This window comes from Leptinotarsa decemlineata, unplaced genomic scaffold (genome assembly GCF_025532065.1).
Source record: "Leptinotarsa decemlineata unplaced genomic scaffold, Ldec_3_MD MMD2_P_RNA_scaffold_12, whole genome shotgun sequence".
Lineage (NCBI taxonomy): Eukaryota > Metazoa > Arthropoda > Insecta > Coleoptera > Chrysomelidae > Leptinotarsa > Leptinotarsa decemlineata.
In genome coordinates, this window is record NW_027412526.1 from 6702148 (window position 1) to 6824043 (window position 121896).

The window sequence follows — 121896 nt, forward strand, 5'->3', positions numbered from 1 at the left end:
TTTAAAAATTTCCCTAGACTTTTCCGATGTGTGTATTTTGACATACTATCTGAACATTGGCGACTTCGCAAAAAAAAATAACGTAGTATAACAAGATGAAAAGAGGAACGTCAAACTGCTCAATTCCAATAGTAAAATCTTGGTGTTGTCGTTTTTCCGATTGGCAGATAGATAATGATGAAGTCTCAGCGAACAGACGCAGAAAGTAAGAAATGAATTGAATACATACCGTTGATGGTGCATTTTTCGGAGTACGTCTGAACATTGGCGACTTCACCAGAAAGTAAAATATCGAGACACGAACAAAACAGGAACAAAAGCTACTAAGGATTAGCTCAAAATCTTGTGAATGGATATGAGTAGGCACAAACTCGTTTCTAACTAAGATATGAATGCCAATTTTTCGGCACACTCGTCACGTTCTTTAAATTAGGATGATAAATATATTACTATACTATATGAACATTAGCGACTTCGCCATAAATTAAAATAGTGTTACAATACCATAAGAGGAACGAACGTCAAAGTGCTGAATACCAATAGTAAAATCTTCTGTTGCCTGCCGTTTTTCCGATTGGCAGATAGCTGATTATGAAGTCTCAGCGAACAAATGCAGAAAAAAAATGAATTGAATAAATACCGTTGATAATGCATATTTTGATGTACGACTTAACATTGGCGACTTTGACAGAAAGTAAAATATCGAGACAAGAACTAAACAGGAACAAAAGCTATTAAGGGATAACTCAAAATTTTGTAAATAAATATAAGCAGGCACAAACTCATTTCTGACTAAGACACGAATGCCAATTTCTTCGGCACATTCGTCACGTTTTATAAATTGGCATGATAAATATTTTGACATACTATCTAAACACTGGTGACTTCGCCAAAAAATAACATAGTATAACAAGACCAAAAGAGGAACATCAAACTACTCGATTCCAATAGTAAAATCTTGGTGTTGCCGTTTTTCCGATTGGCAGATAGCTAATGATGACGTCTCAGCGAACAGACGCAGAAAAAAAGAAATAAATTGAATACATACCGTTGATGGTGCATATTTCGGAATACGTCTGAACATTGGCGACTTCGCCAGAAAGTAAAATATCGAGACAAGATCTAAACAGGAATAAAAGCTTCTACGGGATAAGTCAAAATCTTGTAAATGGATATAAGTAGGCACAAACTCGTTTCTAACTGAGACATGGATGCCAATTTCCTTGACACACTCGTCACGTTTTTTTTTTAATTAGGATATTAAATATATTGATATACTATATGAACATTGGCGACTTCGCCAGAAATTAAAATAGTGTAACAATAACATAAGAGGAACGTCAAAGTGCTGAATACCAATAGTAAAATCTTGTGTTGCCTGCCGTTTTTCCGATTGGCAGATAGCTAATGATGACGTCTCAGCGAACAGATGCAGAAAAAAGAAATGAATTGAATAAATACCGTTGATGATGCATATTTTGATGTACGACTAAACATTGGCGACTTCGCCAGAAAGTGAAATATCGAGACAAGAACTAAACAAGAACAAAAGCTACTAAGGGATGATTCAAAATCTTGTAAATGGATATAAGCAGGCACAAACTCGTTTCTGACAAAGACGCGAATGCCAATTTCTTTGGCACATGATAAATACTTTGACATACTATCTAAACATTGGTGACTTCGCCAAAACATAACATAGTATAACAAAACCAAAAGAGGAACGTCAAACTGCTCAATTCCAATAGTAAAATCTTGGTGTTGCCGTTTTTCCGATTTGCAGATAGATAATGATGACGTCTCAGCGAACAGACGCAGAAAAAAGAAATGAATTGAATAGATACCATTGATGGTGCATATTTCGATGTACGTCAAAACATTGGCGAAAAAGTAAAATAGCGTCACAAATGTTAGCGACTTCTCCAAGAATAAAATAGAAAGTCCCGAGCAGAGCCGGAAAACGAAATTGGTCAAGTAAATACTAATTTCATCAACAAAGTTCTGTCAAAGATTATATCTGGGTCCTAAATCGTTCCTGACTGAGACACAAACGCCGCTTCGATTTCTTCAACATATTCGACCCATATATTCAGATTATCTTCGCACCTGTCACCACCAATCATGGGCGACTCCGCCAGAAAATAAAATAACGGGGCACTGGCGAAACGGAACGCGAAAAAAATAAAGATTAGTCAAAACAGCCAATTTTGAGTGGGAAAATTCTCCAAGAAGATTCAAGAGACAAAAAACTTTCATACCGCTCTTTTCACAAAAGACAAATAAGGCAGTTAATAACGAGTAAGGGTAAAATTTTCTATAAGGGGATGATATATTGTCATGATGAAATACTTCAACTGCATTTTCATTTCATTTCCATCACTTCGTAGTTGATATTTTTGTAATACTCTTTAACATTTGTTTCTATTTTCTATACGTTTCACATATGACCATGTTCATATGGGATTTCTCTTCAAACATACATTTTTGCGACTGGGAAGTGTGAATTTGTTTTGTCCGTGACTTGATTGATATTATTTGTATGACTCTCAAGACAAATACATCATTATTATGACTCAACAACTGCAACTATGACTGTGATTCTGAGCCTTGACTCAATGACCAGTGGAATGAATGGCATATAGAGCCATTTCGTATGCAACAAAAGTATTCTCAACAAGAATTTACAGCTCCTCATAGGCTTTCGACTACTCTGATGAAAATATTCAATAATCCTAACACAGTTCAATTTGATATAGGAGTGAAACTGGCAAATACTCTTCTTGATGCATTATTCTCTCTCCTGTTTGAGGTGTATTCCAATATGAATGATGGAGATGCTGATGCAGCAGTATTTTGTGACCTCACAAAAGCGTTCATAAAATACTGCTACGAAAGCTGAATGTCTATGGATGTAGTGGGATAACACTACGGTGGTTTGAGTCGTATCTCAATGGTTGCAGTCAGATTGTGAAAACGATCAAATGTTCAGACAGTATTGAAATAAATGCTGGTGTACCACGGGGATCGGTTCTCGGTCCCATTTTTTTGTATAACGTTACTGCTGCTAATAAAAAAAATTATAGGGTCCATGGGATTTGAACACACGATCTTTGGATTACAAGGCATATGTTACAACTACATACGCCAACTCACGTTATTTTAAGAAGGATTATTGGTTCCCACACAGCACCAGATATACATGGAATATTCCCTGTATGTCATAAAACGAACGTATATATTCCAAATATTCATAGAATATTCTTGGAATATATACATGCCTTTAGAATATTCATAGAATATGCTTGAATGAATATGGCAGGATTATTCCCGAAAGAATGTGCATAGAATGTCTATAAATGGATTATTCTTCCTTGAATATTCTAAGAATATTGTCGATCGAATATACCATACGGTATATTCTTAGAATATATCCCCACGGTATATTTTGGAATATTCTATTATCTTATAATAACGTATTCAAATAATTCAATATTATTAAAAACAAAAATATTTGAAGATCTTAATCGAATGCATAACCTAATGTATATAACCCTGATAGTGTTAACCAGTTTTTGAACTCAACGCAAAGATTCTGGATGAATTGCTCCAACATCAGTTGTTGGAAACGACAAAAAAATTTGAACCAATTGCATCAATAAATTGTTTAATTCTCATCCTATTTGTCTTTTTGTATTTGAAATTATTCAATTACAAAGCGAAAAATCCTGGAAACAGAGAAATGGGGAAGTGAAGAATTGGAGTAAACGTTTCTCATTGGTCAATTGAAGTGTAGCGCGCGACAGTCGAATAAGCTCTGTGAAAGCGGCTGTCCCTTAATGCTTGGTACCTTTGCGTTAAATTCGACATTTAATTTAACATGGCGGTTGACGAGGCAGGTTCGCGTGTGTAATGCATGGTGTAATGGTGTTATTATCAAAGTATATTTCTCTCACGTTCAGTGCACCATTTATAATTTGGAGTTGTCCAATTTGCAGTACAGCGAATAGTTTGATTTTGGTGTGTGGGATTTGTTGGTTTGTCTAAGTATATGTTTGAACTAGAGTGATTTCAGTTGTCTATCTTCAATAGAGAAAAGTAAGTGAATGACACATTCTTTTGTATCATTTGTTTTCATAATTTTCATCACTCGTTTTCAAGATAGTATCAATTTGCCCAAAAGGAAACGGAGTGGTACCTGGTACAGGCAGGTGCGCCAAGGAACTGAAAACGTAATGAGTACTTTTCAACAAGACAATGCAAGTTGCTCTCCAAGTCATAAAATGTTGTAAATGTTCATGAGTAACCTATGCAAAAAATATCTATTTGATTTTTATTCCAGTTTTATTGTGCCACTTTCAAATAGTGATAATGAACGTTGATGTACATTTTGTTCCAGGTATTACTATTGAAACACTGGGTGATGCATTGTTGAACAAATATAAGGAAAACTATTCTGGTGAGCAAAGTTTGGATAACTTTAAGTAAATGAAATTCATTGAAGAACCCATCATACCACTCATTTCAAATACTTCATTTGTGGGTTCAGTTTTTGAAGTGAGAAACCTAACCTAACCTATATCTTGATGTAATACATTTTTTCTTTTTCAATGAAATGATATATTTATAATTTTTTAATCAGTGCTGATGAACTCACAGAGTTGTTATTTTAGTATATTTTTTAGTATACATTTGTTTGAGAGTAGGAACATCCTAATTTGAATACATTTCTAATATTTGTAATATGACAGTTCAGGAATATTTTATTCAGTGAATAAATATTTTGAATTAGATTTTTTATTTTTAATATTGGTTGAAACGTCAAATATTTCAGTGTATATTGTTTTTGAAATATATTTGTTTATGAATATTATGTGTTTTATTACTTGTGTAAATCTTGCATCAAAATGCAATATATACATGCCTAATAGCGTTCACTCGTCACATTCTTGGAATATTCCAAATATTCCTAGAATATTCATGAAATATATTTAAAGAATATTCTATGGTGTTTCCCCATTGTATATTCCTACAATAAACTAGGAATATCCTGAATATTTTATGAATATCCTGGAATATTCTTAATAGAATATACCTTACATATTCTAAGAATATTATAAGATATACCAAGAATATTCCCAAGGAATATTCTTAAAATATACCAAAGGTTCGCCAAGAGCACTTCCAGGGAATATTCTCTAGAAGATATATATATATACATGGCATATTCATAGCATAATACAATATCCTTAAATGTATATTCATGAAATATACCTGGAATATCTATTGCTATGTGGGTTAGTCATGAAGGACTTTCTACAGTTGGACTGAATACTACTTCGTCATCATCAGTAACTTCACAGGGATTCAATATAACCAATAGCACGAACTGCATGTGTGAACTTTTCTAAATGATTTTTTAGTAGGTGTTCTGATTGAAGTGTTTCTATCAAAAAGATTTTCAATAACAGTTGTACAAAAAATAATATTTAAAGAATTTGATTTCTAGGTAGCCGTGGAAATATCAAGCTTATGACAGTTTGGTGACTTATAAGTAATTGATAAATGGTATTGACGGTGTTTCAAAAAATCGCCAAAAATGAATGCAAATATTGATTATTCAAACGAAGTTCTTATGAAATTATTTATTATACATGGACTGTGTGATCAAATCATTGCCAGAACTTGTAGAAAATTCAACCAAATGTATCCTGAATTAACACCAATGAACGAGAGGACGTTTGTAAGATTACAAAATAATTTCCTTAACTATGGCTCCATGTTAAAAGCGCCTTCAACATCACCAAAACCTATTACTTCAAATGAGGACAATACTGTTAACGTTTTGGCATATTTTTATGCATATCCAGAAGCTTCCATTCGCAGTGCAGAAAAAGATTTAGGTGTATCACATGCTTCAGTACATGTGTACTTAATTTCAATTAAGGCTATGTTTTGGACTATAATTAGCACAGTTTATTTTTTATCTCGAAAACAGATAGAAATAGGTATAGGACATTATTGACAAAAAAGTATTAAAATACTAGAGCGATTCCAAAAATGTATTAATATATGGGGTGTTCCATTTGAAAAATATAATAGCTAGTACTTTTTGATATAAGTGGCAACGCAGCAATGCTGAAAATGTTTTATATCAATAGAACAGGTAAGGAAATGTGAGAGGTGAAATTTTCAGAAAAATCATGCTTCGCGTTTTCCAGAAACGTCTAACCTACCATCGACCGTGAGTCACGCTGTATACAGGGTGTCCCTGGACTTCCTCTTTTCCTCTCGGGAATGTATAGATGGGGTCAAAATATCACCAGTACTTCATATAACTTTTTTTCCTAAAAGTCTTCGTAACCAAGTTGCGGGCCCTCGAAGTTACAAAATGAAAAATGTTTTTCTTTGATAACTTTTCGAATGAATATTCAAAATCATCCAAATTTTGGTAATTGACTAAACAAATGAATTCCGTCGATGAGCTTTCATGCAGGAGTCAGTTGTTTTGCTACAAAGTCAGGAACGGACTACCCCCGATGGTCCACACCCCAAAACTTTGAAATGACAGATATTTTTCAATATTTTTCAACAAAATAAGGTTACTTGGACAATTTTATGAATAAAACTACTCGTGTGGAAAGTCGATCGGAGCAACGAGTCTTGATAAAAATGTAGTTCTACTCGACGACATCAAACCCTCTCGTCCACCATTATTTGAAATGAATAATTATCAAAGCAGAAATAATAATGATAACGTTAATTCAACAACATTTATAACAGGAATAATACAAAGTATGCTAAAACGAAGTCGTAAACAAAAAGTACAGTAGTCACAATTGTGATAGCAGATATTTTTTCAAAAGAAATATCAAGTTCTGTAGATTCGTGGTGTTTTTAAACTAACAAGCTACTCTACTATGGAATATCGAATTCATTCCATATTTTGTATGTACATAATACGTGTGGAATAATCACGTTTCGTGTTGATCAGTTATCTGAATCTCATGAAACTCAACATTCGAATGTTTCAAATTCTTCTTCACAGCTAAACTGTTGAGGAGTTTCACTGATTATTATAATTTTATGGGAGAAATTCTTTAACACGAATCTAAATTTAGCTGAAAAAAACGCACATCGGAAAAAATATTTACTATACTAATAAAAAGCAAACGAATGAACTACAAAAACGGCTGCACATGATCAGGTGAAAAATATCCAGGGAATTGAATGTTCCATTTCTTTCACAGATGTTGACAAAAAAACCTTTTAGAAAGTTTTGATAAAAAATGAGAAACTGGAATGCGATTTTGTTTTGTTGAGTGGTGCGTTGTCATATGACTATCATTGTATTGTCAATATTCTATAGGATATTTTGAATTTTTTTGATATGGCCGAACAGTTTACATTCAATGAATATGCAGATATGCATGTATTTTATGGACGAGCATTTTGTAATGCTGCAGAAGCTCGTCGTCTGTATTCCGAGTATTTTCCCAATCGAACGGTACCGTCAAGAGAAACATTCGAGCGTGTCGATCGCAGCTTGAGGGAGACAGGTATGTAATAATTGATAATTAATTTGAGCACGTTGTTTTATTTCGATATTATTGTAGGTACAGTTTTGCCAAAACGAGGTGGTGAGGGCGCTCCTAGGACTGTACTGGAGGAAAATATTTTGGAAGCCGTCGCTGATGATCCTTCAATGAGCATCAGAAATCTATCAGAACAGTTCCATACATCCAAGTCCACTTCATAGAATAATTAGGGAACAACTGCTCCACCCATTTCACATCCAGAAGGTACATGCCATGACACCTCAAGATTTTCCAGCACGACTGGAATATGCCAATTGGTTCATGGATAGGCAAAGAGAGGATATGACTTTTATTAATCGAGTTTTATTCACTGATGAAGCAGGTTTCAGTAGAGATGGAGTTATCAACTCTCATAATCTTCATATATGGGTCGAAGAAAATCCCCATGGGATATTGCAAACCAAACACCAACGGAAATTCAACGTGAATGTTTGGGCTGGTATCATAGGAAACCATCTTATAGGACCATTCGTTCTACAGGACCGATTGAATGGAGAACGTTATTTGGAGTTCATTCAGAACCATTTGAATGGACTTTTGGAACATGTTCCATTGCAAACCCGAAGAGATATGTGGTTTATGCATGATGGCGCTCCTCCTCATTTTAGTTTGATTGTGCGTGACCATCTGAACCATATTTTCCACAATAGATGGATTGGTAGAGGTGGGCCATATTCATGGCCATCGCGGTCTCCGGATTTAAATCCATTGGATTTCTTTCTATGGGGGCAGCTAAAAAGCCTTGTTTACGCTACACCTATTCACACAAGAGATGCATTGTTGAATAGAATAACATTACATTGTGAAGCCATACGAAACGACCCTGGAATGCTATTTCAAGTACAGAGAGGGTGTCTTCGCAGACTAAGAAAATGTATAGAGAGAGAAGGTGGTCATATCGAGCAGTTTCTGTAGCGGATTTTTCATTTCTGTTTGCTCTTGAGGCTCTTGAGTTTCGTTAGTTAAACGTGTTTGCATTATAAAAATTCGTTATGAACATTTTACCTATCATTTCCATTTTCCTTAAAAACTAATATTTTCGAATAATGGTAGACATCTCAGGATAAATGTTGTTGAATTAACGTTATCATTATTATTTCTGCTTTGATAATTATTCATTTCAAATAATGGTGGACGAGCGGGTTTGATGTCGTCGAGTGAAACTACATTTTTATCAAGACTCGTTGCTCCGATCGACTTTCCACACGAGTACTTTTATTCATAAAATTGTCCAAGTAACCTTAATTTGTTGAAAAATATTGAAAAATATCTGTCATTTCAAAGTTTTGGGGTGTGGACCATCGGGGGTAGTCCGTTCCTGACTTTGTAGCAAAACAACTGACTCCTGCATGAAAGCTCAACGAAGGAATTCATTTGTTTAGTCAATTACCAAAATTTGGATGATTTTGAATATTCACTTGAAAAGTTATCAAGGAAAAACATTTTTCATTTTGTAACTTCGAGGGCCCGTTACTTGGTAACGAAGGATTTTAGGAAAAAAAGTTATATGAAGTACTGGTGATATTTTGACCCCATCTATACATTCCCGAGAGGAAAAGAGGAAGTCCAGGGACACCCTGTATAATAAACAATCCTTCAAGTTTTTTACTTCATGATATTTCTTCTCTCCTACGGTAACTACTACCAGATTACTGAAATAATTATCAGCTCGAGCTCAAAAGAAAGGACTCGTTCATTCTCAATTGACGATTCTCTTATCTGAAAGTGCTCACTATTTTTATCGGAGATCGGTCGACTCAAGCATCGTTTAGGCCAGCGCACGCTGAGGGACCGTGAGGTGCCGTTAAGACAAGTCCATTCCGCGACGTTTATCTACTAAATGACCCAAAACAAGCAGGAAAATGGTCTTCGCGTTTCTGTGCATCGTGTCATTGTGAGACAAGGGCGGGTCAACGGGGATACGACCAGAAAACCCATTTTCTAGAAAATAGTGATCTACTTCTATAGTTTTCTTTGCGATAAAGTCACTATAACACTCTATCTGAAATTTTATCAATACTCCTGCCAAATTCAATAGGGTTCCTTCTAAATTTTAAAGCATACGCCGTCTTTGAAATGTCTTGCGGTATTCATGGACTTTATTTTCTTTGTTTCAATATTAATATAAGTTACAAAAAGGAGTTCAAGCTTTATAACTCCTATTTAATTATATGCGAGCGCTTTCGAGAGCTGGTCGTGCTGTCATCATCAAGACCCTACTCAAACTGAACGTGTCAACCTCTTGTTTGTCCTTTTATTCGGTCCGAATGCCTCAGTGCAAGTACTGCAGGTACTTTAGGTAAATTTGCCTGTATTTGGGTTACACCAGGTAATATTCTTTTTCTACACCCGTACTCTAACAATACACTTATATGACCATAATCCGTTTCATAATGATATCCATTATGATACAGATTTTTCATAACGATACAGATTATCAACCAATAGAAACCCGTAATTTTTCAATCAAGAATCCTGTTCCTTTGTTTGTCCTAGATTCTAACCTAAGTAACTAATTGCTTTATTTGTCAAAATCAGTTTTCATATTACCTACCTATATTATCAAAATGTCTGAAAACAGCGATATAGAAGGAATATCAACTCCAATATTTTTAAAAGATCAGATTAATTACAGTTGTTATATTCAATATAAATATAATTAGAATCTTTATAGTTTTCATATATCCATGATAATACCATTAGGTTTCTGTTTTTTTAAAAAATATGAGTTAATTACTGTAATGTGTTCATTACAAATATAATATTTATAGTTTTTCATTATTTATCGGGTTTAGAAAAAATAGCGTATGCAACTCTCATGTAATGGTTATTAATACACTCGCATATACCATACAAAACTCGCCTTCGGCTCGTTTCGTATCCCGGTTAATGCTCGTGTCTCAATAACCATCATTACATGATCGTTGCATAATATACTATTATGTTAGATCTTCTAGATGTACTGTTTTTAGGAGTATGTATTGTTTTGTTTAATATATTGAATGTTAGGTCTTGTTGTGTTTTGATTTGTATTTGTTCCTCGATAAGTGAATTATGACTGTTAAATTTATGGATGTTTGAGTTTTCCCAGATATCAATACGGTTTCCCTTATTGACTTGTTTTATGAGTTCTTTCTCTGGTGGGGTGAAATTATGTTTGTTTTGTATGGCGTGTGTTGCGAGGTTTGCTTAATATAATATTGAGTTTATGTATGCCTTTTTGTGCTCGTCGTACCTTTGGATCAGTTTTTTCTTGATTAGGCCGATATAGAATTTGTTGCAGTCCGAGCATTGTATGCTGTTTTTGGTTTTTGTCTTCTTCTTTCATTATTATCTTCGTGTTTGGCTTGTATGTGAATCAACATCAACATCGATACGGAAATTTTGCATTATGCAAGAAAGGGTTACAAACTCAATTATTTAGAATCTTTGGAAATTGACAAGCAAAATCATTGTGGGTGCAACCTGTTGAATGATCAAATCGATTTAGTTTACTCACCGGTTTTCAAATTGGCACATCCACATTGTAAACTGTAAATTCAGGTACTCAATCAAGCCAAGTACCTCTATTAGTGCCTACAGGGGTGGTATATAAGGGCTAATGTAATGAACTATTTTTATTTCAATGTATAAAGTTTGAAAATGTCCTTATAGGATGGAACTGCAGTAACGTTACTTATAAATAAGTCAATTTTGATATTCAATAAGTTGAAATAATTTGTTTTCGTCAAAAGTCCAAAGTGAGCGTGTCTTGCGCAAGCTAGAGTACCCGTTTTAGGACGAATTATAAATATGTATCCTACAGTTCCGGAATTAGGGCTGTTTTTTGAGAAATTACCACCTCTTTTTGATACTTTTTTCACATTTGAAAAATGTCAAACAGTCTGGGATATTTTCAACAAAGCAAATCCCATTTTTTATCAGTTTATCGTTCATAACTTTTGCAATTTTCACAAGCACCACTCAAATTTTTCATAAATCTTCTACACCATGTTTCGAATCGAATGATAGCTCCTCAATATATTTAATTTGAACTGTAAAACACTTGTTGACCAGAGTAATAATCGAATATGACGAAATCTACAGATTCCCTTCCAAGATTCTACTACCTTCAACTATGCAACGTAATGTCAATATAATGAAATCAGTACAGAAATTTTCAGTCACAGTTTATTCAAAACTTGTTCATCAATGCAACAAAGATAACAACTCAAACAATACTAACAATAACAGACGAAACTGGATCTTTTCTTCTTACTGTTTCTTATCTCTCATATGCGGGATATAATAAATCGTCGCCAGTGGAAAAGATAAATACACAAAGGCATGTAGAAGGCCGTGGAAAAGCAGTTGACCAGTAGTGAGTCGAGTTTGCGGAACCCCCGAGAGCACGTTACATTGTTTTCGCATCTGAAACATAACTGAAATTTCTTGGTTATTCAGTGCTCCAGTTTAATCAGCAGGATGCACTTGAAATTTTCTCTTGTTTTTTCGATGAAAGTAATAATACGTTCATCTTCTACAGAAAATTAGAATGATTTCTTGAATTTTTGTAATGGTCGATCAACAGATTCTTAGCGAAAGAGGTAGTTTGTGATTTTGGCAATTTTTTGGTAGGTTTTGTGGTTTGTTGTGACAGAAAAACGTATGATATGTTCATCTATTCTTCAACAAGTAGTGTGTAGAATTCAGGCAAAATTGATCTGCATTGAGAAGATAAATATTTCGAAATGAAATCTCAAACACGTAAATGATATTTCTAACTTCATGCAGCCTCATAAATCAGTTGTTTTGTTCGCTGACACCACGGCTATCCTCTCAGGGAGTTACAAAGATAAACTGTCAATGGTAGCTAATGGAGCTAATAATGTAGCAGAAATTAAATAAATTGATTTGAAATCCCTGGAAGAATCTATGAAAAATCAAAAAGATTAGCTGAAAAATAACAATTATATTGAGCAACTTGGCTTTTAATCTTTTGATTCTCATTTCTTGTTAAAAATTTTTAATTTTCATATGGTGTTAATAGTTCAATTTTTTGATTTTTTGATTGTTGCTTGTATTTTATTTCATTGTAATTTCAGTTTTTTTGCCTAATATAATTGTTATTTTTCAGCCAATCTTTTTATTTCTTTATAGATTCTTTTTCTTTTATTAGAACACTCTTTATTCAGATATTATAAAATTAGGAATTTCGAATAAATTTATACCATTTTAGGCAATGGAAGTCCGAACCAATGATATGCACCACGAAACATTGTCAACCACCGCGGGGAAGTATTTTAGGGCCATTGCTATTCCTATTTATACCTTTTATCCCATTATTTATGCCAGCGGAGATTGGGAAAAAATTTGTTAGTTAACAATTGAATAACTTTTTGAAAAATGGTGATAAAACTTTTTTTTATACAGGACTCGATTAATTCAAGTGTTAAGAAGATACTAGATTTTTTTTTAAATTTTAAAAATGACATATTATGTTATGAAAAAATTATTTCTTTTGATAAACTCTCTTTAGCGCGCGCATGCCGTAATAGCCGCGCGGAACCCTATTTTCAACGTCAAATTAAAATTATAAATAATGGAGATAGAGTTTCAGGAGTGGGGACTTTTTTATCGGTAATTTCCTCCTGTTTAACGAGCTTTTTTCAAAATTGCTTCAATAATTATATTTTTTGAGTTATTAACGAAAACCTAAATACCATTTTCTTAATTTTGTTTTGTTAATAACAATTGCAATTTTTTACCTGCACCAAAATCTTTCAAAAAAATTTTTCTAGAGGTGATTCCGAGTTCAATGAGCTATCGCTCAAATTTTTAGGACCTTTATCTCTATTTTTCATGTTTTGAACTTGTGGATTAGACTATAATGCCATCACCTACATTATACATATCTACAATTTTATTTGAAATTCACAAACAGTCGAGTTCCTTGATCAGACAGTCTGATGTACAAAACTATAACAGACGGAATGCCAATTCAGTTCGAACAGTACGATTTCGTTTAACAAAATTTCAAAATAGAGCCTGCTGTTTAGGTCAGATTTTTCCTACACTGATGAGAGATAATACCTCGAAACCGGTCTGCAGGTAATCTACTCGACTAATAGCAGCGTGATCCTGCTACTGGATGAACGAAAAACATCTGCAAGACTAACCTCTGTGAGGTATCTTGCATGAATTTAATGTCCAGCATGGTATTAGCCGGAAAAGTAGTTTTTTTCCAGCAGGCTTTAACCGGAACCTACTGTGTAGATGATGTTTCAAGATTTCATTTCGAAACATTCATTTTCTTATACGTAAGTATCTTCACTCAAAACAGTATTCAGACTTATGAATAATTTCTATTAGAAACTTTTCTAGTTTTTATCCGGCTATATTTATTGTCAATTAACAAACTCAGTAATTTTTCATTCTCATTTCAATGAAAATTGTAGTAGCAAACTGAGAAGTTACTGAGGATGTCGGCATATTGACTGATGTCATGCAATTCTTCCGAAAATTTTGGGCACGAAGCGTGTGGCAGCGGAGTTCATTCCAAAATTGCTACATTTTGACAAAAAAAAACCGTCGCATGAGCATCGCTCAGGAATTATTGAATGTCATCAACAGCGATTTAGATTTGCTTAAAAGGGTCATACCTGGTGACGAATCATGGGTATATGGTTATGACATCTAAACCAAAGCCTAATCAACCCAATGGAAGAGCCCAGAAGAGTGAGGACCGAAAAAAGCACGCCAAGTTCGATCAAATGTCAAGGTTTTGCTCACTGTTTTCGTCGATTACTGAGGCATAGTGCATCAGTTCTTTCCTTGCCATAAGGTCGTAAGGTCAATAAGTCTTGTTATTTTGAAATTATGCGCCGCTTGCAAGTAGCAATACGAAGAAAACGTCCGGTATATCACGATAATGTACTTTCTCACTTGTCTTTGCTTGTTGGTGATATTTTGCCAAAAACAACACCGATATCATACCTCAGCCACCGTATTCACCAGATTTGGCCTCCTGCGACGGCGATTTGCGACGATTGAGGAGATAAAAACTGAATCGCTGAGAAAGCTCAAGACATACCAAAAAGTGCATACCAGAACTGCTTCAAGAATTGAAAAAAAAGCTGACACAAGTGTATTACGAGGGGGTTGTGTTAGGTTAGGTCCAAAGTGAGTAGTTCTATTCGACCCTCCACCTCAACCTATGAGGGTTTATTGTGGCTCACACTTATTCACACTCGACCAAATAAACCCAACTTCTTTACGAAGCCGATTAGTTTGTATGGTGAGTGGGTTTTCAGGTCAGATGGTTAGAGTACGGCTCTGCCAAACTCTAAAAACCTGATTCGGTCCCCAGCGGGGCAGGCACAAAGTATGTGCTCTGCTGTTTCATCATTTTCCGAACAGAGGCGTCACACAGTCTTCCGACAGTCCGAATCTCGGCATATGACAGTGACCTAGACATCGTAGTTCATCCCTACTGTAGTCCAACAACTGTTTGTTATCAAGCTTCGAAGGGTGAATAAACGCCTTGGAGTGAGCCAATCCTGGAAGATTCTGCCTGAAGTCCATAAATCTTTTGCCATCCAGGTGTTCAATCTTTGTTTGGCAAAGCCTAAAGCGACGCCAATGACAGGTTCTGGTCCGATGAAGCTGCTCGCAACACCCTCCTTTGCAAGAGAGTCAGCCGCCTCATTGCCTTCCAGACCAGTATGGCCAGGAATCCAGACCAGAGAAAATCTGTTGAGTCTTCCTATTGACGAGAGTCATTTTTGGCAATTTGCTACCAATTTAGACGTTACTCGGTATTAGGAGCCAAGAGCTTCCTTGACTGTCCGAGAATATTTTCACTGACTTGTGTATGAGGTTGGATTCTTCCAATCTCTCCGCACATAATTCAATAGCATAAATTTCCACTTGAAATACAGTCGCATAGGGTCCTAGGCAGGTTGATATATCTGTCCTGGGTCTGCGACTGAAACCACGTGCACCAGAACCGGAATATGTGAACCAACAACTATCTGCTCTTAATATTTCCTTCTCCCAGAGGATCCAGTCCTCTCTACTCGGGCAGTTCGTAGTTGACAGTTGGAGGAATAAAGTCAGAGGTCATTTTCTGAATGCTGTGACTTCCATTGACAACCAACAGTCTGTTACTTTCTGCATTGAATTGATTTTTGCAATTGGAAATGTGCACAAGTCTATATGAAGTCCATCAAGCCTCTCTCTCCAGAAAAATGTGGAGATGAGGTAGATCTAGAAGGATCTCCATGGCCGCTGACGGTGTGGTACTGATGACACCACTGATGACCAGACAAGCCTGTTTCTGTAAGTCAGAGAGCTTCGTCTAGGCCGTTTTCTGTAAAGTCTTCAGCCACCAAGCAATTGCACCAGAAGTGATAATTGGTCTGACAATCACATAAATCCAATGGATTTGTTTGGGACCTAAACCCCAAGTTCTACCACAAATCCTTCGACATGTCCTATTACGAGGGGGACGTATATCTGATAAGTACTACTTCGAAGGGGACAAAATGAAAATTAATGAATAAATACTTTTTGAGAAAAATTAAAATTCACCTTATTTTTTGAACACAGTAGAACTTCCTCCAAAGAAAAAAGTCCTTTTTATTAATTACTCGAGAAAATGAAAAAAGGCAAATATTCCATCGAAGTTTCGAAAACCAAAAACGACTGCGGTCTTCACTTATCAGATATTTTTTCAAAACAGGTTCCGAAGCACAATATCTACATATCTCAAATCAAATCAAATCCTTTATTTTCCTGTTCGACAATTTCATAAGTAATTGTATTAGGAATAGTCAGTAAAGCTAAAATTATAAACTACTACACTAAAACTAGAAGCACACACGAAAACGCATGCACACACCACACATACACTTACGTTAAATAATCATCAACACTGTAATACGCATTCAGAACTAAAAAAATTTTAATCTTTGTTTTGAACATCTCTAATGTTTTGCTTTCTTTCATTTCAGTTGGTAAAATATTGAACAAACGAGGACCTGCAACGTTAGGACCTTTAAGAGCAATCCGCCCTCGAGCTAGAGGAACTTGATATATTTTTTTTGCCTAGTGTTAATTGTATGAGTAGAGCCTATTAAAGGAAATTGACTTTTATTTTGAAAAACGTAGACACAAATTTCCATTATGTACAAGCAGGGTAAAGTCAGTATTTGTAATTTCTTGAAAAAAGGTTCACAGGACTCCATGTAACTTATACCAGTGATACTTCTGATGATGTTTTTTTGAGCCAAAAAAACTTTACCTGCGTTGGTTGACCAACCCCAGAAACGTACACCATAGCGCAATCTCGACTCCACTTCAGCATAGTATATAATTTTTAGTTGATCTAGACTGAGAATATAGCTAAGATTTCGTAGCTTGAATGCTAAAGAATGCAATTTTTGGTATAAGGCCTTCACAATGTACTTTAAAATTAAGATTTTTGTCAATTTCAACACCCAAAAACTTAGTACTTTTTGACAATGGAAGCAGCTGATTATTCACATCAATATATAGTGGGTCAAGAATTTTTTGATAATTACAAAATTGAATAATTACTGTTTTATTTGGATTGAAAACAAGCGAATTACTGGAAAACCACCAGTTCAATGATCTCATTGTTTGCTCGCATTTTCGTTGTATACTTGTTTGGTCGGAGCCTGATACAATCGTGGCAACGTCATCAGCAAATTTCACACACTTTGCATCAGGAACAGATTCGTCAATTTTATCTATATATACTCGGAATAGTACAGGTCCCAAGACTGAACCTTGTGGTACTCCGAGTGATAGAGGTATCCGTTGAGAGTTCATTATTCTTTTTTTACCATTAATTACATTGGTGATGGTTACATATTGGCTTCTGCCAAACATAAATGAATCGATCCAATTATTCCAAATTTCCCCAAAACCCAGCTCATGTAACTTTCTTGATAGTACCTGAGGATTGACGCAGTCAAATGCCCTGTTGCCAGTATGTGAATATTTGTTGAAGGATTTTTCAAACTGACTCCTCTAGTGTGCCAATCATTCCCGTCTTATTAGATTCAATTCGGAAGTAATGAATTTCAAATTGTGTGTGTTATAGTTTTTGTATAACCCTGTAGAATATGATAGGAAGAATTGGATTCGCTGCCGTTAAATGAATGTAATGAAGACGCTTTTCCAAAGCACCAGACCTAGTGGTGTATAATATCGTCTCAATTAGAACCTATCGGTTTTCTATTCTTGATCTTAACTTGTTTATTTTTTATAACTTTCAATGGTCTCAAGAATATAATTTGTCAAATTATCTAAGAACAATTCGTTCAGGCCAGTCTCAACTGGCAGAAAACAACTACTCCCCTGGCTAATACCACGAAGGGCGTTGGATTATATCCGACAGGTGTCAGTGCAGGATTCATCACAGAAGTTATTCCTGCATATGCTGTTGGCGATACAACTGCCGCAATAGATTTTCAATTATTGGAACACACTTGCAGACCGGTTTCGGGCTGTTTGGCCACTCGTCAGTGCAAGGTAGTGTATATCATCAACATAAAGTCGATGATTTCCGATAATTGAAAATCGAATTCCGTCAGAGTATCAATCCTCGAACTAAGCTGAAGCATACAACAAACAACAGGTTTGTCGTCGCCCCATCTGCCTGTGAACGAGGTAACCAACTGCATATCCGAAATTTGCCCAATTCCTCGTATAAGGAAAGAGAACTTTCACATATAGTCAGTGAGCATACTTGATGTTTTCTGATAGGTGTCAGTCCATTAACCTACTGTGTAGGGAGATGAGATTGGCCTGAACGAATTGTTCTTAGATAACTTGATTTATAGCCAGTCTTCAAGTATGCCTACTGAGTATATGTGGATATAATTTGTGCCACGAGAGCAAGATATATTACACATGTTCATTTTACAGAATCGATCCCAGTGAATTTTTTGTTTTTCGAGTGAAGTCTCTATTCAGTATTGGTTTTTCATTTACAATGAAAAAGTAATCGTCATTATTGAAAGAACACGGATATTCCCAACTTCAAATATTCAGTCAACTGGTAGTACTTAGCTTTCAACCAAAAATCGATTTTTTTCTAAAATGTTAAAATAGTTCCCGATAAATGATCTGTCTTCATTTTCTTTTGCCAACCATACACCCTATCTGTACAGGGTGTAACTAAATAAGTGTAAAACATTTAAGGAGGTGATCCCTTATCGAAAAAAAGATAGGATCTTTCATATAAAGAAATTTCATTGGAGCATCCCTTGTTAAGATACAGCCCCTTAAAGGGGGTACATAAAATTTGTGTAACAATTTTTTCACAAGCACTAAAAAAGTTACAATATTGAAATTGAACACACGTTTTGTACTACCAAAAGGACACTTAGCCAGAAATTCATTTGGTTTGCCCCATGGTTGTAAGGGGTGGAAAACGCAACCCCTAAAATTCATGTCCGATGTAACTTTTTGTCTTATTATTTGTTCACCATTTAAAAATGTATTTCCGATAGCCTGTTTCATTCTAAACAAAAAATGTCTTTTGGGTTTTTCGCCCAAAATAAACAAGTTCGCAGCAAAAAATTATTTTAGGAACAACTACAGAGATACATCGTCATAAATGCGAATATACGAAACTAATCTATCTAGTGGGTCGCTATTAGCGATAGTGACAATTAAATTGGTATGACGCTGTCAGTTTGTGAATTTTCGAAATTGAATTAATACTAATTGTGTGTTGTTGTTCTGTTCTTAATTTGTTACTTTAATAATTCACTTGTTATTAAAATGGCATACACAAATGAGAAAATGGCTGATATGCATTACTTTTACGGTCTGTCGCAGGGAAATAGGTTAGAAGCTTCTAGAAGATAAGCTGAAATGTATCCTCAACGGCAGCATCCTTCACATAGAATATTTGCTCGACTTCATCAACGATCACGAGAATATGGTTCATTCGACAAAAGAAGCAGGATTGTGGTCGCCATCGAGAAGTACGAACACCACAGCTTGAGGAAGCAGTACTTAATTTGATTAAAGAACAACCTACTACCAGTACTAGAAAGATTGCTTTCCAGCTAAATGTTGATCATATGACGGTATTTCGAATTTCAAAGGGACAACTCTTATACTCTTACCATCTGCAACGAGTACAGGCACTGTTACCGCGAGACTTTCCGAACCGTCTTGAATTTTTCAATTGGATGCTGGAAATGATTAGAAAAAATTGTGACTTTCTGAAGACGATAGAATTCACAGACGAATGTAGTTTTTTTCGGGACAAGATTATTAATTTTCGTAATTACCACATATGGGCTGATGAAAACCCTCACGCTATTGTCGAAACTAACCATCAAGAACAGTTTTCTCTTAACGTGTGGCTCGGAGTTATTGGGGATGATTTAATTGGGCCTCATTTTCTACCTCCTCGATTAAATGGTGAGGCATACGTTAAATTTTTAAGAGAAGTGCATCCAGTACTGCTGGAGGAAGTTCCTTTGGGCGTCAGAAAGAATATGTTTCTCATGCATGATGGGGCTCCCGCTCATTTTAGTCAAGTAGCACGTCAGCATTAACTGAAACATACGCATATCAGTGGATAGGTCGAGAAGGACCACAGAACTGGCCCGCTTGATCCCCGGATCTCAATCCTCTCGATTTCTTTATTTGGGGACATTTACAGCATTTGGTTTATCGTTCTTCTGCTCGCGATGTAGATGACTTAAGAAACAGCATCATCGATGCATGCAGGGTAATCAGAGAGACTCCAGGAATATTTGAGGGAATACGTGGCTCAATGCGCCGACGTCTAGACACATGCGTAATGTCTGAAGGTAGACATATTGAACATTTACTATGATTTCTACATGTTGTGTTTTGTTACTAATGAATTAGTTTTGTTTATTACCCTTTAATCGTTTAATACAGGTACTAACTACAAAATAACAATAAATCCAGTTCGCGTTTATGACGATGTTTCTCTGTAGTTGTTCGTAAAATAATGTTTTGCTGCGAATTGGTTTATTTTGGGCGAAAAACCCAGGAGACATTTTTTGTTTAGAATGAAACAGGCTATCGGAAATAAATTTCAAATGGTAAACAAATCATAAGACAAAAAGTTACATTGGAAATAAATTTTAGGGGTTGCGTTTTCCACCCCTTACAACCATGGGGTAAACCAAATAAATTACTGGCCAAGTAAGTGTCTTTTTGGTAGTACAAAACGTCAGGTTAATTTCAATTTTGTAACTTTTTCAGTGCTTGGGAAAAAATTGTTAAACAAATTTTATGTACCCCCTTCAAGGGGCTGTATCTTAACAAGGGATGATCCAATGAAGTTTCTTTAAATGAAAGATCCTATCTTTTTTTCAATGAGGAATCACCTCCTTGAATGTTTTACACTTATTCAGTTACACCCTGTATACCTATGTAGGAAAACGATTCTCTCATTAGATGAAAAGAAAATATCAACCTCTTTAAATTTCACATAATGAATTTCCCATGAATTAAACCATTCTTATGAAACCAAACAACTATAATTTATTAATCAATGTAGCCTACACTGGATAAGTAGATTCCACTGGCTTTATTCAAAAAAATTGGTTGAAATGTTACAAAAAATTTGAGTGATTTCTAAAATTGCATCAATAAGAATAACCCACTGTAGTCAACATGATCTCTTTTACTTCTCTTGATATTATACGATATATGAAGTTTACAACTACTTAGTGAATCAGAGTTTCACTGTGCTGAAATAATATTAATCACACTTACCGAATAGCTAGGGATGATATTCTCGGTTAGTAGGAAATCTAGATGAATCAAAGGAACAGAAGCTGTTTATAGAGATGCGTTCAAGAGATTGTTGATGTTAATGTCAGTGGTAACTACTTGGACTGTCAAATATAATTTTGTCATGAACTCACTTGATCAACAGCCGAATTTGAAAAAACTAATTTGTAAAACGCGAAGTGCGCGAACAAAGTTCCTTTGGGGTTGAAATCTAATTGGCTTTACTCTGAAGCATTTAATACATTTTGACAAAACATGACGAATCACTCTTTTGGCAGAAAAAATCCAGAAATTCTGAAACAAGAGGTACTGCACTGTTTGGACCCCTGCATGTAATTATTTCAAACTGGTTGTTGCCCGCAGCTTCGCCCGCTGAGAATTTGATTTGTCACTTTAAATTTCGTGACACCATTTTAAACAAATAGTTACAATATTTTTTTATCAACCCAAAACTTCAGGTATCCAACTTCAAAACTGACGAAATTCAATACAATCTTTGAACCCCCATTTTTCACCCTTGGGGGTGGAAATTCATGATTTCCTTTCTTGATGCTTATTTACTCTATACAAAGAACCTACCTGCATATTTCAAGATTCTAGGTATAGTAGCTACGGCTGTAGGTTAATATAAGAGCGGGCAACAGCTACTAATTTATATTTTCACTTTAAAAATATCGTAACCAACAAAATATGCCAACTGCATTGAGTACTGAATACTTTCGAGAATCGAATTAAGTTATCTATAAAGAAATTCGCAAAACTAACACAACCGTCAACGACGTCTGCCCTCACGCGTCTGTCCGCGTTCTCGGCGATGGCGCTTCATTGCTTAGACCGCTTCTCTACGCCCGCGTATCATCCCCAGTCGTCTTACAGTAGACGCGACGCGTAATGGATTACTGCGTTGCTTCAAGTTAATCTTATCGTGATAACTGCATTGTTTCGAGGGGTGGGCAGAAGATGAATATACAGGTCTACTGTTTGAAGAATTTCAACGAGAAATTTGGGACTTCATGTTATTTTCAGACCTTATATTCCCATAAGAGCAAAATGTTTACTTCAAACAAATTTGGCCAGTAAATCCGTTGTGAAGGATCAAAATGTTTTGTAATACCTCAAAATATGGTTAACTGAGTGGACTTTATTGTATTGAAATAATAATATCGAGAGAGAGAAGAAAATTACTCATGGACTCACCCAAATTTCCAGTCTCCCCTCTATGATGAGATGGGGTCCTTCTCCAGACTATGGTGTTATCCAAGCTATTCAGTAATATGAATAATGCACTACACTTAGCACACTTCAATCAGCAAGTCTGAGTAAATCACTCATTAATAAAGTAGTCAGTAGATGCGGTAACTTCAAGTTAAAAATTTATATGAATTGATAAACGATCTCTGTTCAAAATCACGCGACGCGCTCGATATATTGAGAAGCACTAGGTAAAACCCATCAACTCGCGAAATCATAAACAAAAAATTCTACAAAAACTTACATATGGAAATAAGAATTTGAAGCAAACATAAAGGCATTGGCGTAGAAAGGGGGATTTGTGGAAGGAAATGAATCAATTGAAAAGAGTAAAATAATCAAATATAACTACGATTTAATGAATACTTAACAATGAACTCTTACTTGAAGAAAACTGAGCCCATATAAATTAGAACACGACAGAAATTTTATATAATTGTTGAATTAGGACTTCAAACACTCACCTGAACTTTACACAACTTTCATAACTGTATAACTATATCAATTTTTTTTATCACATGAAACTCTGATATTTCTACAAAAAAATGTGAATCATAAGTACATATTTTGTTAAAACATAATAGGTTGAAATTAACATTTGATACCAAGTCCTATAAATAACACAATGACTCATGATTTACCAGTTTTTATATAAACCAATATTATTGAAATAAAATTTAATATTTTCTCGTAATCATCAGATTTCTATTTTATATTCTTGTAGCGCCACAGGTAGCGCTAATGGTATACCGTTAAACTTAATGACACTTATTTGTCAATTGTCACTGTCACTGTCAATGTCAACATTGTCAATTATGGCTAAGAATGATTAGATTGTCTTCTAGGAATCTTAATTATCAGCGTATCAGCAATATACTCCAAGTACTCGAGGCACAGATTACTTAATCTCAAATTTTCAATATTTTGAAACACCAAAATGATTATTGAAAAGGCTGTACTTTTACTAAAATCTCGGACAAGTGGTAGTTCCCCCGATAAATACAAACAATTATTACATATTGAAGGTTTTAAAGTGAGTGAAGTGGAAACATTAGTATTTGAATTCAGAAACATAGATATCCTAAGAGAAAAACTTGATAATGACACACAGTATGAAGGGATAATTTTCTCGAGTCCTCGATGTGTACAAAGCGTTCATCTGGCCAAGACTGATAAGGAACAACTGAAATCATGGAAGTCCAAACACAACTTCGCTGTAGGAGAAGCCACATCCAAGGAAGCACTAAATAAACTCGGTTTGGAGTGTAAAGGCAAAGAATCAGGGAATGCTCTGAATTTGTCCAAAGTAATATTGGAAAGTATGTACTGTGTGTTTAATTTATTTGTTTATTTCAAGTGACAAACCAATTTACGAAAAATTCTATGATTTACAGAAGTACAAATCTCAAATAGTTTCAAAGAATTGATAGATGATAATTTTTTGGGTGAATGAGATCCGTTTGAAGTCATGTATGAAATATAGTACTCATGTTCAATATGCCCAATATTCATGAATATTTTTACTCTTCTCTATTGAACTATGGCTAGTGGATACGGAATCTTCAAAATTTATGCTGACATTCCTCAATGAAATCCTCATCAATTTATGAGTTGACGAGTACTTCAATCTCTCTTAATATGTAATTGTCATATTCAACATACTGAACTCCTTCTTATCCAGTGTATCTGCTTCGAGCTCAGCAATAAGTAAGTTATGAATAACTAATAATAAAAATAAGCCTTAGAGAAATAGGTGTGTGTAGATTCAACCTGCAATATATTTTCTGATGATAAAAAGATAGTGGCAATTATTTTTTTTTAGGTGAAATAATGATGTCTTTGAGGTTGTATGAAAACTTACTAGAATTAGGCAATCCATCATTTCTGGCATATCTTATTGATTTTGAATGCCCCTATAAATTTCAATATTATCATGAAAACCACATTCATGATTGAGTTTATTTGTAATAAATCATAACTTAATGATTCTTTGTATCACAGATAGAACGTGCTATTCTAAACCATTCCTTTTTCCTCATGGGAATTTGAAAACTGATACCCTGCGAGATGAACTCGAGAAGAACGGTTTGGGAATGGAGGACGTCCTAGTCTATAATACCGTAGCAAATTTAGATATAGAAAAGGATATACAACATGCTACCAACAATTATAATGATCTTCCACAATACCTAGTTTTCTTCAGTCCCTCTGGATTCCACAGTTCAATTGACTATCTCAAGAGAGTACCTGATTTTCCTAAGGCAAAGGTAAATATGTCAATACTAAGTGAGAAGACTTTGTTTTCATTAAAAAGGTTATTAGAATTGATAATTATGAAATAATAACATATTGACATACTTTTACAAATACATGCTATTTAAAATATTAAAGGATTTTTTTTCAGTTGATCGCCATTGGTCCAGTAACAGAAGCTGCCATTAAAGAAGGAGGTTGTGATGTTTTTGGAGTAACTAAGAATCCTACTCCCCAAGATTTAGTAAATCTGTTTTCCAATTTGTTTAATTATAAATAATATATCTGTTTCAAATAAATATTTTATTGTTTAATGTTTTTTTTATGAAGTACAAATGACTTTGTTTGTCGAGTTTTTTTTATGAAAAATAGTTTTAGAAAATCTATGTAAGGGTCAAGAAACTTACGGAGACTGTCCTCAATTTTGTTGCTCTCATAAAGAAATAAGCACTAATGGGTTGCAGGATCCTTAATTTCATTGAGACTAATATACTCAGGTGTTGAGGGGTAGATTAGAAATAATGTATTTTAATAACATATCTTGAGAGGACCTATATGAATGAGGTTTACATCAATAAAACAAACATAAATCAATAACTTTACAGAAAACTGTGATATCTCTCTTTTATTTTTCTGGTTACATCAAAAATTGGGTTGTTTCGCATCAATGAATGTTCTCTTATTGAATAATTACACCCCACTCTAGAGTTGAATTTCAGGGGAAAACACTAGCTACTCTCCCCCCTCTCTTACAATACCTAATGCCAGATATTACTTCTCTACAGCATATACAAGATATACTTGTACTGAAACAGCTCAACGTCAACAGAGCTTTTGGTTCTGATGAAGTTCCTAACATAAAACTTGGGTTTCGTTCTTGTTGGAAAACTACTTGAGTTCAACCCATTCCGAAAAACTACAGGCTAATTGCGTAACTGTCAGTTATATCAAAAATCATGGGAGAAAATTGTTAATCAACACATTCTCACATATTTAGAAGCTTCAACACCTTAAGCGACCATCAATGTAGTTTCTGAAAGCAAAGATCACTACTCGAGTCTCAGCTGCTGTTTCCAAAGGCCTTTGACCATATCTGACGTTATAATTTATACTTAAATGATATGGTTTGTCTTGATTGTCTTCTTTTGAAGCTCTCGAGCTTTCTCAGAGTCTTTTTCTCATGAGTAGCAATCGATGGTTCTCTTCCGAATACCTTTACTATCCAATCCAGTCTTTCACTGGGATCCATATTACTTCCAACTATGTTTCTATAATTTATCAACGATCTTCTGAAAGATCGTTGGATAATTTATTTTGTTGACGATAGCTACACTTGGCTCTTCCTTTCTGATAAAACTGTTTGATCTTCCTCTTGATGATGATCACTTGGTGATCGAAACACGTGTCGAGGTGTTAAAATAACGATTTCGTGTTGAGAAAAAGCTCAAAAATAATGGTCTGCACGACTCACACAGTCCCACCTTGCATCCAGTGTTTGTTTTTTACAAAACAAACACTGGATGAAAAAGTTGTGGACTGCAAAATCCCCAGAAGGCAACACCATATCTAAGGTGAGACTCAATCAAGGAATGTTATACCGTTTCTGTTGTGGATGAACTCAGTTCATTAGATAATATTCGAAATGCATACCATCCTGATGCCAAATTTTTATTTAAAGCTGAAATATGTTAGTCAAATTTGAATTTGTTATCCATGAAGATTCCCAGGAATTTCGATTGGTTTTTATTCTCAAGAACGTGTCTATTCAAATATAAATTGTTAATAAACAGCTGAAGGTGAGTAAGTTTGTTTTTTTGATATTAAAGCACAAGTAGTTTGCTTCACACCATTTTTCACAACTTTTAAATCACTAGAGATATGAACCGCATATACTTTCATATCTGGAGAGAAGTTCAATTTGAACAGCTCCTTAGATACGGATCGACTTGGCTACCCATCTTGAAGAAAAATAAAGATAGTGGCAAAATAGCAAGACTGACATCAGAGAACACCTTATACTACATCAAATGTTTTAGGAGTCAAATCAACAGCATTGACGTATTTCACATTTCGAAACTCTTTTGAGATCTGTCGAGGAAGTTGAAAAAATCAACAAAGTAAAAACTGCGTATGAACTTAAATTTTGTCCAAACTTGAAGACGGAGGAAGATTTTTATCTTCTGAAACATTAGGATGAGTACGAGGGTTGCCTTTTATATTTCGGGGTTAGAGAACAAAAACAAATATTAATAATCGAAAATCACTTTATTGTTTTTCAAAATATTCCCCATAAAGATCTACATACTTTTGGATGCATTTGAACCAATTGTCGAAGCACTTTTGCCACTCTGAATGCAGCAACCGCTTCTTCAGGTGTCGAAAAACGTTGACCTCTCAGTTTGTTGTTTACGTGCGGGAATGAAAAGAAGTCATTCGGTGCAAGTCTGGACTATACGACGTTTTGGGTGCTCAAAAATACAATCATTCGAGCCGATGTGCGAGAGCTCGCATTGTCGTGGTGAAGAGTGATCACTCTTCGGCGGTTGGTTTTCCTGATTTCTTGGAAGACAACTGGCAAACGAATGGTTGTGTACCACTCTGAATTGACTGTTCTACGTTGTTAGTGGTACGGTTGCGACAAGTCCAGTTTTTCCAAAAAAAAAACAGGCGACCATTTGCTTGGAAGTGCTTCGTGCAGGAACAACTTCGGTTGGATTTGGCTCATCTTGATACACCCATACAGTCGACTACTGTTTACTTTCGGGCTCATACGCGTAAATCCACGATTCATCACCTGTCACGATGTCATAGACGTGTTTCGAAGCACCGCGATCGTATTTTTTGAGCATTTCCTTTGACCAATCGACACGAGCCTTTTTTTGAGCGATTGACAAATTGTGTGGGATCCAACGCAAACAAATTTTTTTTGACAAGTCAAATGTTTATGCAATATTGAAAGTATGCTGGTCCCACTAATGCCTAAGGTTGTCTCAATCTCACGATAGGTCACATGACGATCTTGCAATATCAGTTTGCGCACAGCATCAATGGTTTTCGGAACAACTGATTTTGGACGAGCTTCACGAAATTCGTCTTGGAGTGAACTACGACCACGATTGAATTCATCATACCATCGATAAACACTGGTCCTTGATGGAGCTTCATCGCCAAAAATTGAATTAAGTTCCTCCATGCACTGTTGCTGAGTTAATCCACGTCGAAAGTTGTAAAAAATAATCGCACGAAAATGTTCTCGATTTAATTCCATTTTTGGGCCAGGATGGGTCTTTTAAGTTATTGTAAACAACACAAATAGCACGCGTATGCAAAACGTTGAGTACGTATAAGCTCAAAAGTGCTCAACTTTACGATAGAGCTGTCATTTGCCTGATTGCAACACTAGGATTGCCAAATCCCGAAACATAAAAGGCAACCCTCGTATAATTTCTCAGCTCTTCCTTTGTGAAAAATACTTTGAATTTGCACAGTAGATAACTCATCAGGGTAAACTGAAAAGTTTGCCCTTTCTGAACGTTTATTGAGTTCTCCATTACAAGTTTCATACTTTTCAGATTTTGAAAGCTAAAAATCCCGTTTTGAGTAGGTCACGAAATGAAACCAAACAACCAAAACTTCACAACTTTTATTACTATCTGCACAATATTCAATAATAAAATACCATTAATTTCATTAGTTTAGGTATCACAGTTTCAGTGGTTAGACTTTACGTAACTTCTATGAGCAATTTTCCTCCTTGTTAAAAAAATCAGTTACCCATCAAAGTTTATTATTATACATATAATAACCCTCAGATACAGGTCAACCGAACTCGAACGTTTTAGAATTCTTCCATGCTGTAACCCTTTTGTTCAACTTTGGTCAAATTATTGTCAAGTTCTGTGTCCATTTCGAGGTTTATCTCACTCGATAAAGTATAATTATTCAAAATATCTTTCATAATGAAAATATGTCACTAGAAATGAAAACCTAAATTGAAAGTGTTGATAGGTATTTTTCCAAAAAAAAAAATAAATAAATAACAATTCATGCACACGGGATTCACAGGGTTTCTTTATATTAAAAACTGAAAAATTCAGAGATAAATGATGCCCTTGATAAACAATCTCAAACATAAGATCAATTGATTTGAATAAAAGGAGTATTTTTGAAGTTTATAGGTAAAAAAGCTCATTCTCTTTCTACTTCTCAATTTTCATACACAAAATATATCAACTCAAAAAAAAGAGAGTAAATAACTTCAATAACCTCTTCACAAAGATGTGTAGATCATCCGAAGCAACTACTTTCAAGAATATGAACTTTGAATTACACGAATATCACTCATGCCTGTTCAGTTTCTACTCTAAACATTCGTTATGCAGTTGTAGCAATACCTTCCATAGGAACACTATACAAAGTTGTATATGAAAGTGTTTTGAGATAAAAGTTCACTTACATAGACCTATTATTTCAATCTGTATCTAAAGCAAACTTCTTTCTGTGTGTTCTCTTCGCACCTTTATGAAGAGTCAATCGAAGTTAGTCACTTTGTTTCTCAGAAAGTTTACCACTTTTTTTGTATGAAATTAGTGAAGTAGAAAGCCAAAAATCCTTTTTTTTACAAAAACTGATAACTTCTAGGGAATATTTATTTTCAAAATTTTATTTAGAAATCATATAATTGGTTTGAGAAAGAAATATCAACAGGACGATCCTAGAGACAGTAATTTTGACCTTTAAACATATAGTCTAATTCACAAGTACCACTCAATCAAAAACCTAACCTCCAAGAACAAAATAACCAATTAAATCTCAATATCAAAGGAAACACTTTGAATTAACTGGTCGCATGAAAGAACAACATTCTGTGGGCAAAAAATTTTGATATTGACTAATGAATTTTTATCCCATATTTTTATAAAAAATACATTGAAAGATGTATAATTGAATTGAATGATTAATTGGCTTATGAAGAGTTATTAAGCTATTTCGCTGTACTTGCATAAAAAATTGCTCTAAAAAATGCAGACGAAACAGATCAGACTTATAATTGTGGAGGGAGCCCAGGTGGGGATTTTCAGAATTTACTAAAGCGTGGCAGATTAATATACAGGGGGATACCTTATACCCGGTTAAGTACCTCCACCAAATATGAGCCCCATATATACGGCCGCCCTTGAAGGATAAAGGATCAGATTAGTTAAAAAAAATTGATCATCAGAAATTCTCGTGTGCGTCAGATTAAGGTAGGGTGAGTTAATTACATGCTGAAAAGTGTATATTCCAGTAATCTGACAAATTGAGAGTGACGTAAAGAAAGGGGAGGGCAGCAAAGTTGTAAAAAATCAACGTCATTTCGACATTCTCGAGCGTTTTTGAAAGAAATAATTCAAGGATAACGAAAAATATATAATCTGACGATTTCCGCAAGGCGAAATAACAAAAATTCGTCGATAAAGTTTAATACATGCAGCAGTATGATACCTATATTTCCCTCTCCAAGTTTCTATTCCTCTTCCACTTGTTTTCTATCTATTACTCTCTGTAGAATACTTCTATTTATAAGAAAATATATTTTAAAAAATGCTCAAAAAAATTTTATTTTTTATAATCAATTGATAATCTTCTTCTTCATCACGAAGAAGAAGACAGATTATTGAATGAGAGCCTTTTTTGTTGCACTTAACACCCCCTCAGGAAATCTTAAATAAACAACTAAAAATTAACAAGAATTTTAACAAAAAAGAGCACTGTGATTTTGAAAAAAAGATCTCAATATTATTTAGCAACAAAAAATTGTAAGTTGATTGCATATTTTTCAGACATATTGAAATTGTTCAAAAAAACAATTTTTCATCAAAAATCATTTTTTATCAAGAATTGCATTAAAATATTTCAAATCTCAAACTGCTTTGCTGATAACAATATGAGCTAGTTTTATTCAATTGTGTAACTTTCAGTAAAAACAATTTTCAATTTTATAATGATTATTGGTGGAAAAAAAATAAGAAATTAAATCAAACATCATAAATGAAAATTGCTCATTATATAAAAACTATGAGAAATAAATGAAATAGCAAAAGTTATTTTGCCTAAAACAAATGGCCCCTCATTATTTAGCAACAAAAAATACTTTCAATTGATGAATGCATATATAAGCAATGATATTTTCTAAAATTCATCATTGTTATCAAGTATTAGATGAAAAAAATTAAAATTTCACACTGCAATTGTTTATATCATTTTCTGAAACAATAGAAGTTCTTTTTTAACTATTATGTAACTTGTAGTGGTAAAAAATCAAATGAAGTTATAATTAAAAAATCTTTTTACTGTTTACTTACATCTTTACATTTGTAATACTTTGAATTGTTGATAAAAAAGTGAAAATATGTAACTTTCAGTAATATGAAAATAAATGGAAGGAATTATTGAAACAAATTATTTTCAATTACTTCAGTTAAATTTTCATTTTTGTAATGCCTTTGACTGTTAATAAAAAAGTAGAAAAATAAATCAAGCATTTTGCCTAATCAAGTATTTTGCCATTCTGCCTATAAAAATGGCCTCAATATTATTTAGCAACAAAAAATACTGTCAATTGATGAATGCACATGTAAGCAATGATATTTCCTAGAATGCATTATTGTTATCAAGTATTAGATTAAAACAAATAAAAATTTCAAACTGTATTTGTTTAAAACACTTTCTGAAACAACAATAGTTGTTTTTCAACCATTATGTAACTTTTAGTGATAAAAAAATAATTATAGTGATAATTAAAAAAGACATTTTTATTATTTATTTGCATTTTTACATTTGTAATACTTTAAATTGTTGATAAAAAAGTGAAAATATGTAACTTCCAGTAATATGAAAATAAATGAAAGGAATCATTGAAACAAATCATTTTCAATTACTTCAGTTGAATTTTCATTTTCGTTATGCTTTTAATTGTTAATGATTTTCCTGGTCTGAAGGATCTTTCTTCAAAATTTCAGATATCTGAAGTAGTTACTGGAATATTATTTTAGCTTTTTGCTTAAAAGTTTTGCTATTTTTACCGGTCCTTCTCTCAAAGTTTCATAAAGATTTTTCAATACCCTTCCGACTCGAATGACACATTGATCATAACTTTTGACCTTGGATGTTAGGTTTTCAATGAAATAGCACTTGTGAATCGAACTATAACTGAAGATAATCAATTGAACGACTAGCAAAAGCAAACTTTTGAAAATAAAAATATGGCGAAGCTGAATCCCGTTCTTTAAGAAGAAAATCAAACGTTGTGACGATCAACAATCAACAATATCCAAACATGATTGTTAGGCAAGTCTGGTTCCTTGAAACAAAAAGTTTTCTGCAAAAAAATATTCGAAATGGACACTTCCTTCTTAGTTTCGCACAGAATCCTACCTATTTCTTAGGGGAGTTCTTGAAATGACTGTCTAAACTTATTCACTTTATCATACACCGTCTCAATTGATTCCGAATCATCCTGACTTTCGGCCAGGTAGTACAGTCTTATTTTTTTCTCCGAGTGACATTCCAGAATGCCCCAACGTTGGAACAGCCTCAAAGCATTTTTGATGGAGTCAACGGATACACTTTCACCTGAAAGAAAGGATTTCGTCAGTGAATGAACACATTGAATTATGTAAAAAAATTCCATCAACATATCATGAAATTAGAATAAATTCTTTTATTTGAAAAAAAAAACACGATACTTTTTGTGCAGCAGATAGTCACAAACTATATAATGAAATAGTTGAATGAACCATTAGAAAAATTAATCCGTCATTCATACAATATGCTTTATTGTATATATATATATATATATATATATATATATATATATATATATATATATATATATATATATATATATATATATATATATATATAAAATAATATCAACATGAAAAAATACAAACATTCTGAATAAAAATACATAGGTATGTATAAATAAAAAGTTACATAAGAAAGTCATGCATAGAAATATACTATATTTCCATTAAGAAATCCTTCAATCGTCTTTTGAATATATTTATCGAACCACTATCTTTAATTTCTTGAGGGAGTCATTAAAACAATCTACTCCTTCATAAAATAAAGAATTATGTGGACTATTTTTTTTTAAATTTTCAACTTTTATATTGCTTCTGTTTCTAGTAATTTGCCTATGAATTTCAGCCGAATAAGTTAATTTATTCTGTTGATATACAGGTGAATATCCAATTTTGATTTTAAAAATAAAAATTAGTGTTTGGTACTTGAAGAGTTTCTTCACTGGTAGACATTGAAGAGTTTGCAACATATTTGCTATGGGTGTTATCCTTGAACATTGTAAGATTATTCGCATAGCACGATTCTGTATATTTTGTAGTCTGTTTATTTCATTTTGATTGAGAAAAAACAGAATGGTAGAACAATAATTCAAATGTGGAAGGATTATGGAGTTGTAGACTAATAATTTAGACCACTGGCTCATATACGGGCAACATCTTCTTAAATAGTTGATTTTGTAAGCTATTGTTTTGATAACTTGATTAGCATGTTCCTTGAAGTTCAAGTTGCTATCAATAAGTTACACCCAAGTACACGAATTTATTTACCTTCTCTATCTAATAACTTCTGTTATTCAATCGTAGAAGTAGGTTTTCATTATTATGATCTCTATGTTTCCCTAATAACATCCATTTTGTTTTATTTACGTTCGCCTTCAGCAGATTTGCAGAGCAATAACTATACACCCTTTCAAGACTAGCATTTATAGTATCAACACACTCATGTACATCTTCACCACTAAAGTACAGTAGGGTATCGTCGGCAAATAAGTGAATTCTTCATTCTTCTGCTATAATTACAATGTCATTTAAATATATGAGGAATAACAATGGTCCCAAAATAGACCCTTGGGGTATACCTATATTATTTTGCATTTTATCCAAATAAACTTCCTCTAGTTTCAACCTTTGCCGTCTATTGCTCAGATAATTCATGATCCAGTTTACTGCTATTCCATCAATACCTACGCTTTCAATCTTTCTAATCAGTCTGAATCTATCTACAGTTTCAAACGCCCTTTGGAGGTCAAGAAATACCGCAATAGTATACTGATCCATTTCCGGACTTTTCTTCCAATCTTTTAAAAAGCATTGTAACACAGTTTCACAACTATGTTTGCTCTGAAAACTCGATTGATACTCACAAAGGATCCTATTACTCTCCAAATAATCCGCTATCTGTTCATATACAGCCCTTTCCAATACTTTAGATGTAGCATTAATCATGTTTATTGGTCTCAATTGAATAGCTTGGTTTATATTTGGTCCTTTTGGTATAGGTATAATAGTAGATAATTTTAGTTCAGTCAGTCAGGAAAAACAAGTCCTATTGACAAAGTTATAGTAAAAAAGTAAAAATAAAAATAAATGGTCTGTAAACTTAACTATATAAAACGGATAAAAACAGCAATATTCAGATACCCTGTTGAAAAAATATATTATGAAAATCAGCTCCATAATATTTGTTAACAGGTGCAATATCTTATGAAGAGAATCAAATCTGAAGGCGTTCGTCGACAGACAATTCTGTGAACACTTCTCGTCGGCACTTTAGCTAAATCACTACACAGATTATCACTACATCACTTATTATTTCACTTTAAATACAACAAACACTATTATTTGAATGTATATCGCCTTAGTGGATCACTTCGCGTACCGCACTGTAGCTTCCACTTGACTGTGTCGATATGATCGCGGCTAGCGTTTTTATATCGTGATCGAATACGCTAGAAAATTTCGCCGATATTCCATCGAAATTGGTAGCACTATTCTCGCTGCTTCTAGAGTGGCGAGGAATCATCGTAAATTCGCGCGCTCTTAGCTACATCACCATTGGTTTATGGCTGCCAGTGGCGGCCGGCGTTATTTTCTTTCGAGCATGATTTACAACAATATTTTCATTCTGTTCACAGAGCTCACAATACACATTGTATGTAATAGGTTTTCTTCTTCAGATAAATTCGGACGTCTGCGTTTGCTTTGACTGCTTTCGCTTTCCATATTGCTCACAGTTCACAGCACAAAATTAAACTGATTTATAATGATATTTCCCTTGTTTCAGTCCTTGAACAAATCCCTTGGTTTTTACCTGACATAAAATTTCTTTTTTATTTACTGGTAATCCTTTTCCTAGAAATGTAAGTATCTAAATAAGTGGCATCCACTACATTATATATAGGAATATAGGAATGGAGTTTGTAAAATTTTCAATATCTTCCTATTTTATACCTAAACTCAGGTAAAATCATTAATTTATATGAAGCAATATAGTCTATTTTCAAGTTGCTGTTTCATGAGCTTGTGCCTGTTGATGAAAACTACAAAGTTGCAATTAGAAGAGCGGTACATTTATTTCATTTTGAAAAAGAAATAGAGTCCCTCGACAAAATAATGGGAAAAAAAGTCCAAAATATATCTTCAATGATAGGCAGAAAGAAATTGTGAAAAACTATCAAAGAAATTAAATTTCAGATGGGACAACAGAACAGAACCTGAGGCAGATAAAAGAGTTTTGACGAGTTTAGGTATAATAAAAATATTTATTATCTGGACGAAACTAAGCTTAACGAAAAAGATGTGTAAAGATGTGGCTAGACAAAAACAGTACAAATTCACGTTAAGATTTTTAACAGGGTTGGTCTACAAGATTTAAGTCGCCTTCTGGAAAAGGCGGAAAAATAGGGTGGACCCGGTAAAGTATTATAAACTCGACTAAACCAGCTGTGTAAAATCATAACGAACACAACAGTACACACAGCAGTGTTCAATATAAATATATCTGAAATGGTTGACATTTTCAACATTCTGTGGCCAGCTCAAGATATTTTTCCCTATTACTACCAACCATTTGATACCCACTGTTTGTAAAATCCATCGATATCAATTAGAAAAAATAATTTCACATTCAGGTAACTGTGGAAATAACTCACCATATTTTACGGTACCCATATCTAGCTGCATCTTCAATTCGTTCAAGACATCCTTCACAAGCTCACTCTCAATCAGCTGTCTGCCCACCAGTTTGTCTAACGTGAAAGCAGTTACGGCATAAGTTTCAACCAGAGGCAATAAAGTCATGACTAAATGATTAAGATACTCAACGGCTTCTTTCTCATTATTCTTCATGTAAATCTTTTGCGGATAAAATTCACTGGGTTCGTCATCCTCGACCAAATGTTTAGCCAACCTTCGACACCTCATCCTGGATTCTGAAAGTTCGTATTCATCTTCATCCTGAAAGAAAAAACATCTTTAGTGATTTCTTTGCTTGCTACCTTCGAGTTTGTAATGTCTGAATGAAACAACTTTCTCTATCACAATTACTTAAGGCTTTCTATTGTTTGTTAGCAAAGCTACCGATTTGCTAAAGTCACCAACATGGCTGCCGACTGTCAAAAGGAAATATTTCTTAGGTCTTTACTTATTTTACTATCGCCTCATTTAATTTCATTATCAGACTTCTAAAAGTAGTCGGACAATGCTCCTTTCTACCCTTGGAGATAATCTAGATACAAGTTCTTTAGAAGCTGTCTTCCTAGGTCCTAAAGGTGCTTAAACTACTAGGAATTCTCTAACAGGAATCTGATAGGGGTGTTCCTAACTTCAATTTTTGTAAAAATGTCAAATAAAGTGGACTGTAATATTCTATTCGAACAACATTCTGACTATAACCTCAAATCTGAAGTTTTGGGTATGAATGTCATACTGAAATTAGGCCCCCTTGAAAACGAAATTGATATGTTCTTTTTTGAATTACTGATCAGTCAAGTGTTGGTTATAGTAGGCCATGTACAAGAATAATGATTACGAATTCAAGTAGTTCAGAAAAGGCAGGTTGAACATTAATTGTACTTAGCAGAGCTACATCTCTACGTAAGGGAAATAAAAATATTTAAATATAGCACAAAAAAGAAATAAAAACCGTCAACTCACAAATAAAAATATCCTCTTCCTATACAGTAAATCCTCGACGCAACTGGTAACTGTTTGTTCTAGGCTTTGGCACGGTTTACAAAACAGGAATTCATATTGCAAAATATCACAGAGTTCCAACACATTGTCTATCAAATCCTGATGGACGACCTCGCCTCGATGATTTGCTACAAGTTGCACGGTTATGGCGATTACAGACTCCAGAGCGTAATGGGTGACTAAAGTGTTGCTGTAGTAAGACAATTCGATGACATTCGGGAGTATTGCGATGGGTTTGATTATGTCTTCGTTGTTGACTTTTTCTTTCCTTACCAAAGCGGGGCCCAGCGTTCTCACCTAGAAGTGTTAGTTTCTTATCATTACTGGAAATTAATGATGAAAGAATAGATACATAGACAATATGTCACTACATTAAAACGCTCGAGACCAAATCATTCCGTTTATCCAGTATACAAATTCAGAATCGGATTCCACTTCCAAAGTTTAAATATTTTACACTCCGATTTAATATCCTGCGCTGTATCTCTTCCATACAACTTGAACTATTTGGAATACTGCAAAATGTATGAGGCTTTGTATAACCACCTTTTAAGGTGAAAGATGAAACAATTTATCTAAAATAACTAACTCTAGCCTGAAATTTGTTGCGATGCACTGTTTGGAACCTTTGGTGTAGTAATGAATATTACTGGAGTTTTATCTCAACACCAAACCGTTATTTTTAACACCTAGAAACGTATTTCAATCACCAAGCGATCATCTTCAAGAGAAAGATTAAACTCTTGATCTTGAAGATGATCACTTGATGATTGAAACACGTGTCGAATATTGAAAATAACGGTTTCGTGTTTGGATATCCCAACACCAAACCGTTATTAACTTTCCCATAAAATTAAAACACGAAATTGTTTTCGATCCATTGTTTTGAAAATAATAAAAGTAGCGTCACTCTTAGCACAATAACACACAAGTTCATCAGTAGAATATTATGAAATTTCAACAGCTTTTTTTTGACTAGCGCCATATATGTGTTGGGTCCGAAACTTTACAGTCCATTTAGTACATAACAATGAGACAATGACAGACACACAAACAGACACGCAGATACACACAGATTCACACACAAACACGTGTGAGCGCAGACAAATACACGCGCGCGAACAGACAAACATACACACTCGCAGACACTCAAACAGACGCACATACGCACACACACACACAATAAACCTCAATGAAAAGAAAGCAAAAACTATTCTTCCCCACAAGAATCTCAAAGCACTTGTCAATTGCGGCAAGATAACAATACATAATACATTGTGACCCATTTTTAATGGAAACACCCCCCTAAAATTTGAAGTTGTAAATCGATTTTAATAATTTTTTTTTAATTCAAGTACTAAAAGGTCTACCTTGGGACAAAATTTGAAATGTTTATTAAAGTTTCAGGGCATACATACTACGATATTTTTTCTTAGTCGAAAATCGGGATTTTTTATTGGCGATTTTTTTATTGAAAAAATCACTACGCCACTGGATTCAGAGTGCCTCTAAACAAGTGTGACCAAAATTTCATGAAAAAATATTCATTATTAACAAAGTTATGACAACTCAAAAATTCGAAAACTCACACAGCTAACAGTCACAATATATAATTTTTTTTATGATTTCAACAATAAAGTGCCGCCAGATGAAAAAAAAAAACAAATAGCGTAAATATTTTTAATGAAAATAACGGAATTACATTCACACAATTCAACTAACAATGAAGCAAAAAATTTTAACAAACGTAACTAATAACTAATTATTGAAATGTTTCGATTCAGTGCAACAATTAATTCTAACTCATTTCTAGTAGCCTCTACTAATCCACCACGTATTTCGATACATATGTCGTAGCGCTTACGAATGTTTCTGATTACGTTCCTTAGTTCTTGAGGGCTAATATCTGCACATACCTGTCGAATTCTTGCACAAAGTTCATTTCTATCTCTTGAGCGGTTTTTGTAAACCTTTTGTGTGAGAAGTCCCCAGATAAAAAAGTCCAAAACTGTGAGGTCTGGAGATCTGGGTGGCCACTATATAAACGGACTACCACGGCCTATCCATCGGTTTGGAAAATGTTCGTTAAGCCATTGCCTCACAGCTCTGGCATAATGAACTGAACACCCATCTAACTGGACAATTAAATTTGATCGTTCATTGATTGGCAGCTCGTGAATAGCATCCAAAAACTCTGTGTTTAAAAATTCTAGAAACCTCTGCGCATTAATGTTTTCCTCAAAAAAGACAGGACCAATAATTCGTTCGTTCAATATCCCACACCAGACGTTGATTTTTTGGGAAAACTGGCTTTTACAGTTTATTACCCAGTTAGGATTATCCGCTGCCCAATAGCGACAATTCTATGATGACACTACTCCATTTGTAGTGAAAGTGGCTTCATCGGTATATAAAATATTTTTTAGGAAATTTCTCTTTTTTAAATATTCCCCTTGGGCCCATAAATAATATTCCAGGCATCTTGCTTCGTCGCCTTCTTGAAGTGTGTGTAAAAATTTTGGCTTGAAAGGTTTAATATTCTTCGCCTTGAGGCATCTCCGAATAGTTTCTCGTGGAATATTCAAATCTAAAGTGGCATTCCTTATACTGGCATTAGGATTATTTCCGAAATAATCTAAAATGATTTGATCACTCCTGTCATTCCTGTTTCGTCTTTGTACAGGATTACTTTTTAACATCATTGAATATTTTATTTATTTTATTTACCGTACCGCAGCTAATACGAGGACGATCTGGATGTCTTATTAAATACTCTACAAACCTCTCTAGCACTTCTTACGTCATCTCCCGAAAGGCGTACAATTTCAATTTTCTCTCTTACGCTCAATCTTGCAGCCACGACACAAAATAATTCGAAGAACTGTAAGGTGAATATTGTCGACAATAGTACACTTAAATCTTTCACAAGTGTCAAACTGTAATATCATTTCCATGGCAACTAAGATTTAAATTGAAATATTAGGTCTTAGTTTTAGTTAATTTGCGTGAAAACTTGAATGTAATTCCGTTATTTTCATTAAAAATATTTACGCTATTTGTTTTTTTTTCATCTGGCGGTACTTTATTGTTGAAATCATAAAAAAAATATTCTCATGGTTATATCTGTTGATATAGGGTGTTTTTTGTGACAGTTAGCTGTGTGAGTTTTCGAATTTTTGAGTTGTCAGTTGTCATAACTTTGTAAATAATGAATAATTTTTCATGAAACTTTGGTCACACCTGTTTAGAGGCACTCTGAATCCAGTGGCGTAGTGATTTTTTCAATAAAAAAATCGCTAATAAAAAATCCCGATTTTCGACTAAGAAAAAATATCGTAGTATGCCCTGAAACTTTAATAAACATTTCAAATTTTGTCCCAAGGTATACCTTTTAGTACTTGACATTTCAAAAAAAAAATTATTAAAATCGGTTTACAACTTCAAATTTTAGGGGGGTGTTTCCATTAAAAATGGGCCACACTGTATACAAGCTCATGTTGACTTTTACAGCTCATTGTTATATGGTTTGAATCAAAGTCAAATACATAAATTGCAAAAATTACAGAATAGAAGTATGAGAAGTACTTTGAAATGGTGGAGGGTCGAGAGACCCACTCAAATTTGACCTAATCCTGCTTTGAAATCTATACTATTGAAGCAGTTATGCTTGATCAATTGCAGTGGTTATCAGTTCGAGATGGATTTTACAGGTCATCGTTTGTATTCATCTTCAAAATCATCAATAATATGTTACCGTCATATTTCAAAGAATTCGTTGATTATCGTAGCAGTACTCATAATTATGAAACAAGACAAAATATAATTTTCAATGAGAATTTTATTTTATGAGGGCCTTCATCAATTCAACAGGTTACTGCAAGACATAAGAAATAGCAAAAGCTTACATACATTTGAATCGAAAATAAACAATTACTTGAAAACTATACTCGTCCAGTCCGCTTGTTTCCTCAATAATGATGTTGATAGACTCTTTTTTTTATAGTAATATATTAAATTATTCGGTAGTGATGAATTGTGGTGTAATATTAATTATCTATCATTAGATGTAGAATATCTTCAAATATAATCACTATGTGTCATTTGTAATGGTACACTTCACATAATGTATATGCAGAGATATTTTTCTATACAATGAAAGCATTTTATTCTCTTATAAAACTGCATCCTAAGTCAACAAATATTACGTACGGGGTAGACCATGCAGTGGTCAAGTCCCATAAGTGTCTATTGGATATAATTCAATATCCAGCGTGGTATTAGCCGGGGAAGTAGTTGTTTTATTATAAAGAGAAGTAGAAAGCCTTTGGAAACATGCATTTGTGATTCCCTTGGCCAAGTGTAACTCTCTGACACATTATTCTGACCTTAGGCCCATTAGTATATTACCTTCCTTGTCTAAAAAGCTTGAACTGCTTCTCAAAGATCAGATGATGGAATTTGTAAGTTTTTACAATAGCATAACTAGCGTTCAGTGTGTGTTTCGTTCTCAACATAGTACTACTTCTGCTCTCCTCTCTATAACTGATGATATTCTCAAAACAACTGATAAACATATCACATGTCTAGTTCTACTAGACTTCTGTAAAGATTTTGATACCCCAGACCGCGCTCTTTTATGCAATAAACTAAACCTCTGGTGCACCGCCAATTTCGTTTTGACATAGTAGTAAGTTAGTTACTGTTGACTTGTGCCACTGTGACTTGTTTGAGTAATAGTTTACTCAAAGAACAAACACACCTTTTCAATAAATACGAAGGAATCCAATCTGGTCCAGAAAGATTGTTTTTCAATTTCATTATTATATTAAAAACTTCCAGAAGGTTAATTTTCAATGGAGGAATCGATACAGTATTATTGATATTATTTATGAATTCATAAAAGAACGATGACAGTTTAAGCAGTATAACACTTACCGCATAGTTGATGACATCAATAGAATCGCCGGTGAATCCAATATCTTTCCTCACATACATCATATCATTTCGTAAATCATCGAGAGCAACAACCAATTCTTTAATATTAACTCCCTCCCTGTATTTCGTCAACAACAGGTATGCCAAGGCATTCGTTGACATCACAGACGTAGATTGAGCACAATCTATAATAAATTTTGAAATTGTTAATACAAAAAAATGACGTTAGTAAAAAACCTATCAAGGTTTTAAACAAATATTACGTTGACAGTATCAAAGAAATAGTCAACAATATAGATTATATTGGTCCAGATTTTCCTATTGTAAATAGAACTAACAATATCTACTTAAAAAGTTTTAAATTAATTAACAGAGATACTTTAAAGGAAATTATTTTTGAAATGGCAAATAAAGGAAGTCCTGATGATATAAATGCAGAATTTTTAAAAAATTGTTTTGATAATGTTGCAATGCCCTTAATTAATGTCATAAATACTTCTGTAGAAACCAGTACCATTCCATCAATCTTAAAAATTTCAACTATAACACCAATTGCTAAAGTTGCTAATTCGAATAAGGCATCTGATCTTAGACCAATCAATATGCTCTGTACTATTGAGAAAGTATTGGAAAAAGTAGTCTATAGGCAACTTGTTGAATATTTAGAAGAAAATAGTTTGTTAAATAGTGTACAGTCAGGATTTAGGGGCAAACACAGTTGCGAAACATCACTGCAGTATGTTTTAGATGAGTGGAAACTAAACCAAAATAATAAATTAATCACAGGTGCTGTTTTTTTAGATCTTTAGAGGGCATTTGAAACTGTTAACCGCTCTTTACTTATTAGAAAACTAGAAAGCTTTGGTATTATTGATGATGCTTTAAAATGGATGATGGAATATTTAGATAATAGAAAACAGAAATTAAAATTAAATAACATTTTATCTTCAGAAATTATAAACGAGTGTGGTGTACCGCAAGGTAGCGTGTTAGGTCCTCTTCTATTTTTATTGTATATCGATGATATTTCATTTATAATTGATAGATGCTTTGTTCATCTGTTTGCAGATGATACTTTAATATATTATGCATCAAATGATCTGCTTGATATAATTAATGTAATAAATGAGACACTAAAATCTGTATATAACTGGTGCTGCTTCAACTCGTTAAAAATTAATAAAAATAAAACAAAATTCATGATTATAGGAAATGACAAGCAGTACCATGACTTCAAAAAATATAATTACAATATTAAAATATCAAATGATAAAATTGAGTTAGTAAGAAAAATTAAATATTTGGGTGTAATTGTAGATAATAGAATGTTTTTTAAGGAACATGCTTCATATATTATTAAAACAATAGCATTCAAAATTAATTACTTAAGTAGGCAATCTAAGCATTTAAACCAATGGTCGCTTTTACTTTTGTATAATAGCTTGATTTTACCTCATTTTACTTATTGTGGAACCATCTTGTACTTACTAAACCAAAATGAAATTGGAAGACTTCAGAAACTTCAAAATAGAGGAATGAGAGTAATATTATCTTGTGATAGAAGAACACATATAACATTAATGTTGAATACATTAAAATGGTTATCAGTAAAAAATTACTTTCGTTATTTAGCATTAATATTTATTTTTAAAATTAAAACTGGTGATGTTCCTGTATATCTACGTGACAAATTAAAGTATAACTTTGAATATCATGAATACAATACAAGAAGTTGCAATAACTTTCATATACGTCAGACTAGTAATGTCAATTCAAATAATACAGTTTTCATTAAAGGAGTTCAAGCATTCAACGAACTACCGGAGGATATTAAGAATGCTACCTCTCTAAATATATTTAAAAGAAAATTAAAAGTGCACCTTTTAGACCTACAAAGTGTTTAGTATAGGAACCAGCTAATACAGTTTTTTTTTCTTCTTTTTATTTTATTTATTGTACTGTTTTTATTTATATGTTTCAATGTACATGATTTTAAATTTTAAATTTTAATTGTGACATTTAAATTTTTAACCTAGATTGAGACTAATATTGTAACTGCATTAGCTTGTGCTAAATAAACGATACATATATCAATAAATATATTATTGCTGCTGACCTACCATAAATAATATGTTTGGATATGCTTTCCACCAACAATTTGTTTTCATTACAAACCAAATCTGTGCCATATATACTGGAATTAGATGGTTTAGATTTCAAACTTTTTTTGTCGCTCAATCCGTTGATGGCAGATGTCCTTCCATTCGTGTTGAACGTTTTGACCAACTCCTAGGAATAGAAAATATACTTTCTGTAATTTTGGATGATAGTTTATATCAATTTTACCTTCAACGACATAGGCTGATTGAAATCTAACCTCATCATCCCGTAACTACTGTTCAACACTTTCCAAATACCTGCCATGGCGTTTTTGAAAGTCTCCATCTCCTTAGGTTTGCCTAATTGTTCTCTAACGAAGTTTCCATCTACCAGTTTTTCATAATTGATGCTGACGGGTACCAGCAAGGCATCTTCGATGGTGCCATCCATGAACTGAAAATCATTTGAAAAAGTATAATAAAGAAATAATACAGTGTTGATATTAGTATATTGTACAACAAGTGAGAAAAACGACATATTTCTCACAAGCGCAGAAGAGACCTTTTTTTTTAGAATGAAACAGGCTATCGGAAATAAATTTTTAAATGGTAAACAAATAATAAGACAAAAAGTTACATTGGAAATAAATTTTAGGGGTTGCGTTTTCCACCCTTTACAACCATGTGGAGTTCTCAGTTGTCAGGATTTTTCGAAGCCCAATAGCAGTCAAGTAGTTAACAAGAGTATATGTCAACTTGAAATCTGTGCTGAATTGTGTGTGATGCACTTCAATGTACAGGGTTGTAACAATAAGTCACTTGATTTGGAGATAATTTTAGACAAACATTCTCCAGATATTCTATGTATTAGTGAGAGCTGGCTTAAATCTCAAGAGTGTTCATCTTTTCAAATAACTGACTATAATTTAATCTCTTTTTTCTGTAGGGAGAAACGTATCAGGGGAGGGGTAGGCATTTTTGCTAAAAAATCCTTGCAAGTAAATAACATTGCTATAGAAATTAGTATAGAGCAAGATATTGAGGTATGTGCATTAGCGTTAAACGGTAAGAATAAAACTATAATAATTTTATCGGTATATAGATCACCTCTTGGTAATACTTTAACTTTTTTTGATTCATTTGATCGATTACTTGTGATGTTGTAAAGTAAGTATAAAAACTTAGAATTAATAGCTTGTGGTGACTTTAACATAGATATGTTAAGGTTTACTAATGAGAGAACTGACTTCATAAATATACTTGAGCAACATAACATTAGTGCTATTATAAGTGAACCTACTCGTATATGGGGTGATTCAGCAACTTGTATTGATAATATTTTGTCTACTTCTAATCCTATTAGTTACTCCATTAATCATTCCTATATATCTGATCACACTTTCCAGCTGGCAACTTTCTGCTATGATCAGGTTGACCATAACCAAGAAACTCACAAGAGATGTTTTAATGACTATAATATTGAGAAGTTTTCTAGTTTACTGCTGGAGACTGATTGTCTTCAGTGTATGACTCAGTTGAAGCAAATTCTAAGTTTGATAGTTTTTATAATAAATTTTCCTATTATTTTGATACTTCATTTCCAAAAAAAGGTACCTAGTCAAGATAAAAAAATCTGGTGACTCCAGGTGGATAACTACTGAGTTGAGAGAAATCAGTAGAAGGTTAACAGAGTTATCTGAGCTGAACAAAGTATATAAAAATGGTTTATATCAGAGGGAATATCAAGAACTTAAAATAATATATCAGGATGAATTGAAACATGCTAAGAAAACTAGCAATGATGATAGAATCTCTTCTGCTGATAATAAAGTGAAAGAATCCTGGAAAATCATCAAGGAATCCCAGACTGGTTATTCTGGCAATGCAATACCTTGTCTAGAAAGTGCTGAAGATGGGGTCCTTCTTTCTGATGATTTTGCTATATGCAACCTTTTTAGTGAGTATTTTTCAACTGTTAGCAGTAGCATATCCAAACCTGATACTAAAAATATTAATTATATGTCATCTTCACATCAAAGTATTTTTTTATATCCAGCAACTAAGATGGAAATTGAACAAGTTATCAAAAAAGTTTGTAAGAAAAAATCGTCCGGTATTGATGAAATTCCTGGTCTTGTTATAAAAAACGTTGCCAATGTAATTTCTGAGCCTTTGACTCATATAGTTAACTCCTCTTTCATAGAGGGGAGGTTTCCTGATATACTGAAAATGTCAAAGGTTTTGCCAATATATAAAAATAAGGGCTCGAGATCTGATTGTGCATCTTACAGGCCTATATCGCTACTTAGTCAGTTTTCTAAGATTATTGAATACAGTTTCTATCAAAGATTATATGATTACTTTGAATCATTTAGATTATTTTCTTCTAGTCAGAATGCTTATAGAAGAAATAAATCCACTGTTGGCGCAATTGATCAACTCATTAAACATGTGTTGGAAATCTTGGAAAACAAACAGCAAACTCTGGGGTTATTTTTTGATTGGAGCAAAGCTTTTGACCTCGTTGACCATTACATACTGCTACACAAACTGCAGTTTTATGGTATACGTGGTCCTGCATTGAATTGGGTTAGATCTTACCTGACTGGCCGTAGTCAGCTGGTCTGTGTGAATGGAATTAACTCTGTAAGTAAATGTATAGTAAAAGGGGCTCTGTTTTAGGACCTCTTTTACTTTTGGTTTTTATTAACGATCTTCCGAAATTTTGTTCGAAAGCTTCCATTATTATAATTTTTGCGGATGACACTAATATCTTGGTATCTGCGGAAACTATGTCCGAAGTAATTGTCAAAGCTAATGAAGTAACTGATCAAATTGAGGAGTGGTGTTCTACAAATGGTCTGCTGCTAAATTCTGCCAAATCTCAAATGCTCAACTTTGTTACTAAAAATATAACTATTGATAAAAGCTATTTGGTAAGATTAAATAATGAAACTTTACATCAAGTTAATTGTACTAAATTCTTGGGTGTTGATATTGATGATAAACTTACCTGGAGTTTCCATGTTGATAGTGTCAAACTGAAGCTCAGTAAACATATATATTTACTTCGTAGGTTGAAACAAACAGTCTCTTTTGATGTTCTCATGCTTTTATACCACAGTTTAATTCAGTCAGTGATTTCCTATGGTCTTGAACAGTGGGGCTTATCAGCTAAAGCTGATGAAGTGTTTGTTATTCAGAAAAAGGTAATCAGAATTCTGGCTGGGGCATCTTCAAGTGCAAACTGCAGGCCATTATTCATTCGTTATAGTGTATTAACAATGCCTAGTTTGTATATCTACCAAACTCTGATATATATAAGAAAAAATATTTCAATTATTCCTAGAAATGAGCAAATCCATGAACATTTCACCAGAAATAACCTTCAACTTTATCAGCCTTATAGTAGATTGACAGTATCGAAGAATCACCCCATGTGCTGTGGGATTAAACTATATAATAAGCTTAGTAATGACATTAAGTCCTCAAACATCAATGTCTTTAAAAGGAAGCTTAAGGTTTTTCTATTGCAAAAAGCATACTACTCTGTGGATGAGTTTCTCCTTGAGTCATAATCATAATTTGATTGTAGCTTAGTGATTTTATTTTTATTTAAGTTATGCTTTGTATTTGTTTTTCTATAATAGTTTGACCTGTTGTATCAGCCAGTATTTTATGATGATGTTTGCCTAATGTGATTGTAAATGAACACTGATTCAATAAATGTTTGATTGATTGATTGATTGATTGTGGTAAACCAAATAAATTACTGGCTAAGTGTCTTTTTGGTAGTACAAAACGTCAGGTTAATTTCAATATTGTAACTTTTTCAGTGCTTGTGAAAAAAATTGTTATACAAATTTTATGTACCCCCTTTAAGGGGCTGTATCTTAACAAGGGATGCTCCAATGAAGTTTCTTCAAATGAAAGATCGTATCTTTTTTTCGATGAGGAATCGCCTCCTTAAATGTTTTACACTTATTCAGTTACACCCTGTATAATACATTTGTGCCAGAGTTTTTTCCAATCCTCCAATCCTGTACACACCTTAGCAACTTTTGATGCTTTATAAAGGCTCAGATCAGATCTTCTTTGAAGTATTGTTAAGTTATTTGCCTCTTTATTACAAGCTGGTTTGAAAGTGACTTGATAACTATCCAAAACAGTGGATATGTAAACGTGGTTCCTTAGAATGACCAGCTGCATTACCTGATATGATTCAAATTGATTAAATTGAATAAGTATTCACTGAGATTTCACAGTTTTAATTAGAATCATAAAAACAACCTAATAATATTTACGGTCGGGACATAAAAACATGTTTTTTGGAACAATATGCAAAGTTTCGTTATACTTACTGACTCTAGTATTACACTAAGGATCCCATACTTTGGCATACACGGTTTCCCCGTTCTCGTCCTTCCTCCTTCCAGGAAGAACTCAACGTTGTGGCCTGCCCTGAGGAAGGTGTTCATGTAGGTATGGAGCACCGATTTGTAGATGATGTCCTTGCGACCCATTACGGGGTCTATTCTACGTTTTATAAAAAATGCTCCAAGACCTCTCAGAAGGGATCTAGACAAAACATAAAATAGCTGAGCTCAAAAGCACAGAGATGGATTCAGAAATATTAATTTTGATAACACAAATACAAAAAGTTAGTTATACTAAGCATTAGCACAGTCAGCTCCGAGTAAAACATTATGTCATCGCCATGTAGCACAGATAAAGAAAAATTCGATAATTAAGAAAACATTTTTAGAATTTGATCATTCCGCCTTTCTAATAGAACATTTAATCCAGTGACATATTTTCATATGTATGTGTATTCGATTATTGGTTGTATTTTTATAATTTGCCTAGTTTTATATAAATATTACTGGAGTTTTTTCCCAACACCAAATCGATATTTTTAACACCTTGACACGTGTTTCGATCACCAAGTGATCATCTTCAAAGAGGAAGATTAAAACTAGAAACTAACGCGAAGCTAACCCTATTTATGCTATATAGATATCCCATACAGGTAAACCATCCAGGGGAACCATCCAGGTGTACCACCCATACAGGTATACCAACCTAAATCAATTTTACCATTTTTCCTTATCATTTTACAATATATGTGTAACTGTTATAGCTGTATATAAAACAATTTTCAGCTATTTAAAAATTAATTTCACAATATTGCCTATCCAAATTTATTTTTGCAATGTGTCCTTATGTACTACTAATCAGTAAACCCAACAATATTATTTTAACAAGCTATATAGTATGCTCTTTGGTAAAGGTCCGTCATCGTTATTCATAATATTATTGTGTTTACTTATTTCTACACTCTCATAGGCATCTACTTGCCTGTTGTTAACTTGTCTAACTAATCTTAATGAACTGAAGTCTATGGAATGGTTTTGTTGCAAAATATGATGGGCGACTGCTGATTTTTCAGGTCTTCCATATTTTAAGTGTGCTATGTGCTCCTTATATCTTACTTTAATAGATCTTTTTGTCTGTCCATAATATTTTGGGGAAGTCCAAAAGACAAAGTCGAGAATTCGGAAAAGTCTGGAATTTACGAAATTGAATGTAAAGACTGCGATGCAAAATATTATGGACAGACAAAAAGATCTATTACAGTAAGATATAAGGACCACATAGCACACTTAAAATATGGAAGACCTGAAAAATCAGCAGTCGCCCATCATATTTTGCAATAAAACCATTCCACTGACTTCAGTTCATCAAGATTAGTAGACAAGTTAACAACAACAGACAACTAGATGCCTATGAGAGTGTAGAAATAAGTAAACACAATAATATTATGAATTGCGATGACGGACCTATACCAAAGAACATACTATAATGCTTGTTGAAATACTATTGTTGGGTTTACTGATTACTACATAAGGACACATTGCAAAAATAAATTTGGATACGCAATATTGTGAAATTAATTTTTATATAGCTGAAAATTGTTTTATATACAGCTATAACAGTTAAACATATACTGTAAAATGATAGATAAGGAAAAATGGTAAAATTAATTTAGGTTGGTATGCCTGTATGGGTGGTACACCTGGATGGTTTACCTGTATGGGATATCTATATAGCATAAATAGGGTTAGCTTCGCGTTAGTTGCTAGTTTTAGTCTTCCTCTTTGAAGATGATCACTTAGTGATCGAAACACGTGTCGAGGTGTTAAAACTAACGATTTGGTGTTGGGAAAAAACTCCAGTATTATTCATTACTACACCAAAGGTTCCAAACAGTGCATCATAAGTAGTTTTATATATAAAATTTTTAATTCTATTTGTACTTTTGTATTGGGCATTGTGTGTATTTATTTTTAATTTTTGAATTGTATCGAGTGAAATGGGTCTTGAACCCCTGAAAAAATGAATAAATGAATAAATACTGACGCTGAGTGGAGTCATAATACATGCTACAGGATGCGGAACATAGTCAATAGCCTTTCTCGGGTCGCACAAAACTACTGAAATTTGTTTGAAGTTCTTAAAGTCCAAGACTATGCCACACCAGTTTCTAAATTGCTCGTATTTTAGACTGGTTTATCCTAAAACTATGTCAACACCAAAAATTTGAAATTTCAACTTAAAAACCATATTTTGCATCAGTACATTGCATTACCACTTTGCATCAGTACATTTCATCACCACTTTGCATCAGTACATTTCATCACCACTTTGCATCAGTACACTTACTCACCCAAAGAATGGTATCCTCAAATTATCTCCAGCTGCAACTAGAGGCGCTTTTATGTTATTGTTCAATAATACGAACGACATCAGTATATAATCCAAGTGCGATCTGTGCAGCGGTAAAAATACTAGAGGTAAACCAGTCTGCCCGGCCTTTTTTACCATTTCTACTTGTCCTGGGTGGACCACAACCGAAGTAAGAAAGCATGGTAGGAGTTTGTAAAGAACCCATGACGTGAATCTGGAAAAAATTAACTGTGAATCCAGAGACGAGTAAATCTATGATGATTCATTTACAGCTGGTTGAATTTTTACTAGATCTAAACTAAAGTTACCAATGAGATAAGGGAACAAAAATCAGTTTATTTCAAAGCAGAATGGCAAAAAACAGGTAACAATGCAAAAAAACAATGGAGAGTAATAAACTCGATAATAAATATAAAGAAGGAAAAAAACAAGTCAATTAAATTAGTTACAGATGATAGAACTATCACTGACCCTCAAGAGGTGGCAAATATGTTCAACAGGTATTTTACTAGCATAGGTCAATCAATTATTTCCAATATAGATATAGAAAGTGTAGATTTTGAGGAAATATCGTGTGGCAACTCAGTATTCCTAAAGAGAACCGATGCTTAAGAGGTATCTGAAGTCATAATTGCACTCAATAAACACTCTGCAGCAGGGCACGACAACATATCCGTTAAAGACATAATATTAATTGAAAAAAATGTCATTTCCATACTCGTTAATTTGATAAACGATATTTTCAAAGCGGGAGATATTTCCTGAGATACTGAAGACTGGAAAAGTAATACCAATATTTAAGGGTGGTGATAACAAAAACTTAGAAAATTATAGACTTATAACACTTGTGTGCTCATTCTCTAAAATTATTGAAACTATAATAAAGACAAGAATAATGGACTTTGTGGATCGTTATGTGGGATTTGATGAGTATTAGTATGGTTTTATCAAGGGTAGCAGCAATCTAAGCGCCACAATAGATTTCATTCATAATATTACATCGGAATTGGATAAAAAAAGAATGGTTATTGCAGTGTTCATTGATTTAAGAAAGGCATTTGACGTTGTTGACCATACTGTTCTTCTGAACAAACTATATTGCATGGGTATAAGGGGCAAAACTTATTCTCTCATTGAGACATTTTTAAAGGAAAGATCCCAGTTTGTTGCTGTACGTGAGAGCATGAGTGAGCACATTAAATATAATTGTGGCGTACCACAGGGTTCCGTTTTGGAGCCCCTGTTCTATGCACTGATGGTACTGTCACTGAGGCAGGCCAGGCTTAAGGGAAGGTATTTCACGTTCGCCGATGACACGGTCCTTTTGTACAGTGGATATGATTTACATTTACTGGAGAACACAGTTAATGAAGATCTCTCTAAATACTCAAGTTGGCTTACACATAATAAACTTAAGGCAAAAACCGTTTACATGCTATTTAAACAAAAAAAAAGAATTTGTGGAAATATTGAATTAAGAATAAATAATTTCCCTTAATGAATGTTGCAAAAACCAAGTATTTGGGACTCATAATAGATGATAAGTTAAACTGGCCAGGACACATAGAATATATTAATGATAAAATTGTACCAATGTTAGGAGCTCTATATAGGTGTTCCAGTTACTTGAGTTTCAGTAATAGATACTTGGTTTACAATGCATATATATTGGCGAATCTTAGGTATCTGTTAATCAGATGGGGTAATTGTGGCATTAAATTTCAAAAAAATTCAAACGCTACAAAATACATCAATACAAATTTTATTTCAAATTCCATTTCGAACCCACACAAATGATTTATTCTCACAGCCTGAACTACACCCAATTAAATATTTACTTAAACTTGAGCAATGCAAGAACATATATAAAATAAAAAACAAAAGAATCAGAAGCAACAACGATCTACTAGTCAACAACCAGTTTTATGAGTATAATACAAGGGGTAGAAATGACTTACACCTGAGCATGATGAGAATGAACAAAGGATTACACAATCCTTTTACACAGGCTATAAAAGTCTTCAATGAATTACCTGTCCATAAACGTGAGTTGCCGGGCTATAGTTCATTCATCAATAGTTTTAAAGTACAACTGAGCCTCAAGGCACATGTCTGATATGTTGATACTATGAGCTTTGTAGTGGTTTACTAGTTTTTGTGTTTCACTTGTCATGTTGAATGTTTGTGAATCCCGAGACCAGCATTTTTGCTGATTAGGGAGAATAACAACATATTTTATATCTATAGTGTCTTAACTGAGTTGAACTGTACGCTGTTATATTTTTAATAAAAAACAATCTTTATTTTATCATAGAGACTCATTTCCGAACAGTTTAAAGCAAATTCAAGGAAAGACTTGTTTTATTTGAAGGTGTAAAGAACTTTTTTTTAATATTTCCTGTTCTAATAATAGTTCTCAAAACAAGTCTGAAGACTCTATCGAGGAGGGATACATAGATATAAGACACAAATAAATATTTCGAAATAAAATCTCGAAATATCAATCTCTCCCAACTTACCTAGACAGTAGGTCCTGGTAAATGCCTACCAGAAAACAACTACTTTCCCAGTTAATACCACGCTGGACATTGAATTATATCCGACAGACATTTATGCAAGATACTTCACCGAGCTTAGCCTTGCAGACTGTACCTGTAGTCTGTAATCTGTACCTAGATTCGCTCAAAAATACTAACGACCCAGCTTCAACTGACATCATAGTGAATGAACTTGCACACATGAAAAAAGAAATGATATTTCCACATTACTCACAGAACATGTTTTTGACTCTTCAAACAAGAGGTTTTGAGGTTACTGGACATGACAAAGCTGTGCAACTGAGCGAACATATCGTTGTCTACAGTCGTTTACCTTTAGTTTCTGGGTCAGTTGAATTTTATAAGGGTGCAGTCACAATGCAAAATTCGCCAAGTTGTGGTCTGCGAAAGGTCGAATTCTTATGAGCGACGCGAAATGGACTGCCTCTGGATCTCCTGCACACTCTCACAAACAGTGGCGATGTTTCCGTTATATCTTGTCGATTTACGGGTGTTGGGCGATCGTTTACTGAACTAGTGGATTCAAATTCCACCCTCAAGGACTGATGGAGATCCTTCGCGCCTATTATTATTATTATTACATCTTGGACGATTATGGCGACCGTAAAAAGGACGAAGCCTGCGGTACATTGCCCGAACAGAGCACCCATTTCGATAAATCATTTTTATTATTTTGCAAGTGTTGTTGAATGCTATATCCGTCCATGGTGTTTTGGCAAAACAGACAGAATAAATGACAACTAATTTGACGGATGTAGCCTCACATTAACATCGAAGAACTCGAGTAGCAGTAGAAGAACTCAAGTAGTAAATGGATATATAACTTCAACAAGGTGACCGTTATCAATTGTCGAAGTTCGAAGGTCCCTGTTAGAAAACTTTCAATATTTGATACTCAACTGTTACCTTCGAGAGGGATTATTCATAACTTTGAGCGAGTGAAATATCTTACCGCAATAAGAAGTCGGACAAAGTAGACCTCATGTTGTACAACAACTTCCTCGAGCGCTTTTCATTATAACCGAGCAACAACTGGTAGAACTCTTCGTCGCCTCTTTTATTGGAATCTTCGATTTGTTCATCGGTGGCTTTAACGATGGCTTGAACGACACGTTCGTCTTTCAGTACTAAATCGGCCACTTGAGGATAGTCATACTTCTTAAGGGTGTACGCCTGATGCAGGTGCGAAAATGTGCGTTGGAAGAAGCCATTGCTGGCGTGAGGTAGTTGATAGTCTAAGATGTTCCTGAGCGCTAGGGTTTCCGTAGTCTTTGTTACCAAAGATTCCTGAAACGAAATGAAAATTGTCAGTGGATGAATTTTTGCATAGTTACTGTAAGGTGTTATGAAATAAATCATGAACCTTCATCACAATAAGATTGTCAGGCCATAACCATTGCGTACGCCACTGGCAAAGAACTGAATTTCATGGTAACACTAGTGAAAATCCTGAATTTGTCGCAAAAGTATGTACGAATGTGGTATATTTGAAGCCAGCGTCTATCTGCAGGACAGTTTGAATCGACTGGATTAATTCGAGAGAAGCGACAAGTACGATGGTTACAATCGAAGTAAACGATGTTGTGCACATTTGAAGTTGGCGGTACTCTCAAAGGCAAAACAACCAATACATAGAAATGAACCGGTAGCGAACTAGTCCACGTAGACTGTAGACTTGGCGGTTCGTATTGGATAATTTTTACTAACCGGGTTTTATGATTGGCTGAAGAGTCATAAAATTAAATCTGAAGTCATGTTACGGTGACGAATAGAAATCGGGGAATGCGAGGATGATTATCGCCGTCGTGTTCAGTTCAGGAACTACGATCGCGATTTGAGTGTTGAAATTCGATATTGGTGCAGTTATAATTACTTATAATTATTGTTATCTGTTTGAAATGTGGCGTCTTTGGACAAGTACTAATAGTATTAACGAGTGTGGTAACAACGCAGACTGTTTCCAGCGTAGTGATTCCAATAGCGATTGTGAACAATGCGAAATAGAGATACCAGTGAATAAGATTCGGATGCATTTGAATATTGAAACATATAGAGTATGTTTCAATGTATATAAGAATCTATATCTCAAGTTTGGTTTCGATGGAAACAAATTATTACGAGCAACATCAGATTTGACCGAAATTCCTTTCTCAACTGTACGTAAAATAGTCAAAAACAAACCTTATGAACGCAAGACGCGATGTGATACAGGATTACCACAGCCTTTAGATGTTCATCTAATAAAATCATTGAAAAAAACAATATACGACTGTTACAAAAGTAATGAGATTCCTACAACTGAAATCATAAGGAAGAAATTGAATACTCCCGGCCATAATGTGAGCTGCTGTGACAAAACTCTTCAGAATTGGATAAAGAAACTAGGATTTAGATTTAAAATGATAAACAAACGTCAGTAGTTATGCAAAAGCAGAAGAATAATGGAATTGCATAACTAATGCTTAGAACAAATAACTGAATATAGACAAGAACAATGGCAAATTATCTATTTGAACGAAACTTGGTATGACACTTACGACAGACACAGTTATAAAGGATGGACTGATGGTTCGAAAATGTGTACGCCTAACATGCCTGAAAACAAAGGATCGCGACTAATCATTGTGCATTGCGGAGGAAGTAAAAGATGGGTTCCGAATTCTTTGAAATTATATGGTTGAAAACTTGAGGACTGCAATGTTGACTATCATAAGAACATGGAAGTAATATTTTCGAAGAATTGTTTGAAAACATATTGTTCCCAAATTTTGATGTGGATAGTGTAATAGTTCTTGACAAAGCTTCCCATCATTCGCGACAGCTCATCAAACTACCGAATGAAAATTCGAGGAGAGATGAAATACAAAGTTTTTTGATGGATAACAATTTGTATTTTGAAGATTACCATAGCAGAAACCAACTACTTGAAGTTTTACAGACAAAAACATTTGAAAAAGTGTATGTCCTTGAGAGTACTGCTGAAAAGTATGGACACAATGGGGGGAAAGTCTTAGTCTTCCCCCTTATTTTTATGTTTTCAATCACATCGAGTTGATTTGGGGAAAATTCAAAGGATCAGACGCAAAAATAATTTTCCAAAATTTGATAAGAAGGTAATAGAGCTAATTAAAAAAGAAGTATATAATATTACCGAATCAGACTGACAGAAAAGGATTAAAAAAGTTATTTTAGTTGAACAAGTCTATATAGAGATTGAATGCTTCCATATTAATGGTGGAAATAAATCTTTCATTGATTGAAATGACAACAGTGATAGTGAAACGGAGAATATTGAAGAATGGTACTTATTTATATAAATAAGTACCATTCTGATCATTCCCATATTGATTCCAATCTAAGAGCCACTGGTAGACAGCTGTTTCAGCATATTGGGCATCGTCAGTACCGGGCAGGCGGTCCTCGATTGAAGACAGAATGACGACGACGACGTAATCCATCTTGAGTTTATTCAGATTGAAGCCTGGCTCCCTTCCCCTTTTAACTGGTGTTTGTCAGACTGGTCATGACTGGTGTTTGATGGTGGCATGAAAGTCCTCAGACATCCATACCGCCCTTCGCTGTATACCCCTACCTGGCTGGGGTGAGATGGATGAAGATATTATTCATCTGTTAACGGAGGACATAGGGGCCTCATTCGACAGAGTGTCGGGGTCTTCTATATCGGAAGGGGTCGTCTACAGCGTAATCTATAGCTTCCCTGACTAACGGATTTTCGTGAGTTTCGGCGTAATCAAAAACTCGCCGGTTTCTCAACTGGATGGAAGACAGAATGACGTAATCGACGTAATCCATCTTGATTTTATTCAGGTTGAAGCCTTGCCTCCTTCCCCTTTTAACTGAAGTTTGTCAGAAAGACAAATGGGTCACAACTGATGTTTGATGGTGGCATGAAAGTCCTTAGACATCCGTACCGCCCTTCGCGTTATACCCCTACCTGGCTGGGGTGAGATAGATGAAGATATTATTCATCTGTTAACGGAGGACATAGAGGCCTCATTCGACAGAGTGTCGGGGCCTTCTATATCGGGAGGGGTCGTCTACAGCGTAATCTATAGCTTCCCTGACTAAAGAAGACAGAATGAATCCATCTTGATTTTATTCAGGTTGAAGCCTGGCCTCCTTCCCCTTTTAACTGAAAAGACAGAATGAGAAAAGCCAAGAAAGTACTTGATAAAAATAGCTGGGTAAACGCAAGCGAAACATAAGTGGAACCACCTATTGGTGTGACACCCAAGTCAACTTGCCAAGTTTATATGTCAGTGTTGGTGGTTTGACCAATCAACCAACAACTGCGGTGGCAGAAATTTGGGAAGCTAACCTGGAATGTCATCGAAAAACGAATCCATATGTTTATAGAAATGATAAGAAATCGAGAAAGGTTAGTGCAGTCAAGCTTCCCAAATTTCTGCCACCGCAGTTGTCGGTTGATTGGTCAAATAGCCAACACTGACATAAAAACTTGGCAAGTTGACTTGGGTGTCACACCAATAGGTGGTTCCACTTATGTCTCGCTTGCGTTTACGCAGTTATTTCTATTAAGTACTTTTCTTGGTTTTTCACATTTTGTTAGTCAGGGAAGCTATAGATTACGCTGTAGACGACCCCTCCCGATATAGAAGGCACCGACACTCTGTCGAATGAGGCCCCTATGTCCTCCGTTAACAGATGAATAATATCTTCATCTATCTCACCCCAGCCAGGTAGGGGTATAACGCGAAGGGCGGTATGGATGTCTAAGGACTTTCATGCCACCATCAAACATCAGTCGTGACCCATTTGTCTTTCTGACAAACTTCAGTTAAAAGAAAAAGGGAGCCAGGCTTCAAACTGAATAAAATCAAGATGGTTAACGTCACATTTTGTTTTCAATCGAGGACCGCCTGCCCGGTACTGACGATGCCCAATAGGCTGAAACAGCTGTCTACTGGAGGCTCTTGGATTGAAATCAATATGGGAATGATCAGAATGGTACTTATTTATTTATCTTTTGATTTTCATGGAATTATTTTCCAGCAGCTTGACTGCATTAACCTTTCTCTGGAATCCTGTTCTGGAATCCTGTTTGGTATAGTTGTTTCGTGGTTCTTGGGTTTTGGATTCTCTTGGAAAATATAAAGTCTTCTTTTATTTATGTATCAAGACGTTTCGCCCCTGGATAGGGGCTTTTTCAATTGTTTAATAAAAAAAAATTGTTATAACACATTGGACATTTGACTGGTTTCCTGAAATAGAATACAATTTTTATTTCTATTTCCTTTTCTTTAAATTGGTACATTTGTTGATCGTTTATAATCTTTTGTTTTGTACGTGTACGTGTAAAACTATTGATACATTTTCAAAATGTGAATAATGTTGATGTGATGTTTTTCTTCTTATTTGATTGTGATTGATAGTAAAAGTTTTGGTCATCTTTTCCTAGGTCCAAGTCTGCATCATATGCAGAGCATTTACTTTGTGCCTGCCCCGCTGGGGACCGAATCAGGTTCTTTGAAAGACCACTCACCATACAAACTAATCGGCTCCGTTGAGAAGCTGGGTTTATTTGGCCGAGTGTGAATAGGTGTGAGCCAGAATAAACCCTTGCGGGTTTCGGTGGAGGGTCGAATAGACCCACTCACTTTAGACCTGACCTAACCCCAACCTATATTCAATATGAAATATCTTGAAGCTCGATTATAGCACATTTGAACTGTCGATAAAATAATTTGGAAGCCCCACTCTATCCTACAGTCGAACGACTTAATTTTGCAATTCATCAAAGAGGTCAAATAATATCACTATAACTCAACAATAGGATCCTAACTTCGCAGTTCTGCATCAACGAGTTCATATAGGTTGATTTTTACATTCCATTATACTTTCACACAGTCACACATTTCTTTTCATTGTTTTTTTTTGCGTGTATCAATCGAAAAAGCTATTATTTGAGCAACGGAACAGCAGTTCTGGATTCAATAATTAGAAATGCATGTAATGAAGATAAACATATTATAGTCCAATGACAAAAAATATAGGCGACTATCGATTCGCTTTCTAAGAGTCACACAAAAACGAATAATAATTATAGTTTTGAAAACTGAAAAACACGCTTTCAAAGAACATCGAACTCAAAAGATAAACATAATACTAGTATTATTTTTATCTTTTTAGTTCGATGTTCTTTAAACGCGTGTTTTCCGTTTTTTAAAACTATATATATATATATATATATATATATATATATATATATATATATATATATATATATATATACCGGGTGTCCCAGAGCTTTTAGGCCAGCAGATATCTCAGTTACCTGCAGAACAAAAATTAAAACAAAAATATGTATCATAGAAGAACACAAGCACTTTCATGCAGCATAGCAAAATCCACCCCCTGGTAAACAACCCCCAAGAAACCACCCCTAACTTTTGTTTTTCAAATGGCACGCCCATGTTTGTTTTGGTTCAACTTACAGTCTTTTTCATTTCTCGGTCAATGATGTATCATGGTAGGTAGAATGACATGCAGAATCATAGAAAATAAAAACACAAATGAAATATTAATGTTTAAGGTCATCTGTATTTTGATACATGATACTACAGAAAATGTTCAAAATGTTGGCCAGCACTTGCCACACATGCTTCAAGTCGCCGAATCAGCGCGCGAGTACAGGAAGCCCTAATCATTTCCGGAGTAACGGTATGACAAGCCTCTGAAATTTTTTGGGTTAAATCGTCAATATTCATTGGTTGTGTTTCGAAGGCAACTCGTTTCAGATATCACCACAGGAAAAAGTCCAGTGGCGTGAGATCTGGAGAACGTGCAGGCCATCGCACAGGTCCACTATTTCCAATCCAACGGTCTCGAAAAGTATCATTGAGGAATGTAGTAACTACATTATGGTTATGTGCAGGAGCACCATCTTGTTGCCACCACATTTGTTGTCGTTCTTCAAGTGGAATATCTTCCAGGAGGGCAGGTAAACAATTTTCCAAGAAATGTAAATATCGGTGGCCCGTCAAAGTGTCTTGGAAAAAATGGGGCCCGATGAGTCGTCCATTATGTAAACCACACCACACGTTCACACCCCACATTGTTTGGAAATTGGTTTCTCTAATCCAGTGAGGGTTGTCCTGTGACCAATAGTGCATGTTATGTCGATTAACAGTACCATTATTATGGAAGCGGGATTCGTCACTCCACAAGATTTGATTGAGGATGTTTGGATTGTCATGGACTAAAACTTGAATGTGAGCAATGAATGCCGTTCGTCTTTCGATATCGGTAGGTCTGAGTCCTTGGTGTAAATGAATTTTGAAGGGATGATATTTGTACTGTTTGAAAATTCTTTGCACAGATGACTTACTGATATATATATATATATATATATATATATATATATATATATATATATATATATATATATATATATATTCATCATTTCAGTAATAATTGTTAACAGATCAAACACATACCCTACTCTTAGCAGCACAATTCTGGCAAGACCATCCCATAAATGGTCTCCTTCTGGAAAGTACAACTTCGGGTTTGTTAGTCTTCAAGTCGAATAGCTGCTCTTCTCTGGCCTGTAAAAAAATTCCTCGTTAAATTCCTCGTTCAAAACATAATTATCTGTCTATAGAATACACTCAAATATAATAATGAAGAGGACAATAATTGATGAGACATTGGTTTATAATATCTTATTTTAACGACCGTTTGAAATAAAGGAAAGCATTTACTAGTGGATTTTATTATATAATAAAAATAATGATAGTGAGTTTATTTAGCAATGAAGCTACTGAATACAAATATCAAATAACACATTACAAACTGATAATTATAACTGGTTGATAACATGAATTATAAAATTATATTGTTTTCAAATGAACTTCATATAAAGTTGATATGATAAAAGAAAAAAAATCTAATGAAAGTTCTAATAAAGTTTCATGTTTCAAAACTCCTTTGACATATGTCGAAGGAGTAAAGAAATAAACAACGAAACGTAAAGACAAGTATTGTATTCTTTCTTAGCAATTTTTTTGATAGGCAAGATACGACAAGATACTGATAAATAGAACATTTTTCTTTGTGAAAAATACTTTGATTTTACGCAGTAACTTATCGGGGTAAATTAAAAAGTTTGCCCTTCTACACTTGTATAAAGTTTTCCATTATAATTTTTATATTTTTCAGATTGTGGAAGGTAACAAATACCCAAAAAATTGATTTTCCTCCACAAAAAATGACTTTCGTTGAATATTATCGAAGTTATTTCGTACACATCTTTGCAAATTTCACAAAATTTTCACAATTTCTAGTGGCAACTTATTAATTTTGTCCAAAACTTGTGTTACACCTCTTAAATTGGATAACAGTTAAATGTTCGCATTATGTCTCCAATTAAAACTACAAATGTTTGTTTCTTGAGGCACTCTGACATAATTACTAATAATAATAATAATTTTAGTAATAATAATATGTTTATTTACCAGCAATAGAAAGAGCTTCCAATACATTATATACAATTTCAGATAGAATACAAAAAAAGAAAAACAATCAATTAAATGAATGTCCTAGATATGGGTAATAAACATCGAGAGAACCCATTAAAACCCTAAAGTTGAGCATGCTAATTTTTTACTTATTGTATTACCAAATAATCTTCGAACAGTATTTCAGTGTGAGTATTCACAATATTCTGAACCTGAGAAAAAGTAAATGACAATGAGAGGAGAATCGAAAATTCAGTTCATTTCTATAGCGATGAAAGTAAGGAAATTTTGATAAGTTATTTGTTATCAATTATATTTAATATTATTTCATGATCTACATTGAGGAGATACTTTTTGAATATATTTTTTATTAGTGGTATTGAGTTGACTTCCATTATCTTATTTTTGTGCATATCGTCTAGAAAGTTATAGAATTTATTTGATAAAAAACTGAAACAACGTTGTCCCAACGATTTTTTTGTTCTGTAACATTTTTGCTTTGTTTCTTGTGGAATAACTATGTTCTAACTGTTGAAGGGTGTATTTATTTTTACTTATGAACATTGCTATGTCGTGTAAATATAACTTTCTGACGCTCAGGATAGCTGCATCCTCAAGAAGCTTTTTTGAGGGATACGTATATTTTTTTTGAAAATTATTTTCAAAATTTTTTTCTGTGCTATCTCAAGTTTTTGAAGATGGGTATTAAGTACACCACCATAAGGATACCATATCGCAGTCGTGACTCCACAAGAGCATAATATACAGTTTTGAGGGAACGAGTATCTAATATTCTATTGAAGCATTTGAATCTATATAACAATGATGATTCCATCTTAAATGACAATCAATTGTAACCCCTAGATATCGGACTCTCTCTGCTTGTTTGATGGCAATCTGTTGATTGGTTTTTTCCAGTGTGAGTTCCTTGAACTTTATTTATTTATTTATTATTATTCATTATCCGTTTGACATATACGTATGTATAGGATTTGTCCGGCAATGAAGAACACATGAAAAACGCAGTGTCCGTAAATATATAAAAACACTCTAAAATCAACACATAATTTAGAATACAATACAAAAGAAAACTATTTTATGGTATAAAAAATTTGTCTAGGTCTAGGTTATAAAAACAACTGAATATTACTGGAGTTTTTAACACCTCGACACGTGTTTCGATCACCAAGTGATCATCTTCAAAGAGTAATATTCATTACTACACCAAAGGTTCCAACCAGTGCATCATAAGTATAAAAACAACTATCAATTGAATACTTTTTCGTATTTCGGTTAAATTCATTAATTTTATTGAGCTCCTTAATATCTTTTGATAACTTATTAAAGATATTTGGGCCCATCACATAAGGTGAATTAGAAGTAAACTTATATTTACAATACTGTATGTGGAAGTTATATTTTTGACGAGTATTCCTACTATGTATAATTTCATTGGTGATAAATTTATGCTTGTTTTTGAAGACAAAAATTGACAATTCGAATATATACATGCTGAGGCCCTTTTTGAGGCTTTGGCCATTATTCTCAAAATATACTTCTGCGCAACGAATACATTTGATATCGAAGTCGAGTTACCCCACATACATATGCCATGTCTCAGTCTGGAAGCTACTTGAGCATGGTATAGTGCCAAAAGTTTCTGATCTGTCAAGATATCTGTTAAGTTTCTAAAGAGATAACCTAATGAGTTAATTTTACTCGTTAAATTCGAACAGTGTTGTTTCCATGTCAAACATGCATCAATGGTAGTTCCCACTTACTTAGGTAATTTAGTTCTGTAACTCGAAAAAGGTATATAAAAAGTTTTTTCAAAATTTACGGTAAGCAACTTATGGTCAAACCAATCGATAATATTCAACAGATCGTTTTCCATTTTTATTTTCAGACTCTCCCAGGTTGCTGTAGTGTATAGAATGGCAGTGCATCAACGAACCTCACAATTTGACCTGTAGTTTCATGGATGGTGAGTAGACTATTTATATATAATTAAAAAAGTAGTGACCCTAGCACTGTACCTTGTGGTACTCCATGTTTTTACATACTGTTTGCGGCAACTCAAATAATCTGAAAATAATTCAGTTTTATATATTTGATTAATGAGATGTGCCAATTGTTCAGATATTTCCTCAGAAACTTCTTTTAAAGTTTCTGCAGTTATATTATCGAAACCTGGTGATTTACTAATCTGATAAAAAAATATCACCATTGTTAACAAATCATAATTCATATATTCCTACTCCTACACCTACATTCCACAATCATAATTATTTCGAAACTTTTCATGAATATGATGCAAAATGCAAAAAATTCATGTGCAAAAGAAAGTTGACAATTGTTTTTAAATGCTTTAGTCTTGTTTCGGATTTTGAAAATAACCTTAAGTACTACTTCAACTGAAGTAGTAAGACGATGAAGAAGATAATTTTCCGTTAAAATATTTTTTGCGAGTGCAAAGATCAATTGTTATTGTGATGTAATGAATATAAATTTTTAAACATTTAAGAATGCGTCGATTTTCTCTCTGTCTCTCTCTCTCTCTGCATGGTCATTGCACAAATGACTTGGTGTTTATTTGACAGAGGAGACTCAACCACTTTTAAGTTCAATTAAATTTCTATCTGAAGAGTTCTCATATTTAACTATGAAGTCAGATGAGAGTGTACATAACTTCAACAACGGGGTATCAGAGGATACTGATCAGGATACTGATACTGATAACATTTACCAGAATATAAGTCTCAAAATGTAAATACAACTAGCCAGTTTGTCTGAGATAGTCTTCTACTGGAATCTCCATACGTCATGAAATAACGATGCATTGCATAATTGTTTACTGTGTTAATATGCTGGCATAGTAAAAAACTTACGTTTGATCATAACAATCTCAAACTCACTGATTGGACTCGCCTGATCTGATGGTGTTTTTTGTTTCGAAATTTGATAAGCGAATTTTTCGTCCCGAGGAATCGATAAGGTCGGTTAGGTAACCTCGTTAAGTAATTCATAACATTTTTATTCGTAATCATAACACAAATTTTCGATGCAAAATATGATTTAGTTCTGGAATTACAGCAACATTTCATCGGGATTTTGAAGCAAACATGAAAATATTTCTTGAGCTGTTCAAGTTAACATTAATTGAAAACAAAACCAGTACTCAATAGTTCTATAGTATAACAATTTTCAATTGAAGGTAACTCATATACAAATTGAACTGAGAGCTAACGGCAACAACGTTAAATGTTAGAACTAAATTCTTACCGGGGTCATTGTTATTGTCTATGCATCGCCATTGTAAATAATTGAAAAGTAAGATGATTCCATAAAATTTGCCCCCCGTAGCAAGATAGCTTCTGCATATCAATAGGATGTACGAGCGAATAGGTGAACCAGTTCGTTTAATACTTTGAAACATCGGTAAACTGATCAACACTTCGCAGGTCTATTATATTTGCGCCCTTAAAATGCCATAACTAGTCATTCGGTTTCTTCATTATCAAGCGTCCTTATCTGCATAGGCGTAGTGTGTTCTGTTTCTTGTTAAGGTGACTGTTTTATATTTATTAAATATATTTTATTATATTTATTAAATAGACTGTTAAATTTATTAACTTTAAAATATAAGACAGAGTTGGGCGATACTTGTTTTTCAAAATACATTATCATATATTTTCATCACATTCACACTTTATTGTGAGATAATAAGTTGACCTAGTCATTAAACTCAGGTATAAATGTTCGTTAAACACAGGTATAACTGTCATTAATTAGTTCCTAGAATATTATTAGTTTCTAGCTAGATAGTAATATTTCAAAAAGTATATATAGATCACAATGTATGTAAAATTCAGTTTCTTAGTAAACACGTGTTGCGTGTTTTTCAAAATACATCAACTTTAAAATAGTTTTTGAGGTGAGGAAACAACTGACAAATAGCTGAATAATATCATTGAATTTTATTATTTTTATGGAATAAAGCGCCAACCCTCGAATCCATTAAGACAAAGGTAATGGATAATGATCTCATACCAAAAATGAGCAAAGAGAAGTTAAGGAAAATAATAAAAGAAGATTTTAAATTTATATATACCAAACGATCCCGTAAATCTGTCTTAATATAAAGAAAAGATATAGTCTCATGGCGACGGAGATATCTTCGCTCTATTAGAGAAATGCGTTCTGCTCACAAAAAGATTTATTATCTGTACGAAACGTTGGTGAATGCTGGTCACACAGTATCTAAGATATGGCAAGATACTACTAATTATCGTCAGGCATTTGTGGACGGTTTATCAACAGGGTTACGAGGACCAACGGGTAAAGGGCAACGACTAATTGTCGCCCATATAGGTAGCAAGAGTGGCTTTTTAGACGATAGTGCACACATTTTTTTATCCAAAAAAACCGGGGATTATCACGAAGACATGGAGCCCAACGCTTTGAAGGATGGTTTGAATCCCTTCCTTCACGAGTCGAGCCAAATTCGGTAATAGTAATGGATATCGCTTCTTACCACAGCTGCCAACTGTGACCACCAGAAAAGTAGACATGCAAAGTTGGTTAGGACAAAAAGGAATTCCATTTTCCGAGGACATGGTTAAGGCCGGGCTTATGAGTGTCATTACACAGCATCGTGACAGATATCGCCAGTATGTAGTGGATACACTAGCTCGTGCTGAAAGCATTACCATTTTGAGACTTTCTCCTTACCATTGCGAGTTGAACCCGATGGAATTAATCTGGGCTCAAATTAAGGGTTACGTGAAAACGTGACATATAAAATTTGTGATGTCCAACGTTTATTAGAACTCGCAATGGAACGGATACGGAAAGAAGATTGGGCTAATGCTGTAGCCCATGTGATCAAGGAATTATTATAACAATTTTTACTTAATTACCTATGTGTTTAAATGTTGGTACGCCTCTGCAGAGTTGGTAAGAGGATTATCCATTGGTCACTTCAAGTGCGACGTTGCTAATGAAGCACCTTCAATGGGGAATGTTCCTCAATTTGGGTTATTACAGCAAATGCAAGTTTGAGCAAAATAAAGTTGAGTTTAATTCATGAGTCTTTCAAATTCACTTCGAAAAGTATTCAAACTGATGTTTCAAATGTAGGATTTTAATTTTTAAAGGGATTCGTTTCTAATTCACATATTGGCAACAGCGCCTATATCAAGTCGAAATAATTTATACGTACCTAGATATTCTACTTTAAAAAAGGAAAATTATCTTTATGAATCAACAATTGAGGCAAAATATAAATTATAGTTCAATACCACCCCCTCAAGCCACATAAATAACAGTTGTTTTGTTATTTATTTTAATAGAGGAAGACAGGTTAGGTGCACAAAATGTTATATGTCACAGAATGTCTCGGTGCTTGGAACATAAGTAAACAGAACATCACGCCTCTGAAATATGTCATCTTTGTTTGTCTCATACAGGTAACAGATTCATTGTCCTTTATTAGCTATAACCGATGTTGCCAAATGGTGAAACAGAAACGAATCTCTTTAAATGTTGAATGCATTATTTCATTCCTCTTTTTTCAAGTATTTAAAAAGTGTTTTAAAGAAAAAGGTTGAACTGATAAGTTTATGCGTTGTTTTAGAGCTCTTTTATGAAAACTACTTGATTTTCGTCAGAAGGAACATTCCCCATTGTTTTTTATATTTGTTCATACAGAGTGTTAACGGTCTCATAGTCATAATTTGAAATAGAATCAGATCATGTAATTTTGAACACAAAAACTCAATTCCATTTGGCCGTTTGACGTATCATTTGAAATTAAATGATATGTATTTGATTATTTTGATATCGATATTCGAATATAACATAACATTGTTGACACTTATATTAAAGGAATTTATCAGAAAACAAACTTGTTAGTGTTGTATAGTTTTACCTAGGAAAGCATTCGTATCACGAAATGTTTGTATCGAAAATTTGTTATGGTTCAATTTGACCCCTTATTTACACAGTAGTTCACGCAGTTACCTAATCTAACCAACCTTTTCGGGACGAAAAATTCGAATATCAAATTTCAAAACAGAGAACAACACCAGATCATCAAATGAGCCAATCAGAGTCCAAGATTGTTATGATCGAACACGAGTTTTTTTACTAAGGCAGCATATCAACACGATAAACAATTATGCAATGAATAACGATGAGATTGGAACCTTTGGTGTGAAAGTTGAATAACTTTTTTCGAGATCAATTGCCCTAACACCAAACTGATATTTTTGCACTCGACGCGCGTTTCGCTAACAAGGTTAGTATCTTCAGGAGAAGCAAATTGATACTGAATCTAAAGACAAGGGTTAGCTGTTTATATACCTAAAGTTTTTTGGTCCGATGTGGACATTGTATATATATATATATATATATATATATATATATATATATATATATATATATATATATATATATATGCTGAACTGGTTTTTACATATATCATATACCTTCTATTGTTTGTTATATTTTGAATTTCAAATAAGTGACTGATTGCTTTTACTCAATTCAATTTTATATGGTAGGGACTATTTTCAAACATTTATCAAATGATATTAATTTAATTACATTCACATTTATACAGTGTCACCGATAAAGTCCGCATCAAATGGGAAACTTTTTTATTTATCGTTTTATGTGAAATTTGATTTTGGCAGTAGATTTTGCTTAAGAAGTGATATCAAATGGCGTCTACAAAATAGGTCACGTGATTTCCTTAACCTGTCAAAATTGACATTTAAAAAAAGAAACATCGAAAAATGACATTATTCTTCAAAATATCCAAAAATATCACAGGATAAAAACATTTTCTTTTGTAATTTTATACCCACACACCAAGTTTCAAACCCATAATAAGTATTTTATATTTTCACTATTTTTCCGCACTCCTGCTTTTTCTACTTATCAAAATTTAAGCACACCTGTACTAAATCATTTATTTTAACTAAACTCGTCACCGAATTTCTTTTTTTGTAATATAATGATATTTTAAGAGCCTCTTTGATGTTAAAAACAAATTTTGAAAAATAAAAGTTGTCAAACTTGATGCAAAGTTCATCTAGTTTCAACGGGGCTTTCAAAACTATACAGTACTTGAGTTTTTTAATGAGCAAATGGCCTCACAATATGAATTAGAACAAAACGGAACATTAGGAAACATCATTTCGTGATTCTTGAAGCCCATTCAATAAAAGAAAAAAACTCATAGTATTTACATTTACCTACTCCGCTAACAACACTAATTTAAAAAACTGGGTGGGCTGTGAAAAAATATGAAACTACATAATGTGTTTTAGAAAACGTCACTGTCACTGAATAAATTAATGCCCGTTAGTTCAATGTAATGTATGAAAATTAAAATAATATGTTATCTTTACAAAAAAAATTGAAATTGTGCTAATTTGTGGTGAAAACACATTGCATCGACAAGTGGCTGATATTTTTAACGCAAGACATCCTGGTAGACATATACAGCAATCCACTGTAAGTAGGATTTTAAAAAAATTTAAACTGACTGGTTCAGTTGAATATACTTTTAAAAAACATCATAATCCATCACGCAATAATGATCGCAAGTATTACCAATATTGTAGATAGAACTGGCGTTAAAAGAGAAAGCGTAAGAGCAATTTTACATAAAAATAAATTCAAACCCTACAAACCCAAATTTATAAATACCTTAAAGGAAAGAGATTTCGATGTTCGACTAGATTTCTCTCTCTGGTACCAAGGAGAAGTAGAATTAAACAGAAAATTTCCTTACAAAATCCTATGGACCGACGAAGCTACCTTCACATCGAACGGCGTAGTCAGTTCCCAGAATTGTAGGTGGTGGGCTCAGGAAAATCCTCATTTTGTGATAGAATGTCGGGACCAATATTCATTTAAAACAAATGTGTGGTGCGGTGTTTTAAATAATCGGGACCAATATTCATTTAAAACAAATGTGTGGTGCGGTGTTTTAAATAATCAGGTAATGGGACCATTCTTTTTTAGACACAATTTAACTTCTCAGGATTATTTGCAATTTCTAAATACTGAGATCAGTGATATAGTGGACAATATGCCGGTTGAAATAAGACACAGTCTTATGTGACGGGGCTCCTATTCATAGTTCAAGACAAGTCAAAGAGAAACTATTAGAAATGTTTAGGGGCAAAGTTATTGGGTGAAATATGGAGCAAATATGGCCGCCTAGGTCGCCAGATTTAACCCCACTAGATTTTTTCTTGTGGGGTTACTTAAAACAAATCGTTTATAAACAAAGACCTTTTCGTGACGTGAATCACCTAGAAACTGTTATTAGAAACTCTATTTTAAACATAAACCCTGTGAGTATCAGCAACTCAATAAAAGATGTATCAAGAAGGACAATTATCTGCATAGAACGCGATGGAAGACATACAGAAATGTAGTGTATTTAATGTCGTGAGTCTTTTTTCCGTGTTTTTTTGCTATTAGGTATAGGTACATGTTTATTTTCAGTTCCTTTTAATTAAGATTAAATTCCACTATATTTTTTGTTAAAAAAACAATAAACACTCTAAGATATTGTTTCCTAATGTTCCGTTTTGTTCTAATTCATATTGTGAGGCCATTTGCTCATTAAAAAACTCAAGTACTGTATAGTTTGGAAAGCCCCGTTGAAACTAGATAAACTTTGCATCAAGTTTGACAACTTTTATTTTTCAAAATTTGTTTTTAACATCAAAGAGGCTCTTAAAATATTATTATATTACAAAAAAAGAAATTCGGTGACGAGTTTAGTTAAAATAAATGATTTAGTACAGGTGTGCTTAAATTTTGATAAGTAGAAAAAGCAGGAATGCGGAAAAATAGTGAAAATATAAAATACTTATTATGGGTTTGAAACTTGGTGTGTGGGTATAAAATTACAAAAAAAAATGGTTTTATCGTTTGATATTTTTGGATATTTTGAAGAATAATGTCATTTTTCGATGTTTCTTTTTTTAAATGTCAATTTTGACAGGTTAAGGAAATCACGTGACCTATTTTGTAGACGCCATTTGACATCATTTCTCAAGCAAAATCTACTGCCAAAATCAAATTTCACATAAAACGATAAATAAAAAAAGTTTCCCATTTGATGCGGACTTTCTCGGTGACACTGTATATACACGCTTTGTCAACAAGATGTTATTCTTCGATATTAAAGCATATTTTGATTGATTGATTGAAGAGACAACATCAAATGGCCAATATGGTCACCAACATTATTACTACTTGATTCCTCTACTTCCTCGTTTACGTTTCGTTTACTTTTATTCATCCAGTACACAAGGTATACAGTTTTTATCTATACCATATAGTCATTCTGAAAGGAAAGATCTTGTTTTTTAACCCACAATCAATGAAATGATGTTCAGTTCATGTGTTCATCAAGAGACGTTTTTGATTTCTCAGCACAAAGCATTTATCGAATTTCAGAACAAAGAATAAATAACAACACACCGTATATCGGTCAAATCAGTGTCCACCAGATAAACTACTGTTATAATCCAACGTTTTGTTTATTTCAATACCGATATGCATATCAACACGGCAAGTGTTCATGCAATGTCTCTCCTGATGCAAGTGTATTCCGAATTACAACACAGACAAACTGGCTAGTTGCATGCTAAACGACAAGTGAAAGTATGAACAAATTTATGATGTTCAATTTCTCATTACATTTTTAAAGAGGCAGCAACGCGACCCTACGAGTGTTGTCACAATCGACACTCCTACGGTATTGACGAGACACCGTTGTTGCCCTTTGCTGCAGGAGATAGTGAATCCGTTAGGGAATGAGAGGTGCCGAATTCCCCATCTTCAGGTTTACACGAAAGCTAATAAGCTCTCCGACCATCACCAGAGAACAGTTTTCCTTTTGGTGGTGCTATAGCTCCGGATGAGACGAATATCTTTCGAGAAGAGATGGCAAAAATATAGAAATTTTCTCTACGAACTGATTATTGGAGTCCTTGGTGGAATAATGTCCTTCGTGCTCTCACACCTCAACACCATAACTTGCCACACTTTGGCAGAAATTCAGACCGGACAAATGTAGGAGACTGCTATTCTTGGCGTCTGGAAAAATGATCATTTCCTGTACGGGAAGCAAGGATGGTCATCCATCATCTGAAGATTTTGCTGGGTTGCGCCACCACGTATCAAAACAAATGGTGTGAAACATGAGCTGCAGCTCAGGTGCACTAGGGAGGGAGAACTCTACTCTTCCACTGGTGCTCCCTCAAATAAGGGGACCAAATTGATGATTTTTCCAGCTAAAGACGATCCAAATACCACCTGACGCTTCGAGTGACGCATGAAAATGTCTTTCAAAGAATATGGAAAATTAGTATTGTTTATGTGAATGTAATAAAGAAAATCAGTGAAAGTAAAACAGAAAACTGTTTTTTTTTCATTTTTATACTTTTAATTCAATTTTTGAATATAAACTTTTTTATATAATTACTTCATAACTATCACTTTTGTTCATTAGTTTTTAATGTTTTTTCGAAATTGAAAATAAATGCTTACTTTTGTATTTTTTTTTTCAAATCAATAAAAACAATGTGAAAAACCATGATTTAAACATATGTTTCGAATCATTCCAACTCTGTCACAAATTGAAGAATTGAAAAAATAAACAGTTTCAAAATCATCGCCGACAAAAACAATAAGAGTTTCAGTATCGAAACAAAAAAATGTACCTTTATATCTGCTTCTCTGTTCGATGCTCTTTTGAATTTTTGATCTCTGGAAAACCTCTTCAACGTACTCAAAGTAGAGATACTTTCAGTATGGTGGTTGTTTGATGGCGAAAATCGGTTGTACGTATCGAAAACCCTGTTGGTTACAATATCCACCATTTTATTTACCCTGTAACAAAAAACCATTTCACATCGTTATAGGGAATGCACCTATTTTTCAGAAAAGCCGTTGAGAAATTTTATCACCGAAATCTTAATAAGGGTAAGTCTAGGCAAAGAGAACAGAGTAGTAGAAAGCCAAAAACTTTCTTTCCCAAAAATATAATTTTGTTCTGAAGTTTCCTAGTTGGTTTCAAAAAGGAATTTGTTGCCACTCTCTATAATGATATTAGATATTGAATTTTGGAATATACTAATGAAAAATAAATCAATTTAAGGCATTTTAGGGGAACAACATTTCTTATTTTGAATAAAATCCCAATTATAGGAGCAATTTCTTTTCTTATTGATTCATGATACATTTTCATCTAGAATAGATCAGAAAATTGAACTGTGATACTTTGACGTACAGATGTGAAAACAACAAAAAGTTGAAGTACTGAAAAAGAAACAAAAATATGAGATATCGCAATTGTAAAAGTCACGTTCTATATAATATGCACATATTAGCCATGTATATACACATTCAGGTACTTAAGCAAGTGAAAATGCCTGTTTGTGTCTCTTTTATGTATATACTATATATTATATTCAGAAAATATACATTTAAAGGACCGTCAGTCCCTTCGAAAATCTCCTCTACCAGTATAACGTTAGTAATATCAATAAGGTAACCAGGAGAATCATTACTGAAAATGATATATTGAAGTTGAAAGAATTGATTGCTAATAAAAATTGGTCAGTATTTTTTGATAATAATGAAGATATTAATAGCTTGGCGGATTGGCTAGTTGATACTTATAAAAATGCAGTTGATGATTGTTTTCCATTGAAAACTCACCATTGTAATAATCGGCCACCAGTGAAATGGTTTAGTCAAGAGTTAATAAAAAAAAGGAATATTTTATCGTCACTGAAAATTATATGTGATGTTGACAAAGATCCTGCCAAGTAGTCCCTTTTAAAAAATCTGAAAAAGGATTATGAAGAATCTATTTTGCTAACCAAGAAGCAGGCATTTGATTCCTATCTACAAAACTCAAAAAATATGAATAAAGCGTGCTGGAATTTAGTTAATTTTGAATGTAATAGGAAATCTAACTCAAAAAGATCTGATGTACTGTTGGCAAATGATTTTAATAATTTTTTCTGTACAGTGGCTGAAAAAATAATAAAAAATATTCCAAATATGTCTATTAACGCTATAGACTACCTTAAATCAATACCTCCGGTTAATTGCAATTTCTTTTTGTGCAAGACGACCCCCTCTGAGGTACTTCAAGTTATACAGATGCTGAAAAAGTCTTCGACAACGGATGTATATGGTTTGAGTGATTCACTCTTGAAAGAAACTGTAGACAGTTTAGTAGAACCGTTCACAGTTTTGATTAATAACTGTTTTACCCAGGGTATATTTCCAAATGCATTTAAAATATCAAAAATTTTACCTCTACACAAAAAAGATGATCTGGAAGAGCTTGACAATTACAGACCAATTTATATTATCGTTATTTTTTCTAAAGTTTTTGAAATACTGCTAAAAGACAGACTTTCGAGATATTTGGAGAGATTTGAACTGTTGTCTTCAGCTCAATTCGGTTTCCGTAGAAAAAAATCTACAACACAAGCCCTCCTAGAGATTTTAGAAAGGATGGTCGAGGGTTTGGAGAGACGCAAGGTTCTGTTCTTGGACCCCTGTTGTTTATCATCTACATTAATGACCTATGTTGTCACATGAGGACGAAATGTCAAATTGTCCTATTTGCGGATGATACCTCTTTCATCAGTTCAAACAGCAACATTTCACGTCTTCTTGATAATGCTGAAACCTTGATGACTAAAGCCAATAACCTTCGACTGAATAAAGGGAAGACACAAAACTTCATAATTTCGTGTAATAATCAGATCACGTTAGGTAAGCATTGTAAATTGCTTGGGGTTGTTTTAGATGATCGTTTGAACTGGACTCCTCATATAGATATATTGAGTAAGAGACTATCCAGTCTCTTATTTTTGCTTAGACAGCTCAGGTACTGCACAGCTCAGGTACTGCCTCAATTCGAGCATGTTAAAAAATGTTTATTTTGGATTATTTCATTCTGTGATCAGCTATGGTGCGATTCTGTGGGGTAATGCTGTTGATTCCTCAAAAATATTCAGGTTACAAAAACGCGCAATAAGACTATTAGCTGGGGCTAGGTATAGAGACTACTGTCAACCACTGTTCAAAATAATGAGGATTCTACCACTCCCTTTTCTGTATATATACCAAAATTTACTAGAAATCCATTCAGAAAGGCAGAATATACAAAAAGTTTCTGGCCTGCATCATTACACTACCCGGGCTGCTACGGCTGATGATTTAGTATTGCCACGTTACAGGTTGTCCAAATCTGAGAAAAATTCATTAGATTTTAAACTATATAATAAATTGCCCTGCGAATTCAGATCCATGAACGAGAAATTGTTCAAAATAAATGTAAAAAATTATCTTCTCGAACATTGTTTTTATTCTAGAGACGAGTTTATTCAGACAAAAATTCAATTTTGACGTGTATTTACCCAATTTATGTGATTGTGATATATTTTATATTGTGTACCTGAAGGCTTTTAGATAATGTTATTATATATTCATTCAATATGATATATTAATTGTGATGGACTTGCTATAAACCATATCATGTATGAGTTAAATAAATATCTATCTATCTATCTATCTATGGCCTTGAATATAACATCTGGCTACATATTCTATTGTCCATGTGGCGTCGTTCATGTACCTGCTTCTTTTAGTGTTAAACGTTCTGTTCGAATGAATATACGTATTTATTACAAGCGTCTCCTATAAGAGTTTTTAGTGATTAATACTTGAAAAAAAAATGTCGCAATTTTGCTTTATTTGCTCTAAGCTTTTGACTGAAGGTGAAACTGTTGTGGTTAATCGTGGAATGCAAACTTTAATCGAAGCAAGTGATGCGAGAAGTGATGAGTTTACTGAATATTTGAGACGTCTAAAGTCCGTTACAATCCAAGTGGATTGCCGAAAATCATACACGCGGAAAACTTCAATTGCCGCAGCAACAAGACAACGTGAATATGAACAGGCCAGTACTTCAAAAGTAAGTCCACCTCGTACTAGAGCATGAGTAAGTGAATCCAGCTTTAGTTTTAAAGAAAACTGCTTATTTTGTGGCGATGAAGCAGATTAACAAGCTGAGAAAGAGAAACCGCAGTCTTCTACACGGACATTGATTCTCCACCTCGGACAATTATTACGAAAGGATTTCGATTTCTTCTTGCTATTTATGGAGCTCCAAAAAAAAGTAGATTGCATTGATAAGTACAGATATTTAATCTTTGTAAAAAATACCCGAAACAAGAAGCAAGTACAACTATCTTGTGTTTCTCCAACATCGGCATCTGCTGTTCAACACTTGTATCGAGTATATAAAGTTCAGACATGGAAAGGAAATCAACTTAACCCTGAAGGCTGGGGTTGGAAATTAATAAATAATACTCTGGAACCAATTCAAACTTTGCTCTCCCCTGCTCCTGAAAAACTCCTTAACACAATTTTTTGCAATTATAAGAAAGGTTGCAGTGCCAAATGCGGGTGTAGAAAAGTAGGGTTACAGTGTTCACCTGCGTGTACCAATTGCCAAGGTCACTCTTGTTCAAATGTTGATTTGAGTACAACAGAGGATGATTCATGTGATGATTATGAAGAGATAACTGATACATCATTATTTGAACAATTTATGAACATCCGACAAGAAGAGGAAGGAGGCGAAGAAGAAATCGCAGAAGACATGATTATTGAAGTTAACTATGACGAGTATGAATCAGATTAAAGTATCAAAATAAATCAAACTGACAATTACACTCCATAAACATTATCAACCCGAATAATCTTCATGCAGTTAAATAAGTATTGTGACTAAAAATTACGTAGTAACGATTCGTGGAATAGGCCTACTGGGGAAACCACTTTAAAAAAACACGCCGAGTACACTACCTCACAGGTGGTGTGGAAACGTGTGCATAACGTGTTAGGAATCACACGTTAGAAGGTAAGACCTCGTTAGTCCTTAGCTTGCACAAGTTTCTCAACTTCTGAGAGTTATCGTTCGTATGGGGGCGACAGCTGATTAACGGAAAAATAGATTTTAAACAGATTACATAGAACGTGACTTTTACAATTGCGATATCTCAGGAACAGTGATACTTACAGAAAAAATCATAAGGACCATTTTTGTAGAGAATTTTGAGATCTACAACTTTGGTCTGAGGTATTTTTTGATAAAACTTACAGTTTTGGAGAAAAACTCAAAAAACCTGAATTTTTTACCTTTGACCCCAAATAACTTTTGAAGCGCTCATAGGACAGATTGGGACTTTCAAATTTTTATTTTTTATGGTAAAATGAAGGTCTTCACCAGAATTTAGCTCTGTGGCAATTTTTGTTATTTCATAACTGTTTCAGGTCTAAATTAACCGGACTATACGGAGAATCTTCGAATCACTATTAGAAAAGTTGTTGAGGATGCCATGTAGCCAGAATGACTACCCAGTTCCTCTGATTTGACTCCACTGTAGTGTGACCCCCTGAAAACTATAGTTGAAGTGATTCACGACTTTTCACTGTCTCAATATCAAATGACATTCAGACAGCTCGTTTTAACCGTATGCTAAGGTGATGTGTTAACTAGAAACTCTATAGTTGGCACTTGGCTGCAAAATAATTTACTGCGGAGAAAGACTCCACATTAATATCTGTTATTTTGCTCAAATTCCCCAGAACGTTTTATCTAAGTCCAATCTTGAGTAAGATTCCCCGTAAAAGTAGGGTGACCAATACTGAACCTTGAGGCAACCCGTCACGTATTTATTAATTGTTTTTTCTGGCTTCAATAAAGAAAATGTAAAAATACTTGAGTGCACAATTGATAAAACACTATTTAGACGATATAAAATTCAAATTGACTCATCGTACAGAATAAAAACATTCCAAGTATTCATAATAAATATTCAAAGTTCAAAATATGCAGTCATTATTGATGACTTTCCTTATGTCAGATAAAATTAGCGTCCCAATCATCCTTCGAATACCCGTCCAAATTTTTGTCACGTAAATGCATCATAACCTCTACTTCGATTGACATTGAATCGCAAGGAAAACTTTTATCACCCACATGATGATCTAAGAATCATGAGCAATACGTGCAGAGAACTTTGAAACAGAATGATAAGTTTAATTTAGGGAAATATCCCAAAGCAACGGTTATCAGGCCAATGTTAAACCGTGACCTACATGAAGAAACATGAACACGGTAGGAAAATATTAAATCATCTCCTAATTTACTGATCGATCGTCAAAGTCAATGGCAGTTCGTTTCGTAGGTTGAACGAGCTATTTTCTTTGTTTTTAGCTATTTCAAGTTTTTACAGGCACCTCATAGTCTGGTTCTGAAAACTATGAAAAATAGAGATGATGCAAAAGTTATAAAGAATTTAAGACATAGGTAAAAAAAATGTATGTAGGTTTTTGCAAATATTTCAAAAACTATAAAGAATGGGGAATGTTCCTCCTGACGAAAATCGAGTAGTTTTCATAAAAGAGCTCTAAAACAACGCATTTTAAACTTATCATTTTAACCTATTTCTTAAAAAAATTATTTGAATACTTAAAAAAGAGGAATGAAATAATGCATTCAACATTTAAAGAGATTCGTTTCAATTCCACCATTTGGCAACATCGGTTATAGCTAATAAAGGACAATGAATCTGTTACCGGTAGGTATGAGACAAACAAAGATGACATATTTCAGAGGCGTGCTGTTCTGTTTACTTATGTTCCAAGTTCCGAGACATTCTGTGAATGTGACATTTTGTGCACCTAACCTGTCTTCCTCTATATAAATAAATAACAAAACAACTGTTGTTTATGTGGCTTGTGGGGGTGGTATTGAACTATCATTTATATTTTGCCTTAATTGTTGATTTATAAAGATAATTTTCCTTTTTTAAAGTAGAATATCTAGGTACGTATAAATTATTTCAACTTGATATACGCGCTGTTGCCAATATGTGAATTAGAAACAAATCCCTTTGAAAATTAAAACCCAACATTTGAAACATCAATTTGAATCCTTTTCGAAGTAAATTTGAAAAACTCATGAATAAAACTAAACTTTATTTTGTTCAAACTTGCATTTGCTGTAATAACCCAAATTGAGAAACATTCCCCATCAAGGAATTAAAAGAAGAAGGTCCTTAGAAAGGAAGTTTCCAAAAAAAAGTCCCACCTCCCGAAACTCCATCTCCATTATTTATAATGGAATTTGGGAATTTTTTCAACTATTATATATCAATTTAAAAATTTAACGAAAATCAGGGTATATCCTGAATACTGTAAAAATTTGAGTCCCGTTGGAACAAAATCTCAAAGTGAATCATTGAAATAGCTAGGCAAATTATTAATAAACAATATTTTACTTGACTTGCGTCTTCATTGAAGACCACTTCATGTCCCAGGGGGAATCCCAGTTGGAATATTCAAAAATCCTTCGTTATTGCTCATCTACAACATAAAACGAACCTACATACAAAATTTCAGCCTCCGAAAATATAGCGGTACGAAAAAACGGCGATGAAAAGGTAATTTTCATATGTCTGCAATAACACGGATTCACATGTCTTCATCACTGTGTGTATAGTTTTCGTAAACGATATTGTGCAATCTTAAAGTTGACGGCACTCTCAGAAGATAAAACAACCGATACATAGAAATGAACCGGCAGCAAACTAATCCACGTGGACTGTAGACTTGGCGATTCGTATTGGATCATTTTTACTAACCAAGTTTTATGATTGGCTGGAGAGTCATAAAATTAAATTTGAAGTCATGTTACGGTGACGAATAGAAATCGGGAATGCGGGGATTGTTATCGCCGCGCCATCGTGTTCAGTTCAGGAACTGATCGCGATTTGAGTGTTGAAATCCGATATTGGTGCAGTTATAATTACTTAAAATTTTTGTTATTTATTTAAAATGTGGCGTCCTCGGACAAGTACTAATAGTAATAACGAGTGTGATAACAATGCAGACTTTTTCCAGTGCAGTGATTCCAATAGCAATGGTGAACAATGCGACGTTTGGTTTCGAGGAAACAAACTATTACAAGCAACATCAGATTTGATCGAAATTCCTTTCTCAACTGTAGGTACGTAAAACAGTCAAAAACAAACCTTACGAGCGTAAGACGCGATATGATACGGAATTACCAAAAGCTTTGGATGTTCATGTAATGAAATCATTGAAAAAAACAATATACGACTGTTACAAAAGCAATGCCATTCCTACAACTGAAATACCAAGGAAGAAATTGAATACTTCCGGCTATGACGTGAGCTGCTATGATAAAACTCTTCAGAATTGGAAAAAAAACCAGTATTCGTCTGCTTTTGCATAACTACTTGACAAGTAGTTGTGCAAAAGCAGAAGAAAACTGGTATTGTGTAACAAATACTTAGAACAAATAATTAAATATAGACAAGAACAACGGCAAATTTCCTATTTGGGTGAAACTTGGTATGACACTCACGACACAGTTACGAAAGGGTGGACTGATGGTCCGAGAATGTGTACGCCTAACATGCTTGCAAACAAAGGATCGCGACTAATTATTGTGCATTGCGGAGGAAGTAAAGGATGGGTTACGAATTCTTTGAAATTATGTGGAAAAAAACTTGAGGACTGCAATGTTGAGTATCACAAGAACCTGGAAGCTTAATATTTTCGAGGAATAGTTTGAAAACACATTGATTCCAAATTTGAATGCGAATAGTGTAATAGTTCTTGACAACGCTTCCTATCATTCGCGACAGCTCATCAAAGTACCGAATAAAAATTCGAGGAAAGATGAAATACAAAATTTTTCAATGGATAATAATTTTTATTTTGAAGATTACTTTATCAAAAACCATCTACTTGAATTTTTACAGACAAAAACATTTGAAAAAGTGTATGCCCTTGAAAGTATTGCTAAAAAGTATGGACACACCATACTGAGACTTTCCCCCTACTTTTGTGTTTTCAATCCCATCGAATTGATTTGGGGAAAATGGAAACAAAGCATCAGGCGTGTAAAAATAGTTTCCTAAAATTTGATAAGAAGGATCTAATATTACCCAAGAAGACTGGTAGAAAAGGATTAAAAAAGAAATTTTTGTTGATATATATATATATATATATATATATATATATATATATATATATATATATATATATATATATATATATATATATATAGAAGGAAAGGTTAGCTCGACTGGCTAAGTTAAGGAATAACGAAGGGAATGAATCGGGTATAGCAGTCAGAGGCAGAAAGATTGTAAAACTCTTTTTTCTGTTCAAGCTTTCGAGGCGTTTATTGTCTCTTCATCGGGAACTCTACAATAATTATTGAATAAACAAACGGTTATGGACAACGTGTTCATACTTACGAAAGTGAGGTTAAAATGAAGTTAACACATAAGTAACAAAGAGGATCCTCATATATGTATGTCAAGATTAAAATTGGTTAAAAACATGTGATATTCATTCAGAATTTTGCAATTATGTGAGATGATTACACGAATAATATGAAATAATGAATTTGAAAATTGAACTCAACAGGTAGTCAGACATGATTGACACGAAACATTAAGTTTGGCAGAATTTCTTGTTCTGACCAATGCATTGCTGCCAATGAGATTTCACAGAACTGTAAAATGATAAATCACAGAGAGTGAAGGTACGGGGTTTCTGTTCTGAAATTATTAAGTATTATCAAATTTGTTTTCTTTGTTTAAGCAAAGGAGATAGGTGTAAATCAGGCTGAGACTTTCAATGTCTGACCTGGAATTAATAGTATTTGAATTTTTAACTATGTGACACATTTCTAAGAAAGTTCTTTTTTGAGTATTATTTTAGACTCAGAAAATAATACTCAAAAAAGAACTTTCTTAGAAATGTGTCACATAGTTAAAAATTCAAATACTATTAATTCCAGGTCAGACATTGAAAGTCTCAGCCTGATTTACACCTATCTCCTTTGCTTAAACAAAGAAAACAAATTTGATAATACTTAATAATTTCAGAACAGAAACCCCGTACCTTCACTCTCTGTGATTTATCATTTTACAGTTCTGTGAAATCTCATTGGCAGCAATGCATTGGTCAGAACAAGAAATTCTGCCAAACTTAATGTTTCGTGTCAATCATGTCTGACTACCTGTTGAGTTCAATTTTCAAATTCATTATTTCATATTATTCGTGTAATCATCTCACATAATTGCAAAATTCTGAATGAATATCACATGTTTTTAACCAATTTTAATCTTGACATACATATATGAGGATCCTCTTTGTTACTTATGTGTTAACTTCATTTTAACCTCACTTTCGTAAGTATGAACACGGTGTCCTTAACCGTTTGTTTATTCAATAATTATTGTAGAGTTCCCGATGAAGAGACAATAAACGTCTCGAAAGCTTGAACAGAAAAAAGAGTTTTACAATCTTTCTGCCTCTGACTGCTATACCCGATTCATTCCCTTCGTTATTCCTATATTTATATATATATATATATATATATATATATATATATATATATATATATATATATATATATATATATATATATGATGTTATAAAATTACTCAAAAAAAACAATGAGACGTGAACAACAACATCACAGAAAAGTTCAAATACACACAGCGAGGACACCCTGTACATGTATCGAAATTCACGGACTTGGCAGGAAACAAATACAAAAGAGTGGGAAATTTAAATTTCAAGATTTGTGCACCAAATTTCATTTAATTTCAAAAACAGGTAACCGATATAGGTTAGAAATAAATGTCAGATGAAATCAAATTGATATCTGTTATGAAAAATTGGAAAAGACATAATTGTAATTAATTAGGAATTATGAAAAATTCGAAAATTATTGTTGTGAATAATTTCTTCAGATACGGACATAAAGTGATGCATTCGAAGAATATTTATATTTAGCATAAGCGAGGTTAACTAATTCTGTACAAAATTGTTAAGTAAAGATGTATCTAAATTTAAGAACAAATGTGAAAATCATAGAATAGATAGTTTTTCTGATATTGAAGTTGAAAATTTGTAGTTATGAAAATTGAGAGGTGATAACTAAGGAAAGTAAGATATTTTCAACTTTTTTGTCAACAACCGGATTCTTCTCAAGGCGGCGAAGGTGAACGCCACGTAAAATTTTCTGTCTCCAGAAATTTGAAAAATATTAAGAAAAGTTACTAATAGAATATAATGGTATTGTATTCGGTTAATTAAAAGTAAATATAGTGAAGGACTAACCCGATAAGCCTATTTCCAGTCAAATTTCCACGATCCAGCCCCGAAGTTTAGAAAACTCACACCACACACCAACATTGGAGAAAAACCAGGTATTTACCGATTCAACTCAAATAAAATATATGCATATATAAAAGAAATTGTCCAAGAATAAAATAACAGGACAATCAAAACAAACTTTGAATACATAAATTTCGTTAGCAAACAAATCACAGTGACCCTGAATAATCAACTGACATTTTACAGGCAAAGAGTGCGTTCCGATATTCACACTAAATTAGTTCGGTGTAGGTTTAGAACATTTTTAGAATTGAGTAATTTTCTCTTTCGGTAATTTATATATTTTTACATTTATTATTAAAATTGTTCTACATTTTCTGAAATCAGTTGTGTTCTTTTCAAAATTTCTTCACAGGAACATCTGCCTGAATCCACCTGATATGTTGAGAAAAATCTCTATATATACACTGAATTATAGGATTTAAACTCAACATAAGAGTCTAGCCGAATCAAAACTTTCATTAAAAAAAATAACAAAAATAATGGTAACTAGAAATTGTATTTACTTAACTCACATCAACATATTTAACATCATATATATATATAAATATATATATATATATATATATATATATATATATATATATATATATATATATATATATATATATATATATATATATATATATATATATATATATATATATATATATACTTTTTGATTGATGCAACTAATTTTCCTTCATTTTGAGTATTTCAATATTAAATTCTACAAAAAGGATTTGAAGCTTTATATCTTCTATAAATTATCTGCGAGCGCTTTCGACAGTTGGTAGTACTGTCATCTTCTGGCACTCCTCAAAGAAAAAGTTTGAGGAGTGCCAGATGTGTGTAAAAATTAACAGTTGTTTCGGTGTTGCAATGAGTATGAGCCAAAGCTCAGAATTGTACAGTTGTCGAAATGTGAACCTTTGAATATAGATTTTTTCCATTTTTTGCAGATTTTGGTCATCAATCGAGAGCTCTTACTTCTGGTTGGGATAGAATTTGGATGTTCAGCAACCAGAATTAGTTTTACGAATAATTTTCTTCAGTTATAATAGATGCCGCCATTAATAATTTCACCTGAAAATGGGGTGTTCCATCGCGAGTGGCGGACAGTGTATATCACTTTGGCCAACCCCATTCAGGTGGTAGGTGCATTTTGAGCATTTCCATCAGTCCTGAGAGTTTCATCGTTCCATCTCGAATATTACGGAAGATACGGGGGTGTTTCCGTGAGAAGTGAGACACACTGTATATGGAACCAACAAATAATGGGGCTAAGCAGCAAATGAAAGAGTACTCTTTAAAGTTTGTCCAAGCTTTCGGAAATTTAATAAATTGTTTCCATCATCAGGGATGAACTTTTTGAGGATGTTTCATACGATGGTTATGTAAAATATTGGACACAACATGATGGATGAACATTGATACAATACATTTATAAAACTGGTTAAAGGATGTCTAATATTGGATAAAATATTTGTGAAATACGTTACAGTTTAAAATTAATTTGAAGGAAGAATAATGTCACATGTCGAAGGAAAAAAAGAGAGAAAAAAGAAAAAAAAGAGAAAAAAAGAAAAAATTTCGAGTACTCTTTCATTTGCTGCTTAGCCCCATTATTTGTTGGTTCCATTCCTAACTAGTCAGCAACGATTACCTTCTCCTCTATATATATATATATATATATATATATATATATATATATATATATATATATATATATATATATATATATATATATATATATATATGTGTGTGTGTGTGTGTGTGTGTGTGTGAGTAAGTAGTATTCAGAAGTATTTTCAATTATCACCCTGTTATTTGAATCCCTACTTCCCTATATAAACGAACTATTTATTATATATATATTATTATATATATTTTTGTTACATATACCCTACTTTATACCTTATATATACCCTACCTTAAAATCGACTTACCCTTGCAAAATGAGAATAACGTAAGTCAGCTGTAGCACAAGAAAAATCTGTACAGATCCGTATAGGGTCGACAATAAATCATATTTGAGAAAGATAATCACAATCACAACCGCCGCCAAATTAGCCTCTACTAGCGAAACGATCATTTTTGCTTGAAAAAAAAATCACCCCCGTGATTTTTTTGGAAATATCCAAAAATTTTTACCGGGCACTTGAGATTTTCGTTAGGTATTTGTTGTTCAACAGATGGTGGCCAAGCAACTAATGAAGTAATTGATATTCTGCTGACACGGATGGATCGATACGATGTTCATATCATAAACCTTGAATATATTAAACATATTTAAAGTGATACCGATAAGAACAATCGGTCCAACGTGAACAGAATCAAAGGAAAAGAATGTTGTTTTATATAACGGTCATGGAATTTTCTACTTCGTGATGAAACGCTGAAGAGAAGAAAACTATTATCATCAACGCGTTAATTGACTTGTAAATGCACCACTTGTATTATCCCTGCACTTGTAAATTGATATTTTTTTAAGGATAAAACACAAGCACTACAGGAAAATTCTACGAGCGGTGCCTGTGCGAATTCACATTGGATTTGAATCGCTCTACAATAAAAAATATCAGATTGTTTCAAAAGTTTTCTCCGTTTTAATGTCGTGTGTTTTTGTAGCTCCATATCTCTATTTATTCTGTCGAGTAGGTTAGGTTAGGTCCAAAGTGAGTGGACCTATTCAACCCTCCATCGCAACCCGCGAGGGTTTATTGTTGCTCACACCTATTTACACTCGACCAAATAAACCCTGCTGCTTAACTAAGCCGATTAGTTTGTATGGTGAGTGGTCTTTCAGGTCACATGGTAAGAGTACGGCTCTGCCGAACTCTAAAAACCTGATTCGGTCCCCAGCAGGGCAGGTACCAAGTGGGTGCTTTGCTGTTTCATCATTTTCCAAACAGAGGCGACTTACACTGTCTTCCAACACTCCGAGTCTCTGCATCTGTATCTGTAGAGTAGGGAGGGTGAGTGTAAGCCCAAAGCACTTAGGCCACAAGTGACCCATTGTACATCCTCCCGAGGAGTTGTCCTCCTAGGTCATCGCCCATCCTATCCTTTCCAGGAAGCTGGACAGGTCACTTGGAGACATCTCCTTTATATCGGCAGGTGTAGGCCAAGACTCGCCGAACACACACTCTCTTATTGACGATAACTCCGGGCACTCGCATAGGACATGCCTGATAGTCTCATCTTCCTGTTCACACATCCTGCATAGAGGTGTGTCCACTAGCCCCATATTATGGAGGTGTTTCCTCAGTTGACAGTGGCCAGTCAGAAATCCTACTGTTAAGCGTAGATTTTTCCTGGTCATCGCCAGATATTTCTTCGGCGCCAGCTTCCCAGGATCGCCCAGGGTAATCCTGGCAAGATTGCATCCCATCTCTTTAGGGATCGAGCATGGGTGTAACATTTGGCTAGTTCCGCAATTGTCGAAGTCATCAGGCCGTAGGTGTGCCACTGGGTCCTAAAATTCTTAGTCCAGCCGCTTCCTTGGCTGACGAGTCGGCAATGCGATTACCTTTACTCCTGTCGTGCCTTTTAACCCACCTCAGGATAATGTTATTATCTACCGAGGCTAAATCATGGTGGCACTATAGTCATAGCCCTGAGGTAACACGTTGTCTGTTCAAGGCTACTAGCACTTGTCTGCTGTCAGTGGAGATTGTTATGTTTTTGCCAGAAATTCCTTTCCTGGTTATTTCTTTTGTGGCGATTGAGATACCAGCCAGTTCTGTTTGGACCACGCTGGTATTTTTTCCCATTCCCCACTTGATCCTTAGGCTTAGTGATCTGAAGTACCCTCCACATCCTGAGACTTCTTTTTGACACGTCTGTATATATGCGTATTGCATTTGCTGCATCTGACTCTGTGTTGTTTTATTTGTATTTCGTAGGGTTCATTAAACACAAACCTGGGTTGCATCACTGGTTGCCTGCAACTGAGGTTGCGCAGTAAGCGCTTCTTGCCATAGGCTCAGCCTCAATTGATCCACTCCTACTTCGAGGTTTACACAAGCCGTGCGCAATCGTACCATGGTCATTAACGCAATCTCCTTAACGTACAGGTCCAGAGGGGTCAGACCTGTGATTAATTCCATTGCCGCGGTTGGTGTTGATCTCATGGCTCCTGTGATGTTCAAACAAGCAAGTCGCTGTATTTAATATCATTTTTGGATGGCCGTTGCTTGTAGAACTTTCGGTCCCCATGCAATGGCTCCGTACGTTAACATAGGTCTTATTATTGCAGTATACAGGGTGTAACTAAATAAGTGTAAAACATTTAAGGAGGTGATTCCTCATCGAAAAAAGATATGCTCTTTCATATAAAGAAACTTCATTGGAGCATCCCTTAAAGGGGGTACACAAAATTTGTATAACACTTTTTTTCACAAGCATTGAAAAAGTTACAATGTTGAAATTAACCTGACGTTTTGTACTACCAAAAAGACACTTAGCCAGAAATTTATTTGGTTTACCCCATGGTTGTAAGGGGTGGAAAACGCAACCCCTAAAATTTATTTCCGATGTGACTTTTTGTCTTATTATCTGTTTACCATTTAAAAATTTATTTCCGATAGCCTGTTTCATTCTAAATAAAAAAGTCTCTAGGGTGTTTTGCCCAAAATAAACACAGTTCGCAGCAAAAAATTATTTTACGAACAACTACAGAGATACATCGTCATAAATGCGAAAATACGAAACTAATCTATCTAGTAGGTCGCTATTAGCGATAGTGACAATTAAATTGATATGACACTGTCAGTTTGTGAATTTTCGAAATTGAATTAATACTAATTGTGTGTTGTTGTTTTGTTCTTAATTTGTTACTTTAATAATTCAATTGTTATTAAAATGGCATACATAAATGAGGAAATGGCTGATATGCATTACGTTTACGGTCTCTCGTAGGGGAATGGGTTAGAAGCTTCTAGAAGATATGCTGAAATGTATCCTCAACGGCAGCATCCTTCACATAGAATATTTGCTCGACTTCATCCACGATTACGAGAATATGGTTCATTCGACAAAAGAACGCAGGATTGTGGTAGCCATCGAGAAGTACGAACACCACAGCTTGAGGAAGCAGTACTTAATTTGATTGAAGAACAACCTACTACCAGTACTAGAAAGATTGCTTTCCAGCTAAATGTTGATCATATGACGGTATTTTGAATTTTAAAGGAACAACTCTTATACCCTTACCAGTACAGGCACTGTTACCGCGAGACTTTCCGAACCGTCTTGAATTTTGCAATTGGATGCTGGAAATGATTAGAAGAAATTTTGACTTTCTGAAAAAGATAGAATTCACAGACGAATGTAGTTTTTCTCGGGACACTATTATTAATTTTCATAATCACCACATATGGCCTGATGAAAACACTCACGCTATTGTCGAAACTAACCATCAAGAACAGTTGTCTCCTAACGTGTGGCTCAAAGTTATTGGGGATGATTTAATTGGGCTTCATTTTCTACCTCCTCGATTAAATGGTGAGGAATACGTTCAATTTTCAAGAGAAATGCATCCAGTACTGCTGGAGGAAGTTCCTTTGGGCGTCAGAAGCGATGTGTTTTTTATGCATGATGGGGCTCCCGCCTATTTTAGTCAAGTAGCACGTCAGCATTCAACTGAAACATATGCAAATCAGTGGATAGGTCGAGGAGGACCACAGAACTGGCCCGCTCGATCCCCGGATGTCAATCCTCTCGATTTCTCTATTTGGGGCCATTTACAGCATTTGGTTCATCGTACTCCTGTTCGCAATGTAGAGGACTTAAGATGCACGCATCATCGATGCGTGCAGGGTAATCAGAGAGACCCCAGAAATATTTGAGCGAATACGTGGCTCAATGCGCCGACGTCTAGACGCATGCCATGTCTGAAGGTGGACATATTGAACATTTAGTATGATTTCTACATGTTGTGTGGTTTGTTATTAATAAATTAGTTTTGTTTGTTACCCTTTAATCGTTTAATGCAGGTACTAACTACAAAATAACAAAAAATCCAGTTCGCATTTATGACTATGTATCTCTGTAGTTGTTCGTAAAATAATTTTTTGCTGTGAAATGGTTTATTTTGGGCGAAAAACCCAAGAGACATTTTTTGTTTATAATGAAACAGGCAATCGGATATGAATTTTTAAATGCTAAACAAATAATAAGACAAAAAGTTACATTGGAAATCAATTTTAGGGGTTGCGTTTTCCACCCCTTACAACCATGGGGTAAACCAAATAAATTACTGACTAAGTATCTTTTTGATAGTACAAAACGTCAGGTTAATTTCAATATTGTAACGTTTTCAGTGCTTCTGAAAAAAATTGTTATACAAATTTTATGTACCCCCTTTAAGGGATGCTCCAATGAAGTTTCTTTATATGAAAGAGCATATCTTTTTTCGATGAGGAATCACCTTCTTAAATGTTTTACACTTATTCAGTTACACCCTGTATATCCAGGTGACCACACGGGGTGAAAGACCCCATGCGCGTCCCACTGTCCTACGACATTGCTCATAAGCCACATATGCTCTTTTTGCTCTACTCTGTAGGTGAGAGTTCCATGTTAGCTTCCTGTCGAAGATATTACCAAGGTATTGTGTAGAATTAATTATTGTTGAGGTGATTAATCAGGGTATCAACGAGTTTCTGCATATGAAGATTCAAATGACAGTGACCTGTAAGAAGGCCTGTTGGACATCTTAGTTAATCCTTACTGTAGTCCAACAACTGTTTGGTATCAAGCTTCGAAGGGTGAATAACGTCTTGCAGTGAGCCAATCCTGAAAGATTGATTATGCCAGAAGTCCATAAATCTTCTTGCCATCCAGGTGTTCAATCTTTGTTTGGCAAAGCCCAAAGCGATGCCAATGACAGGTTCTAATCCAATGAAGCCGTTTGCAGCACCCTCCTTTGCAAGAGAGTCAGCACCTTCATTGCTCCAGGCCAGTATTGCCAGGAATCCAGACCAGAGACAATTCTGTTCAGTCTTCCTATCGAGGAGAGTCTTTTTTGGCAGTTTGCTACCAATTTGGACGTTGCTCGGTGGGAGCCAAGAGCTTCCAACACCGCTTAACTGTGCAAGAATATTTTTATTGACTTGTGTATGAGGTTGGATGCTTCCAATCTCTCTGCACATAATTCAATAGCATAAATTTCCGCTTGAAATACGTCGCATACGTTCCTAGAGAATTTTGTAATCTATCCAGTGATGCTGTTTATTTTTTTTCAAATTTTATTATTTTGCCTCTAAGCTAATTACTGTATGATGTCATTAGGTGATTTTTGACCAATAATAAATACAAATTATGCGCTTTATTTATATTCGAAAGATCGGAATACATTGACTCCTTCATTGTATTTTATATTAGTAAGCATAAAAGGGTCAGGCTCATTGACACCTTACTTTTGTTTACTTTTGTTTACTTTCCATCGATTTGAATTGAATGTTAATAATGTTGTGACGATTTTTTCAACTTATTTCAAATTTGCTGACAATTATGACCAAGGCCGTTTTAGTGACGCCAAAATATAGACGGGCCATTGAAGAGAGAAAATTGACTCCAACAACTTAATAATCCTGTTTCAAATTGACTTGGCTTGGTTTATTGTTGTCGGAAAACCCGGGCAAATGTCATAGTCTGGGTCACAGGATCCTTTTTTTGAACTTCTGTTCAAGGGCACCGAAATGACCTCTAGCAACTTTTTAAAAAAAATTAAAAGGGGCTCAAAGAAGTTGCAGAAGTTATAAACAATTCAGTAAATAAAGGGAAGGTTTGGTTTTTTGCAAATATCTCGGAAAATATTAAAGATATCAGAAATTTAAAAAAATCCTTAAAGAGGAGGAAATTTCCTAAAAAAAGTCCACTCTATCACCTATAATTATTTTTAATTTAATTTTAATTTAAAGGCGACCTTTGAACAATAAAAATAATTTTAACCCATTGAATATCATTATTAACAAAAAAAAATAACATACCTTCTAGACACTTGAATAAACGAAAACCCATGGAAAATTTTTTTTCCGTGATTATTTTAGTAGGCATATTTTAGTTAATTAACTAATTGAAAACCACAAATTTTGTTCACTTCTTGGAGCTTCTCTTGAAAGCCTTCAAAAAAGATTCCCGTTGGAATAATTAAAAATTTTTGATTTTCCACTTTGTTAATAATACTCAAAGACATTAAAGAGTGAAAAATTCAAACAAAGCAATGGAAACTTTTTTTAAATATTCAAATTTATTCGTATTCTTATTATTTAAAGTTACATAAAAAATATTTTTCATAACTTTTAGCTCTATTTATTTAAAAAATTGTTATGAACAAATGAATTGTTTATGAGATATTTGAAATTTTTCTCTTCTGAATGTATTGATGATTGAACTCATGTCCTTCTGCTAGAAGGTGGTTTACAAATGTGGAAATGGTCTTTCTATTTTCAAAACTATTCCTATGGTTTTTAATTCTTTGGTAAAATATTCTTCCTGTTAGGCCAATATACGATTTTGGGCGAGAGCCACAAGTCAACTTATATACTATCTGATCTATCCGACTTTGAATTTTTGTTTTCATTATATTTAAAACAATTCTTCAATTATGATTTATTCTATAGAGAGGGTATCTTTTCTTGGAATTTGGGTAGAGCTGGTCCAGCTCCGTCACGCTGAATCCCGCTTTGAAAAAATTCTACTTTTTTTAGCCTACTTTACCTACAAACGATACTTATAAATGTAGTAATGTTCATTTTTTTTTTGTAGTCTTATCGGTTACTGAGAAAGCACTATGGATATTATTCTAACTACGAAGGACGAGTAATAATGTGCCAAAAAGTTCTGAAATAGGTTCTAATAGATTATAGTTTATTGTAGTAACAACAAAATATTACTATATCTTATATTCTTTTGAACTATAGCAAAAAAGCTACTATAACAAGAATACAAATCATAACGATGAAGTTGATTGTAGATGAAATTAGATGTTTGTAGTTACCATTAAACACATCAATGAAATAAAATCGAGTATTTTTCAAGTGCATTTGTAGTGAATCAAGAGCAAACTTTCAACTACAAACGATGCTGATGAATGTAGTAGAGTTCATTTTTTGGTAGTCTCATCAATTAGTGAGAAAGCACTACTGTTATTATTCAAACTACGGAATACAATTAATAATGCACTAAAAAGTTTTGAAATAGGTTATAAATTGATTGTAGTTTATTGTAGTAACAACACAATATTAATTTATTTCATATTCTCTTGAAGTATAGCAAAAAAGCTACGATAACAAGACCTCAAATCATAAAATAACAAACTACAAACGATGAAGTTGATTATAGCTGAAATTAGATGTTTGTAGTTACCATTAAACACATCAAAAATGAATGAAATAAAATTGAGTATTTTCCAACTGCATTTGTAGTGAATCAAAAACATAATTTTAACTTTGAACGATGCTGATGAATGTAGTAGAGTTCATTTTCTTGTAGTCTCATCAGATATTGAGAAAGCACTATTGATACTATTCAAACTAGTAACAATGCGCAAGAACGTTTTGAAATAGGTTTTATTTTGATTGTAGTTTATTGTAGTAACAACAACACAATATTAATTTATTTTATAGTCTTTTGAAGTATAGCAAAAAAGATATGATAACAAGACTTCAAATCATAAAATAACAATTGTCCTCGAACCACAAACGATGAAGTTGATTGTAGCTGAAATTAAATGTTTGTAGTTACCATTAAATTAGAATAATGAATAGAATGAAACAATACTTTCAAATATTCCGCGTTATTGCTCAGCCAGAAAAGAAGGTACAGCACATGGCTAGTAAACAAACCTTATATTTACATAGATATAGATATAGAAACCATAAGTGGATTTTAGTTTTTGTTAATTATAGTCAAACTACATTCATTTAGACCGTGATCTTCCAAAGGACATACTTTTAGATAATAACAAAAATGAATTCGATTAGTAGTTTTTCGGGAGCTATCGTGACCACGCTGGTTTCCATACATCCATACAAACGAACGGCCACGGAATAATTCTTTTATACATCATTTTTATTTATTTAAAACGCAAAATGTGTTTAAAAAATGTCATGAGTGTTGAAACTAGTGTTTTCTCTTGACAATTATGTGTAAATGTTATATTAAGGAGTGCGATAGAACATAAATACTGACAAATTTCACTAGTTCGGACTTCCATTGTCTATTATATAAAATGATTTGAAATCCCTGAAACAAAAAAAGAAGAATTGAAAATGAATGGCTGAAAATAACAATTCGGGTCATCACCCGAAGACGATTGTAGATACTAACAATCGAAACGTCGTGAACTAACGTGACTTGGAATCTCTCCATTTTTTATTTTTATTTTCTTTTTTCATTTCTTTATTTTAATTTATTCAATTGTTCTATTTTTACTTGTATTTTATTTCACTATTATTTCATTTCAGGTTCATTTTGGGTTAATATAATTATTATTTTCAGCCATTAATTTTCAATTCTTCTTTTTTTGTTTCAGGGATTTCAAATCATTTTATATAATAGACAATGGAAGTCCGAACTAGTGAAATTCATCATGAAACATTGTCAATCACCTTCAAACAAACGATAAATACTGACACTTTGAGTTCAAAAAATCACTTGATTTTTGTAAGGCGCCTTACTATACATTTTTATCAAATGCCCAACTATACATTTGTAGTGATTCAAAAGCAAAAAATTTGTCTTTTTTTTGAATATCTATGTACAAACTATGCTGATGATTGAAGTATGAATTGTTATTTTCATAGTGTTAATAGTGACACATCAAGAACGAGTAGTACATTTTAAAGTAATAAAAATCTGAAATACTTGTCATGTACTTTGTCAAGTTATCAGTATTATATCGTTTGTAGTTTACTTAGTACTGAGAAATAGCATTGAATTAAATAAACAATAATAGGTTTATGAAAAATCCTCGTTTTCAAATGCAAAATTATAAACAATAAATATAGTTTAAGAAAACTGAAAAACACGCTTTTTTTAAACGAGCTAAAAAGTTAAAATAAATATAGTTTAAAAACACTAAAAAACACGCTTTCAAAGAACATCTAACTGAAAAGTTGAAAATATTATTTTTTAAATAAGCTTAAAACAATAACGATCGAAAAATATTAGTATTATTGTGAAAAAAGCGTGGGCGCTAGATAAACAAAAAATATGGTACACTACTACATTCATCAGCATCGTTTAAAGTTAAAATTTTGTTTTTGATTCACTACTAATGCAGTTGGAAAATACTCGATTTTATTTCATTCATTTTTGATGTGTTTAATGGAAACTACAAACATAGTTTGTTATAGTAGTTTTTTTGCTATACTTCAAAAGAATATAAAATATAGTGATATTTTGTTGTTACTACAATAAACTACAATCCATTTAGAACCTATTTCAGAACTTTTTGCACATTATTACGCGTCCTAAAAAAAAAGTTGATTTTTTTCAAAGCGGGTTCCAGCGTGACATGATGCCTTGTTTTCGTAGTTTTTTTAAGACACTACCTTGTAGCCGTTGTTGACAGCGATTTGTTTGATGCAACTCAGCTCTCTCTGAAAAAATTACTTTCCGACTGTGTAATACGAGTATTCAATAGCCTGTGAAGCATAATATTGCGTGCAGCTACTTTATGAGCATAGGAAAATGTGTAGGAATTATGTATGACAATGCCTGTATAATTATTTTTGTGAAAACAGTAAATCCAAAACCGATTTGTTTCTGAAATTTTCAATATTTTTTATATAGCTAATAACGCATGTATGTGTTACTCTTCAAAGTACACACTGTAAACCAGTAACATATGTAAACATTCTGGAAAGAACCCCACAAGTGTTTACGAAATCCATTAATAGTTGGGGTGGCTGGAAAGTGAAGGGACGAAAACCGGCAGCTGGCAAACTGAATTCTTCCGACGACATTCGGAGAGGGTGTTAAATGTTTGTTTCTCTGTTACAACAGTTATTGATTTCAATGAAATAAAAAAATAAAAAACAAGCTTTTAAAGAACATCTAACCAAAAAGTTAATAATATTTTTTTAACAGTAACGAACGAAAAATAACGACAGACGCTTGATATACAAAAAATATGGCACAGAGCGCCCACGCTTTTTTCACAATAATACGTTATTACTTTAAGCTTAGAAAAAATTATTTTTAACTTTTTAGTTCGATGTTCTTTAAAAGCGTATTTTTTAGTTTTTTAAAGTATATTTTTGGAAAAGAAAGTTTTTGGCTTTCTACTACTCCATCTTGATACAACAAAATGTGGGAATCTTCCAAAGAAAGAAAGGAAGTAATCAATTTGAAACTCTATACATGAATGTGTAGATCATGCAAAGAAGTAACTTTCAGAAACAAACTGGAAGAAAGCCCTCCTGAAACAGCTACTTTCATATAAACATTGAATTACACGAAAAAAAAAATTCTTTCGAAACAAATACTTTTAAATGAACATTGAATTATACAGAAGATACTTTTCTCTACTCAGTTTGTATTCCAACCATTCGTTATGGAATAAAATCAGATATCATTCACAGGAGTTCTACTTTAAATGAATGGTAACAAATTGCACTTACATGGAACACTGTCATCCTCATTGTATAATTTAGTGTACACATAAAAGTATCTGTTTCGAAAGAATTTTTTTCTTTCGTGTGATTCAATGTTTATATGAAAGTAGATGTTTTAGGAGGGCTTTCTTCCAGTTTGTGTCTTTGCATGATCCACACATCCATGTATAGAGTTACTTATTTTCAAATAACTGGAAGATTCCCACATTTTGTTGTATCAAGATGGGGTAGTAGAAAGCCAGAAACTTTTTTCCCAAAAAAAAATATAACACCTTCAATTCAAACTATATTAATTTTTCATTTTTTTGTTTCGTATGCTATAAAAGCGTATTTTTTAGTCTTTTTAAACTATATTTATTTTATCTAAACTTTGGGATCAATCAGCCGTATATTGTTCAGAAAAATAACCGTTGATATTTTCCGATTCCGGAGAGGGAGCCTGAAAATCAGCCCAAGGCAGCAGGCACGCAAAGAAGGGTTACAAATAAGGCAGCAGGCGCGCGTGTCAATAAACTATCAATTCGGCAACAATTCTTCCACTAAGTAAAATTTCATCTATTCATTAAAACATGTAAAAAAAATCACCAACCTCACAAACCCCGATGAAAACAGCGTAGGAAAGGCCCAATACAAAAACCCGAGGAAAATAGAGAATTCCAATATCGACTCCATAGTCCATGCAACGAAAGTACCGCTAAACACGACCATTTCGAAAAATTTCAATCATAACAAATACAACACCGACAACCGAACAACTTCAAATCTGTAGCGGCACTCGAAAACAAAAACACAAGTTCGTGCTGCTCCCCGTATATATTTCCGCTTTTTGACGTGTTTTCGCGACCGGCTGTTTTCGAAGAATATATATCAAGTTCGGCGCATCGCGTCACGAAAGCCATCCAAAACTAATGTCGTACACCGTGTACGGTATCTAAAACCTATTCATTCTACCAAAGCAACAATGGGTAGCCCTTCTTTGTTTGCCGGTCACGCCGTCTCTGTTTCGGTGAATGTGAATGCACTGTTAACGGGCAGAGGCGTACTTGGATGTTTTTGCTCGACGGGGTGCACAAGTATTATCCAGAAATGAGAAACTACAGCAGTATATCTAATATGTTCCTTGTAGTTCATCTTGTATACAGTGCAGTGCAAAAAGTAAAAGAAAAAAAACAGGCATTGAACTACTTGATACAATAACCTCCAGGAAATATTTACAATCTAGGTCCACACACCAAGTCCAAGTTTTAGTGGTATGTCAGGACTAGGACGTGATCAATTAACCATTTCTCCTTGCACAGTTCCTTTTGACAGCTTGCCCCTTATTGTTCCCTTTAATCCCTCACAACACTCTGCCCATTTATTCGCAACGCGAATCCATTCCTTTTTCTTTCCATTCATACCCCTAAGTTGCATTCCTCCATTTTCTCGTTCAAGCCGCTCTTTCCATTCGCGCCATCCAATTTTCTCTCCTTCCATGCATCTCCCAAGCACATGCTCTACCGTTTCAGGCTCCTTCCAGCCACAGGGGCACTGAACCTCCGGTCCCAGGTTGAACCTGGCTAGATAACCCGGGAAGTTTCATGCCCCGTAAGAAGTTGGACATCCTTCCTCGACAGATTAAGAGATTCAAACCCGACTCTTTTACAGTATCTGTATAACAGCCGCCCAGTGTTCCGTCTCTCCATTCCCTCTGCCATTCTTCCGTGATTCTTCCTGGGTCAGTTGAATTTTGTATGGGTACAGGCTCAAGTCACGTCGCAAAATTCGCCAAGTTGTGGTCTGCGAAAGGTCGAGTTTTTGTGAGCGACGCGAAATCGACTGCTATGGATTCTCCTGAACACTCTCACAGGCAGCGGCAATGTTTTCGGTAGATCTTGCGTTTCGCCGACGCACGGATGTTGGTCGATCGGTAGCACATGATAATTTGTCAAAACAGATTGAATAAATTACAACTAATTTGACAGATGTAGCTACAACAAGGTGGCCGTTATCAATTGTCAAAGTTCGGAAATCCCTGTTGGAATCCCTACTTTCCTACTAATATAAATATGAATGTACATTTGTTTGTTACGGTTTCACGCGAAAACACAGGTCGTCATGAAATTTTGTACACATGTTCTTGGAGGTATTCGAAGTAACATAGGATACTTTTTATTAAAAAAAAAATTTATGTAACATAAAAAAATTGTCAAAAAACTCTCAAAATCTAGCTACTTTGTTGGTTAGGTTAGGTTAGTTTAGGTTATGTTATGCCTTGACTTTGGTCACAGAGCGACGGAGTGTACGGGGGAAGATAGGACGCAGCAATGCGTAAAATATAAGGCTAAGAATGTAGGGGAGGAAGTGTGATAAAGTTGGCCATAGGCACGATCAAATTAGGTGTCCTGTATATAAGAGACTGATCGAGGAGCGGAGAAGGGCCCGCTTGACGAGGAGATAATAACAGTAATCTAATGGCTCTTAAGATCTTACAGATGCATACTGCGCATCACTTACTTTTAAAAGCGGCAAGCGAAGAGAAAGCTGACATACTATTAGTGCAGGAACCAAATAAAACATCGGTTGAAAATAATACGGAGTGGATCAAAGATCAAAATATAAATACAGCGTCCTAAGTAAAAACAGGAATTGTGGCATCAAAGGCCACACAAGTGGAGCATGTTTATATATGTTTGGACTTCACAGGTTGGTCGCTTTACAATTGTTACATTTCACCGAATATAACACTTCCTCAATATAAGATATGCATAGACTCAATTATCCATCACGCCAGGTACAAGAGAAATTTCATAATTGCAGGAGACTTTAATGCAAAATCCAACCTTTGGAATGCGGGCATTACGAATCCACGTGGGGAATACCTGGAGGAGTGGATGAATACACTGAATATGGTACTGCACAATGACGGAATATCACCTACATTCGTCAGAGGTAACCAGAAATTATTTATAGACCTTACCCTTTCCTCACAGGAGATGGCGATGAAAGTATCCGAATGGAAAGTCTCCGTAGAATAGAACATGAGCCTGCACAGGACTAGTAATGGTTCTAGGAGAATTCCAAATCAAAACACCGTGTTATTTCTTATGGAGGTTCATTCCGGCAATTTTGGATCCTGCGACCAATCCGAGCGCTCCAATTTGTCGCGTGGCCCAGACGCATCGTCGTGAGTACACCACCCTGGCACCCATAGCTGAACTATCTATTGGAAGGCGTAGGACGGTACATCTGACAGAGGGGGCTCCGTGGGACGGTAAATGGCGTCTTCTGTCAATACGGATCGGTAAATGGTGCATCTGTCAAATGTCGACGTAGGACGGTACATCAACTTCTGACAGAGGAGGACTCCGGGGGCTCCGTGAAGATTAGGGGGCAACGCACGGTGCTGCGATTGGGGGCCCCCATGGTGTTCCGTATGAATTTACGTGGCTTTGCGTGTAGGATTTTGAGAGATTCATTTGAATAATTTATCGTACAGAATTGTTTTCATGTCCTGTTATCAGTAACCACACAAAGATAAGCGCTCAATTCATCGATACGAAAGTATATAAAAACAACAAAAGTTATAGAACACACTGAGTCATCTATGAGTCACTAGCTGAACTATCTATTGGTTGAAGAAGGACACTGTAAACACTAGACATATCGGTGTCCCCCTCACAGACGGTGTCTGTGAGGGGGAAACGTCGGGGTGTTCAAGGCTTCAATGTTAATACAGGCGGCAGACAATACAAAGCTGTATGGCATGACACTTGAACAAGGCCGACTTTAAGACAACGTTGGATCTATCAGAGGGTAACATACGAGACCTAAAGAGGCTGTGAAAAACGCGAAAGACTTGTGTATGCAGGTGGTAGTAGCATAAGGCAGCCGGTGTGATGGAATGAGGAGATTGCCGCACTAAGAGCAAGGTGAAACCGCTCTTGCGGTTTGCTATAAAGGTATCCCAAATAGAACAGTGGAACCTTTTATGCGATCGGTTGGATGAGGACCCATGGGGTCAAGGATACAAGATGGTGGTAAAAGGACTCAAATAGCCCAGAACACCCGGCGTCGAGGCAGATGTGCATGTTACCACCACCTTTTACCCTGGAAGAGTTGGTTAGAGCTGCAGACAAAATGAAACCCAGAAAAGCGCCAAGTCCAGATGGTATACTCCCAGAAGCTGTAAAACTGGCCGTAAGTAATAGTCCAAACCCGATTTTGGAAGTTCGTAACCAGCTGTTGATAGAACAAAAATTTCCGCCTACATGGAAAAAAGCCAGCGTGGTCCTTTTACCAAAGGGTAGTGGTGCAGATACGACAGGATACAGACCAATATATCTTTCAAATGGCTTTGGGAAGCTTTATGAGTTTATGATTAAATATAGACTGGAAATAGAGTTGGAACAGAAAGGAGGCATATCAGAAATGCAGTTCGGATTTAGAGCCAATAGGGCAGTCATGTCAGCAATGAATCAGGTGATATTAGGATCTACGCAAGGTAATACTACGTGGGGTAGCTGTCATACATACATTCGTCAAAAATGCATTCAACACTGCAAAATGGAATTTGATCTTGAATCTGGCAAAGCTGGGTATAAGCGATTATTTGCTGGCACTAATAAGGTCGTATCTGAGTAACAAAACCCTTCAGAAGGCAAACTATATACGGGACATGTCGCAGGGAGTTCCGCAGGGCTCGGTTCTCGGACCAACGTTGTGGAACGTCATGTATGCTGGAGTGCTGAGACTGGAGATGCCAGATGGATGAGGCACAGTAGCGTATGCAGAATATCTTGCGGTTACCATTAGAACCAGCAACAAACAACAATTGATGAGGAGAGCTAATGTCTAGATGGAACTCATAAACTGCTGGATGGATGACAACGGACTGACACTCGTACCACATAAAACTGAGGCAATTATACTAATGCGGGTACAGAGATACAAAATGACGATCAATTCAACGCAGAGAAGAATGCTATTAAGAGTGGCAATGGCATATAGGACGGTGTCCACAGAAGCAATCAACGTTATAGCGACGATCCCACCCATCGATCTCTTGGTGAGAGAGCGCTACAGGGTTGATACTAGACCCTTCGTGGATGAAAACGTAAGGAAGGAGGAGAGGCAGTCAACAACAGTAGAGTTGCAGGAAAGTTGGCAGAACAACACCGGAAAAGCTCAATGGACCAAGCGCCTGATCCCAAATGTAGATAGATGGGTGGAGTGTTAATACAAAACGACGAACTACTTCATGAGCCAAGCTCTTAGCGAACACGGGTGCTTCAAAGCATATACCTAGAAGATCGGAAAGTCACTAGCTAGTAAATACGTTTACTGCCCCAAGGTGAACGACACCCCCGGGCACAGTTTATTCGTATGCCCCAGGTGGGAAAGAGAGAGAAATGAACTGAAATTAACCCCGACAACCTTGTAGAAAAGATGACAAATAGTCACAGCCAGTGGAATAGAGGAGCAAGGTATTTGGAGAAGACGATGAGACAAACAGAGAACGAGGAGAGGATGTTCGAAACACAAGCTAGGGAGCAAAGGTAATGAAAAATGCCGCCTGTACCTGATGTTATGTCCTTCGGATAGTTCCGGGTACGGGAGAGGGCCAGGGGGTGGTTTTAGCCGGTACGAGTCCAGCAGTACTGACTCGTGATGGAAACCAAGCGGTCAGTGCCCATGAGGGTTTCCACCCCACCAAAAAAAGCTTATGTTATGTTAGGTTAGGTTAGGTTAGGTTAGGTTTGGTTAGGTTAAGTTATATTAGGTTAGGTTAAGTAATAATTTTTAAAAATTGATAATCCCAGCCAAGCATTAAAATATAGTTCTCATATTGATTCGTTTCTATTGTACTGACACTTATTTAATGACATAAATGCGAGCGAAGTCGCGGGTAAAAGCTAGTATTCTATATAAGGCAAAGTTTCACACCTAACGGCGTTAGTATAGGCACAGTATTTTGTATATAGTAATTTCATAAAGGCTGATTTGTGGTTTGAATTTTCCTACGCGCAGACCCACGCGTCGATGTCTTAGGTCTGCGCAAACGACGAGTTTAAGACAGGCATGCAATCAAAGCGTTTAAACACTGCTCAACATAACAAATATTCATATAAACTGCTCAAAAAAATACAGACGATGAAAACCATGTTGGGCACCTAAGAAAATTGTACAAATGATAATTTTGCATTTGTGTAATATTCAACTTTTCGGGGTTGATTAGACATCTAGACTTGTATAGATTCAAATATCAACATTTGTCAATATATGTCGAGTTATTAGCTAAAGAAGTAGTTGTTTTCTGTCGGAAAACATATATAATGGTATAGTCAAAATGCATTTGGACTTGTCAGTGATTTTATTATCAATTTTTACTTGGATGAAAGCTGGAAGCAGCAAAACAACCTATTATCTTACAGTGTAAATAATTCATAACTTCCGACTCCGAAAACTCTCACATACATTTATAGTTAGTACATACTTACAAAAAAATTATTTTTGTATGATTGAACACTACATACTTAATTACTTTTTTACTTCTTCAAGTCCTGAATAGTAACTACATAATTCAGAAAGAATAGGCTCTACAGATTCCTTAATCTTGAGTGATGAATTCGATTAGGAATATTTTTAATAATTGGTCCTTAATATAATCGAATCGGCAAACTCGTCCGCCATCTTGAATTCTCCAATCAATAAATGAATATGCTATATTTGGCCCCAAAAATCACTACAAAGAAATTTCGCATGGATTCGTACCATGGTTCATGAATAACAAAACACGTTCTTTATCTTGTCTTTTTTCTTGTTGAAATGAAAATATATTTTGTCACATTCGAATATGAACATCTGCCGATTCCATGAATTTTTAAAATCTACTTGAAACTTAGTTCATCATTGCCCAAATGATCTGGGTTACTTCAATATTACACAAATGCAAAATTATCATTTGTACAATTTTCTCAGGTGCCCAACATGGTTTTCATAGACTGTTTTTTTTTGAGCAGTTTATATGAATAGTTGTTATGTTGAGCAGTGTATACACGCTTTGGTTGAGATTGTAGTAGGGAGAAATGTCATTAGTGTCAAATACGTCATCATTATAAAAAATGAAACTCCTGGACACCGACATCAAAGGGACCGACGCTGAGTGAAACTACTGTATACAGAAATACTGTGGTATAGGTCAGGCCTAGCCGCATGTACGCCGCTGTTCTGTGTACATAATTGACATCGCCTGATCTACGGCCCAATAAGAAACCATATTTCATGGGATACTGTATCGGAAATGAGCAGTAAGATTACGGCTGGACGGAGTCAAGCAACACAGAAATAAACACGTTTGCTACTTATTTTCTTTTCATTCAACACCGTCCGTGCATATATGTTTTGTCGAATTACGGTTCTCAAGAGACCAACGGCAAGCAAAATTGCATTCTTTTTTTTTCCAGTGTCAATGCAAACGATAAAGTCGTCAGCGTGTCTTCTGAGCTAAATGAATCAATTAGGTCCTGAAATAGATCATGCGGGAGGTATACAATGACGATTAAAAAATGAATTATGTAAAATTAATTATTGCATCAGGGCTGAGTCAAAGAATTTGTTCCACTAGGAAGTGAAGTCAATATGACGTCATCGCAGATAGTTGAATATAACGCCAGTTTCTATGGCCAAAGCTTCCCATGACAAGACAATTATGCCCCAGGGAGTTCGATTCTCAAGTAATGAGAACCTTTTTTTGACTGGAATTGACCTTAAAATGACTTAGTTTGTCGTTTGAGGGTATATGTTGAACATTGTGTTGGTGATGACGTCAGTTTCTATGGGCAACATACTCCCATAACTCTTGAACTGGGTTCCAGAGTCATCTCACACAAAAAACTAGTTATTAAATTTATCTTACTGCATTGGTTTTTCTTCATTGCGTTTCAGCTAGGATGTGCATAAAGTGTTTATGATCAGAAAACATTCCACAAAATCAACACAACCCAAACAACCAGTTACCAGGTAAATAATCAATGTACAGGGTGGGCCAAACTGGCCAGTTTTAAAGGGAAACCCTCGTTCTCAAACTAGATAGATGAAAACTGATGTGCCTGAGGGTCAAATTTTATGACAAACTTAATGGTGAAAACCGCATATCGATATCTATATCATTTTTTCTGAGTTACAGCATGTTTTTCGAATAAGTAAAATATATTTATTTCAAATAGACATCCTAATATACAAAAACATTTTGAAATTGGATAGACAAAGTCACAGTCCAACTTCAAAACACTAAAATATGTATGCTCGTAATCATCCAAGCATTCATTAAATAGGAAAAATAACAATGTAAATTACAAATACCAGATATATATGTTATTATAATATCAACGTTAATGTGGATGTTGTATCTTCAAATGACTAGTAAGTCCTTTTTTGAATGTCATAATAGATTCACTTTGTTTTATCTCAAGCGTGAGGTTATTGTAATCCAATGGAAAAAAAAAGTTAATCATGGATCGTGCAAAGTTCAAACGTGGTGCATATAAATTAGAATCCCCCTAGTGGGGTAATTATGAATTTGGTGATGGAAAACAATAAATTGGTCAAAATATGGGGGTGCATTATCGGACAATACTTTGAAGATGAATACCATGGTAAAATAGAACAGACGGTCTTTCACAGAAAGCCAATCCAGAACTTCCAACATTGTTGTAGTTGGCGTACCTATATCTATTACATCTTAAAATTAGGCGCATGGCTCTATTCTGTAGTTTTTGCAATGTAGACAAACAATTTGCATCAAGTTGTGATAGTAAAGTAGCGCAGTAATCGAAATGTGGTTGAATGATTGATTTGAAAACTGTAATGGAAGTCTGAAACAGTAAACAACTGTTTAGACGGCCCAAGAAAAATAGTTATTTAGCAATTTTATTGCGGATACAATTGAAATATGCATTTTCGAGAAATTGCTTTAACTTCTTTCTTGTCAAAAAGTTCTTGTTTCTATGACAACATTTCCAAAGCACTTTTTTACCTAGAATTCATTGGTGTGAACTTATTTTTTTAAATGAAATATCAATAGTTGATGATGGAAAGCTTTTTTTAATGAGACACCCTTTATATTCCTGCATATTTCAATAGAACTCAAAATTAACTTTCCCAAAAACGTAGCACACTTGATGTTCTGCTAGAGTTATCTTTTAGTTCTTTTCATGTAGACTTTGAAACGCACACTCTATTAAGTATCTTATTGTGACAAATTAATGAATTAGCTGTCGTTAAACAAATTTATTTCCAACAATATTTCACTAATCACAACCTAATTTATTTTCAACGCTTAGCAACTAACACTTAATTTATTTCCACTATGTGAATTTCTTGTTTAGCCGCTCGATTCACTTTCTGAACTGCCCTCTTGGGTAAGGAAGCCAGGCTTATATCGGTAACGGTCCTTTCTAGAAATCCTTAGTCGGTTCTAGTTTTACCGGCGATTCCCGACTGCATTCTTTCGCGGTGATTTCATGTGTTTATTCGATGAGTCAGCCGGCATATCGTTCAGGGACGACTACAGATTCGTTACTATTTTCAAATTGCCGACCAATTCTACGTACGAATCGGAGGCGACAGTGATACAAAGTTTTGCTTCTCTCACTCCTATCAAGGTGGGAATCTTGCAACTTGACTATCCGACTACCTCATTAACAGAGCATATACTTTGTGCCTGCCCTGCTAGGGACCGAATCAGGTCTTTAGAGTTCGGCAAAGCCGTACTCTTACCATCTGACCTGAAAGACCACTCACCATACAAACTAATCGGGTTCGTTAAGAAGCTGGGTTTGTTTTGCCGAGTGAGAATAGGTGTGAGCCACAATAAACCCTTGCGGGTTGCGGTGGAGGGTCGAATAGACCCACTCACTTTGGACCTAACCTAACCTAACCTTATTGAACTGATTAATTCGGCAAAAAACGTTCGGAAAAGGTGTCGCCTGTGTGTATGAGAAGCTGGTAGATACTTCGAACACCTTCTCTGAAGAAATATATTCCATTGTTTGTTCTTTATCATTATTATTACTATTATTGTAAAAGCTTGATCTATTACTAGTAAATATAGTATAAACTGTTATCAGTTTTATTGAAAATATGCGTTTTAATTACTGCTGTGAAAAACAGAGGGTGCTCATTGAAAAAATAGTTTTCCATCAATAACTATTGATATCTCATTTTTAAAAATGAGTTTTTTACACCATTGAATTCTACGTGAAAAAGTGCTGAGGAAATGTTTTCATATAAATGAAATTTAAACAGGAAAAAAGTTACAGCAACTTTTCGAAAAACATGCTGTAACTCAGAAAGTATGATAAATATCGATATGCAGTTTTCACCATTAAATTTTGTCATGAAATTTGACCCTCATACACAGCCATCAGTTTTCATCTATCTAGTTTTAAAACAGATTCCCTTTGAAAGTATCCATTTTGGCCCAGCCTGTACAGACGGTTATGAAAGATCAAACACCTTCGAAATTGTTTATTTCATGCCATTTCATTACCATTTCTTGAACAGTCATTCATATTCATGTATGCTTTTCTGTCCATTTTGGTTTCAATTCTAACTAACCCCTGAAACAGACTATCATAGATAATTATGGTTTGGAGATGAAAAATATTGGATACCACCTTTGAACTGATTTGGGATTGGACCCTTTAAATTAACTTAAAGCTGACTATTTGGTACAAGAACTAGTATGTATAAGAATGATGTGTTTTGGATTTCTACTTCTCCATTTTTATACAAAAAATGTGGAAACTTCCAAAGGAAGGAAGGAAGCAATTAATTTCAAAGGGTTATTTTTTTGTTTTATTCAATGTTCATATCATATAAAGGTAGTTGTTTCGCACGCAACACCAGTTTCGCTATACAATAGTTTCTTCAGGCGTCTCTATAAGCAAAGCTCTCATCTGCCTTATCAAAAAAGTATACCATTTTACGAAAACTTTGTCCGACCTTGAAATCTCATCTGGTTTACAAAAAAAAGGTCCGAATTTTGTGCAAGCTAATAATTAACGAGGTCTCAAATTTTTATGTGCGATTACTAGCACAAGTCTAAGATATAATCATTATGATACAAGTAGGAATAATGTGAATATTGAAGGATTTTCATCTGTACAAAGACAAAAACTTGAAAGATATGATGAGCCTATCAAAAATGGAAGTTTCATGGCAATAACAAACCGAATGAAAAATATGCAACAGTTATTGATGCACCAAATATTGGGATCCACTATATACTGAATCACATATTAGATGTGGACACTGAATTTTAATTATATAATATCGACTTTTCCAATACTCTTAAAATAAAATTTCTAGGTTATATAAGAGTTATCATATGACATAACCAACTCACCCCAATGACTGAAACACATATAATTAATCTCGAACACCGCAAAAAGTTACATGAACATACATATAGTCTAACACTTCACAAGGCAACAATTAAATTAAAAGAAACCAAGATACATTTTTAATTTTTCAAATTACCAATGACAAGCTAACCTAACTACGATAATTCTATTTCTTATTATTTTTTTTACATAAGTGATCCAATTCACATAGGCCGTAGGCCAGGCAATGTTTTTCAGCGGTGAGGTGTTTTTTATCAAAGGTTTTTGTTTTTGTCGGAAAATTTCTTTTCACTCCTTCTAGAGTGTAAAATATGTTTTCTAGGTAGTCATTAGTTTTAATTTCAGAAGCAAAGGTGAAAGATTTAGGTGTTCCTTTAGTACAATCCCAATGTGGTGAACCTCCTGAGTGAGTGAATTTTGAATGTATTGGTGTTTATCAGTTATATTCACCATTTTTTATGTAGTTATGTTACTTATGTTACTACCACATACCCATAAAGGGTCAAATTTTGCGAAGGAAATGACTGTTCCGAATTATGCAAAGAAGTTGAAATATAGGTATTTAAACTTCATTAAGAATAGGGTTTCAATCATGAAACTATATATAGGAATATAAATCCAGAGCTATCTTTTTTTTTCATTGGTTTCAGTTTCAGATATGAATACCTGTAATAATTTATTTTAACTTTCCAATTATCTGAAAATTACTAAAAGTTTCCATAAGAAGTAAACGAAGGTTTAGTGTTCATAAAATTATCATTCATGAAGATGTGGATATATGATATGAAAATTTAAACTATTTTTTGTAAATTGCCCTCAATAAACGAATTTTTCTTGGTGGGATGACTAAGATTAATACAGTCGTTCAATCTTACAGAACCCACATACCTCCTGCAGTGAAGCTGATTGTAACTGAATAGACAAGCTAAATCATTCATCTTATTATTTGTTTAGACTCGCCTACTTCCGTTTTCATTCTATATATGTTCTTTATTGTGAAGAAAACACCAACAACTTTTCAAATTATTATTACTGTGGTTTTATCCCAACACAAAACCGTTATTTCAACACCTCAATACGTGTTTTGATCACCAGTTGTTTCGATAATGTAAGTTATCGACCGCAGAATTCAATCTTCACTGTCTAATGTGTTCAACATTATACTTTGTTCATCTCCGCAACAAAGTGCTGCATAGTGCGCGTGATTTCCCAGACAAGGCTGCTTGTACAGAGTCGCGCTAAGGAACGACCGATTTTTTAAAAATAATATGCAGCTGGTAATAGGATTTTTTGGTGGAGTGTAGGGACACAAATTAGCAGTTTCTTCAGCCGTATTGACATTCCAAAATATTATATATGTACACACCACAGGGGTTGGAACGTAACTGAGTTCTACTTCGACTTCGACACTGTAACAATGAATTTTGCAGGCCGATTGCAGTTAAATCTATTGGCCAGCGTAAGGCGGCTTGTTTATTTTATTCAAAAGATACAAATGTGCATGGTGATCATACTTTGAGTACGCATCAATCTTTATTTGGGTTACTCTGTTTGCTGAATGCATATAGTTTAGGTGCAATGTGAAAATGATGTTACAGTTTCAGCCACTCTATCCTTTTGAATCTTTGGATTTTTGTGACTCATGATATAAAAATAAATAGTCAGAATGACAATCGTCAGAGCGGGCAAACTGCAGTGTTTCTCTTGCGCAAAAACAGGCCGCCATCTTCTCAGGATGAGTTTCTCATTGGTTGAAGCCGACAAACGACAGAAATAATCTGTTTCGGAAATTCTGATAACGGAATGAATTCGAATCAGGCACTGCAACTGCAAGATAATTCATCTTCAGTATTGCAGTTCTAGTGATTGGGAAAAGTCCTTGGTTTATTGGTAAAGATAGTTTATTGTTCGGTGTCAGAGATAAAGTACGGTTTGAGTCACAAAAGAGTGTGAGATTCGATATTTTCTTTCAAACTATTCGAATCCATGAACTCGACATGCCTATAATGTCTGTTTGATATCAATAACGCTTTGTCGTCCCCACTAAATATCAAAGGTCATCGAAATTGGCTTCATTTGATTTTAGGCGTCGCCTCGAGCGTTCATTCTGATTGTTAACTGTTCTGTGATTTTGGCTTATGAGGTGACAGTTGACAGTTTTTTGACGTCTAAGTTTGTTTCTCAAAATATTTATGTTAAAAGATGTTTGAAAAATAAATATTAATGGAAATTTGGTTTGTGTGAAAGGAATATTTCTGAATTTCAAAGAAAAGACGATTTTTCAATGATGATAAAGAGAGATTGAGTGGTAAAAAACAAAGCAAGCTGGTTACTATGGACGACAGAACCAATATTCTCAGGCAGATGAAAATTTGTCGTTTCTGTCTTTCTGAAGATGTCGAGTTGACCGGCATTCACGATAAAGTTACGTATGAGCCAGATATAAAATCTGTCCCGTTACCCCTTCAGATTATGGCATGCATTGCCATTGAAGTATTCAGAAATGATGGAATGCCTCAGCTCATTTGCAACACTTGTCGTAGCCTCACGATTCAAGCTTATAATTTCAAAACGAATTGCAAGAAAGCAGACGATGCATTGAGACTTTTTCTTGCTACTGGGCAACTATCAAAGCCTCACATAGTTAATAACCTGAAAGGAGTCTATTTACCAAAGAAACCTTCTACCAAATCGGGATCTAATGAACAGGACAATCAAGTGGCTCAACATTCGATTATGAACGAAGATGAAATCAGTGCTGAGGGTGGGACTGAACTAAATGACGAGGAAGAAGGATATGAAGAAGGGGTGCGAACTTTGGATAGCAATGATGAAGAGGAAGAAGAAGAGGACAACGAAAGTTATGCCAACAGACTTGCTCGTGTTGATCTGGTCAAAACTGATTGTTTTCCCTGCCCCCACTGCGAAAGATCTTTTCCTCTCAAGCAGCTTTTGGATCTTCACGTTTCCATACATAAGAGGGAACGTTCTTTCACTTGTCCAGAGTGCAAGAAAAAATTTTTCACGAAGCATGATCTCCAGAAGCATTTCAAAACTCACAACCCATTGAACTTATATCCTTGCAGCGTGTGCAAGAAATCATTCTCAAAGCAGTCTCTATTGAGTAGGCACGAGATGATACATAACGATGTTCCAAAATATATTTGTACTCAAGTAAGTGAGTAAATAAGTCCATTTAAATCAATAACTTTTCTAAGATATATAAGTTGATATTTTGGTGGGATTTGAATAGTGACTAACATGGTTTGTTATATTCATCATCATAATCTTAAAGATCATTTTTACAAATTTAAAATTTTGTTGAATAGATAGTTGGTGCAGCTACCCCAAAATGAAATCCCACAGCTCAAGTGAGTTTCAAATACCTAGTGATACACTATTTTAGCTATAGAATACCCTTATCATATCATCTTAACTGCATAGAACCAAAAGACAACTTTTTTGAAATATTGTCAAATGTATATTGAATTTACATTCATTGTCAATTAGGATTTCTAAAGATTTGGCACAGGTTTTATTTTCTATTATTTCTAAATTGTCAGATTTTGTGAAGAGCACTTGAATGTCAGTTAATTTTTTTTTCAGTTTCAAATAAAAGATGATTCGATTCACTCGAGGTGAATAATTTTTCCATATTATGTATTATCATCCTAAACACACTTTTTTAAGTCTTCGATGTTGGAACTGTTCCAGATGATAGCAGATAATCAGCAAATAATGTATCAACATATGTTAGATCAGAGGCTCCCAAACTTTTTCTTTAATAGACCACTTTCAAAATTTTGCTGGTTCCGGTGAACCCCTTGCAGCTACATTTCTACCATATTACTAAAACCCAACAGAAAATGTGACGGTTAGATCAAACAATGGAAATTTGCGTTGCGGTTGGGTTTCAACCAAGAATTAAAAGTTTTCGTCATTCACATCTTCTCGATCTTCTGTGAAAAACTTGTACCACTTGTAAATATTCTTCTGACTCGGAGTACAATCATCGTATGCCACTGTCAACACATCAAGTGTTTTTGAGAATTTAATTTAAGTTTTCACACAAAATTCGACTCAAATACGCAAAACCTTTCTAACTCTTATGGCTCTCACCAACAAACTAAACATGCTAAGTCAGAGGTTCTGAAACTTATTTTGTCTACCGCCCACTTCAATAATTGATTATTTTCTAGCGCCCCTAAATTTAACTTTACTACATCTTAAGAATCACAGTCATTATTTTAATAATTAAATTATGTGTGTCATGTGAAAATAAGACTTTTTGATGAGGGTAATGTAAAACACCATTTTGTAATATTAGGAAAATTTTTATTCATGTTATTAAAACAAACATTTCAATTTGAATTTTAAAACTAATCTAATGTGAACGATGAATTTGATGATTTTTAACAAGTTTGTTAATATCAGGCTCAAATTTACTCAAAAACAGCCGTAAGTCACGGCGTTCGGTAATCTGCAACTGATTTCTCTTTTCAGTTAGCAACATTGCCACAGCACTAAATCCACGTTCACACAAATACGATGATGGGAATGCTATGAAAAATCATTGAACGATGGACCACAATCCAGGTTACAATTGCGGAATTGGCTTTTGTACCCAAAATTCTTGGTATTCATTTTTGAATTTTATTTCTATTTCCTCGTTCGTTATCAGTTTTATGAGATCTTCTTCCAGCTGGGGTGATCCTGCTGTGTTGACATTTGAAAAAGGATCCAACACCCAGTCTGGTATTTCCAATTTCTAAATGTCCTGGAATCGTTCTGCAAAATCACTGTGGAGGTTCTCCAAATGTTGGCAGTAAACAAGCAAGTCATCGTTGTTGAAATATACTGCTGACAAATTAGGGAAATTGCGAAACTCACGTCTGCCGATATTACTCTTGTATAAAAGCAATTTGGCTACAAAAGCAGCAATGACATTTTTTGTTTCAATCAAATTCAAGTCGTCACCTTGAAGTTGGAGATTGACATCATTAAATAATTTATACAGGTCTGTCAAGTACGCAATATCATTCTTTGAAGTGATGAGGTTGTCGTGCAATTCATTGTCTTTGTTTTCCAAGAACTCTATTACTGAGTCAAATAAATTGTATAATCGAGTCAGGCAGTTACCTCTTGATAACCAACGCACTTCTGTGTGAAATAGCAATCGGTTGAAATCTTCATCATTAGCAACACAAATCTGGTAAAATAATCTGTCATTTAAAGAGCTGTTTCGGATTTTATTGACTACTTTGAATATCATCAAAGTTGCATATCATTGCAGTGATTGAGAGAGGCGCTCACTCAAATTTTTCGCAACCAAATGTTGCCTATGAATGACGCAATGTACAGCGAGCACATCTGGGATTTTATTTTTTGAGTACGCTATGAAGCCTTTGTGACATCCTGTCATAGCCGGAGCGCCATCCGTAACAACTGATATAATATTCTTCAGTGGAATTTCTTTCTCATCACAAAATTTTTCCAGTGTATTATATATGGTTTCTCCTTTTGTATCCGTCTCTAAATTTCTGGCAAATAGTAGATCTTGATATATTTTCTCATTTTTAATAAACCTCACGTATGACAAGAACAATGCTTCATTGGTTGGTAAAGTGGACTCATCTAACTGAATTGAGAATTTAGAAGTCTTCAGATGATTGCACAATGACTCTTCAATGTTTTCAGCCATCTCATCAATTCGTCTTTGCACGGAACTATTGCTCAAAGGAATTTTTTGGATGATATCCGCTGCTGAGCTGAGTGTTTTTTTCCAGTTTTTGAAAATAAGTCACACTTTTGTCTTTTTTATCTTAATGCATTTTATTCAAATGATCTTGTATCCTTGAGGGTTTCATCGCTTCATTCAAAAATATTTTTTCACAAAGAAGGCACATAGGCGAAGTTGGATTTTTGATAAATCCATATTTTATATATTCAGCGCTATACTGCCGTTTCTTCTTTTTCGCTTCAGACATAATTTTGTCTTAAAAAATGCCGAAGTAAAGAATCGAGTAAAAAAAACTTGCTAATGACACCACTCACAGTATTCACCACCGCACGTACAGCAGTTTACCTAGCTAGTCGCTAACTAAATTCACTTGTGTTCATAATATCATCGAAGGACATTACTGGCTGGATGGCGCACGCGCTTTTATATGAGGCAGCGGGCGGGCCTAGTACTTTCGAGAATGGAAACTTCTCACTTCGCATTGAAGCTTACCGCCATCTTTTGTACAGTTTGACAACTATCGGACAGTAAATAGTTACTGTCTAGTCCCCTAGATGGCGTTACACGAGGAAACGCGCGTTAAACGTAAAGGAACGGTAAAGTTTGTGTTGAAAGCAAAAAAAAACTTTTTTAAATTAGCCATCGCCCCTCCCCAACCGCTTCAACGCCTCCCAATCTTCTCTGTGCCCTTTACTGCCCCCTCTATAGGCCCAGTTTGAGAAAGACTATGCTAAGTAATATAGCTATAGGAGCCCACTCTTTCACTTTTGCCGTCATACAGTCGACCAATCAGAAGCTACCGCGCGTACAGCGGAAAATTCAAATGAGTAGGTGAACAAACTGGGTCCGAGCACAAAATCCCATGTATTTTCTTATGGAGCTAAACTTTTTGCAATTTTCATGACATTCGAGAGGAACCTTGTGGAACACCCAACTCGAGGTTGGTATATAAAGGTATACCGGGTGCCCCACATTTTATGTGACAGGCAATATCTGGTTTGTTGAAGGAGATGCACAAAAATGTTTCATACAAAAGTTTTAGGAGTTCATGAGAGCTATATTTTGATATAATTTTTAAATATACAGGGTGTTTGGTGTAGGTGCTACAGACCAAAATTCCATTTTTTAAAATAGAACGCCCTGTATATTATTACATATTCAAATGCTACGTTAAATTCTGATATCATTTCATGTTTGGTTTTTGCAATTCGGTTACGGCGTTGTTGAGTTGTTGCACTTTTCCTTAAATATAAAGTTTCAAAAAAACTTATTTACTCGTACACGAATCCAGTCTATATCTTTTATTAAATTGAACTAGACTACTACTGAATACAAACCATTATTCTCACCTCTACGATACGATATTGATATCAGTTGAATATAATATTGAAATTCTTGAGAATGTGACTAACTTGAGGGTGAATTGCTTTATATTGCACAATTTCATCAAGTAGCTTATGCTTGTTGATGCCATAGTAACAAATGTTGTTGAATTGTATCTACTTGTCAGTTCGATTCAGTGATTCTTTGCAAAACAGTAACTGTGTTCTTTGTGCGAAAACTCCAGTATGCCTTTCGCGTTTAGTCCAAGTGATTGCATTGATATGTTATTAATTTTTGGGGAATGTCAGAAAAACTGCCGTCAAGCACAACGTCTATACCAAGAACGTTTTCCAGACAGACCCATTCCGTCACGAATGACTTTTTCGAGAGTTGTAGAAAAATTGCGAACTGGGTCATTTCCTTCTACTATAAAGCATCGTCATCATACGAGATCTGTTAGAACTGAAGATTTAGAGATCAATGTGTTGACTTATATTATTATTCATCCACATGTTTCTATCCGTACTCTTGCAGAAGAAGTCGGTGTGTGTAAATCTAATGTACAGAGAATTCTGAAAGAAAATAAATACCACCCATTCAAAATTCAGTTGGTACAAGATTTGAAACCCACGGACTTTGAACGACGACTTGAATTCATTGCTTGTATTCAGGTAATATTACATGAAAGTCCTAACATATTCAGTCAAATTTCGTGGAGCGATGAATCGCGATTCCACAATAATGGAGTTGTGAATCAACATAACAGTCACTATTGGTCTCAAGAAAATCCCCACTGGGTCCGCGAAAGTAATTTTCAAACTACTTGGGGTATTAATGTATGGTGTGGATTGTTCAATGGCCGCATGATAGGACCTTACTTTTTCAATGAAAATCTCAATGGATTGCGATATTTACATTTTCTAGAAAATGATTTGATCCAGTTGATGGAAGATATTCCCATAGCAGAACGACAAGGAATTTGGTGGCAACAAGATGGTGCTCCTCCTCACAATTCACAGGTTGTTACTGAATATCTGGATAGAACGTACCCAAATAGATGGATTGGTAATAAGGGTCCAATTCGGTGACCGGCTCGTTCCCCAGATTTATCACCGCTTGTATGGGGTTATTTAAAAGATATTGTTTTCACTACTCCCCCTTTGAATGTGGATGATCTGAAAATGAAAATTCGACTAGCGTGCAGTGATATTACGCCTGATATTATAAGAGCGACTTGTACGAGAGAATTGATTCGACATTTCGAAGCCTGTATAATATCTAATGGGCATCACTTTGAACAATTTTTATGACTTATTTCTAGGTACCTACCATTCTTATGAAATGATTTATCAAGTTATATTATTTACATTGTTATTAATTAAAGATTTGTTTTCGAATACACCTCTTTCAATTTCGCAATTGTGTCATATTCAAAATGATTCCTGACTGAATTCCACAACTCAAAATTGAAACCATTACTTCGAACACCCAAAATTTTGACTAATTTTCATGTGATCTGATGCAGAGAGAATAATTGTATGAGATATTTTTAAAAATAATAGTCGTTCTCAAGACTTTACATTTTAAGCAATAACTCAACAACGCCGTAACCGAATTTCAAAAACCAAACATGAAATGATATCAGAATTTAACGTAGCATCTGAATATATAATGATATACAGGGCGTTCTATTTTAAAAAATGGAATTTTGGTCTGTAGCACCTACACCAAACATCCTGTATATTTAAAAATTATATCAAAATATAGCTCTCATGAACTCCTAAAACTTTTGTATGAAACATTTTTGTGTATCTCCTTCAACAAACCAGATATTGCCTGTCACATAAAATGTGGGACACCCGGTACATACCTTATATACGTTTAATTTTTATACCTGGTATATAACACATTACAATATTTGGCGGTCCGATGTTCGACTTTTCGCGGTCCGCAAACGGACCGCGGTCCGCCTATTGCCGACCGTTGCTATAGATAGATGAAGTTGATTTAATAATAATAATAATAATAATAATTTTCCAGTGCGACAAAACATTCTTGAAGAAAGAATATTTGGATTTTCACATGGAGAAGCACAACAAAAAGAAGCCGTTCAACTGTAACGTGTGCGACAAGAGCTTCGTTTTCAAGCAAGGTCTCGAACGCCACATGGTAGTCCATAGGGAAGACAGACCTCACAAGTGCAATTACTGCGAGGCCAGCTTCACTTCGGCCATCAAGCTGACCAGACATATAACTTCCCACGCCGGTTTACGGCCGTATCCGTGCAAGCTGTGTCGCAGAACATTCCTGTTGAGTCACCATCTAACGAGGCATATGCGTAGTCACTACGTGGTGCAGTCCACATCTCGGCAGTCCGGCATAGGTCAGCATAAGTGCGACATTTGCAGCATGGCGTTCAAGAAGAAGGATTCCTTGATAAACCACAGCGTTATTCATTCGATGGTTAATCTGAGATGCGTCATCTGCAATACTGCGTTTGAGACAGCCGACTTGGTCAAAGACCACATCACGACACATTTAACACGTTTGCCATTCCGCTGCGAAAAGTGCGGGTACAGCTTTGAAACTTCTGAGCAACTTGAAGAGCACGAGTTGAAACATGCGGAAATGGAGTATGAAGAACAAATTGAGAAGGAAGTGTTATCCGAAGTCAGAGCTCAGGTGGAGGGCCCAGAGAATGATGACCATGAGGTGCAGACGGAGGAGGAAGAGGAAGAATGTGAAGACGGGGAAATTACTGAATATACCATACCTGACATCAACAATCCTGAGGTAATAACAATCATTTAGATGGATACGTTTCTTTACAGAGGTTTTTAATTCATCAAATATGTTTATTGTCTCTCAAATTGGTAAGTTAGTATTACATGTGTTTTATGTGGTGCCCTGCTGTAGGCTAGTGCCTCTTCAGGGGCTGTGTTAATTAAAAAATATATATTCTACTTTATTCACAACGTATACAGATTACAAATAATAATTACAAATTAATAATAATTCAAAATTAATAATAATATATAAATATTTCTTATCACCTTTCATATTTTGGGACCTTTCACCTAAGCGCAAATGCGCTTGTGTTGTGATAGGTATCCCTTTTTTTAAAAGGAGATTTTTATTCTGTCAGACATTTTATATACATTTGATATTTCTGGAGAATGGAGCTTTCAAGTATATGTGTTCAATATAATTTTTCAATAATAAGTTGATTGTAGCGTAGAAATGATTTTATAGCAATTTTGTATTTCTTTATGTCTATAATATTCCTGGACTCGGGTGGTAGTAAATTGCAAAGTTTTGGGCCAAAGTAATATACAGATTTCTGTGAATGACTTTTTTTAATAAAGGTAGATGAATAGACCTTTTTATAACAGATCTGGTCTCTTTTTCAATAGTTGAACTTTGGTAATTTACTTTGTTATGAAATATCCATATTAAACAAGAGTAAGAGTAGAGACTTCTGATGTTGAATAAGTTGATTTCTTCATACAGCTTGTTTGTGGAAAATAAACGGTCCTTCTTACAAATAATTTTCAGTAATGTGTTTTGCATTATTTGTAAACCTCCTAAATTTTTTTCAAACGTTCCTCCCCATGCTGTAATGCAATACTTAAGAACAGACTCTGCCAGTGCATAATATAAGGTAAGCATGTTCTTACGGGTTAGGATATCTCTCAGGGAGTAAAATTTGTGAATGAGTTGCCTTAGTCTCTTGATCATATACTGCGTATGCTCATCCCATCATAAATGCTGGTCAATTATGACTCCTAAATATTTAAGTTCAATTGATTTTTCGATCGTAGGACATTGGCAGATATTTTGAGCGCAATTTATTTTATGTATCTTCAAAAACTTTTCATTTGGTTGGTCGCTTTTTGCTAAAGTGATTGTCATAAATTTTGTTTTTCCAACGTTTAGGCTAAGAAGATTATAATCGAGCCATGCTTTCATCTTTTTCATTTGATTTTCCGCTTTTCTGTAGACTCCTTGCCATGAGTCCCCTGAGAAGATAATGACCGTATCGTCAGCGTAGGATATAATATGTCCCTGAAAGTTTTTAATTTTACTAATACTATTTATGTATACCAAGAATAGAATAGGTCCTAATACAGTACCCTGTGGTACACCGGCGGTAATTGTTGAGAAATCACTAATATATTAATTTGTACTGTGTTGGTTGGGTTAGTGGCTCTTCTCTCGTTCCTTGGGCATTGCTGTTTTTGTGTATGGGTTGAGTTATCCTTGGTGAGATTGTCCGGGTATAGTTGTAGATGGTTTGTTGGTTGGTTCGGGGTCTGATCAGTCTTGGGTTATAGGTAGAACTATTTATTACTGGTCTCCTCCTCTGGCAGTGAGCTAACTTTTACCTGATCGCCAGCGGGAACTCTTCAAGAATGTCCTGGAACCGCTCCAGGATTTCCTTCAGGGCTCCTAGGAGCCTGGCAGGGGAAAATGGGAGCTTTTTCCTGGGGAACCCCCCGCAGGGCGTTCAGGGGGTGGCCAGTGTCTCAGTTGCAGTGGTGTTGCTGCTGCCGATTGTTCTGGTGATGTATTTGCCTCGGAGTTCTTGAAATCTCAAATTTATAGGGGTTAGTTTTACGGTGTTATATAGTTCGTAGGAGAGGAATCGATAAGGAAGGTTGTGTACGTTTCATACTATTCTCCTCTCTGTGGTTAGTATGCGGTGTGTTAGTCTCGGGGGGATTGCACAGTAGATCATGGCTTTATAGTCCATGATCGGTGTTATGTAGGTCTTGTAGATGTGTAATAGTGCTTTGCTGTCGCAACTTCCGAGTTTTCCCCTCAAGGCTTTTAGGAGGTTTGCTCTTTTCCTGACTCTGACAAGGGTATCTCTCAGAGGAGGTTTCTAACTAGACATCCATCTGTATACGAGGGTGATCTGAAAAGTTTTCTAGAAACTTTTTTTTTTATTTTTACTCAGCGTTTTTTTCTCTGCAAAATAATCGTTCACGAAGGTGATTGCCTCTTCATTTGACGAAAATCTCTGTCCTTCGCAATTTTTGAATGAGGGAACAAAAAGAAGTCGCTTGGGGCTAGATCTGGTGAGTAAGGCGGATGGTCAAGTGGTTCAAACCGTAATTCGTGGATTTTCGCAGTGGCAACCGCTGAGGTGTGAGACGGTGTGTTTTTCTGGTGAAACAGGAGTTTCTTTTTCTGCAAATGTGGCCGTTTTTCCGCAAGTTCTGCCTTCAGCTTGTCAAGTAATGATGCATAGTATGCTCCTGTAATGGTTTTTCCTTTTTGAAGATATTCGATTACAACAATTCCATGACTAAAACAGTTGGCATCACTTTCCCAGCCAAAAGAACAGTTTTTGCTTTTTTTTGGAGCCGATTCCCTCTTTGCAACCTGAAAGACCACTCACCATACAAACTAATTGGCTTCGTTAAGAAGCTGGGTTTATTTATCGGTGTGGGCCACACTAAACCCTTGCGAGTTGCGGTGGAGGGTGAGCAAACGCGGCACCGCAACGCGCGGACAGCTTTCTAATGCCTAAATGTTGATTTAATATGTGACGTATACATATCATAACCTCTGCTATCTCTCTCACTTTAATTCGGAGATCGTCTAGCACCATTTGGTGAACTTTGGCGAGGTTTTTGTCGGTAGTTGCAGTTTTTGGACGTCTTGAGCGTTCATCGTCTCCCAAGCTCTCACAGCCACGTTTTGATTCAGCTGCCCAAAATTTCACTATGATAAATGATGGTACAGAGTCCCCATACACAGAATCCAACTGATCTTTTGTGTAGACATATTGCCTGTCAAAAATAAATATTTAATGACAGCACGATACTCGATTTATCCATTTTCATAAACACTCACAACTACTCACTCAAACGACTGCGCGTCCAAAATGGCTGAAACTTTGGTAACTGTCAACAGATAAACAACGAAATTTACTAGCTTTTATTTACGAGTGCTGCCATCTTCATGTTGCGGTCAGAAACTTCTCTGACCACCATCGTAAATGATGTGTCAAAATGTGTTTTTTTCAGGTGGTCCCGGTTCAAGTTCGATCAGTGGAGCAGAATGAGGAAGCAGAAGACGAAGAACACTACTCTGGGTTCTTCAAAAGTGAAATACCCTCTGATGACGAGGAGCAACCCCAGCAACGTCAATCCGAACCAGAGGAAGAACCTGTTCAAGAAGTAATCAAACCAATAATACGTCAAGAGGGTACCAAAGTATACCAGCGAAAACCGACAGAAAAAAAGGCACCAGCTCTGAATGACATCCGACTGAGCTCCCTCAAAGAAACGACTCAGGTCCCCCTACCAGAAGTCCGAATCGAGACGACTTACGGGAACCTCTCGCCTCAGATGATAAGCAACTTGCAGAATAAGAAAGTGTCCAACATGAAAGTTGGCGAGAAGACTGTGAGAGTGCAGAAATTCATAGTGACGAAAGAGGAAATGAAGGAAATGGCAAAGCAGGGCATTCTCGAAATGAAAGGGGGACAAGTGGTTCTAAAGAACGCTGGTCAGCCCATCATAAATGCTACGCTCAAACCGATTCAAAAGACTGATATCGAGTCGCTGTTGGACAAAAAGTCTGAGGGAAAGTCGCCTGTGAAGAGGTATCAGAAAAGGCCATTGGAAAGTGATAGATTGGCTGAAAATACTGCTGCGGATCAGTAGATTTGTTAGGGTACAGTTTTCATTTTGGTAATGAATTATATCACCACCGTAAATAATGATAATGATTGATTTGGTTTCATTTTTCCATTGTAGATTTCAATATGTGTTTTTAGAATTATTTGAAATATATAGAAGAGGTATAGTTTGTTATTTATTTTTTCCGAATTTTCCACCTAAACAGGGATATCAATTTCAATATAAAAAAGTAAGTATACCAAGCGAATCGTAGAAAATCAGAAGGCCAAATATATCTATATTCGGGGTCTTTCATTAGGGGCTCCCTAACTTCAAATTTAAATAAAACAAAGTGTGTGTGAGATATCATCTAAATTTTTTATTCTTTTGAGAGACCTATTGATGGCTGAATTTGACCAATGGCATGGGTTATATTGTCTTTGAGGACCGCTGTAGTTTATAGCTTATTGGTATACACCTACGTCTCAAGAAAACCCCACTTTTACTTTTCCGGGATCCATTGGTCAAAATTCAATAATTTAGTCTGTTCACGTACCCATTCAACCAGAAAGGGCTTCATCGATGAAGATGTTTTGATGAAAATTAGGGTCAGTTGCCAGCTGCTCCAGAGTCCATTCAGCGAACATACGCCGTTGTCTATGGTCGTTTTCCTTCAGCTTCTGGGTCAATGGAATTTTGTACGGGTGTAGGCCCAAGTCGCGACGCAAAATTCGCCAAGGTGTAGTCTGCGAAAGGCCGAGTTCTTGTGAGGGACGCGAAATTAACTGCCACGGATTCTCCTGCACTCTCACAGACAGCGGCGATGTTTTCAGCAGATCCTGCGTTTCGTCGACGTACGGCGGTCGATCGTTTACTGAACCGGAGGAATCAAATCCTTTACTTACTCCGCAATGCACAATGATTAGTCGCGATCCTTTGTTTGCAAGCATGTTAGGCGTACACATTCTCGAACCATCAGTCCACCCTTTCGAAACTGTGTCGTGAGTCAAATACCAAGTTTCGTCCAAATAGGAAATTCGTCGTTGTTCTTGTCTATATTTAGTTATTTGTT

At 34.7% G+C, this 121896-nt stretch overlaps 3 protein-coding genes across 6 annotated transcripts; 2 read left to right on the top strand and 1 right to left on the bottom strand.

Moving 5' to 3' along the window:
• Nucleotides 1-23437: 23437 nt before the first annotated feature.
• Nucleotides 23438-25213, top strand: LOC111515734 (uroporphyrinogen-III synthase). The gene is made up of 3 exons (XM_074173253.1): nucleotides 23438-23965; nucleotides 24648-24913; nucleotides 25051-25213. Exons 1-3 carry the CDS (start codon nucleotides 23584-23586, stop codon nucleotides 25177-25179), a joined length of 777 nt encoding a protein of 258 aa, XP_074029354.1. The 5' UTR covers nucleotides 23438-23583; the 3' UTR covers nucleotides 25180-25213.
• Nucleotides 25214-28526: 3313 nt separating this feature from the next.
• On the bottom strand, nucleotides 28527-107294 carry mino (glycerol-3-phosphate acyltransferase mino). Of its 4 annotated transcripts, XM_074173203.1 has the most exons (13): nucleotides 85063-85337; nucleotides 72535-72703; nucleotides 60758-60868; nucleotides 54232-54566; nucleotides 50702-50935; nucleotides 48336-48552; nucleotides 44222-44428; nucleotides 43996-44164; nucleotides 41876-42060; nucleotides 36902-37237; nucleotides 35899-36202; nucleotides 32316-32513; nucleotides 28527-32259 (listed from the first exon to the last, which is right to left on the bottom strand). In XM_074173203.1, exons 1-12 carry the CDS (start codon nucleotides 85206-85208, stop codon nucleotides 32323-32325), a joined length of 2604 nt encoding a protein of 867 aa, XP_074029304.1. In that variant the 5' UTR covers nucleotides 85209-85337; the 3' UTR covers nucleotides 28527-32259; nucleotides 32316-32322. The 4 variants fall into 4 exon arrangements, with proteins under 4 accessions (XP_074029304.1, XP_074029319.1, XP_074029311.1 ...); XM_074173218.1 differs by lacking the exon at nucleotides 85063-85337 and adding an exon at nucleotides 107132-107294 and having other exon boundaries at nucleotides 28527-32513; XM_074173210.1 differs by lacking the exon at nucleotides 85063-85337 and adding an exon at nucleotides 96332-96650 and having other exon boundaries at nucleotides 28527-32513.
• Nucleotides 107295-109276: 1982 nt separating this feature from the next.
• Nucleotides 109277-121011, top strand: LOC111503398 (uncharacterized). The gene is made up of 3 exons (XM_023157694.2): nucleotides 109277-110303; nucleotides 116233-116985; nucleotides 120228-121011. The coding sequence occupies exons 1-3, from the start codon at nucleotides 109464-109466 to the stop codon at nucleotides 120867-120869; spliced, it is 2235 nt and encodes a 744-aa protein (XP_023013462.2). The 5' UTR covers nucleotides 109277-109463; the 3' UTR covers nucleotides 120870-121011.
• The last annotated feature ends 885 nt before the right edge of the window (nucleotides 121012-121896 follow it).

Excerpts from the sequence above, each read along its gene's own strand:
- LOC111503398 (XM_023157694.2), top strand. The coding sequence starts at position 109,464 with ATGGACGACAGAACCAATATTCTCAGGCAGATGAAAATTTGTCGTTTC. Across the intron at positions 110,304-116,232 it reads CAAAATATATTTGTACTCAA|TGCGACAAAACATTCTTGAA; the intron begins GTAAGTGAGTAA and ends ATAATTTTCCAG. Across the intron at positions 116,986-120,227 it reads CTGACATCAACAATCCTGAG|GTGGTCCCGGTTCAAGTTCG; the intron begins GTAATAACAATC and ends TGTTTTTTTCAG.
- mino (XM_074173203.1), bottom strand. The coding sequence starts at position 85,208 with ATGATCGTTTCGCTAGTAGAGGCTAATTTGGCGGCGGTTGTGATTGTG. Across the intron at positions 60,869-72,534 it reads ACAGAGAAGCAGATATAAAG|GCCAGAGAAGAGCAGCTATT; the intron begins GTACATTTTTTT and ends ATTTTTTTACAG. Across the intron at positions 44,165-44,221 it reads ATCAGCCTATGTCGTTGAAG|GAGTTGGTCAAAACGTTCAA; the intron begins GTAAAATTGATA and ends TTCTATTCCTAG.
- LOC111515734 (XM_074173253.1), top strand. The coding sequence starts at position 23,584 with ATGATTATTGAAAAGGCTGTACTTTTACTAAAATCTCGGACAAGTGGT. Across the intron at positions 23,966-24,647 it reads GTCCAAAGTAATATTGGAAA|ATAGAACGTGCTATTCTAAA; the intron begins GTATGTACTGTG and ends TTTGTATCACAG. Across the intron at positions 24,914-25,050 it reads CTGATTTTCCTAAGGCAAAG|TTGATCGCCATTGGTCCAGT; the intron begins GTAAATATGTCA and ends ATTTTTTTTCAG.